Source organism: Schistocerca nitens, chromosome 3 (assembly GCF_023898315.1).
Source record: "Schistocerca nitens isolate TAMUIC-IGC-003100 chromosome 3, iqSchNite1.1, whole genome shotgun sequence".
Classification (NCBI taxonomy): Eukaryota; Metazoa; Arthropoda; class Insecta; order Orthoptera; family Acrididae; genus Schistocerca; species Schistocerca nitens.
The window spans coordinates 314,893,663-315,037,841 of NC_064616.1; the positions used below are offsets into that span (position 1 = coordinate 314,893,663).

The 144,179-nt window shown below is 39.7% G+C and overlaps 1 protein-coding gene across 2 annotated transcripts; it reads left to right on the forward strand.

Moving 5' to 3' along the window:
* Positions 1-13,655: 13,655 nt before the first annotated feature.
* Positions 13,656-106,999, forward strand: LOC126248283 (DNA damage-regulated autophagy modulator protein 2). 2 transcript variants are annotated; one of them, XM_049949132.1, is made up of 7 exons: positions 13,656-13,806; positions 14,226-14,310; positions 14,397-14,518; positions 30,605-30,831; positions 57,815-57,953; positions 87,925-88,073; positions 102,982-106,999. In XM_049949132.1, exons 2-7 carry the CDS (start codon positions 14,240-14,242, stop codon positions 103,108-103,110), a joined length of 837 nt encoding a protein of 278 aa, XP_049805089.1. In that variant the 5' UTR covers positions 13,656-13,806; positions 14,226-14,239; the 3' UTR covers positions 103,111-106,999. The 2 variants fall into 2 exon arrangements, with proteins under 2 accessions (XP_049805089.1, XP_049805090.1); XM_049949133.1 differs by lacking the exon at positions 13,656-13,806 and adding an exon at positions 13,882-14,086.
* The last annotated feature ends 37,180 nt before the right edge of the window (positions 107,000-144,179 follow it).

Genomic DNA, 144,179 nt, shown 5'->3' on the forward strand with positions numbered 1-144,179 from the left:
GTTGGGTTAACCATTTAAAAGAGTTGTTAGTTTTTGGGCTCCAAAGGGTATACGATTTACTACCTCTCTCTGCCTTCCTTCGTGCAATGGCCAGTACTGTTTGATCGCTGTACACACAGCTGTAGTCTCCTCCCTCTCTCCTAGATCATTTATATGAACCAATAGGAGCTGTGTTTAAGTTTCTTTGAACATTCATGCAGTTTAGCGTGACCTGATCGAGTGCCAGCGACTCATTCACTACAAAGAAGCCCCAAACCATTGTTCCCATTCCACTTTCTACGATATTATCTTAACAGCCTGTGTATATCGGAGAAGTTTGACTTCCCGATGCTTCCTCTTACAAAGGCAGTTCTTCCACGACTTTGGCCGTTAGGTGATGCTCATCCCATGGACACGACTTGTTAAAAACAAACTCGTCCTGCACATTCTTGAGATGCACTCTGCATTGCCTGACAGCAGACATACTGCGCCACCTGTGCAGGTGTGGCATTTCTTTTTCTCCCGCTCAACAGAAACACTGCTCTGGTCGATTTCATCTGCCTCGTGTTTCCCTTCACACAAGGAGGCGAGCGGCAGTTCTACGACTATTGTTTTGGGTGGATTCCCTGGATTTTTATGGTCTACACCACGTTCCTCGCCCTCATCAGCGCTCAACTTGTTTTCACAGTGGCCTATCATTTAGTTATGCACGTAATTTAAAACAGGAATTCGAAATATCTAGGTAGTTGTGTGTTGGCAGTCGTTAGTACTAATTCATATTTCATTATCCGATGGGGATTAATTTATTCCATTTTAATTTGACTACCTCTTGCAGGTTTTACACAAGTTACAGGACAGTTTGGTTAAAACAGTCCTGTAACAAGTTCTTCTCTTTTAAGAAACAAAGCATTCTTCTTTATGCATGTGCTTGTTGATCCATCTTGGACTCATCCAAAGCCAACCCCAGTTGTTATTGTCACTGATGTTTCCCTGCTATTGTGTTCCAACAGTTCTATGAGTGCCTCCCCCCGTGGAATATTTGGGAATCGAATCACGCAGAAAACGAACCTGTTGAAGGGGTCGTCCTTCACATGGGAGAACTTGTGATTGTATGCTTCAAAAGGAATAAGAGAGAAACATCAGTAACAAACAAAAAATTTAGTCAGTCCTAGAGACAGGCTCTAACAACCGCAATGGGTAAGATGACTGCCCAGAATAAGCGGGAGAGTTAGGTTTGTATAGTGGTCTGGCAAAAATTTTCCTTTATCATTAAACATGAATTACATTGTAGGTTCGGCATTTGTGTGCAGTTTTAACTGATGTCATTCCATGCCATTATGTTTAACTGATTTCACCGCTATTAATTTCATTCATTACATTTTAGTGAATTTAGGCAGAGTAAAACAGACCCATACACCAAATCCGTTACTATAGAAGTGGGGAGACCCGTCGCGACGGTTGTACAGCATCTGAAAGAATGAATAGTAGGATATAACAAGGACAAAACCTCGAAACAAACTGACAAATTTATTAAAACGAAGAAAAATATATGCAACTGCATATCTAATACGCCTTTTACTCGGTTTTGAATACAACACCATAAAGATGGTCGCCATCACTGTCCGTGCATTCTCCCATGCGGAGAATGACAATTTCCATAATGTTCAGTGGGATCTCCTCCATAGCTGTAGATATTCTTCCCTTGAGTTCAGCCACGATATGAAGATGTATGGCGTACACTTGATCCTTCAACAAGCCCACAAGAAGAAATCACGGAGTATTCAGGAGGCAAAAGGCTACGTTTTGTCGGGCAACCTTATCCTGTTCGTTCAGTTTCTGTATGACCTGGGTTTTGTGTGGATGGAAGCACAGGTTATCACGGATGATGGACCCAGGGAACGATCTATCGTTGTTTGTGCCAAGACAAGTATGGAAGCAACATTTGGTAAGGACGTCGGTTGAGTGTTTGACACGCCGCCTTCACTCGTTCCGTGGACCGCTGCGTCCATTTTCGCCCTGGACTTTCTCCTTCGCACAAGATTCAGTATTCGTGAACTGTTGCACCCATCGTAAAATCGTCCTATGATCCGAGACGTTATTATGTCGTTTCAGTTCTAAACGGCGACAAAAAGAGTCATGCTGTGATGAGAAACTTGTTATTTTTTAAATTCTCCTCGCCGACGAATGCTCGATGCTCTGAACTCCAAAAGGCCACATGCAGCACGTGTATAAATATTTCTAGCAGGTGCAACAGCGACACTGTTCTAGATGATTCAAATCCTGCTATTCATTTTGCCGACCCATGTACAAGGGGTAGTGTTAAAGCTTTAATTATTACTTCGAAAATATCTAGCTGCTACCAAGAAATTAGATGATGAAGTTATATCATCTCTAGACATTCACCCTTCAGTGCGATACATTTTCCCAGCGACTGATGACCTGAAGGAGGCCTAAGTTGTAGGAGTCTACATTTAGGTTGTGCAGGAATCGCTCTACCACGAAAATCACCTCGTCGTTATTCTGGAAATACCTGCCACGCAATGGTTTCTTCATCTGATGAAAGAGGAAGAAATCAGTTTGTGCCATGTCAGGAGAGTGAAGGGATGAGGCAAAACTTGATAGCCCAAGGAAGCGGTATGTGTGACTGTCCTCAGTTGAAGGAGCTGTGCTTTTTTCATGGAGCACGACATCTCACTGGAAAGCTTCCAACGATAAATCGTCTTGATAGCCTACCATAACCTCGTCAGGTGATTTCGGTAGCACTCTTCTGAGACTGTTTGCCCCTTACGAGCATAATCTGTAAGCTCCACGCCATGGCAACCCCAGAAACACTCAGCACTTGCCTGTCTAAGATGTTTTCGGCTATGTTGAATTAAAACGTTTCCACTGCTTACTTCGGTCCTTTGTCTTACGTTGGTGAAGAACTCGGCTTGGCTGCTTTAACACGGCTTCAACATTTCCGCTACTACCTCGGTTGGACAGGCTTTTTGAATGCGTGTGAATAGCTGTGAAAAGCAGCAGGCGACGACCTTTGTCACAGTTAAAACATCAAGCAAAATGTTAAAATCTGATCCATGACTGATTTTCACTTTTTCTACTATCACCTCTATTTTGATAAGTCTGTCTTCGAGTACCACGTCTTCGGCTTCTCGTGCGACACCCAGTTCCCCATAGAGAGATGGTCTGCCACTTCGTTCTTCGTTCCGCATACTTCTTTCTACACCTAGATAGATACTCTGCAAGCCACTATACGATGCGTGGCGGAGGGTATCCTGTACCATTACTAGTCATTTACTTTCCTGTTCCACTGGCAAATAGAGCGAGGGAAAAACGACTATCTACATGCCTCCGTATGAGCCCTAATTTCTCGTATCTTATCTTCGTGGTCCTTACGCGCAATGTATGTTGGTGGCGGTAGAATCTTTATGCAGTCAGCATCAAATGCCGGTTCTCTAAATTTTCTCAACAGTGTGTCTCAAAAAGATCGTCGCCTTCCCTCCAGGGATTCCCATTTGAGTTCCCGAAACATCTCCGCAACACTTACGTGTTGTTCAAACCTACCGGTAACAAATCCAACAGCCCGCCTCTGAATTGCTTTGATGTCCTCCTTCAATCCGATCTGGTACGGATCCCAGACACTCGAGCAGAATCAAGGACAAGTCGCACCAGCGTCCTACATGCGGTCTCCTTTACAGGTGAACCACTCTCTACTAAAATTCTCCCAATAAACCGAAGTCGACCATTCGTCTTCCCTATCATAGTTCTCACATCAGTTCCATCTCATATCGCTTTGCAGTGTTACGCCCAGATATTTGAACGACTTGACTATATCAAGCAGGACACTAATAAAACTGTATCCAAACATTACAGGTTTGTTCTTCCTACTGACCCTCACTAACTTACATTTCTCCACATTCAGGGCTAGCTGCTATACATCGCGCCAACTGGAAATTTTGTCTACGTCGTCTTTTATCTTTCTAGAGTCACTCTAGTTCGACGCCTTACCGTACACCACGGCATCATCAGCAAACAGCCACAGATTGCTATCTACCCCGCCCACCAAATCATTCATGTATACAGAAAACAAAAGCGGTCATTTCACCCTTCCCGGGACACTCCTGACGATGTCCTTGTCTCCTATGAACACTAACGGTCGAGGACAAAATACTGGGTTCTATTATTTAAGAAGTCTTCGAGACACTCACATATCTGTGAACTTATTCCATACGCTCGCACCTTCGTTAACAGCTTGCAATGGGGCACTGAGTCAAATGCTTTCCGGAAATCTAGAAATATGGAATCTGCTTGTCGCCCTTCGCCCATAGTTCGCAGTATATCATGTGAGAAAAACGCAAGCTGGGTCTCGCACGAGCGATGTCTTCTGAAACCATGCTGATTCGTGGACATAAGCTTCTCTGTCTCAGGAAAGTTTATTGAATTGAGAATATGTCCAAGGATTCTGTAGTAAACAGAAGTTACTGATACTGGTCTGTAATTTTGCGAGTCTGTTCGTTTAACCCATATTGTATACAGGAGTCACCTGCGCCTTTTTCCAGTCGCTTGGCAGTTTATGCTGGGCGAGAGATTCGCAATAAATGCAAGCTAGGTGAGGATCCAACTCCGTAGAGTACTCTTTGTAAAATCGAACTGGGATTCGATCTGGACCTGGTGATTTATTTACTTTCAAATCTTCCAGTTGTTTCCCTATACCAGGGATGCTTATTACTATGTCATCCATATGGAAGTCTGTGAGATGGTCAAATGACGGTATGTTTGTACTATTCTACTGTATGAACGATTTCTTGAACGTGACATTTAAAACCTCAGCTTTCAGTTTGCTATCTTCAACTGCCAACCCAGACTGGTCAACAAGGGATTGAATGGAAGCCCTACACCCGCTTAGCGATTTTACATAAGACCATAATTTCCTCGTGTTCTCTGCCAGATCTTTTGTTTAAGTGTGACGGTTGTAGTTGTATACTTCGCGCATAGATCTTTTCACAGTCACACGAATCCCTACTAACCTTCTTTGCCGTCATTTATGCGTTCTCTTTTGAACCGCGAGTGTGACAGCCTCTGCTTCCTCAGTATCCTGTGAATTTCATTATTAAGCCATGTTAGGTCTTTTCCAGCCCTTATCCGCTTACTAGGCACCTAACTCTCCAGACCACGATTAAAATCTGCGTAAACTTTGTCCATAATTCCACTGCAACCATATTACTGGAACTAAGTGATGCCAGTTTACTGTCTAAGTGAGATGCTAATAACGGCTTATCTGCTATTCTGACGGCCGGTGTGGCCGAGCGGCTCTAGACGCTTCAGTCTGGAACCGCACGACCGCTACGATCGCAGGTACGAATCCTGCCTCGGGCATGGATGTGTGTAATGTCCTTAGGTTGGTTAGGTTAAAGTAGTTCTAAGTTCCAGGGGACTGATGACCTCAGATGTTAAGTCCCATGGTGGTCAGAGCCATTTTTTTATCTGTTGTTCTAGCAGAAACACTCTCCTTGCCTTCTTTACGGATTTATTAACTTTCGTAACCGTTGCTGCTATAATGACATCATAATCGAAAGTCCTCTTTTCTATACTGACATTGTCGGTACGGTCCGGCCTATTTGTAACAACAAGGATTAAGATGTTTCCATTGCGCGTGGGTTGCCCAGCTAGCTGCTCAAGACAGTTTTCAGAAAACGTACTCAAAAGTATTTCGCATGAGTGTCTGTCTGTACCCCCCGCAATGAAACCATATACAGGGCACTGGACTCGCATTCGGGAGGACGACGGTTCAATCCCGCGTCCGGCCATCCTGATTAAGGTTTTCCGTGATTTCCCTATATCACTTCAGGCAAATGCTGGGATGGTTCCTTTGAAAGGGCACGGCCGATTTCCTTCCCCATCCTTCCATAATCCGAGCTTGTGCTCCGTCTCTACTGACCTCGTTGTCGACGGGACGTTAAACACTAATTCCCCCCCTCCCCCCCATATACAGGGTGTTACAAAAAGGTACGGCCAAACTTTCAGGAAAAATTCCTCACACATAAATAAAGAAAACATATTATGTGGACATGTGTCCGGAAACGCTTAATTTCCATGTTAGAGCTCATGTTAATTTCGTCAGTATGTACTGTACTTCCTCAATTCACCGCCAGTTGGCCCAATTGAAGGAAGGTAATGTTGACTTCGGTGCTTGTGTTGACATGCGACTCATTGCTCTACAGTACTAGAATCAAGCATCAACAGGTTAGTGTTCATCACGAACGTGGTTTTGCAGTCAGTGCAATGTTTACAAATGCGGAGTTGGCAGATGCCCATTTGATGTATGGATTAGCACGGGGCAATAGCCGTGGCGCGGTACATTTGTATTGAGACAGATTTCCAGAACGAAGGTGTCCCGACAGGAAGACGTTCGAAGCAATTGATCGGCGTCTTAGGGAGCACGGAACATTCCAGCCTATGACTCACGACTGGGGAAGACCTAGAACGACGAGGACACCTGCAATGGACGAGGCAATTCTTCGTGCAGTTGACGATAACCCTAATGTCAGCGTCAGAGAATTGCTGCTGTACAAGGTATCGTTGACCACGTCACTGTATGGAGAGTGCTACGGGAGAACCAGTTGTTTCCGTACCATGTACAGCGTGTGCAGGCACTATCAGCAGCTGATTGGCCTCCACGGGTACACTTTTGCGAATGGTTCATCCAACAATGTGTCAATCCTCATTTCAGTGCAAATGTGCTCTTTGCGGATGAGGCTTCATTCCAACGTGATCAAATTGTAAATTTTTACAATCAACATGTGTGGGCTGACGAGAATCCGCACGCAATTGTGCAATCACGTCATCAATACAGATTTTCTGTGAACGTTTGGGCAGGCATTGTTGGTGATGTCTTGATTGGGCCCCATGTTCTTCCACCTACGCTCAATGGAGCACGTTATCATGATTTCATACGGGATACTCTACCTGTGCTGCTAGAACATGTGCCTTTACAAGTACGACACAAGCACAACATGTGGTTCATGCACGATGGAGCTCCTGCACATTTCAGTCGAAGTGTTCGTACGCTTCTCAACAACAGATTCGGTGACCGATGGATTGGTAGAGGCGGACCAATTCCATGGCCTCCACGCTCTCCTGACCTCAACCCTCTTGACTTTCATTTATGGGGGCATTTGAAAGCTCTTGTCTACGCAACCCCGGTAACAAATGTAGAGACTCTTTGTGCTCGTATTGTGGATGGCTGTGATACAATACGCCATTCTCCAGGGCTGCATCAGCGCATCAGGGATTCCATGCGACGGAGGGTGGATGCATGTATCCTCGCTAACGGAGGACATTTTGAACATTTCTTGTAACAAAGTGTTTGAGGTCACGCTGGTACGTTCTGTTTCTGGGTGTGTCCATTCCATGATTAATGTGATTTGAAGAGAAGTAATAAAATGAGCTCTAACATGGAAAGTAAGCGTTTCCGGACACATGTCCACATAACATATTTTCTTTCTTCGTGTGTGAGGAATGTTTCCTGAAAGTTTGGCCGTACCTTTTTGTAACACCCTGTATACCCCAGTATACTGTCGGTAGGTTAAAACCACCTTGAACTAGTATTGAATGATGTGGGTTTTTAATCGCTATTGACCGCTGACTTTCTCTGAATGACTCTAGAACTGTCACAGCAGAATCGGGTGGCCGGTAAAAACATCCAACAGTTTCCGAGCCCTAGCTTTGACCAAAGTGCAAGCGTCTTCATCGCCTAACTACTGCCATATGATAGTGCATTCCTTCCACCAACTCAGCATTTACTGTAGCAGTGTTTTTATCCTTAAACTGCGAGAAACAAATTACCGCACAATATTTTACTTTATCATTCGGTTGTGCCGTTTTATTTTAGGTCCTCTAGCAGCGTGCTACTGTTCATAGCGCAGGGATTCCAGTGTCTACCATGACTGCAGACATATACCTGCAAAGAAACAAAAATGTCGTTCATGATGGCAATGCATTCTGGGGAAGGGGAAGGAAGTGTTTGCGCACGGGGCCGGTTCCTCGAAGTCGGTAACGCATTTATCAAGGTTCAGTAAGATTCCATACTTGACAAAGTGGCAGAAGACTTCTCAGAGAAGACGTTCGTGCTCTTCCGGTGAAGATGACACCACAACACGTCGTCAATACAGGCAAAACACGATTGACGTTAACAATAATCCTTGGGAAACTCGGTACAGGATTATCCACTCCATGCAACATATAGCGGAATTCAAACACTCCAAATGGTGTTGTAACAGCTGTTTATTGTATATTTTTAGGGACCAGTAGGATCTGGTTGTAGATCGTGGCGAGATTCAGGACGGAAAAATAATACGAAAATACGTAGAAATCTCCAGTGTGTCACTGTTGGCAGCGGTCGGGGATTGTCCAATTTGCCCCCCCCCCCCCCCCCCACCGGCTCACGAATCCCTCTCCTGTGCCAACGTCATCATCCCAGAGTAGCTCTTGCACCCATCGTTCTCAATTATTTGTTGAACCTATTCCAATCCCTGTCTTCCTCTATAGTTTTTACCCTGAAAGTTATTCTCTGGTGTCTTAAGGCATGTCCTATTCCTCTCTTCACAGCTTCTGCAGAGAACCTCTTTATACCGTATCTTATCAGTCTACCTAATTTTCAACATTCTTCTGTAGCACCACATCTCAATCTCTTCTATTCTGCTCCGTTCCGGTTTTGCCTCTATTCACGATTTACTACCATACACTGTTGTGCTACAAACGTACATTCTCGGCAATTTCTTCTTCAAACTGAGCTCTATGTTTGATATTAATAGACTTATTTTGAAACGTGTTTAGTCTCTATAATCGCGACACAATCGCTAACCACCTTGCAGTGTCAATATCTTTTGCGACGTTAGTGCTGTGCCTGCCTGTACCACGGCATTGATTTCCACCTTGGCAATACGAAGCTTATAGGAAACAAGGGATTGCCGGCAATTCCCTTATGGTGCAATGTTCTGTGTCTTTGACAGATACGCTGGACGTGAAATGAGCGAGAATTCAATTAAAATGTGTTTCAGCAATGGTACCTAAAAGGAAGGAAAATTAGAGTTTAACGTCGTGTCGACGAAGCAGTCGTTAGAGATCGCGTACATGCTTTGTAATGGGAAGTGTGAGGAAGGAAGTCGGCACTGTCTTTCTGAAAGGAATCTTTCTGGTATTTACTTGAAACGATTTAAGGAAACAACTGAGAACTTAAATCCCGATAGCATCTTTACGAATGCAAAACCAGTGTCTTACCAATGTGGCACCTTGCTTAATGATGGGAGCACTTTGCAAAAAAATTGTAGTCTGGGCAACCACAGCTATTATATACCATGTTGAGAAATAAATGATTTGACTTTCAATCACAAAACTATTTTAAGTAAATTATCATTTATTGGAATTAATGCTGCAAAATACTCCAGATGAAATTGTTCTAGGGTGTTTGATGTGCATAATGGTTCCATCTCAGTCCAGTTACTTTTCTAGTGTATATTAATGACCTACCATCACTTGCACTGTGAGACGCTAAATTTGTTTTATTTTAAATTACACAAATAACGCAATAAATAGCAAATACGTTTTCGGAAATGATACTGGTATAATTTCCATGGGTATAAGTAAATGCTTTTTAGCCATTGTCATCAAACTTTGGAAGGATTCAATATGTTGTTGTTGTTGTGGTCTTCAGTCCTGAGACTGGTTTGATGCAGCTCTCCATGCTACTCTATCCTGTGCAAGCTTCTTCATCTCCCAGTACCTACTGCAACCTACATCCTTCTGAATCTGCTTAGTGTATTGATCTCTTGGTCTCCCTCTACGATTTTTTCCCTCCACGCTGCCCTCCAATACCAAATTGGTGATCCCTTGATGCCTCAGAACATGTCCTACCAACCGATCCCTTCTTCTAGTCAAGTTGTGCCACAAACTCCTCTTCTCCCCAATTCTATTCAATACCTCATCATTAGTTACGTGATCTACCCATCTAATCTTCAGCATTCTTCTGTAGCACCACATTTCGAAAGCTTCTATTCTCTTCTTGTCTAAACTATTTATCGTCCATGTTTCACTTCCATACATGGCTACACTCCATACAAATACTTTCAAAAACGACTTCCTGACACTTAAATCAATACTCGATGTTAACAAATTTCTCTTCTTCAGAAATGCTTTCCTTGCCATTGCCAGTCTACATTTTATATCTTCTCTACTTCGACCATCATCAGTTATTTTGCTCCCCAAATAGCAAAACTGCTTTACTACTGTAAGTGTCTCATTTCCTAATCTAATTCCCTCAGCATCACCCGACTTAATTCGACCACATTCCATTATCCTCGTTTTGCTTTTGTTGATGTTCATCTTATACCCTCCTTTCAAGACACTGTCCATTCGATTCAACTGCTCTTCCAAGTGCTTTGCTGTCTCTGACAGAATTACAATGTCATCGGCAAACCTCAAAGTTTTTATTTCTTCTCCATGGATTTTAATACCTATTCCGAATTTTTCTTTTGTTTCCTTTACTGCTTGCTCAATATACAGATTGAATAACATCGGGGAGGGGCTACAAACCTGTCTCACTCCCTTCCCAACCACTGCTTCCCTTTCATGTCCATCGACTCTTATAACTGCCATCTGGTTTCTGTACAAATTGAAAATCGCCTTTCGCTCCCTGTATTTTACCCCTGCCACCTTCAGAATTTGAAAGAGAGTATACCAGTCAATATTGTCAAAAGCTTTCTCTAAGTCTACAAATGCTAGAAACGAAGGTTTGCCTTTCCTTAATGATAAGTCGTAGGGTTAGTATTGCCTCATGTGTTCCAACATTTCTACGGAATCCAAACTGACCTTCCCCGAGGTCAGCTTCTACCAGTTTTTCCATTCGTCTGTAAAGAATTCGCGTTAGTATTTTGCAGCTGTGACTTATTAAACTGATATTTCGGTAATTTTCACATCTGTCAACACCTGCTTTCTTTGGGATTGGAATGATTATATTCTTATTGAAGTCTGAGGGAATTTCACCTGTCTCATACATCTTGCTCACCAGATGGTAGAGTTTTGTTAGGCCTGGCTCCCCCAAGGCTGTAAGTAGTTCTAATGGAATGTTGTCTACCCCTGGGGCCTTGTTTCGACTCAGGTCTTTCAGTGCTCTGTCAAACTCTTCACGCAGTATCCTATCTCCCATTTCATCTTCGTCTACATCCTCTTCCATTTCCATAATATTGTCCTCAAGAACATCGCCCCTGTATAGACCCTCTATATATTGCTTCCACCTTTCTGCTTTCCCTTCTTTGCTTAGAACTGGGTTGCCATCTGAGCTCTTGATATTCATGCAAGTGATTCTCTTTTCTCCAAAGGTCTCTTTAATTTTCCTGTAGGCAGTATCTATCTTACCCCTCGTGAGATAAGCCTCTACATCCTTACATTTGTCCTCTAGCCATCCCTGCTTAGCCATTTTGCACTTCCTGTCGATCTCATTTTTGAGACGTTTGTATTCCTTTTTGCCTGTTTCATTTACTGCATTTTTATATTTTCTCCTTCATCAATTAAATTCAGTATCTGTTCTGTTACCCAAGGATTTCTACTAGCCCTCGTCTTTTTACCTACTTGATCCTCTGCTGCCTTCACTATTTCATTCCTCAAAGCTACCCATTCTTCTTCTACTGTATTTCTTTCCCCCATTCCTGTCAATTGTACCCTTATGCTCTCCCTGAAACTCTGTACAACCTCTGGTTCTTTCAGTTTATCCAGGTCCCATCTCCTTAAATTCCCACCTTTTTGCAGTTTCTTCAGTTTTAATCTACAGTTCATAACCAATAGATTGTGGTCAGAGTCCACATCTGCCCCTGGAAATGTCTTAAAATTTAAAACCTGGTTCCTAAATCTCTGTCTTACCATTATACAACCTTCTTTCATGATTCTTGGACCAAGTGTTAGCTATGATTAAGTTATGCTCTGTGCAAAATTCTACCAGGCGGCTTCCTCTTTCATTTCTTAGCCCCAATCCATATTCACCTACTACGTTTCCTTCTCTTCCTTTTCCTACTGTCGAATTCCAGTCACCCATGACTATTAAATTTTCGTCTCCCTTCACTACCTGAATAATTTCTTTTATCTCATCATATGGGATCTGATATTCCACGCTCCGATCCGTAGAACGCCAGTTTTCTTTCTCTTGATAAGGACGTCCTCTTGAGTAGTCCCCGCCCGGAGATCCGAATGGGGGACTATTTTACCTCCCGACTATTTTACCCAAGAGGACGCCATCATCATTTAATCATACAGTAAAGCTGCATACCCTCGGGAAAAATTACGGCTGTAGTTTCCCCTCGCTTTCAGCCGTTCGCAGTACCACAACAGCAAGGCCATTTTGGTTAGTGTTACAGGGCCAGATCAGTCAATCATCCAGACTGTTGCCCCTGCAACTACTGAAAAGGCTGCTGCGCCTCTTCAGGAACCACACGTTTGTCTGGCCTCTCAACAGATACCCCTCTGTAGTGGTTGCACCTACGGTAGGGCTATCTGAATCGTTGAGGCACGCAAGCCTCCCCACCAACGGCAAAGTCCATGGTTCATGGGGGGGAGGGGGGGGGTGATTCAATATATACATTTCAATAGATTTCCACCAAGGATATGCATAAATTTAAGTACGTGGAGATAGAACAGGTCAACTGCGTCACATTGTTTTTTCTACAGTTTTATAGTCGATTCAGGTATGAGGAGGCTACAATAGTACATACTGAAACTTCAACACAATTAATTACATACACTTGCCAGATGTAAGATAAATAAAAGTTTAAGAAACTGGAAGATCTTTTTATTTCACAAAGTCGCATGTTATCATGATTCGGAGAAGCTCTTCAAATCAAGGCAATACTTTCCGAGCCCAAAAAGTTCTCCAGAAACCAATTCAAACTATTGATTATCGGCTACAGACTACTCTTTCTCTGTATATTTATTTCTCAGTCATAAATGATATATTCTTTTTTCGACTAACCGCTCACTTAAATGGGAACATGAACAGTCTACACAGGTCACATAGTCTAGGCGCTTGCTTTGCCCCAGAAATGTGTCTTATTCAGCAACACATATTTTCAATAACTTTTCAACAGCTATCAGAATCATGTTTCTTGCCGGCCGCGGTGGTCTCGCGGTTCTAGGCGCGCAGTCCGGAACCGTGCGACTGCTACGGTCGCAGGTTCGAATCCTGCCTCGGGCATGGATGTGTGTGATGTCCTTAGGTTAGTTAGGTTTAAGTAGTTCTAAGTTCTAGGGGACTGATAACCACAGCAGTTGAGTCCCATAGTGCTCAGAGCCATTTGAACCATGTTTCTTCTGATATGTTCCATATCCGTCAACATCTGCTGACTATGGATAACTTGAATGAACAAAAACATCTAATCTCATACGCTTTTAATTCTCTTAGAAGGGGTACTGCTTAAACTACTTTCCTTACAGTATCACGGCTCCCGTGTTTCCTAAAGATAGTGCACGATAAAATTGTTAATTTCTATTGGTCTTGCACGTAAACAAGGCTTTTCTGTGTGCTCTTAACGTAATAACTCCCTGGTTCGTACCGCGGTACATGCCATTCCTTGCAGTTAGTTGCTAATTTGATTTGTCACTGAAGCTACATCTCTGATGAGTCTTAGTATCTTTGATTTAAAGTTTTTCCTTGTTAGGTTTGTTACAGTTGTTGTCAAACGTGTTTATTTTTATTGCTCGTATGGAGCTATGTGATAGAATTGTGATATTATATTTATAGGAACTTTTAATAGAAAACAGACTGAAAGTTTGTTTGACTGCCGAGACGTAAGTTCGAAACATTGTGACACTGTAATTATAACGAAAAGCTTTACTGTCGGTTTTATGAGAACGAAATTATTATACACTCGTGTGTTTCGAGAAGATTTCTGAGAATATTTCCAAAAGTGAACGCTTTTAACCTCTAGCCCCTGTCTGTGCCAATGACAGCACTGTCTCCTATGGAAATGACGTGCATTTTTACGTCTGAATCTTGTGTTGACGTTGCCGGATATTACTTCCAGTTATTGATGGTTCACCTTATTTTTTGGTGCAGGTGACCCAAAATGTGTGTTTAAACAAAGAAGTCACCCTGAAATTACTTCATGACGTCTTACGGTTTTAATAATCCCTCATAATGAATTATCTGTTCAATGATATTTCTTGGATGAGGAAGTTCTCTATGAGTGCATTTATTATGTTTACAGTGTTTGGTGTACAAATGGCATTTGAACGACTGGATGTTTTGCCTTTGGCCGTCTTCATTCTTTTCCCAGCAACTTTTTTAGCGACGTATGTATTTGCTCCTTGCTTCTGATGATACACATCGACTGATATTAGCAAATAAATATCGGCATGTTTTTCTCAATTCTTTACAGTTATATTATAGCCGTTCTTCTTGGACATGTAGAGCCAGACTTTCCGTACATTAGTGATACGGGGACATATTCTCCAGAGAGCTGCATATTTGGCCAGCTGCTGAACGTTGGGACACTTCTATGTGAGTATGATAAGTTGTCACAGACTACTTCTCTAAATCATTGATAAATGTCAGTAACCAATTTCCTTGCTTTGTCTAAATTACACAACTCTGATTCTAATTCCATCTGACTATCCACGTTAAAATCATCGATTAAAAGTTTTTGTGCTTTTCAAAGTAACTGTCATAAAATAGTGTTATCAGGATAAAAAAATATTGTCTTGTTTTGAAATTGCCAACTTCTGTTCCACTCGTCAGTTTCATCACACTGCCATCTGTTTGTCAGTAAGCCTCCTTTCCACCAGCACCATCTCTGAACATGTTCTGTGGATGGCATAAATCAGCTGCTGTGGCAACAAGTGAACATGGCTGAAGGAACAGATTAGCCGAAGGGTAATTCCACCTCAGTTCAAGGCAGTAAAGTAACCGCTTCAAAATAACCATCACAGATTTCTTTAAAATTTGGTGTAAAGAGCGAGCCAGACAAGACAGACTACTAATTTGCGTTGGTCTATGACAATTGTGAAGAAAATTACAGGTCTGAACTGTTTGGTAATTGTGCGAAATTTACACGCATCTGTCTCTACTATCTGGTTCTAATCCAGATACTGCAATGAAGCCATATCACTGAAAAGCTAACGAGCAGAGCTTTAGTTTGATATATGCAACATGGAAGGTTTCTGAGATTTTCACATTCAAGGTCAATAATCTTAACCTTTGATGTTGATTATCTCAAACACCCCACCTTCAATTTTTTTAAGTATAATGTACTGCTCCAGTATGTGCTATAAATATGGTAAATATCAAGATGACACACCAAAGTTGTCTTGCCTAAAAATTAATTTCTTCAGCATCAGTACACTATCAAAATGGAGAAGGTAGCATATAAATATGAAATACAAATTATTAAAAAATACAATTCATGAATAATGTAGGACAAATATGTTGTTTATATTGTTGTAATTGTATTATGAACCATTTACCATGTAGTTTCTATGAAAAGACAATAAAAATGGTAGCATCTTGTTTCACAAGTCTCCTATAATTAAATTGTTAATGTTCACCATATCTGATGTGGGGAGAGAGTATATCCTTCCAGTTTGTACCACTGGATGCAGTCTTGCAAGACGGTCACATCTTTTGATAACACAAGTGTCTGGTATGGTAGGAATTAAAAATGATGTAGATGGTCCATGTGGATGCAAGAGGCTGATCTGTACTTCACTTGTTTCCTAATAAGATTGTAAGAGGTATGCAACCCCCTGTGACTACCACACAGAACAGCAACAAATCCCTGTATGTCGCTTGACAGCATTTCTTTTCAGACAGTGATCACTCACTCTTCGCTGCCCACTAACGTATTCAGTATTTATATATAGGTTCTATATGTTTGAAATATCTATACAATTCCTTAATATTGTGCAACTCTAGCTGCTTCTGCTTATGTACTCTACTTTCATTTTCTTTCACATACACATAGTCTTTCTTTCTGGCATCACACTGCTCCTCACATTATTATTATTCAAAAGTCATGTAGTTCAACAGTTTTTTCACAATACGTCTTAGTGGGCTTTGGATTTGGTGTCACTGTTGTACCATGTTCTGCTACTAACTGTTTTGCATCTCACACCTTGTAACCTGAAGCAGAAGAGTCTTTCATTGTTTTTCTTAAGCTCCATCTCGTTGTAAGTACTGTCAAAATTTGTATTCTGTCATAAATACATACTGTCTTGTGAAACTTATCTTTCAGCTGGGCTATGATTTCTCATTCTTCAATTTTTTCACTCTCTTCTTTTTTCAGTTCTCCCACATAAGTATGATCCAATACTAAGGCATACTTTCTCAGTTTTTGCTTCGAAGTATTTAAAAGATCCAGTGCCAGATACAACGATATTTCACCTCCACTTAACATCTTCTGTGGAAGTACCTAGCACAGCTGACGTAACACCTGAGACACTTGTTTACCACCCACTCCTGAACATTTCTCAAATTCTGCTGTAGTCTTGCATGACCTATTTCTTTAAATGGATTGCAACAGTTTTGGCTTGAAATACATTTTTTTACAAAGTATTACTAAACACTACTTCACAGGCTATGTACTCTGCAGTTTCAGTAAATAATCTACACCTATGAAAAAAGCTAATGATGACTGTTGTAAAATAGCAGCTGCTATTGTCTTCTGTTCTGAAATACCAAAGCGAAATAAATTTTTGTTCATGATGGCTTTGGTGCACTGACTTGATATTTACCATGTTTATAGTAACATACTGGGGCAGTACATTTTTTTTTCTCTTTTTCTTTTTTTTTTTTTTTCAAAAACATTAAAGGTGGGTTGTTTTTCGATATTTGAAGTCAAGGCCAATGACCCTGAATGTGAAAATTCTTAGAAACCCACCATGTCACATATCAATGTAAAGCACTACTCATTAACTTTTCAGTGATACAAGCTTTATACCTATAAATATCTAAATATCGTACAATTGCCAAACTTTGCAGGGATGTGACTTTGTTCACAATTTGTCACATACCTCTGCAGATTGGTGTTTTCTCACTTATCTGCATCACTGAATGCAATACATCTGAAATAAATGTAATTGGGTCAGGTTGAATGCTATATTGAATTGACATGGAAGTACCTTAAGTGTTCAATACTGCTTTGTCGATTCACAACTAAGCTGTCACCTTTCAGCGAAATAGACCTCAAGCATCGCTAAAGATCAGAATGTCTCCACTTCTAAGATTTCATATTAACATTCGATGGCTTCGCGAACTTGCAACTTAAAACACCTCATATGGACCCAAAAGAAATGTTGTCAGTGTTGTGTTCTCTCTTTGTTCGTGTATCACGTGCCTATTTCACATAATTATTACATTAAAAGGTGAAACCAGCATCCTGTGTTGATAGGTTCAGTTTACTCGGGAAACAGCTGAAGAAAATGAGGTTCACTGATGAGTGAGCAGTAGTATGATGAGACAGAACAGTAAAATACACACTGGAAAGGAGTACTTTGTAAACAGATACCTTATCTTATGGATGCCAATTTGAAGAATTCAGTTGCGTCTCATTGCTGTCTTAAACGTGACAGCCAGATGATGAGTGTGTCTTTGTTTTCACATTGCTTTACTATGTGTTGTAAGCTGAGAAAATATAACTTAAATTTTAATATTTTATGAAAATAACGTGTGACTTTTAATACTTGGGTCATAGTATGGGCAACAGCAGTATTGCTGTGGTAGTGTCCATGTTCAGTAAGCTTCCCCTTCAGCACCACCACCAGTTTCGTTGGTATGCTGCACCCTGATGTGTCACCACCATTAAATATTAGAGTGTCCAATCAAGCCTCTGTTGCTTCTTTGCAGCCCACCGTGTGTTCTGGCAATAATGCTCATCTCCACATTCTTTGTGCCAAGCTGTCAAAAATTGCAAGTCATTTAAACATACAACAGCAACCAACGTCATGGACTTTCAGACTATATAAAAAAAATTATAAATCAGAAAGTTATGGGAAAGGGAAATGTACCAACACCAGTACTGGAGTCTGTGGGCATTTTCAGGATTTAAAAAATTAAATTTGCTCTATTTCATTTGTCATTTCTACTACAGGTTACAGTGTCTGTCTGATTAATATTATCTGATGTTTGTTGATTTCAGAGACAGTGATCATTATTGTAGCCTGAAGTCATTGACTGTGTTACTAGAGTCATTAGACAACATTTTAGGTCACCACGTCAGTCCTCATAGCTATACAGATTTAGGCATTACAGTGATTTGTGTAATTTAGTGAAGGACAGGACTGACTTCCTGCTCCTAATGGTCTGATTATCAATAGCACATTATGCCCTGTTCTCTTCCTTCCAAAATCTGTTTACTGCTTCCTAATATCTCACAAATTTCTGGTTATTCATGCAATTCTTGCTGTAATTGGGTTATTCGATATGTTTAGTGTAGTCATGTAAAAAATTATGTATTATGTTTCAGATTTCTTGTGGATGAACAGTACAAAACAATTCACATGCTGTCTTTCCACTGATGACTCTTCAGTTACATAAAATTTCATTTGTTTGCATTGCAGTGTTCACTGGATCTTCCAAGTTTCTGTCTTCTTGGGTAATGCACTCCTTTGAACAGGATTCTGTGCAGTTTCGGTGGGAAATTTCAAGTAGTGTATGTTTCATTGCCGATTTGGGTATGTAAGTCACCCAGCAGAATCTTCACATCTTTTATAGTGATTTTTGCTGTGACTGTCTTAAATTTGGCCCAGAAAATTTTCAATGTCATGTGGGTTTTTTCTGTAGTTTGTTAGTGGACGCAGGGACATTGATTAATATGTAATTTTGTTGGCTCATTGTATGCACATGTTCTTGAGGCAGTTGTTCGTGGGAGGGACTTCTTTGATTCAGTTGATTATAATTTTGTGTATCACAAAGGCCATGCCCAGAAGCAGAGTGCCATTAGTCATTTTTCTGTTTTATTCTTGAAGATCTAGTAGTTACCGTAGTATGTTGTGTCTTCATCGGTGAATAATGTTTCTTCGAGACTTTGTATCAGGATTTTTTGTCGATCTGGCTCTGAGACTAGGGTGTGTAATTTTCCACGTGGAGTTAGTGTGGTGATGTTGAAGGTACCTATGTATGTTTGAATTCTAGGTGACAGTTTGTTAGAGACTTCTGACTTTCTCTGTATCTCAATTACCCGGGTCCCCCTGAATCTGAGTGCACAGTTGCCGTCTGTCGATGAGAAGAAGTGATCATCATTGAAAAACAATGCTTGGTGTGTAGTTGGTAGAAGACAGGATCTGCTACCAGTCAGCAACCTCACATGCATTTCCGAGCTTCCTCCAAATCACTTTCAGACTAGCTTGAGGTCTCAAAGTTAGTTACTTGTATATTTATGAGAACACCCAAAATCATAAAGAAATTTTGACACAAAGTATGTTGTATAAAAACATTAAAAATTTTGATTACTGAATCATTAGTAACTCCAAAATGTAAATCTATTTCAAGTAACTGGATGTAATTATATTCAGAAGTAATGTGAAAAAAAGACTTCTGCTTGTTCTCATTAGAAAGAGAGTGTTTAGAAAATGAGTGATTTCCAGTGGGGCACAATTGTAGAGGTCAATACGCTTGCACATTCAATCATAGAATTTTACTCAGGTCTGTTGTGATTGATGTTTCTGTGAAGTTGATATCATTAAAGCATTAGTAAGTTAAATGTTCCCGTGTTAGGCCAAAGGCAGTAACTGCCAAGGACTCTGAACTTGGAAGTATTCTCTACTAACGAAATATCCGGGAACCTCATCATCTGTTGCAAAGGACAATGCAAAATATCTTTCCCAGTAGTAGTAGACAATGAGTCATAACTCAAAGCCTAAGTTGTGAAAATGAATAAATATGGAAACAATTGCCAAAAGAGATTTTTCCCCTTCTATGACATAGTTTAAGAGCATAAAATCCATTTTAGTCTGAGCTACAACTTCAAGAGACAGCAAAGACCCTTGTGATTTAGCCTTGTGATTCCTAGGTTTCTGCAACTACTAGACAGCTGGCAATGTCTGAAAATCTGACAGGCAATCTTCACACAGTTTCCCTCTGTGCTTAAAAACTTATGTATGCCACAGTGCTATTTCATACACATCCTTCAGAAACAAATTATATGCCAGTTTATTTCCCATGTTCAGATTCCTTTTTCTAATGCTTCAAGTGAGCATTCCATGCACAAAAATTTACCTGTGTTACACTTTGGTCTGATTGTGCCTTAGTGACGTCATTTCTTCCAAAGCTATTGCATGCCTCCTGGTTGCTTCTCTATTCTCAGTAATGTCTGCAGAGAGACTCATTCATCCTAACATGTTGAGTCCCTAGATTTGGCATTTGACTTTCACCAATTCACAATTACTTTTTTTACATAACAAATATGTGATGTTATTTGGCGATTTTTAGGAATAATTACACATGCATTGTCAGGTCACGGGCAAACGGTGTAGTCCTCATGACATACTTTCAATGTGATGTGATTTCTAAGTTTCTTCATAGCTTGGTTGATTGATGGCATGCTTTAGGGTTAGAATATTTTGATGACTGACTGAATTGCCTTCAGGTGCTTCTGCGTGGCCTCAAACCGGAATGTAAGGTATTGTTGGTATTGTACCCCTGTCCATAACAGTTTGACTCCCAGTCCCCTGTGTTCTTTGATGACTCCCAGTCCCCTGTGTCCTTTGATGCACATTTTTCCTTTAGTGGTGCCTTTATCCATACAATGCATATCTTCTTGGCACTTTCCACCTCTGACAGATGCAGTGACTGGAAAGATCTTAATACACTGGGTGCTGGGTCATAACCCTTACTTAAATTGAAAGCTATATCCTTGTGTATAAGCTTTTCTGACTTTCCTTTCAATAGATACCATAACTGCATTGCACCAGAAACTTGTAACTTTCACCATGGTACTGGTTTTGGTGTATCTCATGTCATGATAACATTGCTGGCATTGTTCAACAACAGCAGATGTGCTTGACTGTTTCAGTAGATTGTGTCCTTATCATACACTATTCTGATGGTCTGTCCTGCATGTGAAATGTTACATTTGCACAAAATGCTGATGTACACTGTTTTCAGGGATCTAAATTGTCTTTAACACTGCAGAGCAAACATTTTACCTTTATTTGTGGTAGTGAACTGTGCTTTGCATGCCATGTTTTCAAAGGAATCTACCAATTTTTCCAGTGAAGTGGCCAGTATAATGCAGGAAAGTGCTCCTTGGGTTTTCATTACGAATTTTCATGCTCTTCCACAGGTATTGTTGATTTTTTTTCTGCAATAATTTGAGGCACAGTCACTAGACTCCTCTAAATACAAGCCACTGTATTTCTGTTGATACTTTGATAATACTATTGTGTATGGCAGGGTTGCAAAGAACCAATTCTGTGCAGCAGGTACCAAGTTTCTGGGACATATAATTAGCGAGTCTGTTGAAATACGGATGTCTGAAACATTATTAGTGGGAGTGGGGTTTTCAGTCTAAGCAAGTCTTGGGTTCAGGCCGTCAGTTTATTAAAATTTTGCTGCTCATTTCATCCATCAGAGCTGGAAAACACCAAAGAGTACAGTAAAACAGACATGTATTAAAGGATATAACATACCCCAATTGTCAGACGGCTATAACTAGGTACTGAGACCTTCAGTAATTCATAGTTTTGTTGGAGATCAGGCAATGAGCACATATAGGATCACTTGAATTAGAGGGCTATATTGCTCATTGGGTAAACACACCATCAAACTTGGGATGTTCAGTGCCATATATGGAAACAGCTGTATAGAATACTCTAACTTGTATTCATTGTTGTTATGCACTAGTATAATATGTGACAAAAGAATTCAAACATTTGAAAGTGTTAGGAATGAGTGATACTGGTTAGAAAAAATTCACAGGTTTGTATTTTTGTAGATCAGAATACTCTGTGTTTGTTTTACAATTTCTAATTTCTGTATGAACGTGTTGTAGCCAACATGGGGTCGACAGAAGCGTCCGATCCCACGCGTCGGCTTTGACCCGTGACGTAAGGGTGTTGTCGTGTGTGACGTCATGACGGTGCGGAGTTTGGTTTGAGTGTGGCTGTCTCCAGTTCTGTTTTATCTTATTTTATTTACTTTTCTGATCTGTTTGTTCTATCTCGTGAGATTTTTTAAAAAAATTTAAAAACATTTATTACTTATTTTAATTATCTGTTTCCTCCAATTTCTGTTTTAGTTTATTATATTTATCTTTCTGATCTGTTCGTTCTATCCCGTGAGATTTTTTTTTTTAAAAAAAAAGACAAAAAACACTAATCAGCTACTGAAGCATCTTTATCTTCTATGGGTTGCAGGGGTTATGACCCCTGGGGAGGTGGGTGGGTATTCATGCATGGCTGTCTTCACTTACACGTTGTAGCTACGCAAGGCGTCTATATTTGTTTATATTTAGTTTGCCCCCCCACCCAAAACACCCCATTTCCCACGCTTGTCCCGTTAGTGTCATTAGGCTTCTTGTGGAAAGTGTGTGTGTTTGTTTTTGTTTCCGCCATATTTGTGACGTCATGGGCCAAAGCAGACGGGCGGGATCGGACGCTTCTGTATTTCCGCCAACATGTACTCCATATTTAAGGTACTTTTCACATCTTAAGCTTCAGGGTAATTATTACATGATCCACCTTCCAATGTGTATTTTGGTTCATACTATGTATGTACAGTGTACAGAAACTGTGGAAAATTCAGAGGGGGTGGGGGTGTCAGCATTCTATAACCATTACCAACTGTTGTGTTCGTATGACTGCGTTTATATGTCAATGTTATGAAGCCGCTACAGCTAAGCAGCTTGTGAAAATACTCAGTTAGATGATAAAATACTGAAACTATGTACTTTTATTACTGATTGATGGGAAACTGAGTCTCATTTAGTTTTTGTTTGTTGAAAGCATTATTGTTCCACTGACTCATTTCTCCTTCTATGTGCATGTATGTAGAAGTGCATCTGCATGGCAGGAGTATTACTTACAACGCTCTCCTTATCTTTTGTTGGCTGTTTAGCATCTCTTTCCTGCATTGTCATTTCAGTTGTCCGTACTTCGCTCGCAGAAATGTCAATGATCCTGGTGCTAACAGATGTCAGAATAATAAAAATGGAATATGCCTTATACATCTACTCCATGTGACTCGTGATCTAGCTGTGCTACACATTAGTTGCAATCAGTTGCTGTTCTCCCATACATTAAATTAACTCCCGTGTGTTTTTGAGGTGTCTTCTTGAAAATTGTGCTTAATAGTACTTGATAGTTTTTGTAGAAAATTCTGCACGTAATTGTGATTTTTTTAAAGAACATGTATTGTCACCATTTTTGGTTTTCATAGAATCATTTTTGATCCTCAGGTTGTAAGTTTACTCCTTAAAAGTTTGCCATTAATGAGCCATGTACTAAAAATATTTCTCCAAGCTAGATCCTTTTTTAAGTTTGTATGTTTTCAGGTACTTACTAATAATATACTTCTTTCATATCATGTGTAGTATTGTCGAAGATTAAACCACATATGTCTTGTATTATACCTTTCAAGTAGATCAGAATATTTTTTAAAAAAGATATTGTTGCCGTGTGCAAACTGTATTTTAGAAAGTCTTCAAATGATATTTCAGGTTGAAATAAACACTTTAGTTATTGTGTGATAAAACAAATGTAACTTGTTATTACTCTAGGCAACATTCCCTTACAGTTTAATTACATTCACAAATTTATTTCTATTATATTATAATTTGATGTGTGTAAAATGCATCTGATACTTACCTGTTTGCTTGTTTCAGATTTACATTTCCAAAAGTCACATTAAAGCTGTGTAGAAAGGTCATGTCAATGTTGTATCAATTGTGCATGAACTGCAGTTTGTAAGACAGTGTGTTAAGTTATTTGGTTGAGTGTTGTGCATGAATTTTGTGAGCTGACATGGAGTTCTTGTTTTGTTGTTTATGTACTATACTCTACAATAAAACATACTTCTTGAAGTGCAGTACTTTATGAAGTTTTGTCTGCAACACAGCTTTTAGAGTATTGCCTCTTATTTTATTTTATTATTTTTTCTTGAATTCTGAGTGGTACATAATTTGCATGTCATGTTATTTCAAATGGTCTGCATTGTAGACTGGTTGTGCGGTAAATAATGATTTGTGGAGACTTGTGTTGCAATTAAATATGGAATGGGTGGGATATTGTCCCTACTGTTGTTGGCTGAGAGAGCAGCTTAATTACCAGTTAATTCAGTGTCATCTAATGTATGTGCCCACAAAGTAGACATCATATAGCCATTTTCATATAAATTATTCTGACAGTTTCTAAGAACTTTTTTTTACCACATGGGCGCTATGATCTGATGTTATTTTTTAGTTTGTCAGTAATGTAGAGGTCAGTCTTCACCATTCTTGAGTTTTCTCCCTTAATTGCAAGTAGCAGCCTTATATGTCTGACTGTCAGAGTGCACCCTTTAGTGATGAATTTACCATACAAATAATGTGAAATGTACCTACAGTTTTATATTTACTACACACATCAAAAAAAGTTTTGCATCACCTCGGTTCTAAGAGTTCTGGAACCTGTACAGAAAACTGGAATAGAGATCAACATAAACATCATTTCCGCCCGTTTTATTGCTCATGAAAACCACACATTGCATGTTGTACCATCATACAGCTAGACCTTCAGAGGTGGTGGTCCAGATTGCTGTACACACTGCTACCTCTAATACCCAGTAGCACGTCCTCGTTCATTGAAGCATGCCTGTATTCATCGTGGCATACTATCCACAAGTCTATCAAGGCACTGGTGGCCCATATTGTCCCAATCCTCAATGGCGATTCGGCGTAGATCCCTCAGTGGTTGGTGGGTCACATCGTCCATGAACAGCTCTTCTATCCCAGGCATGTTCGATAGGGTTCATGTCTGGAGAACATGCTGGCCACTCTAGTGTAGCGATGCCATTGTCCTGAAGGAAGTCATTCACAAGATGTGCACGATGGGGGCACAGATTGTCATCCACGAAGACGAATACGTCGCCAATATGCTGCCGATATGGTTGAACTATCAGTTGGAGGATGGCATTCACGTATCGTACAGCCGTTACAGTGCCTTCCATGGCCACCAGTGGCATACATTGGCCGCACATAATGCCACCCAAAAACAGCAGGGAACCTCCACCTTGCTGCACTTGCTGGACAGTGTGTCTAAGGCATTCAGCCTGACCGGGTTGCCTCCAAACACATCTTCGATGATTTCTGGTTGAAGGCATTTGCGACACTCATTGGTGAAGAGAACATGATGCCAAACCTGAGCGGTCCATTCGGCATGTTGTTGGGCCTATGTGTACCGCACTGCATGGTGTCGTGGTTGCAAAGATGGACCTCGCCATGGATGTTGGGAGTGAAATTGTGCATCATGCCACCTATTGTGCACAGTTTGAGTCGTAACACGATGTCCTGTGGCTGCACGAAAAGCATTATTCAACATGGTGGCATTGCTGTCAGGGTTCCTCCGAGCCATAATCCATAGGTAGCGGTCATCCACTGCAGTATTAGCCCTTAGGCGGCCTGAGCGAGGCACGTCATTGACAGTTCTTGTCTCTCTGTATCTCCTCCATGTCTGAAAAACATCGCTTTGGTTCACTCCGAGACTCCTAGACACTTGCCTTGTTGAGAGCCCTTTCTGGCACAAAGTAACAATGCGGACACGATCGAACTGTGGTATTGACCATCAAGGCACAGTTGAACTACAGACAACTTGAGCTGTGTACCTCCTTCGTGGTGGAATGACTGGAACTGATGGGCTGTCGGACCCCCTCCATCTAATAGGTGCTGCTCATGCATGGTTGTTTACATCTTTAGGCGTGTTTTGTGACATCTCTGAACAGTCAAAGGGACTGTGTCTGTGATACAGTATCCACAGTCAATGTCTGTCTTCAGGAGTTCTGGGAACCAGGATGATGCAAAACTTTTTTTGATGCGTGTATAAGTGGCCTTACTTCATATCGAAATTAAGGTATTATGTTAGGCAGTTACTTAATTTGTTGTTGTTGTTAAATATACAGATGTGAGTCAGTAATTCCTACCCACTATCTTTTACACATTTCAATAATAGAAATTCTTTTATGTAATAAAAACAACTTTAATGTGGACTAATTAATGTCATTTCTCTTTCTGGTATTAAAATTATGTGCAGTTATCTGCAACAAACTTCATGACGGAATAAATATACTTTGAAGTCAGAATGTCCAACTCCTTAAACAGATGTCTACAAGATGGTTGTGGGTGGGCACCACATATAATTCTCACAGTACGTTTTTACACAATGAAGACTTTCTTTCTTAAAGATGAGTTACCCCAGAACATTATTCCGTATGGCATTACTGAATGAAAATACACTACGTGATCAAAAGTATCCGAACACCCCCAAAACACGTTTTTTATATTAGGTGCATTGTGCTGCCACCTACTGACAGGCACTTCATATCAGTGACCTCAGTAGTCGTTACACATCGTGAGAGAGCAGAATGGGGCGCTCCACGGAACTCACGAACTTCCAAAGTGGTCGGGTGAATGGGTGTCACTTGTGTCATACGTCTGTATGTGAGATTTCCACACTCCTAAACATCCCAAGGTCCACTGTTTCTGATGTGATATTGGATGGAAACATGAAGGAACACATACAGCACAAAAGTGTACAGGCCAACCTCGTCTGTTGACTGACAGAGACCGCCAGCAATTGAAGAGGGTATTCATGTGTAATATGCAGATGTCTATCCAGACCAACACACAGGAATTCCAAACTGCATCAGGATCCACTGCAAGTACTATGACAGTTAGGCAAGAGGTGAGAAAACTTGGATTTCATGGTTGAGCGGCTGCTTATAAGCCACATATCATGCCAGTAAATGCCAACCAACATGTCACTTGGTGTAAGGAGTGTAAACATTGGATGATTGAACAGTGGAAAAACATTGTATGGAGTGATGAATCATGATACACAATGTGGCGATCTGATGGCAGGGTGTGGGTATGGCTAATGCCCGGTGAATGTCATTTGCCAGCGTGTGTAGTGCCAACAGTAAAATTCGGGGGTGGTTGTGTTATATGGTGTGGATGTGTTTTTCATGAAGGGGGCTTGCACCCCTTGTTGTTTTGTGTGGCACAGGCCTACATTGATGTTTTAAGCACATTTTTGCTTCCCACTGTTGAAGAGCAATTCAGGGATGGCGGTTGCATCTTTCAACATGATCGAGCACTTGTTCATAATGCATGGCCTGTGGCAGAGTGGCTGAACGACCATAACATCCCTGTAATAAACTGGTCTGCACAGAGTTCTGACCTGAATCATATAGAACACCTTTGGGATGTTTTGGAATGCTAGCTTCATGCCAGGCCTCACTGACCAACATCAATACCTCTCCTCAGTGCAGCACTCCACGAAGAATGGCGTACCATTCCCGAAGAAACTTTGCAGCACTTGATTGAACGTATGCCTGTGAGAGTGGAAGCTGTCATCAAAGCTAAGGGTGGGCCAACACCATACTGAATTCCAGAATTACCGATGGATGGCGCCACGAACTTGTAAGTCATTTTCAGTCAGGTGTCCAGATACTTTTGATCACATAGTGTATGTCAGATTACTGATTTCTCTCTCCCCAAGATTTACAATGATTCTAAGTACAAATATGGCTGCACTAAGTTGTTGCAGGAGTTCCAGAATGAGATATTTCCAGGCTAAATTCTCATCAGTATGGACACCTAAGAATTTGGAAGTTTCCACTCTAATTGTTACTTCATCACCATGTGGTACAGTTATTATTTGTCTAGTACTTCTACATTGCTTGACAATTGCGAAGGAGCAACTGCCGGTTGCTACAGAACACTCGACCAATGATAGTAAAAGGGAATGCAGAGGGTGGGATGTCTTAATTCCAGCAAATCATCAGCATGAATGCTCTGTATACACTCAACAGTTCATGCGGTACACTGTTTCACAAAGGTTATTGTGGAACTGATTAGTGCGACATTCCATGTGGTATGGCAGCATGTCTGCAAGACATCATTTGAGTGCTTGCGATAGTGGATGAGAAGTTGGACAGCTTGTAGCCCATCAGTGTCACTGCTGTGGCCACAGTAATGGGTGTGTCATCTTGTGATTTTAAAAAAGGCCAATCAAGGTGGAAATGCTATGCAATAGCGTGCTGGTGCACATCGCAAAAGGATTGATATGTAGCCCTAGTGGTAAAAAGAAACAGTCATATCACTCCGAGGCAGATCACTGCAGATATTGCAGCTACTACCAACACGTGTCTGCCAAAACCATTTTACTCCAATTAAATCGGGCTGGTTTGTGTACTCGGTAGCCTGTGAAATGCATCGCACTACAACCTTGCCATCATTGAGAAAGAGTTAACTGGTGTAGGGAGCCTGTTGGTTGGGGTCAGCAATAGTGGTCCAGAGTGATGTTCTCCAGCAAATCCCGCTTCACTGTGGAAAGTGGTTCTGGCCTCCAGTTAGTGTGAAGAGAGAGAGGCGAACATGTTACACACCACAGGACATTCATTTATGTTATTGATATGACCTAAGCATTATGATGTGGGCAGGCATTATGCACAATGGCCAAACACTGCTTCATATCATTCCAGCACAGTGGTAATGCAGGGAGATTGTTCTGGATCACATCCATTTGTTTAGACGTGTGATAGGTCCCGAATTTCTGTTTATGGATGACAGTGCCTGCCGACACAAGCCTGCTGAGACATCGGACACACTGGAAAGTGAAGATATTGAATGTATGGAATGGCCTGTGTACTTCCCAGACCTAAACCTATTGTTTCTCAATGAACACCCCCTCCCCAAACTGCAAGAACTGAAAACCGCCTTGAGAGAGGAGTGGAACAATATCCCCCAAGGACTCCTTGAAAGTTTGGTAGCCAACGTGAATAACAGGTGCCAAATGTACCTTAGTGCCCGAGGAATATACCACTGCACCTCTGATAGGTATATACTGTGCTTCAAGTTGTCCATCATTGCCTGTGGTTATTCCTAACTAGCAATATCTGTGTTCCTCAGCAGTTGTCAAGCAGTGTAGACATACAGAAGTGAATATGTTGTGTCTTTTTAAAATTGAGTGTGAGGCTATTTGCAGAAATCTGGTCACTGATACTCTGAAGAACTTTGTTTTCCATTTCTTCTGTTTCTGTGTGTATGGTTGGATTGATTACAATGCTAGTGTCATCTGCGAAAAGAACTAATTCTGCTTATTGTATGTTAGACAAAAGATGGTTTATGTGCAATAGGAACAACACCAGACCTAAAATTAATCCTTAGGAAGTCTTTATTTCTCCCCAGTCAGAATAATTTCCCAGGACTATGTTGGTTGAATTACTAAGTACAACTTTCTGCATTTGTTTGCTAAGATGAGACATTACACATTGTTTGCCTATATCATCAGTCCCATAAAACTTTAGGTTATCTAGGAGAAATTGTGATTCACACAGCTAAATGCCTTAGTGTCAGCTGATATTTTCTGTGACCTTTTTATTATGTTATTTAATGCTTGTAAAATTTGGTGAGTGAACATGTACATGGCATTCTCAGTAGAGCAACTCTTCTGAAATCCAAACTATGATTTCCTAAGGATATTATTGTTGCTCGGGTGAGATACTAGTTTAGAATACATATCTTTATCAAAAATTATGGAAAATGGTGTCAGCAGTGAAACAAGTCGGTAGTTACTGACATATCTCCTATCAACTTTCTTAACAGGGGATGTAACAGTGGCATATTACAGTCTTTCTGAAAAAGTGTCGTGGGTTAGTCTTGCGTTACACATTTCAGATAAGACGGGGCTTATTAGAGAGGAACAAATTTTTAGTAATGTATTGGAAACACTATCAAAACTACATGAGCTTTTATTTTTGAGTGAATATATAATTTTCTTAATTTCAGAAGGAGAAGTAGGTGATACATTCATGTGATCGAATTTTATGGGAGTTACTTTTTAAATATACTGCTATGAGTTTGCTCTTGAATTGTTTGTCCTTATATTTTCTACTTTATATAAGGAATGATTATTAAATATATTTGCTATCTGTGGCTCATCATTCGTAACTCTTCTATTCAGTTCAGTAGTGATTAAGGATATTTGTATGAATATTAATACAAAAAGAATAATACTTCAGTTTTCAGTGTAGACATGTACATTATTTACCATTCATTACTGCATTTTCTGGCATTTATTGTGCACTGCACTTTGGACTGTCTGTCAGAATAAAGTAAAATTCAAAGACCTGTCATTCCATTGCTATGTTGATCTCAGATTGTATGTGAATACAGCTGTATACTCAAAAGTACAATTAAAACATGCACTTAACATTTTAGTATACAGGAAACCTTATATACGCTGCCTAGTGTGTTAAAACTTGTATTTTTTAATTATGCAGCATAGAATACAAGATATCAGAACTCAGAAAAAGACCTGTAGTTGGCCATATCTTTTCATTACTCCAGTCTAATGCTGATATGTTTTTGTATTGACAACTAATTCCTGTTCTTGTCTGCAGTGGGCTTGGTGATATATGTTCGTTACCGGCAAGTTGCAGAATATTACAGTAGCTACTCATTGTCCCCTGCTGTACTCAGTCTGAACAAAATGGGGGTGTGGTTTGGCCTGCTGTCATGTCTTGGCCTCAGCTTTGTAGCTAACTTCCAAGAAACTAATGTTATAACTGTTCACCTTACTGGAGCTTTCTTATGTTTTGGGTTTGGAACCGTGTACTTCTGGATTCATGTAAGTTCATTGTGAAATTCATTGCTGTGTGTAGTGATTCACGTCTATGGGTTTTAATTTTAGTTATTTCTATTGGATGGTGTACTTCTATGTAGACATTAGTGTATTGTGAAAGTCCTGCTTGTGTGTAGAGGTTGCACATGTTGGGTTTTAATTTTTTTGTCTGCAATAAATTGTATTTCATTGGCCATTGCCACATGTTAGAATAATGGGTGAATGCAAAAGATTTATGGGCTCTCATATTTCAAGAAAAAAGGGAACAATTTTAATTGACCTGTTAAGGTATGGGAAATCCTATGAAGGTAATTCAGCTTGCTATTTCAGATTTTAACACTATTGCAGTGACACTTCTGATCCTTTTGAATATAGTGAATATTCTAGATTATTATTTTTATGTATATACATGTACGTTACTTCAATTAATTCTTCGGTTAATGACTTAGGTTGTTGAAGTTATTTGCTGGTCACATGCGATTTTCTTCAGGCATCACAAGTTATCATTTCTTTAATGTAAGTTGTACCTTTGTGTCTCGCCTTATCATTTAAATAGCTCTGTTTACTATTTAAAATTAACCTCTGTGGCAGAGTAGAAAGAAATTCCCCACCTCTCATATATGTATCTGCATATAAGAAGCTCTCTTTCCGCTCTGATCAGAGTTATTGAAATTCTATGGACATTGCATATTTTCATTATGAGTTACATGTAAACAGTTAGATCTCAATGTATCCTCATGCTGTGCTATTACCATATTAACCAGGAAAATGTGAAGTCTTTATGTTACTATCAGTTGTTGGCAGAATTGCATTTATGTTTGTTTCAGAACTTTGAAAACAGCCGAAATACCTCTTAATCATCTGTCTGTATCTGCAATCCATCACCAAATTATTAGAATCAATGACTTTCAGGAAATGATTTTTTTTTATGAAGATGTGCTTTTGAAATGACTTTTCAAACCAAAAACTCTTCAGTAAATTACCGGACCAGAACATTTCAAGTTCTCCGTAACATTTCACAAGCTTTAGTTTTATAAACTGAACTGTATATGCAATACAATATAACTGTTTGTTGGATAGCAACAGTTGTTTGGCATATAGTTGGTAGTATAATAGTGCACTTGCATGACGGTAGAAGAGTCAGCTGCATGATCAATAGTTTGAAGCCAGTTCGCACGTATGTGCTTTTGAAGGGTATGGTTGAGGGTTGTTATTCTTATTTCAGATATTGAGAGGTTCATGTAGTTATATGTCACTTCGACATTTTAATTTTGTATGCTGAAATACTTGATCTGATACCAGTGCAACATAGTGTTTGATGTTTATAGTATGCCTTCTTACTTTTGTCTATGTCTGTAAGTGGTATCTCCGGATATTGTAACATTTTCTGTAGATTTCATCTCTCTTGCATCTTATTTAGAATCCACTGATGCAAAATAACTCTTAATTTCTGTATTTCATGAGGTATTTAGGATGCATAAATTCATGTAATACTGACTTGATGTTTTATGTCAGCAGCCTAGTCCCCATGTGAACTCTTTTAATATTCATATCTACACTGCTTCATCAGATGTCTACAGAAATATCTTCCTGCCCACTCCAAATACTTGAGATAATCAGGTAGTAGTGTATAGGATCTTTTGCTGCATTTACTGCATCTGAATTTCAGGGAAGCCTTTCCAGTAACTTCCAAAGCTGAATGGGTTTCCTGGCAAACTGCGCTGACATACAAGTGATGATCCTGTTCATCGGAAAGAAGTTCAGCCTAATATGCATCTAATCATGATGCAGTGGTCTTTGCATTTTCGATGGAAATATTATCATCCCAATTCAGAATTAACTATATTCCGAACTGTTGCCACTGTGTGGGAAGCATACTGTTGTCGAAAATGTTTTAATAAACATCTACATTCATTTTGCCCTCACCAAAGCTAATGGCTTACACCCAAAGCAAGAACAACCACCTCTGCTAAATTTCACTGTCACAAAACACACTAAGATAAATACAGTTTGCCAAACATCTGCCATTTATCGACAAACCTATCTCGGTGCCATACCGTATACGATGTTTGATCACTAGAGGCCTGAAAATGTAACATTTATTTTTAGCAAAATTAGAATCTATGTTTTGTTAATGATTAGATGTATAAATTTAAGGTTGCCATGCTATGTGCCTGCAGGCAACGTTGATAGGAAAAAAAGAAAAAACCCTTTGATTGGAAATAATAAAAGATAAAAAAATATTTTTTATTCATTTTCATGAGAGCTTTTTTAGGGGAGTGTTTTCTTTTGCAAAAATCTCAGCTGGTTTTTTTTTTTTTTTTTTTTTTTTTTTTTTTTTTTTTTTTTTTCAGAATTGGTCTTCACAAATTTTTTCTATTCGTTCTGTTTACACTTTCAACATTTTTTTTATTTTATTTTTATTTTATTTTATTTATTTATTTATTTTTTTTTTCCTGTTACGGAAAAGTAGAATTTTCTCATTAGTGAAAAGAAGGCTTCTTTGATTAAAGGTGTTTTTTGACACTACCATTTCTTTCCCACCCAATATGATGATTACAAAATCTACAAAACACTGATTTTGAATTTTTAACATACAAGCACTGATTAGCATATCATAGAAGCCTTTCATGGGCAACCATTCTTGACAACACTACAAACAGAATTGGCAAGCTACTTAGACTGGAAGGAACCAAAGGTAATTGTACTCACACCTTACATGAATACTCGGCAGGGTTGAAGTACCATACATTAACTGTTCCTTCACCCCCCCTCCTCTCCAGTGGATATATTGCAGACACTATAAGAGTAAATGTGGCATTTGACCATTGACCTCTGCCTGTACCGTATGAAGCCGTAGTTCAAAACACCTCTCACTTAAATCGTATCACACTAAAATGTCTGCATAATATTAACTTTAGCTAATGGACAAACATGTATGTTTCTTTGGTCTGAGATGATAGGTTCTGTGGCTGTGTCCTGCATTTCCATGTGTGGCTATGGTCATTCAACTGCTCACAGTTGACACGGAAGAGAGTGTAACTTACACACACACTGATACTCGATTGCATATAGGTGTGCTCTTTGTTTTGCAAACATGTTCTTGGGCATGTTTTCTTTCCTAACTGGGCTTTACCAGATGTGTAATGCCAGTAATGGAAAATCAGTTAATTTTTCAGTATTTATATGGAGAAAATAAAGCTATTTCGAACTATCTCTGGTAAAATATTTCACCTGGATACATTTCCCTAGAAAATAGTAATTATAAAGTATATTTGCATCTTCACACTTTTAGACAGAATTGACATTTCTATTTCAGGCTCTTTCCACGTTTCTAACTGATGCATCACATCCATTCTTGTGGTCAATGTCTTCTGGGCAACAAACTTGCTATTTTAGTCTTAGGTCTACCAGAGCACTGATTGAGCTTAGGGCTTCCCTGGTGCGTATCCAATTCATTATAATGTCACTGAAAGAAGACCTCAGTAGATGTAAATCATGTGAAATATCAGATGAAGTGCACAAATTGACCCCTAAGATAATTTCCCATTTGAACTCACACAATTCTTTGTTGCCTTACTTGACAAAAAATAGGTCATTGATATCAGTGCATTGCGCCAGCATTTATAAACCTGTTGATACATAAGTTATGTCTTGAGATCTTCTATTGCATACTTCATGGTTATATTTTCTGAAGAACAAAATTTATTTGTATTTTATACTTCAATTCCTCACTGTGTCCATGTTTACTCAGTTACTATTTTAATTTTTATATTTTGATTTTTCTAATAATTATCCTTGTATCCCAAAAATATGTCATTAACTCATTTTAATTTTGTTGTAAGTCTCCCAAATGCTTTAACTGCATGGTCAATCTAGAGTACAGACAAGAGTTGTTAATTTGCAGTATCATCCCAATTATTTTTTAAAAGCTTCATTATTCTATTTTTTAGATGTGGCTAACTTATTATCTGCAATCTCTAAAGGATTCATGATATCCAATCTTACTTCACAGTATGACTGTCTATTCCTTAATATTTAACTTTATATTATTTTGAATGCTTGTTTATTTCACTGTGGAAATGCAGGAAATGTGAACTGTTCCTTTGGCAGTATAAATGTAATGCTTTTGTGGAAGTCTTGTCTTGCTATTCCTGTCTGTCAGATTTTGCTAATCAGATTTAATTGTCTTCTAGTTTCAGAATTCCTAAATAATTTGGATATGCTCATATCTCAGCTGGTTATTGTATCTCGTTTGACCTTATATTTTGGGAATAGTTGTCAAACTGTGTTTAGAACTAGATACCTTTCCTCCCACATATCAATGTCTTCCCTTACTGCTACAGATTGAGCTAGACCATCGGTATCCTCTTTGACATTTACTTAATACAGTTACAGTACATATCCCAGCCAATTTATCTTAATTGTGTGTCCTGTTACTTCCTGTAATCAGAACACTCAAATAATGACATCTACACTCCTGGAAATTGAAATAAGAACACCGTGAATTCATTGTCCCAGGAAGGGGAAACTTTATTGACACATTCCTGGGGTCAGATACATCACATGATCACACTGACAGAACCACAGGCACATAGACACAGGCAACAGAGCATGCACAATGTCGGCACTAGTACAGTGTATATCCAACTTTCGCAGCAATGCAGGCTGCTATTCTCCCATGGAGACGATCGTAGAGATGCTGGATGTAGTCCTGTGGAACGGCTTGCCATGCCATTTCCACCTGGCGCCTCAGTTGGACCAGCGTTCGTGCTGGACGTGCAGACCGCGTGAGACGACGCTTCATCCAGTCCCAAACATGCTCAATGGGGGACAGATCCGGAGATCTTGCTGGCCAGGGTAGTTGACTTACACCTTCTAGAGCACGTTGGGTGGCACGGGATACATGCGGACGTGCATTGTCCCGTTGGAACAGCAAGTTCCCTTGCCGGTCTAGGAATGGTAGAACGATGGGTTCGATGACGGTTTGGATGTACCGTGCACTATTCAGTGTCCCCTCGACGATCACCAGTGGTGTACGGCCAGTGTAGGAGATCGCTCCCCACACCATGATGCCGGGTGTTGGCCCTGTGTGCCTCGGTCGTATGCAGTCCTCATTGTGGCGCTCACCTGCACGGCGCCAAACACGCATACGACCATCATTGGCACCAAGGCAGAAGCGACTCTCATCGCTGAAGACGACACGTCTCCATTCGTCCCTCCATTCATGCCTGTCGCGACACCACTGGAGGCGGGCTGCACGATGTTGGGGCGTGAGCGGAAGACGGCCTAACGGTGTTCGGGACCGTAGCCCAGCTTCATGGAGACGGTTGTGAATGGTCCTCGCCGATACCCCAGGAGCAACAGTGTCCCTAATTTGCTGGGAAGTGGCGGTGCGGTCCCCTACGGCACTGCGTAGGATCCTACGGTCTTGGCGTGCATCCGTGCGTCGCTGCGGTCCGGTCCCAGGTCGACGGGCACGTGCACCTTCCGCCGACCACTGGCGACAACATCGATGTACTGTGGAGACCTCACGCCCCACGTGTTGAGCAATTCGGCGGTACGTCCACCCGGCCTCCCGCATGCCCACTATACGCCCTCGCTCAAAGTCCGTCAACTGCACATACGGTTCACGTCCACGCTGTTGCGGCATGCTACCAGTGTTAAAGACTGCGATGGAGCTCCATATGCCACGGCAAACTGGCTGACACTGACGGCGGCGGTGCACAAATGCTGCGCAGCTAGCGCCATTCGACGGCCAACACCGCGGTTCCTGGTGTGTCCGCTGTGCCGTGCGTGTGATCATTGCTTGTACAGCCCTCTCGCAGTGTCCGGAGCTAGTATGGTGGGTCTGACACACCGGTGTCAATGTGTTCTTTTTTCCATTTCCAGGAGTGTATATGTATATTCTGAAAAACACTAAAATTAGAATGGGAAATTGTACATTTCATTTGTACTGTATATTATTGTTTCTTTCCCTTCCATTCATGTTTGGGTTAGTACGGAAAATGTTTCTACATCATGTATATACTCTGTAAGCCAACATATGGTGGATGATAGAGGGTACCTTGTTCCACTAATAGTCATTAACTTCTTGTTCTGCTCGCAAGTGGTTGAAGGGAAGAGCAAGACACCCTGTACAACCCTTCGAAGTTTGTCACAATGCAACAGCAATGCGATTTGCATTATGGTTTCCCAGACCTGTAGCATGGCCTGCACTGTAATAGTATAACTGTTTGATAATGTCAAGCAAACATTGTATTGGCGATGTCACTTTGGCTTGATCACATCAGGATAATGTAAGAATTTTTCTGTTTTATTAAGGGGTATGCTTCATATATTTTTAAGCTCACACTTTTCTATAAATATGAAATTAGTACATTTTCATTATTTTACAATTTATTGTTTAAAAGATGTATATTGTTCAGCCTTTTCCTGACAGATCTGAAGATGTTCCTTATGAAACAAAATCTGTAGTGTGATGACAATTTGTTTGTGGTCATTAACTGAAATCAGAGAAATTCCGTTCTTCCTAGATCACTGTCTTTATTTGTGATTATTTTGTAACTTGTAAGACTGAAAACATTCTTAAGCTTTTAGACAATGTCCTTCACAATTAACTCAGAGATAAATAGCAGTGAAAACGCAGGCGCGCGTGCGCACACACACACACACACACACACACACACACACACACACACACACACACAAACTGCATTGCTAATAATGCAGGTCAAGTGGAGTAAGAGGTTGAATTTAGTGGAGTGGTGGAGGGGTGAAATATGAGGGAGAGGGAGGAGGAGGAAAGGGTGGCTGATTGCTCAAATAGAGATAGCAAAGTACAGGGTAGGAATGACTCACCTGTGAGCCAACACTGGCACAGATAATGTGAGTTTTGTGTGTTGCACAAAGGCATGGAGGAGTGGACTGAGAGGTAGAGATAGAACAGAGAAAGAGGGAAACTACAGGGAAGAGAGTGTGAGTAGAATGAGTATAGTGGAGTCATAGGGACAAGGATGAAGATAGGTGTGGAGCAGAGGCTAGTGGAGATTGAAACCAATAGGATTGTGGGATCACGGAATGTGTTGTAAAGAAACTTTCTGTTTGTGTGCTTCAGAGAAGCAAGTATGGGGCACTCTGAGGGAAGAGGGGGGGAATCTAGATACTTAAGCAGCCATTGAGGTTCTGAAGTTGAGCATTTTGTGCTCATGTGGCTCAAGTTTAGAGAAATAATTGACTGAGCACTCTGTATGTAGTACAATGGGAGGGACCCTCCATAGTGGATGTAGTTTAGTAAAACTTTTCCCAGTATGTGTTACGTTGTTTTGTAGACAAACGTTTCAGCCATTGCTACTAGTGGCCCTCATAATGGTGGTGTACTATGCATGTAATTTGTAGGACGTGGCTATTGCAAACTTTAAATGGTTGCAGTGGATATTGATCAGAAATATTAGAATATGACAACACTATCAATGTCATCATGACTGGCAGATGAACTCTTTATAGTGCCAGTAGTTGCCACAATGTAACAGTCCATCACTTGACAAAGACAGGGAAGAACACTGTCAGAAACTTGCACATTGTAAATGATTTTCAGTTTGAAACTTCAGAATGCTTTACTGTTTGATGATTCATATATGTTTCAAAAGTTATTGGCTATAGTATGTATAGTTTATATAGTTTTTTTTCTATTCATTTAGCCCGTAATTGCCTCAAAATCAAATTTCAGGAACGTGTCAGTTACACTTGCTACACAGTTAAAATGCGTAAAAGTCACATATGGTAACTCAGGTGTACCTGGTTGTAGGCTTGGTAAAATTCAGGATCCTCAGGGGTAACCATGTCAGAAATTGAAAAAAGATGCTCGTGTGACCATTGTACTCCAACAGGCTGGAAATTATCAACATATAAATTAAAATAAACCATGAGACACTATTGTTTCCAGCATAATATACAAAAGGGAAACCAACAAAATTGCACATTGCAGTTAAGCTTCTGTGACTAAAATTAATTTATGTATTAATAAAGGTAAAATAAGTGACACTGGCTCATAAACTGCATTTATCATTGTCAAGTGTAGCTGGGTGATGTGCAACTAGATTTTGTATTCAGAAATGAATGAGGTGGCAAGTTTGCTGTATTTTGTATTTGGGAGAAGCTGTGTCTTAAGTCTGGACCAAACATTCTGATGTAAGTTTCCCCAAGTTATACTTAAATAACATCAGATGATTGGCATGACACCTTCTAGTGTCCCCATCAGTGGACATGACGATGGGGGCAGATGAACTGGCCAGGGTAGCGCCACTGAATAGTATGGAAACCTGCTATGGAGGGCATACAAAGTGCTTTGGGACTTCCCAGTTTAATCACTTGCCTTTTGGAATCTCATCTGCACCTGGAATTTATCAACAGTATTAAGAACAGTTGATGCAGGATATTCCCTGTTGCATCAATTACCCTATGACTATAGTTAACAGGCCCTACCGGAGAGGAGCACTTACAAAATCTTTAGTTAGTCTTCCAGTGCATCCTGGAGAATAGCCTTTGTTGCAAGCTGAAAAAGTGCAGCTTTTCTCCCCAAAAGTGCATTTTTGTGACATGCGCTTAGCAAAGATGGCCTTGTCATGACAGACAATCACATCAAAGTTATTGTCAACCTGCCCCCACCCAAAACTTGAAGGGTAAGATTTTGTATTATGCTCAGTTCATCCACTGGGCCCTGCACATCAGCCATCCTTTTAACCAGCTTCGCCAGAAGGATGTTAATTTTGTCTGGTATGCAGTTGTCAATGGACTTTTCAATTGCTCAAGCAGTGTTTATGCTCTGCTCCCAATCTGGCTTCTTTTACGCTAGGTAAACCTTTAAACCTGGCCTCTGACACATTCCAGTGTGCTATTGGTGCAGTCGTATCCTATCAGAACGTAGATGGCACCAAACAGCCCATTGCGTATGGATCGAAGATGCCTTGTGCTGCACAGTGTAGTTATTAACAAGTGGGAAAGGAAGCATAGTTATTATTTTTAGAGTAAAGTTTCATGTTTTCGTGTCTGGGGCTTGGTTTCTCCTCATCACCAACCACAAGCTGCTGGTTTCCCTATTTGGCCCTCGTTCCAAGCTGCCTGATAGGACTGCCCACTGCTTGCAAAGGTGGGTCCTCTTTCTCAGTAACTGTTGCTATGACATTTGTTACTGCCCAGCATATGAGTTTGATTGGCAGGAGGCTCTTGTGTTGGAAGATGCCTTGCAACAATCCCTGTCAGAATTTTCATTGACAACACAGGAGGTTGCAACAACCACAACTGTTGACCCGCTTTTCCAGAAAATCGTTTCAGCAGTCCAGATGGGTTGGCTGGGATGCATCTCTTCAGGTGCATATCCAGCATGGTATGGTCCTCGTTCTTCCCACGGAGGAGCAATGCTGTCAAGTAGTCGTCCTCTTGGCGTTGTGTCCTCACGTACCCTAGTTGGTGCATGCATCATACTGGGGTATGACTCATATGAAGGCGTTGGCATGATGTCATTTCAGTTGGTGTGCAACCAACCATGGGGATAGTGTGGACATTAGTTTGGCAGGTCTGCTTTTAGGTAGCATGTGATTTTTGGTGGTTGATGCATTGTCCACTTTCCCAAACGTAGCCAAGATAACCTCCATATCATTGACTGCCACTTTTCATGCATTGTTGGGTATTGTTGCCATTGAGGGATGCCCTGGGGCTCTTGTATCCAATAATGGTTGACAATTTTTGTCGAAGGAGTTTGAAGACCTTTGCATTCATAACAATGTTCAGCATCTGACAATCGCCCCATTTCACACAGCCTCTAACCCAAAGGCGGAGCACTTTGTGCATCCATTTAAGACCAAAATGAAGAAGTCTGTGTCTACCTCTATCTTTGACACTGTGTTGTGGAGTTTCCTGGCTATGTATCAAATGACGCTTGTCCATAGGTGCAGTCTAGTGGAACATTTGCATGGATGACAGCCACAGCATCTCCTAGGTTTAATGCACTCTTAGTCGCGTGCCACAGACCACCATGGCCCATCAGATTTTCCTCCAGGGGCTGCCAGTTGGGCCCAGTCCTTCAGCAAGGAGCAGGCGTGGCTGCCGCGTGCTGGGATAGGCGACAAAGGTCGCCAGTTGTTTCTGGTGGATGTCAGTAGGTAGCAGCTGACCATTATGCAGATCTTTTGCACATGCATTCTTATGGGGCATCACCATCTTGGTCTTCTGCTCTTCCAGATGACAAGGTTGGCCACAACAGTGTTCGAAGTGTGCACTCCCCCTTGCACCAGCTTGCTCCCCAGTTGCCAAGCCCTCTGCTGGTCTCCCGTTTCCTGCAGCCTTGGGCTGAAGCGAGGCTCATGCCTGTATCTGTCGATATGGAGCTGATTGATTTTGACCCCCTCCTCCCCCTCCCCTTCTGCCCCTCCTCTTCCCCCTCCTTCCCCCCAACTGCCCAATCACCAACCTCTTGTGTTGGAACTGGCGGTGTTAGTGTCACCTTATTTGGTGGTCGATCTGCCACCGAGTTCTCAGGCGGACACTCTGATTTTGCACCGAAGGTCGCAGCCCAAGCCTGGCCATTTTCGGTCATACGTGGCCTTTCTCAGAGGGGAGGAATTTAATGTCCCCACCAGTGGACATCATGATTGAGGCAGATAAGCTGGTGTGGGTAGTGCTGCTGAATAGTGTGGGACCCTGCCATGGAGGACCCATGCGGTGTGTAGTATGGGTAGACCTGTTGTTTGATATGTTTGCCTGCGGTTGGCTGTAAGCTGAGCAGGCCAGTGCTTACAGTGAGTTCAGCTACTGCATACCTCACCTTACACAGTGTGCTGAGTGTTGTTGTCTAATGTTCAGTTGACAGTGACCTGCATCAGCCACGTGCTGAGTTTTCCTCATGCACATCTCTACAAGGGTTTTGACTTTCTGCTTCCCGTAGATTGACTCTCATGGGACTCTCATGGCAGGTATTCATATCCTCTCACAAACTGTTTTTCCCCAGTCATTACTGAATCACTGTCAGTCCTTGAAGGACCTGTACTGACAGTGTAGTGTAGCAGTATTGTCACACCAATGAAGATACGGAATCCTTCCTCAACCCTGAACCAACTGAACTAGTTATATAATCACATTATCTCACTGTAAACAGGATATTAAAATCTAATATTCATTCTAATATCTGAAGTATTATGAGGGCAATTCAGATGTAAATAATAATTGTACCAGTTTGATGCATAACCAGTTCAGAGTGGGATGGGGGGGGGGGGGTTGAAGGTCAGTGTATTAGGGAGGGGGAACCAGCTTGGTTTGATGCTGCATCCTGTTCTGACCTCAGTATAGCCATGAGTTAACAAGAAGTTCCTTCGTCTGCGGTGCAGTGCATTATCATAAAGTTTTCAACTGATGAAAGGGTTAAACCCACACAAATTTTATCTCCATTTCAAACACAGTTTGTGAGGACATTTCACTCCCAGAACTGAGTGTTTACTTGGACCATACAATTTAAGAATGGCTGATAAAGTGTAGAGTCACGCTCAATGCCCAAGGTCAAGTCTAAAAGACATCTGTGCTGTTTGAGAGCTTATTGGAGATCATTGCCTGTTCACTGTTGAATTAATCAGGAGTGTTCATACCATTAACATTGAACAGCTTCGCTTTCAAAAAATTACATTCCAAAATGGCAAGTAAGGAGTGGTAAAGAAAGGATGAAGCCTATCTAGTTAAGGCCAAAACCTGCCTCTCAGCTGGAAGAGTTATTGTGATTGTATTTTTGGACTACAGAAGAGTGTTACTCATTGACTTTCTTCATAATCAAATGTATGGTGAACACAGTTGTTAACATCAGCAAAAGCTATCTACCAAAACAAAACACAAGGAATGCACATTAGAGATGGAATCCTTCTCCATGACAATTTTAAACTCCGCACCGCAATTTCAACATTGGAGAAATGGGAGGACATTCACTGGGAAACCCTCGACCACCCTCCCTACATTCCAGATGTCCCCCCCCCCCCTCTCCCAAATATTTTTTTATTTGCATTCGTGAAAGGATCACTTGGTAGGGAACAGTTCAAAAACAATGAAGATGTCAAGGAGCATGTGAAATTGGTTGATGACACACCCTCAAACTTTTTATGAACAAGTAATGTTCAAGTTTCCAGATCACTGGTAAAAGTGTATAGAGCCTGTAGAAGGTTATGGAAAGAAAAACTGGAGGTTTTAATAGTGTAAATGATTAATCAATAAATGTATAAATACTGTTACCATTTAAATTTGAATCTCCCTTGTAATTTTCTTAACCAGATGCCGATGTACTCCCTGTGATAGCTTCCAGTACACCAGTGCTAATGAACACACTGTCAGCATAGTTTTGTTACGTCTTAAAACTGCATGCCTCATGACTTCAATCATTCCTGTCATGTTTTTAATTCACTTGAACTGTTCACATTATATCAGTGTGCTACTGTGTCTTACATCTGAGTTGAAACTTGCACATCATGCATACTGAGAGGTGACAAAGAAGGAGCACTTTGGGTTGTGAGTTTTGAGAACTGTCTCATTTATGAGAATTTGAGGCATATACATCTATTTTTTGCAGTGCATGCAAAAATCTTTGCGAAATGTATGGCTTATATTATGTTGGAGTTACAGGCTATCAGGTACCAACAAAGGTTTACTAAATAACATCTGTTCCACTCTGATGTACCACCAAGATCTGTTAATTAATTAAATGTATAGTGTCCTTTCATAACTACTTTTTTGTGGAAGGAAGATTAGGGTTTAATGTTCTGTTAACATCAAGGCCATTAGAGATGGAGTACGAGCTCATATTATTTCAAGGATAGAGCAGAAAATTGACAGTGCCCTTTCAAAGGAACAATCCCATCATTTTTCTGGAACAATATCAGATTTGAACTGTTGTCCTGTGCAATCCACTGTGTCACCTCTCACCTTTTTTTAAGCAACTGATTATTTCAGTTCCGTTATTTCTGTTCTCACAGCTTACATCAGAAATCAGTTTGGCATATTTTACAGGATGCTACATGTGATACTGTAGGTATAAACTGAGGAGGTGCTGCAGTGGTCAGTACTGTTTTCTCATTCAGGAGGAGTAGCATTTAAACCTGTGTGCAGGCATCCAGACTTACATTGTTGGTGGTTATCTTAACTCAATTAAAGCAAATGCCTGGATGGTTCCTTTGAAAAGATCATCACACATTTCTTTCTCTACACCCGTCCTATCCAAGCTTATGTATCATTTCTAATGACATTGACTTCAACAAGACATTATACCCTAACTTTCTTTCCTTCCTTGCTCGTGAAGACGTGGACCAATTACGTAACTGCTATTCAAAAAAATTTTAATACTTATACTATAAAAGATAGACTATTCAAAGACATTCCCCTGTCATAAAAGTAGAGGGTGAAATAGTCTGCTTAAGTCCACAGTTTGTAGATATTAGAAAAATGTTTTGGTTAATATAGCAGGCATTTTATGTAGCAGAGGAGTCTTGTTCTCACACTGTGTCTTTACTTAGTACCTAGTTACCTCACAACATTTGTAATTGTGGGAAGACCCATGACATGTTACTCCGATTTTTGCAACATGCTCCATTGCAATATTTGCAATACTATGAGGGTTATCTGGAAACTAATGTTACAAAGCATGTAGCTTTAGCATGGGGGAAGTTGGTACCATTGCTGTGTAGTGAGAAACCAACGGAAGGAATGAGCATTCCCAATAATCAGTAGCTCATCAATTAGAAAATGTGGCTGTTATAAATGAATGTTCTCATTCCAGCTCACTCCAAGTGCAGTGCGCTTGCTGTAATTCACTGCCTAAATGCTAAGAGCATGAACACCACAGCAATTCATCACAAAATTATTTCAGTTTATGGACAGCACATAATGTCAAGGCAGCATGTGATAAAATGGATACGGAATTTCAATTTCGGATAGATGGAAATTCACGATAAAGACAGATGCGCAAAACTGCCTGTTATGACTGATGATATGATGCAAAAAATTGAAGAACATCTTCTCTCTGATCATCGTTCGACAATTGATAACGTGCATGCAGTTTGTCTAAACATTTCATGGACTGTTGCTCTCACGTAGTATGCGTGATGGGCGCCCAAGATGCTAAAGCACACAAAATGAACAGAGCCGGTGCTGTTCGCAAATTTCTTGATCATTTTGAGACTGAAGGTGAGGCTTTTCTCAACTCTATAGTGATAAGAGGTGAAACTTGAACTTATCACCATACACCAGAGAGCAAACGACAATGAGCGCAGTGGCACTGTAATCATTCTCCTTCAGTCAAAAAATTCAAAAATCAGCAAACAGTGAGGAAAATCACGGTGTCAGTGTTTTGGGACAGTAAAGGGATTCTGCATGTTGATTTTTTGGAAAGAGGTGAAACAATACATGCTGCAAGATATTGTGAGACCACAAAGAAACTCTGCAGAGGCATGCAAAACAAACATCGTGGGATGTTGATAATGGGGTGTCTGTCTCCTTCATGACAACATGCATCTGCACACTGCTCATGTAACACAAGAGTTGTTGACTTTGGTTGGTTGGGATGTTTTAAGCTACCCCTCTCATAGCCCCAACCTCACAGGTAATGGCTATCATCTGTTCACTAAATTGAAGGAACACCTTCATGGAAATCACTTTTTCCGGCGACGATGAGGTGAAAATTGAAGTGAAGAACTGACTGAAAAAAAGTGGGGGGAGATGTTTACGACACAAGAATAAAAAAAATCCGTCCCACAGATGACAAAATGTGTTGTGGTAAATATTGATTATGTGAAAAAATAATGCAAGACCAATACTATGAGGCATGTAAATTTTATTAAAGATTAATTTTCTGTACTTAAAAAAAAAATGTCGTAACCTTACTTTCAGAATTAGCCTTTGTGTGTGTGTGTGTGTGTGTGTGTGTGTGTGTGTGTGTGTGTGTGTGTGTGTGTGATGATGAAGAGGAGAGAAGGGAGAGGGTGAAACTAGGTGCTGGCATATAGCCTACTGCGTACCTCTAAGGGGGCCACCAACCTTCACGTTCCCATCAGATGGACGGATCACCGTCAACAGTGTCATGTGCCCTTGCTTCATGAGACGCTGCAGAGATGTTTGGTATTTAAACCAAGACATTTGAAAAAATTCTGGTGCTCAGGAACTTTACACCACCACTTCTCCTGCCTTTGCCAGCCAAATACTGGTAGTGAAAATCTTTCCCACAATTTGATGGGTATGTGCAACAATTATAAAAACAATAGTGGACTTTTTCTGTATACATATTCAGGAAAATTGAAATTTTTTTCTAATCATGCCTTCATTATCTCATAATTAAGTAATGGTGCTTCATTTGAAAGGGCATAACTGATATATTTCCCCCTGTGTCCTCTGTCCGAACTTGTAATCTGTCTCCAATGACATCATTGTAGACAGTGCATTACCTCTAATTTTCTTTCTCTTCTCTACAGTGAGGAATTATTTCTGTATGGTGTGTGGTATCACACAACTTGCCCATTCTACATTCAGCTGTCACAGTGACAGCCAATAGAGATTCGAACAACATCCCAGTTAGTGAGAAAATAGTGCACTTTCTCGACTGCAGGAGCTACTTTTAATTCATTTGCCTGTAGCTGTACATTGTAATCAGAGTACTTCTAAGAACCTGTTATAAGTGAGATTTATATGTCAGACGTCTTGACTGTGTCAAATTGTTTTGATAACAGGTGTGTCTCTGACATGGTGGAAAAGAGCTGTCAAAGAGTATGAATCTTTAGGAGTCTCAAGTTGGCTGCAAATACGGCAGGGATTACTGGTGATGTCACATGTTACTCACATAACATATTCCAGAGCAAATGGTGTAAACTTTGTGCCTTCAGCAGAATACACAGTTGGAAAGAGAGAAAAGCACTGTTGATACGAGACAACAGTGGTATGTAGATATGTTGGGAGTGTGCAGAGAATCTTCACTGGCAATAACAGTGTGGATGAAATCCTTTACAAGAGGTACAGTATTCTTATTCAGGAAGAGTGGACTTCCAATCTCCATCTGCTATTTTGACCTAATGTTGTCTGTAGTTCAGACAAATGTTACAGGAAAGTGCTTCAGGAAAATGGTACCTTTAATAAAAACTCAGCCAGTTCCTCTGCCATTCATAGTCCAGACTGAGGTTGTTCTTCCTCTCTAACTGCTTCAACATTGATGAAATGTTCAATTCTGACCTTTCCTTTCATAAGTTTTGCCACAATGACATGCACCTATACTTTTTCTTGGTGTCAGTGAAGCAGTAGTTACTTTTTTTAATGTTGCTAAAGACTCTTTGGTGGTGTATGACACACAAGTTGGAGCAGGAGCTTATATGAGTTTGCATCAAAAAGAAAGAAAGGAAAAAAGAAAAAAAATCTGATAGGCTCGTGAAGGTAGGACAGAAGTGGCATCATAATGATGTTTGTAGCTCTTATAATACTGTATATTATTTATAAGTTTTCCACAATAGTTCAAAGATAAGGCCGGCCGCAGTGGCCGAGCGGTTCTAGGCGCTTCAGTCCGGAACCGCGCGACTGCTACGGTCGCAGGTTCGAATCCTGCCTCGGGCATGGATGTGTGTGATGTCCTTAGGTTAGTTAGGTTTAAGTAGTTCTAAGTTCTAGGGGACTGATGACCTCAGATGTTAAGTCCATAGTGCTCAGAGCCATTTGAACCATTTTTCAAAGATAAGGTATCTATTTTGCTATGATTGTATTTACTTACAATGAAATTCTCTTCAGGTGGATTCACAAGAACCAGTACTAAATTATTATTTCCAAGAAATTAAAGAGTGTATCAATATGTGTTAGATGCTATTAACCTACAGAAGTTTGTGTGTCAGAATACAGAGTTCATATCATTTAGGCATCAAATTTTGTGTGTGACATGTGCAAAATTCATTTATATATAACCAAGATTAAATGAATGACGTTGACAGCATGTATATATATATATATATATATATATATATATGCGCACCAGTTTAAAGTAGGGACAATATGTAGGGCATAGTACGTAACAGCGGGAAGTAATGTCATTAAGATATAGAAACATCGTGATATTACTCCATAGGAGATATAAGGTCTGTGGACAACAGAGTTATGGCTATCAATTGTTTTGCAAGCAAAAGTATTGCAGAGGTGTGTTAAAGATATATGTAAAAAGATTTTCTGTCTCTAGAGGTACTCATTTAGCGAGTAAAATTCAAAAGTAATGGATGTATAAGGTAAAAACAAAAACACACACACAGAGCGTGACAAAAAAGTGAAATGTCCAGAAGACATTGTTGAATATCAGTGTAAGTTCGTACATGGACACACCATTGGCAGGTCCTTAAATGATTAGTGTTGCACTTCTGTGTGACAGATAGTATGACCTCCGGAGGACATTAGTGTTGTTTGTATTGTTATGAGGCCCGGTAAGGTATACTAGGGCCATGAACAATATTAGATCTTGACTGATTACTGTGAAGGACATGCAAATGTCATATGCTCTTGTTATATGGTGTTATCAGCGCATGACAAAGTTTGAAAGGAGACTCATTGGCTCCATTTGCCTGACCAATTGAATTGTGCAGTATCCAGATTTGTGGGGCATTTGCCATATTCATCAAGGTTCTGCTCAACCACGTCTAACCAAGACAACAGAGGAGCACTGTATTATGCACCAAGCACAACATAATCTCTTGACATCTGTGCCTGCAATCTGTGAACAAATAATGGTCCCTAGTCAGAGCCTAGCAGCAACCAAACTAGGGAATTATTGTCCCATGCATTTACTCCTGTTAACAGCACAGCACAAATGGTTGCATTTGGAGTGGACTGTGATCAGGAAGCATGGACTATGGACTAATGGTGTCTCATTATGTTCAGTGATGAATGGTGGTTCCACACTACACCAAATGACCATCACCAGTGAGTATGTTGGCAGCCTGAGGAGAGGTCCCAGTTTTCCAATATTTTGGAGAGGCAAAACAGTGCTACTGATGGCATCACAGTGTGGGGAGTTGTTGGGTAGGACTTCAAGTCACAGGAGGTAGTGATTGAGAGATGTCTGACAACACAACAGCATATCACAGATGTCCTGCATCTTCATGTGTTAAATCTGTGCGACAGTATCAAGATGGTATTTTTCAGCAGTACAATGCTAATCCACACATGGCACTGTCTGTGTGATGTTGAGGTACTGTTGTGGCCCGCAAGATTTCCAGACCTGTCACCCATAGACCATGTGTGGGACGAGCTCGGACATCAACTCCATCTCCTGTGCAGTATCCAGGATATAATTGTGATAGTCATGGGCCTGCTTGCCTCAGGAGGTGATACAATAGCTTTATGGCATCCTTCCCAACTGAATCAGTGCATGCAACCAGAGCAGAGGGAGTGTAACATCTCACCGATTCTGGAAGAGTCATCTGAAGCTAATTATACTGGTTATTACAAAAATTCCACTGCACAACTTTAACAGAAAATATAAAATAAAAATACTTTCAGTAGTTGGGGACTCTGCCTCACATTCAACAATTGGGCAAGGTAACTCTGTACTACGAACACCAACAAATTTTTTTCATACAGCATTTTATTACTCTATATGTACAGTGAGCAAATGATAAAATTCAAAATTTCACCAAAAGACCTGTGGACTATTGACATTGCCTAATCAGTCAATTCCACTATACCCAATAATCAGTTTATGTGAACACTGATTGAAATAAACTTTATATGCCAAGATAGTACTAATTATGTTCAACATTTGGCATAAATATAGTGTTATTGCACTAAAATATACCATACCTCAAGGGCAGAACATTGTTTTACAGTAATGCTGCTGATTTTTAAGACTAACATGGTGCTAGCCTTTATAAAGTAATTGATACTTTTTCTAGAATATGTTACTGTTTTGTAGGGGAGGTTCAGTGATGTTAAATTGTAACTGATTGGTTTAGTCAGCCATCTAGTAACTGCCGCGCCATACATTATATCCGTGTGGCCAATGCCCATGAGAACACTATTAATTTCTGAGATGAAGGAATGTGTTCCTAACATTCCCTTCAGAATTATTCCCAAAATTCTTTGAGTAGCTGACTGTACCATTTTATTCACCAAGTAATACATGCTGTTAAAGGTATTCTGTGATTACTAGCATTTGACTGCCATTTTATTCTACGTCTTCCTGATGTCATAAAAAATTTATCGATATGCATATGTTTCATACTCATAGTACTGAGTATTGCTTATAAGTGTGAGACACTTAGTGTGTTGTGTTAATTGAATAGAAAGATTAGAAGAACAGCTGTGTGGTATGTCGTGTGTATTTAGTGAGCTGACGGCATCACAGAACTGTTTAAGGCACCACAAGAGTTTGCTGTCCATCATAAAAAGGTTTACTTTTAAAAATTATGATACAAATACTCCAGGGTGAATCAAGAAAAATAGTACTTTTTCCCACATAGTATAATTAGAGAAATGCAATTTTATCTAGAAATATGCCATGTGTTGATGGAATTGGAAGGGAGATATGTATGTAAATAAAAGGTTTCCATAGTCAAAATTTGGACCCTTCAATTGACATACAACTAGGCATACAAGATTTATTCACTACTTACCTTTTGAGTCAGTAGTAGTTGTCTGACATTCATTCATCTATCATCATAATTGAAAATGGGTAGTTTACTTTTTGTCTCTTGTTATGGTATTATCTAACCAAAGTTCAAGTTACAATGAACTACAAATGCAGCTCTTAGATTTTCATTTGTGTTATTAGTGTTGTGGTCAGTTATTCTAATAAAGAATTTTTTAATTAGTAGTTATGTTACATTAAAAAGTAGGATGATTTTGTAGTTAGGTTGTATGCCTGAGTAGAATAATTATGTATGTGACTGGCAGTGTAATTTTGGGAGCGTGTAGAACTGACAGCTTGCTGAGGGCACTGCAGTCAGACTGTAGCCAGTTTTTATAGTGGATATTGTTTGTCATTCAGTAAACATTTGACTCCGACCAAATTCTATACTGTTTTTGTAATGAATGGCACAGTTATTTTGATTCAAATTTGAGGAAAGCCACTGTGGAATGAATGCTGTTTGATTCGTGTTAAAAAAGCAAGTTTGAAATAAACTTTTTGTAGCGTCATAAATATGTAGGCTAATGAATAAGAAGCATTACAATATAAATCTTTTGCTTTAATATGCAGTGTTTGTTAAAAAGAATCCAAGGCCTATAAACTGAAAATTAATTTCTTATAAATTCGTTAGTTCCTAAATACTTACGTAACAGTGAAGCATGATGAAAAATGCTGACAATTTACATTTTCATTATCAAAATACATGATGGATGTGACTAACAATGATAAAAAATTGCCTCTTGAGTGAAAAAGGGAAAGGGTGCTATTGACAGTAGAGAGCGGTCAGCATATTCTGTCTGTAGGCGATTATCAATGTAAACAAAAAGAGCTGTGCTGTATCAAATAATTTATTAACACCTGAGGATTTTGGAACTTTGTTACTCATTAAAAGACACTACCTAGTTACATACAGTTGTCAGTAAATTATAGACAAACAGCATGTTTTTAAACTGCAGGGTGAAGAGGCTATGTGAGTGGGAACATGGAACCTGGGAACAGAGTTAACCATACATGAAACATCACCAGAGATAAGTAGAAGCAGCAGAATGCACGTACAGTGGATTGAGAAGAGGACAAGGTCATGTTGGTAGATAGGAAAGACCAGTGTAACAAGATTGGGGAAAAAAAGGAGTGGTGCAAGTAGCAAAGGTTTATGTAGGTTTGCACACACAATGTAGCAAACATGTATCATCTGAGATGATTTTTGTGTAAACTAGATTCCACAGAGAATATTGAGGACACTAAAATTACAAGAGTGCATTAATGAATAAGTCACAAAATTGAATAGTGACATCAGTGCCACAATTAACACTGTGAAATGCAATTTTGCTGTTTCATGTACTCGCACTGCAAGTTTAAAATTTTGTCCCATCATTCGACAAGGCCTTGAATTCCTGTTCTTATTCCAGCCATTGCATCCAGTGAGTAACCTCTTAAGCTATGGCCTTATTGTCTTCAAAGTGCTACCTTTCTAGATGACTTTTAAAAGGGCCCAGTTGAGGTTAAGTCCAGGCTGAATGGTGAATGTTACATGCATTCTCAGTTAACTTCACCGTAACTCCTGTGTATGTCTTGCTGTGTGAGGATGGGTATTGTCATCCAAAAGAATTGCTCCTACTACCAGGAGTCCAGTTTACTAACTGTTTAATACATAATACAGTGTATCAGCTGTATGAGGCATATGGTCTATTGCAGTTCTCACTGGATAGGAGAGTCACCATTACCTTGCATGCTGATTCTATCTCTTAAAAATAATCTTGTACATATTTTCATGAGAACAACCCTTGAGAAAGTACAATGATTCTCATAAATCACATTGCAATGTGGCATCAGTGGGCACCTCCATGAGACAACCTGGACGCTCCTTGTTAGTGATTCTTTCATCCATTGTTGTATGTGTGTATCCAGTTGAACACAGTTTCCTGTGCGGTACAGTTTTTGCAATGTATGGGATGCATTTCAGGATGACCCTCCTCACTGCACAGTCCCTTGACCCACATACATACATCACACATTGAACTAGCAGCTGTTCACTAACAGTTAACTGCATAATACTGTGTACCAGCTATCTTCTGCCTGGCTTGTACTACCACCTTCTGGAAACATTCAGGCAGAAAATCTAGAATTTTATGCAGTATTCTAACATCTGTGGCTTATTTATTCGCTCACCCCATAAAAAGATTGAAATATTAGATGGTGTAATGAGAGTACCGTAGAAACCTTTGGCGGTTTCTCTTTCTCTACCATAAATATATCATCTGATTTCTGAATTATTATCAGTTCTAAAAATACATTGGAAACACAGTTTGTGCTGATAGCTTCATAGGTGCTCTATAAATAACTGAAATTTCTGTCCCCAGGAAGTACTTAGTTCTATACCACAAATGTGCTTATTATTGAGGGAAAATACACTGAATATGTGGATTTTTGTGCTATTGTGGCCATTTGAATGGTGTGTCACCTGGAAGTTCACTCCACTCTCCACGGGAATTAAGATCACTGAGTCAAGCAATACACAATGTTCACATCACTGTACATTGTTGCGTAAAAGACCATTTTTGGTTAGATAACTTTTTTTACTTTATCTGATTAAAGCTTTGTAAAGATACCTTTGTATCTTAGCCTGGGGATGCAGATTTTCATTGAGAGTAGTGTAAATACTGCATATTGCCTGCATCACCAAATCTTGTCACTATTCATGTAGGTGAAAAGAGATTCATTACAAATATCCTTTATGAATGAAATGGTATTTGACACAAAAAAGTTGGGTGCCTCATCCTGTATATGTCTCAACATGCAGTCCCATTCAAATGTCAAGTGTTCTCACTTTCTACCTTAAGAATGAGCATTGTTGGCACAAAACGCCATGTGCCTGACTCACTGCCTTACTGACTGAGCTGGTCCAGTGGTATATCTTAGCACTTTTGTTGCATGGTAAATCACTTCAACATCAAGTGCCCAACTACTACTTTCTGACGGGCCACGTCGTTCCAGTGTAGTGTGAAAAACTTTGCTTTTAATGGAAAACAAAGGGCTCAGGCCATCACTTACTGTGGAGCCCGTATCATGCACAACTACAATATTTATCACTATACAGTTTTGGCCTTCACTATACCCCCTGTAAGTGTAATTGCACAAATTTAGACTTTTAATTCATATGTCTCACAGTATCGAATGCAGGCTACAGTCTCCAGTGAAGTAACTGGAATGTTGATAGCAAGTATATTAAACATGATGGTTAGATTATTGACTCTCCCATGATCTACTTTGGTGGCGTAGTGGTTAGCACGCTGGACTCATATTCAAGTCGCACAGAGTTCAAATCTGCATTGCACCACCCTGATTTAAATTTCCCTTGGTTTTGACTAAATCACTTAAGATGAGGTAATGATTCCTTCCAAGTGCACCATGGCCATTTTCCTTGCCTAGCCTCATCAACTCTCTGCTTGTGCTCTTTGTCTAACAACCTCATTGTTAATGAGATGTTCAACACTAGTCTTCCTTCCTTCATTTTCCTCATGCCCTACATCATTAGTAGATGTAGTCACATAATATCTCTGTGTGGTAAATACAATTTTTGAATGCTGTGATTTTTTTTCATTAGTGTAATACTCCTTTGTCTTTTAATGCAATCTAGAGAATAACTGCTACACTCTTCGACCGGCCATACAAATTTAAGTTTTTCCTACATCACTTACGGTGGAAGCCAGAATAGTTCAATTTTTTTGTATCCGACAGTGATCGGATTCCCCGCCCAGCCAAAGTATTGATGTGGAGAATAGGTCAGAGATACTGAAGCTACGTACTCCAGTCACAGTTTGCTCCTGCAAGAGGTACCACTACAGCTGCAAGCATGTCAATGGAGCTATCTGTGCTAGTCAGTGAAGCCTTAAGTACACACCATTGATTATTAGAGTTTTAACCTGAACTGTATTATGTTTTTGGATTCAGATTGCTTCATAAGCTGTTTGTATATGCTTCAGATGACATGCTATGCTCTGGACTTGTTTTTGGTTAACCATTCACTTCATTAGCACTGCCGTCGTCAACCTCAGGAACCGACTGTTTGTTCCAATGGTCTTTCACCAGTATGAGCAATCATAAAGTGTGTCCTATGTGTGCAGAGTAGAACAGAAAGCATTTGAAAAGGGTGTGGCTGACTTTCTTCCCCAATCCAAGTTTGTGCTTCATCTCTAATGAACCCTTCATCGATGAGACATAGAAAAAAAAAAATAGTAATAATGTATCCACCAAAGGTGGCTGGTGTAAACAGTGTGGTGAAACACTTATGAAATCATAACAATCTCTTTTATAATTAAAGAACTCAAATACTGTTATTGCAACTAAAACTGTCACAGTATCTTGGATTGTAAAAACTTTTTGTGCAGGGGCTTCAAGTAAGAAAATCAAACTACCACAGTCAGTAACTAAGAAACGTACCCTTTGTTGAAGACCTGACAGGGCGAGCAACAGTCAGTGTTCAGTAGGCATGGCAAATGTCCAAGTCTAGCATAACATCACTAGTTAGCAAGAGGAAATATTATGGAATCTGATGGCCGGTCACAGTTGTAGTGCCCATGTCTTCTACCGGAAGGCCACATCAGAGGTTCCAAGTTAGGGAGACTGGTACAGACAGCGGTGACAGCATAGTGCTGACTCTGAACGAGTTCCTGGTAGATGAAATGTGAGTGCATTTGATGCCTAGTCAAGGAAGCTCACTCGGGATGAATTAGCCTCCCAGTCCAAAATACAGCCCTGGGTGCGAGAGTACAGTTGGTCCTACCTTCTGTCACATGGCCAGCATAAGAAAGAGGTCACTCAGGTTGGTGACCCTCTGACGGTGCTTAGGTTACAGTGTGGTGGCCATGCATAGCATGGCAGCCCTTGTGATTCATCTGCAAGGAAGCCGGTTGTTTTTGTAACTTGGGTGTAATGTGTGTTGGTGCAGATTAGACATAAGCCTATGATACAACAAATAATCTTCCATTGTTCTGCCTGCTTGAACTTTATCCTTAAATATTTCTTGCTCTGGCGTAACATTAAGCGAAATTCTTGACAACTGTACGAGTATGAGTGTGATGGCAGCTGTTGCTATGCTGTCTGTGCAGTCTCACCATCTGTGATCTGCAGTCAAACCTTTGAAATGTCCAAGAGGTCATTTAAGCCCTTCTCTCTGTTCATTTAAGTCTTCCTCCCTAAGACATGATAATGAGAAGTTGGAGGACTGAAGCAGTCACCAGGACACTCTGGTCATTGACAAAATAAGATGAGGAAGGGAAATGTGCTGTCCTCTGAAAATGAGTTTCAAAGGTTGTTGAATATATTTACAATACTTACAATCATAATGAGGAACTTTTTAAAGAACATGTATGTCTTGTCATTCATGATCACATGTGTCTGCTGCAAGAGGGGGCACTTACTTACTCCTTCATGGAACCTGGACTGCAGACATTTTATTCATTACAGAATTCTCATGCATTTCTATAACTGATTACCTATGGTTTCAGTAAGCAGCAGATTTAACATTGCTGAGTGCAAGGGGAAATGCTGTGATTTAATGACATTTTTGGATGTCAGGCTGTTCATAGGAAACTATACTATTTTTTTGTGATGGCAGTTTTGGCATTGTTACGCATTGTTACGCATTCTGGACACTTGTGGATCTTCACAAAACATTGGCGAAGTAGGGTATCTGATCTTTTCTCTGCCACTGTCTTGTACAGAACATAATGAGCTACATAAACGGGCAGTTCCAACACCTAGCACAGTATGGACATGGACGCAGTATACCTGCTCGACACCTATCACCAGTTTTCCAAGACTTACCTCTTCATCTGCTTCACAACTTAATCTCAACAGTAAGCTAGCATTTGTCTTAAGAAAAGTTTTATAAGATTGAGCAATAGTAGTAGAGTTTGGACAACACAGTAATGCTATACTGTGGGTGTATTCGCCTGTATGTCATCTGAGGACCCAAATCCAGAAGAAATGTTGTATTGTATGTGAGAAGAGAGGAAAAAATTATGAAATTTCAGGATTGAAAAGGTGTTGGGACATTCTTACACTATACTGGGCACAACATAGAGTAACATGCAGCCATAGAGGTATGAGTTACTAATGAAATATGCTTCCCTTTACGGTGTAACTGGAATATATCTTCAAAAAATATTGACTGTATAACCTTCAAACATTTCAGATACAGTAACATTTCTGCCTGACACATTGTCAAATTCAGTAGAACTAAAGGTATATAAAAAGGCACTTTTTGTATCTTCCCCCCCCCACCCCCCCCACCCCCACCCCCACCCCCCTTTCCTTGGATAAATTTCTGCAGATACCCATGCTTGCGAGAAGTCACATTATAGAAAATACTGTATGGTGAATGCCTTTAAATGTCACAACTACCTAGCTGGTGCTTTACTTCTGGTTATTTACATCTCTGTATGGTCAAAAAGTTACTCTGTGTTTGTTGGCCATGTAGAATGAAAGTTGATGCAAGGTGGCACAGGAACACTGGATTTGTATTTGGGAGGAGGCATTTCAGATCCATATGTTAATATCCAGATTTAGGTTTTGGTTAAGGTTTTGCTTAAGGTGAATGCCAGGGTTATGACAGATAGTCTTCCTCATTAGAATAATCATTTGTAAATGCACCTTAATTAAATTGATTTTGTGTCACATTGCCCAAGATTTCTGCTATGTACAATTCAAATACATATATCTTTCATTCTGAACCAATTTCCATTTTCTCCCAATGGTGCTAGGCTTTGAAAGCTAGTAAGAGAGCCATTAAAAATTGAGATGTTGAGATAAATGTAAATACCTTGTCAAACATAGCAACACTAGGTATTGCCATGTTATGAGTGCCCAATTGGCATAGAAATGCTTACAAAAGGCTAACATCCAGCCTCAGGTCGAAGCTTTTATCTCTAGAGCAATTCCTTTTTGGTGCACATTGATGCAAAACGAGAAGTTTCTTACAGGCTAGATTGGTGCCTGTTGGATCCAGTTGATAAGGTTCAAACTTTGATACATTCGAGCAACTGAAGTGTAGTTTTGACATTCTTTCCTTGAAATTGTGCCTAAATATTAGTCAGTAGTAACCACCCCAGCTCTACAGTTAGCACAAGTACCGTTTTTTTTTTAAATATGTAATTTGTGTTAATTGTGAGAGTAATATATGAAATGTGTAAAGAGCTTAATAAGATGATACAGATCTTTGAGCTTGTCTGACAAAAGTTAAATTCATTGTAATTTATTTTTGCAATTTCAAAACAATCTAATGATTGTGCTCTCTGATTTTGTTTTTTCATTGTTTTGCAGGCAGTGTGTTCTTACCATATGCAGCCATTAGCAAATAGTCTTCAGCTGGCCCATCTTAGACTAGCACTGGCTGTCATATGCACTGTATTTTTTATTTTACTCAGCATAACTGGAGTTCTGTCACACATTCAATTCAGAGGTAAGTTAAAAAAAAGTGCATGTTGCTTGGCTGTTTGAATACTTTTCTTTTGTGGAACATCTAGAATTTTTGGCTTCTTGTCACATAATGTTATTTTTATCCATTGACTTCCTGGTTACAGTAGTTTTCGTATTTGTTTAATAGGTAATATTTAATTTTTCTTTCTTGTGGGTCTCACTCACTGCTCCAATTCATAAATATTTTGTAATACATATGGAATCACTAACACTATTAAGAACATAATGCTCCTAAGTCTCTGTGCACTTTACCAACTCCACTAATCACTATTCAGTGCAAAAAGGAATACAAACGTCTCAAAAATGAGATCGACAGGAAGTGCAAAATGGCTAAGCAGGGATGGCTAGAGGACAAATGTAAGGATGTAGAGGCTTGTCTCACTAGGGGTAAGATAGATACTGCCTACAGGAAAATTAAAGAGACCTTTGGAGAGAAGAGAACCACTTGTATGAATATCAAGAGCTCAGATGGCAACCCAGTTCTAAGCAAAGAAGGGAAAGCAGAAAGGTGGAAGGAGTATATAGAGGGTTTATACAAGGGCGATGTACTTGAGGACAATATTATGGAAATGGAAGAGGATGTAGATGAAGATGAAATGGGAGATAAGATACTGCGTGAAGAGTTTGACAGAGCACTGAAAGACCTGAGTCGAAACAAGGCCCCGGGAGTAGACAACATTCCATTAGAACTACTGATGGCCTTGGGAGAGCCAGTCATGACAAAACTCTACCATCTGATGAGCGAGATGTATGAGACAGGCGAAATACCCACAGACTTCAAGAAGAATATAATAATTCCAATCCCAAAGAAAGCGGGTGTTGACAGATGTGAAAATTACCGAACTATCAGTTTAATAAGTCACAGCTGCAAAATACTAACGCGAATTCTTTACAGACGAATGGAAAAACTGGTAGAAGCGGACCTCGGGGAAGATCAGTTTGGATTCCGTAGAAATGTTGGAACACGTGAGGCAATACTAACCTTATGACTTATCTTAGAAGAAAGATTAAGAAAAGGCAAACCTACGTTTCTAGCATTTGTAGACTTAGAGAAAGCTTTTGACAACGTTAACTGGAATACTTTCTTTCAAATTCTGAAGGTGGCAGGGGTAAAATACAAGGAGCAAAAGGCTATTTACAATTTGTACAGAAAGCAGATGGCAGTTATAAGAGTCGAGGGGCATGAAAGGGAAGCAGTGGTTGGGAAAGGAGTGAGACAGGGTTGTAGCCTCTCCCCGATGTTATTCAATCTGTATATTGAGCAAGCAGTAAAGGAAACAAAAGAAAAATTCGGAGTAGGTATTAAAATTCATGGAGAAGAAGTAAAAACTTTGAGGTTCGCCGATGACATTGTAATTCTGTCAGAGACAGCAAAGGACTTGGAAGAGCAGTTGAACGGAATGGACAGTGTCTTGAAAGGAGGATATAAGATGAACATCAACAAAAGCAAAACGAGGATAATGGAATGCAGTCAAATTAAATCGGGTGATGCTGAGGGGATTAGATTAGGAAATGAGACACTTAAAGTAGTAAAGGAGTTTTGCTATTTAGGGAGTAAAATAACTGATGATGGTCGAAGTAGAGAGGATATAAAATGTAGACTGGCAATGGCAAGGAAATCGTTTCTGAAGAAGAGAAATTTGTTAACATCGAGTATAGATTTAAGTGTCAGGAAGTCGTTTCTGAAAGTATTTGTATGGAGTGTAGCCATGTATGGAAGTGAAACATGGACGATAACCAGTTTGGACAAGAAGAGAATAGAAGCTTTCGAAATGTGGTGCTACAGAAGAATGCTGAATATAAGGTGGGTAGATCACGTAACCAATGAGGAGGTATTGAATAGGATTGGGCAGAAGAGAAGTTTGTGGCACAACTTGACTAGAAGAAAGGATCGGTTGGTAGGACATGTTTTGAGGCATCAAGGGATCACAAATTTAGCATTGGAGGGCAGCGTGGAGGGTAAAAATCGTAGTGGGAGACCAAGAGATCAATACACTAAGCAGATTCAGAAGGATGTAGGTTGCAGTAGGTACTGGGAGATGAAGAAGCTTGCACTGGATAGAGTAGCATGGAGAGCTGCATCAAACCAGTCTCAGGACTGAAGACCACAACAACAACAACAACATGTTGACTCGAAATGATTCCTCCCTTCTGTTAAGTGAGCGTACAAACTGTGCTTATCAGGAAGTTAGTGACACCAGAACACATTTTCTAAATTGTACTCATCAAGGCCATATGGAATCTTCTCATCAACACTGGGTACTACAGTATTCTTACTCCTTCTAGAATTTAATCTTCCTCACCCTCCCCACTCCCCCTTCTGAACCCCACCCTATCAAGTCACCTTTACAACCCTTCATACTGTGAGTGTTCTCATACTGGACTTCAAAATACTGTGTCCAGGACTTCAAAATACTGTGTCCACATTAAGTGGGTAACCACTTGAACAATCACCCTTAGTATGAATCTAACTTCAGTAGCACTCAGTATGTGCACCTCATGTGTTTGTATGCTTATAGGTTTTGTATGAAAGTTTCGACAACCATCTGCAGTAAGCCATATATCCACAATTAAGGTTATTCATATATCATTAAATGAACTGAAGTAGACAGGATTCTGATTTGGCGCTGTTCAAAACAGAAATCAGTGTAATGCTCAGGAATGCTTAAGACCAAAGATTGAAAATTATGTGGTTGCATCAGACAGAAAATAAAATAAATTATGATCATTTGCAATCATAAAGATTTTGGCATTATAGCTTTTGTTTGAACATCTTGAACATCTTCAGTGCTCTTCTTCAGTAGTTATTACAAAGTAAAACACCATCTAAGAGCCCTCAGCTCCTCTACATTCCAGGAGTTTGGACAGGAGGATTAGTGGATCTTCCTTAACATTTTCTGCCCATAAATTTCATATCTATAAAATGCTAATATTACTAGAGCTTGCTTGACTGACACCAAAATGAGGATGCTTATGTTTTATCTTTATATATATATATATATATATATATATATATATATATATATATATATATATATATATATATATCACAAACATTCGCTAATTTTTTCTTACTTGTGAGGTAAACATGTTGGTCACAGAGCACAAAATATGTTCATCCCATTTCCCTTGAGCTTTTCATGTGTGTTTACGTTTCTGTGATGTAGCAATCAATTTTCCTTTCAACTACACCATGTGAACACACACACACACACACACACACACACACACACACACACACTTGCACTTTTTTTCCCCTCCATTACATACAAATTGAAAATTCCATTATGCTTCCCAGGATACGTCCTGTCAACCAATCGCTTCGTTCAGCCAAGTTGTGTAATAAATATATTTTCCTCCAATCTGATCTACTGCATTCTTATGTAGCAACACAATTTAAAAGCTTTTGTTCTTTTCTATGCCTATAAATGTTCATTTGGTTTCCAATCAGAACTCTGAACATGTCATTCTGTGTGCAGCCTATCTTTTGTCGGAAATAATTGCTGTACAAGCCATGCATTATGGATGAGTAAGCTACTGTGTTTGACATACAAGTATATTCATCAATGGTAAACAACAATAAAATTATTAGATTGTCCTTGTGAACCTCTACTGTGGCATTGGTACACAGAATGGTGAGGAGGATGAACCTTTTGCTTGAGAAAGAAAGGTACCCCGAGTCTCACCCTATTGTGAATTTCACCATAGACACTGTGCAGGGTATTGTGTTTACCAGGCACCTGCAGTCTTCCATTGGAGTAGCATATCATATATTGTGTTTCACCACTGTGCAAAATGAATTTCATTCTTACATGGATTTTTTCCCATTATTCCACTGCAAAAATTGCACTGCCTTGCATTTTTAACAGTCTCAGTGTATACAGAAGTGTACTATCGTGTTGCCAGTTTATTATGAAATTGTGAACAGTTGGTCTGGATACATTTAACAGGACTGAAAACTTCTGTATTGATTTGTTGCATTAGTGGCTCCCAATTATTTAATTATGTTGGAGGCCCATAAGAACTGATGAATGACCCATTCAGTTTGTTAGAAATCACCTACCAAATGACATAAGTCACTTAGATCACTTGTCCCAAGCATAGCATCAGTTTCATCTCATTGCCCAAAGTGGATTTTTGAAAGCTTCCTGAGAGTTGTACTGGCCACAATAATATTGTGAAAGGCTCTTATTTGGGCAGACCAATGTAATTTTTCTGTGCACTATTACATGTTTATTCATTACTGTATAATACAGTGTTTGATTTTAATTCTTAAAAACAATTACTAAACCTGCTGTATGCAGACATTTTCTGCCTTTAACTAAAACTATTATAGAATTTGCTTTATATTATTCCGGTATGTTACACATTTGTGTAGCACCTCTCTTGAAAATCCTATATCATTGGTGATGGTGTTTTCATAATTTAGATTTGAACTTCAAAGCTTTTTTCCTATACTGTTAATCCAGAAATAATTTTTTCATTTTTAACAGATGTTTCATCAGTCACAACTTGAAAATCCTAGCCTAATGTTTGTTACTTCATGGCAGACTTCTCAGAATAGATTTCTCAGAAACACCCTTTATGTTCCCTATAACACACTCTGTCTTCTGAAACTTGAAGTTCTCCTGGCATATGAAATTTTCAAATAACTTTGGGGAATGCAGCCAAATAGTGGTCTCAGCAACTGGTTGCTGCGAAAGTTACCTGATTGCATTGCTATTAAGTTGCTTCAACACACTTTCTTATCAATATAGTTTTGTTCAATTTAAATGCTAAGCATTTAAAGCTCTGTATTATTCGTAAACAAGTAATATTTGCCAGAAGTGCTCAGAATGTAGTGTGTAGTAGAAGAGTTAGACTGTTTCCTACACACTGTATTCTTAACCAGCTTCGAGAGTATTAAAATTTACACAGAGGCCTGAAGACTGGTTAAAATGTGTGTCTCTTAAAATGCGTGGCAGTCACTTGCTCTTGGATCCACAAAGGAAAAGAAATATGAGCTCGACCTGTCTTCAGGCACATTTTCATGCATATTACTTCTACAGTGACTTGAGGTGACTGTAGATGGTTACTACTTCTGAATGTTTTGTATAGGTGGACCACTTCGTGTTAGAGATTTATGGCTCAGTTATGCCTCTTGTACAATGTGCTACAGTTCTCTGAATAATGAAATTTTTCTGCTGGAATTTAGTACCTGTTTGGCAACAGGTACTCCTTATGGAGGTTCTGTATGTGATGAAGTTCTTTTTACATTCAACAAATAATGGTTTTGGCAAAGAGCATGGTGCAGTCCTTAACCACTTGATAAACTTGTTTAGGTGTTCATTTGTTGTTTAATTTCTCTCTTCAGTTTTATTTTCCCACATAATATAAATACTTCTGTAACACACTGGAATTATCAGCTGTCAGATGATCGGTTCCTTACTTTCTGCCACAAAAATTGGTCTTTTATGAAATACTACAGCCGGCCAAGACACAAGCAGCAACAGAGAAGTAACCAATTTTGTGACATTTTACGAGTTCCTAACCAGAAGCCAATTATATTGTTTCATCTGTATTCTTTGGTAGTTTAGTTTTTGGATTTGTGTGTTAATTTAACATTTAAGAGGCACAGTTCTTGCATTTTTGTTTGTGTTGGAAAGTAAACTGATTCTGTGACTTTTACGAGTTCCTAACCAGTGTGCTTTCGAAACTTAGGTTTTAAATCTCAGCGTGTTAATGTAATGTACTAGACACAGTTCTTGCATTTTTGTCAGTCGTTATCATAGAGCTTTGTAGCATGTGTCGATACTCGTTTCTTTGTCTGTGTGGTGTAGTTTACCACAGTCTTTAGCATGGAAAGGGACTGTGATTGCTTTGTGCAAATGTGAGCTGAATTGGTGACACTTTTGTCTCAGTTCCAGACTGTGTTGGCTTTGGTTACACAGCTTGAGGCTACAGTGGGTGGGTTTCACTGTTGTGGACTGGCCTTGGGCACCCAATGGATGTCCAGCATGACCTACGAGTCCACCAATAGGTCTGCACCAGTAGCCAGTCCAGTTACTGCTCACATTTAGGTAAATCCCTCACCTATGGTCAAGTGGGAGATTGCTTAGAGGTGTGGCAGGCTGCGAAAGACTTTCCAGGGGTCCGATCATCGGGCCTCCCTGGTTAGTCTGACAAACAAGTTCCATGTACTGTCTATGGTTGACACTATCCCTCATACAGATGCAGCTGCTTGTCCGGTTTCAGAGAAAACCTCTCAGCTTGCAAGATCCAGGCAGTCACAGAGGATGGGATTATTGGTAGTCGGGAGCTCCAGTTTTAGGCACATTATGGCCCCCCTTAGGGACGTGGCTGCTAAGGAGGGGAAGAAAGCCTATGTGCACTCCATGTGTATACCAGGTGGAGTCATTCCAGATGCAAAACGGGTCCTTCAGAATTCCAGGAAAAGCACCAGGTGCAGCCAGCTACAGGTGGTGGCTCACGTCGGTACCAATGATAGTGTGTCTCTTTGGATCAGAAGAAATTCTCTCTGGCTTTGAGCAGCTATCAGAAGTGGTAAAGGCTGCCAGTCTTCCTAGCAAGATGAAAGCAGAGTTCGCCATTTGCAGCGCAGTTGACAGGACAGATTGCAGATCTCTGGTACAGAGCCAAGTGGAGGGTCTGTATCAGCGGCTCTTACAGTTCTACAACCATGTAGGTTGCAGATTCCTCAACTTGAGCCATAGGATGATGGGGTTTTGGGTTCCCCTAAAAGAGGCAGAAGTCCATTACTCACAGGAGGCAGCTACACGGGTAGTGGGGGATGTGTGGCATTGACTGGGCACTTTTTTGGTTAAAGAGTCTTGGGGAAACACAAAAAGGGCTTCAGTTACAAAGGGTGCAGGTTGAATTCAGGAAGAATGTATATCTGGGAACCATTGGTATAACAGTTGTAAATTGTCATAACTGTGTTCGGAAACTACCAGAGCTCCAAGTGCTAATAGAAAGAGCTGATACTCAAATTGTTATAGGCACTGAAAGCTTGCTAAAGTCAGAGATCAACCTCCCAAGTCAGATCCTGAAAGGTTCAAAGAAAACTTGAGTCTAATTTTAAACTTGTACCCAACTCGTACAATTATGTAATTATGTATTATGTATTATTGTGCAAATGTGAGCTGAATTGGTGACACTTTTCTCTCAGCTCCAGACTGTGTTGGCTTTGGTTACACAGCTTGAGGCTACAGTGGGTGGGTATCACTGTTGTGGACTGGCCTTGGGGACCCAATGGATGTCCAGCATGACCTACGAGTCCGTCAATAGGTCTGCACCAGTAGCCAGTCCAGTTGGTTGGTGGTGACTTCAATTTACCCTCGATATGTTGGTGACAATATACGTTTAGATCCGGAGGTACACATAAAACATCATCTGAAATTGTGCTAAATGCACTCTCTGAAAATTATGTCGAGCAATTAGATCATGAGCCCAATCAGATAGTGAATGGTCGTGACAAAACAGTTGATCTTGTAGCAACAAATAATCCTGAGCTAATAATGAGCATCAAAACAGACACAGGGTTGTCATAGCAAGACTGAATATCGTAACTCCCAAATACTCTAAAACTAAGAGAGATTTGTACCAAATAAAATAACAAATTATGGAACTGACCCCCATGGTACACAAAACAGGTTAGGACAGTGCTGCAAAAACAATGAAAATGCATGTCAAATTTAAACTAATCCAAAATCCCCAAGATCAGTGGTCTTTTACAGAAGCTCAAAATTTAGCAGAAACTTTAAAGCAAAATGCTTAAGATAATTTCCACTACAGAACTTTGTCTCAAAACCTGGCAGAAAGAGTGGTTGTATGTATGTAAAGTATGCTAGCAGTAAGACACAATCAGTGTATTCTCTGTGTGATAGCAATGAAAATGCTATCAATGACAGTGCTGATAAAGCAGAGTTGCTAAACACAGCCTTCCAATATTCTTTGACCAAAGACGACGAGGTAAATATTCAGAATTCAAACTGAGAACTGTTGCCAATATGAGCAACTTAGAAGTAGATATCCTCAGAGTAGTGAAGCAACTTAAATCACTTAATGAATGCAAGTCTTCCAGTCCAGATTAATAAAAGAAAGTCTTCCGGTCCAGATTGTATACTAGTTAGGTTCCTTTCAGAATATGTTGATGCAATAGCTCCATACTTAACAATAATATACAATCACTCACTCAGTGAAAGGTCCATACCCAAAGACTGCCCAGGTGAAATCAGTATTCAAAAAAGGCAGGAGTAATCCACTAAATTACAGGCCCATATCATTAATGTCAATATGCAGCAGGATTTTGGAACACACATTGCATTGCAACATTATGAATTACCTTGATCAGAACACACAGTCAACATGGATTTGCAAAACATAGTTCTTGTGAAACACAACTGGTTCTTTACGTACATGAAGTGTTGAGTGCTATTGACAAGGTATTCAAATTGATTCCTTATTTCTATATTTCCAGAAGGCTTTCGACGGTGTACCTCATATGCAGCTTGTAATCAAATTGCATGCTTATGGAATATCATCTCAGTGGTGCAACTGGATTTCTCATCCCTGTCAGAGAGATCATGGTTCGTAGTAATTGACAGGAAGTCATCGAATGAAACAGAAGCGATTTCTAGCATTCCCCAAGATAGTGATATAGACCTATTGCTGTTCCTTATCTAGATAAATGATTAAAGAGACAATCTGAGCAGCAGTCTAAGGTTGTTTGTAGGTGATGGTGTCATTCACCACCTAGTAAAGCCATCAGAAGATCAAAACAAGTTGCAAAATGATTTAGAAAAGATATCAGTGTGGTGCGAATATTGGCAGTTGACCCTAAATAATGAAAAGTGTGAGGTCAGCCACATGAATGCTAAAAGGAATCTGTTTAACGTCAGTTACATGATGAATCAGTCAAATATAAAGGCCATAAATTCAGCTGAATACCTAGGAATTACAGTTGCCAACAACTTAAATTGGAAAGAACACAGAGAGAATGTTGTGGGGAAGGCGAACCAAAGACTGCGTGGTTTTTTTTTTTCCAGAACTCTTAGAAGATTCAGCAGATCTACTAAAGAGACTGCCTATGCTATGCTTGTCCGTCCTCTTTTGGAGTAGTGCTGTGTGGTGTGCGACCCTTATTAGATAGGGTTAACAGAGTACATTAAGAAAGTTCAAAGAAGAGCGGCACCTTTTGTGTTATGAGGAAATAGTGTCACGGACAGGATACAGGATTTGGGGTTGACGTCATTAAAACGAAGACATTTCTCTTTGTGGTGGGATCTTCTCACAAAATTTCATTCACCGGCTTTCTCCTCTGAATGCAAAAACATTTTGTTGACACAAACCTACCTAGGGAGAAATAATCATCATAATAAGATAGGGGAAATCGGAGCTCGCACGGAAAAAATATAGGTGTTTGTTTTTTCCATGTGCTGTTTGAGAGTGGAATAATAGAGAATTGTTGTGAAGGTGATTCATAGAACCCTCTGCCAGCCATTAAGTGTGATTTGCAGAGTATACATGTAGATGTAAATGTTGGTTTAGATTGCAATAATAGAAATTCTTCTACAGAATAAGAAGTTTTCAAGGTGAAACATTTTCATTTTCCTTTCAAATTTTACTTTTTTGGCTGTCAGACATTTTATATCACTGAGTTAGTGATCAGAAATTTTGGTTGCAGCGTTGTCTACCCCTTTCTGTGCTAAAGACACCCTCAATGTGCAGTAATGAATGTCATTTTTCCTTGTGGTATTGTAATTAAGTACCTCATTGTTCCTCTTGAACTGTTGTGGATTATTGACAACAAACTTCGTGAGAGAATAAACATACTGTGAAGCAGTAATCAGAATGCCCAACTCCTTAAACAGATGTCTACAAGATGATCGTGGGTGAGCACCACTTATTGTTCTAACAGCACATTTTTGCGCAGTGAATACTTTCTTTCTTAAAGGTGAATTACTCCAGAATGTTATTCCTTATGACGTTATTGAATGGAAATATGCGAAATTTCACAGTCAAATGTCTTTGAAAGGTCACAGAAAATACCAAATGGCACCATTTTGTTATTTAATGTTTGTAAAATTTGTCAAGTGAATGTGTAAATGGTGTTCTCAGTAGAGCAGCTCTTGTGAAATGCAACCTGTGATTCACCGAGGATATTATTGTTGTTACTCAAATGATGTAGTGATCTAGAATAAATCACTTTTTCAAAAATTTTCGAAAAGTATGTCAGTGGTGAAACAGTTCAGCAGTTATTGACATCTCTACTATTACCTTTCTTATAATGGGTTTTACATTGCATATTTCAATCTGTCTAGATAGATGCATTGAGTTAGTGGTACATTATGTATTTTAGATAAAATTGAGCTCATTATAAGGGAACAAATCTTCAGTACTGTACTGGAAACACCATCAAATACATATGAGCTTTTATTGTTGAGAGGATATATAACTTTCTTAATTTCAGATGGAGAAGTTGGTACTTTTGGAACAAGTTCATGGTGAAATAACCCATTCATGTCAGAAAAAAATGACATTGTTTTCTAGTTTGTTCTCACATGTTAGATTTTCAATTTTTTTTAAAATTATGTTTATTGATGCTGCAGAAGTCACACCATGGTTTGTACCATTAGTAGTCACTTCAGACAGTCAGTCCACATGGAGATAAATGTAGATTTATAGGTAAAAATCAGTAAAGTAATTGTGAATACATAATTTACTGTGTTTAAATTAGCTTTTTACTAATTTACAATGTTTACATTTTTGCTTTTCCTGTCTCTTCATCATCATTGTTATCATGGTGGCAACTGGATATAAGTACAACATTTTTGCCTTTCCTAGGAATAAATGGTGCCTAAAGTACAAGATTTTGGAAGGCAAATTTAATCCTCTTGGCTTTGCGAATCCAAGTGCAATTCCATTCCACAAACATCTATAAATAGAACAGTTAACTGGCTTGTACCTAGCAAAACAATGTAACTAAGGGAAAGTAACACCACAACAATAAGAAACATCCTGAGAATAAAGTATAACATGGCTATAATAGCTTCCCTTTTACTGTGTCTCCTCAAGGCAACAGTGCAAATAGTATCAAACACCGCTGCTCACATGGGGCTGTCAGTCCACAGTTCTTGACTGTTCCTCCACTGCTCCTTTAGTCAAAATGAAACAAAGGAGTAACATACTACTGCTGATAAGTGAAAGGTACTCAGGTCATGTGATTTCTGGGTCTGAAGAGATGAAAAGGAAAGGAATTTTTATACATCGGTGTGGACTGTCAGTCCGCATGCAACTGTTGCAGGGTTAATGTCACATGGATATTAAGTGCGTGATACAGCAAGAGTTTTTCATAGAATCCACATGCCAGAGAACATGAACATGTTTTTACAGAACTTTATGTCAACATGATGCTCTGAAATGTCTCCCAGTGCAAAATCACCTATCACACAAAACAGTCATTATGAAAACAAGTACATCTGTACAACTGATATCTCCCCATATTTTATGGTTGTTCATGTGCTTTGAAGGCTGTTGATTCAAAACAGAATGTTGTAGAGTCACCTTGCAGGGTAAACTCTCACAGTCACTATCTCTCAGCAGGAAAGGAATTCTAGTTATGTGTGTGTCCAGAGTCATATATGTATGATCTTACACCTTATGTGTAAGGACTTCTGGTGGTGTCAAGTTACACACTTAGATGACTTTTATTCAAGTCACCCTCCCCCTACCCGGGAGAACCGCCAGTAATTGATTGAGGCCATCCAGGGGAACCGCGTCCTCCACTCCTCCTCCAATTTCTCCCTCCCCCCCTCTCCCCTGCCCCTCTCCCCTGCCCCTCCTTCTCCCCTCTCGAGACGAATGAATTTGAAACATACCCTCCCCTTCTTCACCTTTTATAACTGAGGCACTTCATTGGGTGGTTTCACTCTGGAGGAGGGCGGCATAGGTAGAGAATCAGGCTGTGTCTATTTGTTAATAACAAATTACATTGTTAATAACAATTTAATATTACATCATTCAAAGTACCAGCAGAGACCTCACAATGGCAAATATATAAGTCCACTCATTCTTCCCCAATTATCCATATTTGTCAGAGTGTTACATATGTTTCCAGATCTTCTTTTTTTACATTTTTCTAAAATTTTATGTATTTTATCCACTTACGCAAGTTCCATCTCATTGTCACATCAACATCACATTGCGTCATATTGACATCAAGTAATGTCACATCAGCATCACATTGTGTCGTGCCAATGTCATAATGCTCTCAGCCAATCATAACTCAGCATGTGCCCAAGTTACTTGCCAATGATAAAGATGCAGTATGTGTAGAAATACCACATTGATATAGATAAACCCGAGCTAAGTCACCAACACATTATTAAGTTGTGTGATGTCATAGCAAAACTCTGATGCTTCCAACCAAAGATATTGCGTGTATAACAATCAGCACAGCACTACAAAAGACACATGTAGAGAGCATGACTTTGTTTGTATTTCAATTCTTGCTAGTTACCGGATGTTTTGCAAAATGTTAGTCTATCCGTGCATCTAGGAAAATTGCATGTGTCCATCACCTCAGTGAGGTTAACCTGGGGGAACACCTAGCAGAAATTTCATAACTTGATGTATGAGCTCTTGCAAAGCTTTCAGTGAGACAATTCCTTGTGTTCCTGCAACAGATATGGTGAATACACTCTTCGTTTGTGAATATTTTTATGAGCTTCAAACAGGAGCAACATATCTTCAATTATCTATGTGGCTACTGTCTAGAGTGAACTTCCATCGACTTTTTATGGATACAAACTGCAATTGCTGTGTTCAGATCTAAACTGAGTTTGTGATCATTCGTACACAGCTCCAGAAAGTGTTGGCTTTGATCATACAGCTTGAAGCTGTTGCCAGTGGACATCACTGCGTGCGTGATGCGGGAGGGGGGGGGGGTGTGTGTGTTAGGGTCTGAGGTATGCCAAGTACTTCCCATGTGTCCCCTGATCTCTCCACTACTATGGCTGCGCTGGGTACCAATTTGCACTGAGGTTGACCCTTCACCCGTAGTCAAGTGGGAGGTCGTTCCGAGGTGTGGCAGGCAGCAAAAGACTTAGATGACTTTTATTCAAGGTCACCACATGATTTCCAGAAGAAGCCTTTTGGCCCACAAGGCCTGAGCGTTCACAGAGGGTGGAATTACTGTTAGTCGGAAACTCCAATATTAGGCACGTAATGGGGCCCATTAGGGATATTACCGCTTAAGAGGGGAAGGAATCCAGTGTGCACTCTGTGCACATATCGGGAGGGTCATTCCAGATGTGGAAAGGCTTCTTCTAAATATCATGATGAGCAAAGGGTGCAGCCAACTGCAGGTGGTGGCTAATGTAGATACTAAACATGTACATTGCGTGGGACCTGAAGAGATTTTCTCTGGTTTTGGGCAGCTGGATGAAGTGGTAAAGAAGGCTAGTCTTGCTTGCAAGATGAAGGTGGAACTCACCATCTGTAGCATAGTCGACAGAACTGACTGTGGTCCTTTGGTACAGAGCGAAGTGGAGATTCTGAATCAGAGGTCCAGACAGTTCTGCAGCCATGTAGGCTGCAGATTCCTCAACTTGCACCATAGAGTGCTGAGTTTCTGGGTTCCATTTAATAGGTCAGGTGTCCACTAGACTCAGGAACTGTTTATACAGGTAGCGAGGGCTGTGTTAAGAGGGCTATGAAGTTTCTTAGGGTAGAGGGGTATTGGAAAACAACAGAAAAGGGGTTAGTCTGAGAAGGTGCTGGGAAAACACAGTAAGGTATACCTAGCAACAATCAGTACCGTAATAGTAAATTGTCCTAGCTGTGTCAGAAAACAAAACAAAGCTCCAAGCACTAATAGGTAGTACTGAAGCTCAGACCATTAAAGATATGGAAAGCTGGCTACAACCAGAGAAAAGTTGAGTCTAAATTTTTGCAAAGGACTTAACTGTGGTCAGAAGCAGCCTTTTGGCCCACAAGGTCTGAGCATTCATGGAGGGTGGAATTACTGTTAGTTGGAAACTCCGGTATTAGTCAGTGTCAGAATTAGTATACCTTGTAATGAAACTGAAGCAGATAGTTCCCGTGAGTTAGTACGGGTAGAGGTTATACTTGGCAACTGGAATAAATTAATAACTTGTTCCATTCACCAACTCCCTCAGTTGCTGAACAGTTCAAAAAAAAACTTGAGTCTCATTTCAGGTAGGTACTCTACTCATACAATTACAGTTGGTGCTGACTTCAGTCTCCCCACAGTACTTTATCAAAAGTACATGTTTAAAATCAGTGGTAGGCATAAAATGTCATTGGAAATCATACTGCATATGTTGTCAGAAAATTATTTTGAGCAATTAGTTCAGAAGCCCCCTCACAGTGTAAACAGTTGCGAAAACATACTTGACCTCTTAGCAACAAATAATTCTGAGTAAATTGAGAGCATCATGACAGATAAAGGGTTAGTGACCACAAGATTGTTGTAGCGGGACTGAATACTATAACATCCATACCCACCAAAAATAAACACACAATACATCCATTTTTAAAAAAGCAGATAAAAATTTGCTTCATGCTTTTTGAACATACAGTCTCCACTCCTTCTAGTCCAACAATGTAAGCATAGACCAGATGTGGTTTAAAGTCAAAGAAATAGTACTGACAGAAATCTAGAGATATGTGCCAAATAAGTTAATAAGAGATCGTACTGATCCACCATGGTACACAGAATAGGTCAAAACACTGTTCCAGAAACTACCATAAAAAGTATGCCGAATTTAAAAGAGCACATAACCCCCAAGATTGGCAAAGTTTTAGAGAAGCTTGAAATTTAATGCAAAATTCAATGTGAGTTGCTTTTAATAGTTTTCACGATGATATCCTATCTTGAAATCTGACAGAAAACCCAAAGATATTCTGATCGTATGTAAAGTACACAAGCAGCAAGACACAATCAATACCTTCACTGCGCAATATCAGTGGTGATGATACTCATGACAGTGCCATTAAAGCAGAATTAATTAACACAGATTCCTTTGCCAGAGAAGACAAAGTAAATATTTCAGAATTGTAGCCGGCCCCGGTGGCCGAGCGGTTCTAGGCGCTACAGTCCGGAACTGCATGACTGCTATGGTTGCAGGTTCGAATCTTGCCTTGGGCATGGATGTGTGTGATATCCGTAGGTTAGTTAGGTTTAAGTAGTTCTAAGTTCTAGGGGACTGATGACTTCAGATGTTAAGTCCCATAGTGCTCAGAACCATTTGAACCATCAGAATTGTAATCAACAACTACTGGTAACATAAGTAACTTAGAAGTAGATTACTTCATTGTAGCAAAACAGCTTAAATCACTTCATAAAGACAAGGCCTCTGTACCAGACCGTGTATCCACCAGGTCGCTTTTGGAGTATACTGATGCCATAGCTCCATACTTAACATTCATATACAATTGGCTTACACGTCACTGTCTGCTACTCTAGTGGCACCCTGGCTGCAACAATGTTCGCTGTTGTGAGTGACGTAAGACAGATGTGTGTGGTGGATAACTTTGTATGTAATGGGTTTAATTTTGATGTGACAATGCATCATTCATGTAGCCCATTATTTACCTGCCAGTTCATGAGAAAGAGTACCTTTACTGTTATTTTGAGAAATATGTGATAACCTGTCTGTTGAGGTACTGTGTATTTCTGTTTTTTTTTTTTTTTTTTTTTTTTTTTTTTTTTTTTTTTTTTTTTTTTTTTTTTTTTTTTTTTGTACCTGACACTGTATATTACAATTGTTTTGTACATAGTAACGCTGTATAAATGTTTGTTCTCCAGATCTGAAAATGATAACACTAATTACCGAAACCGGTTATCAAGAATAAAGGTTATTATTATCGATCTTGGCAAAGAAGTTTATATTCTCTAATATATTAATTTAGATTGGCCTAGTGGCTCCAACAAATGGGTAAACTAACATATTGAATTACCTTGAAGAAAATAATTTGTTGACAAACAACCAACACGGATTCAGAAAATACATTCTTGTGAGACCCAAGTAGCTTTTTATGCCCATTAAATAATGAGTGCTATTGACAAGGTGTGTCAAATTGATTCCATATTTTGAGATTTCAGAAGACTTTCGACATCATTCCTCACAAGCAAATTCTAATCAAATTGCGTGCCTGTGGAGTATCATCTCAGCTGTGTGACTGTTCTCATGATTTCCTGTCAGAAAGGCCACAGTTCATACGGACAGAAAATTATGGAGTAAAACAGAAGTAATATCTGTCATTCCTCAATGAAGTGGCATATGCACTCTGCTGTTCCTGATCCACACAAACAATTTAGGAGACCATCTGAACAGCCCTCTAATATTGTTTGCAGGTGATGCTGTCATTTACTTACTTGTAAAGTCATCGTGTGATTGCAGAATTATTTCTACACAATAAAAGTATGGTGCAAAAAGTGCCAGTTGACTCTAAATAATGAAAAGTATGAAGTCATCCACATGAGTTATAAAATGAAAATATTAAATTTTGGTTACACAATAAATCACACAAATCTAAAGACTGTAAATTTAACTAAATACTTAGAGATTACTGTTAGGAATAAATTAAATTGGAAGAATCACATAGATAATGTTGTGGGGAAAACAAACCAGAGATTGCGTTTTAGTGACAGAAGACTTAAAAAAATGAGACAGATTTAGTAAAGAGAATGCTTACCCTATGCTTGTCTGCCTTCTTCTGGTGTATTGCTGTGTGTTGTGGGTTTCGCATCAGGTAGGGGTGATGGAGGGTAACGAAAAAGTTCAAAGGAGGGCAGCTTGTTCTGTATTATCATGAAATATGGAGTGTGTCCCATGGATATGATATGCAAATTGAGGTGGGAATCATTAAAACAAAAGCATGCTTTGTTGTGGCTGGATCTTCTCATGAAATATCAATCACCATCTTCCTCCTGAGTGTGGAAATATTTGATTGGTGCCTAATTACATAAGGAAAAGAGATTGTCTTAATAAAATAAGAGAAATCAGAGCTCGCATAGAAAGATTTGTGTTTGTTTTTCATACACACTGTTCGAGAGTGGAAGGTTAGAAAAACAGCTTGAAGGTGATTCAGTGAACCTTCTTCCAGGCACTTAATTCAGAATTGCAGAGTAATCATGTAGATGCAGATGTTAAAATGGGTTTTTCTCATATTGGTGGAAATAATCTTGTCATACCAAAGTTCTGATGCTTCCAACCAAACACATTTTGCGTATAAGAATTAGCACAGTGCTACAAAATAAGCAGCCTAGAGAGATGAACAGTATCTGGCACCACTGAGGGTCATTTGAGGCAGGTATATCTAAGCAAGAGAAGGACATTGTGATGGGTGCAGGGTAGTTCTCCTCTCTAACGCTGATGTGTGGGGTATAGCTGCGAGCACAGCACTAGCAGTAGCTAAGAAGGTTCCATTATTTCAGGTGTAATCTTCTCCAACCTGGTTGGTGGAGCAAAAGACACTGCTGATGTGTCAAGTGAGGGGCCTTCCAACCATGGTAATAATGGCGAAATAGGTACCATCACATCGGTGGAAATAAGTGGGCATGCTGATAATTTTTATTTTGGCTGGAGCCACAGTCATGTTAAATTTTTTGAATAATGCTACCCCCACTTGACTGTAATCATTTTTGTTTTGTTGTTACACAACACAGATTTCTGTCTTAAACCATTTTCAAGTACAAAAACTTGTTTATCTATCAAAATACATCAGACTAGTATGAAATAAAAGTCTGTCTCAGAAAAGAGCATATCTGGTCATATGGGCCAGATCTGTCATTAGTAAAAGTGAGAACATCTCTAAAATTCTGAAATATGTTGCAGACTTTCATTTCTGGACCCTACAGCACAGCTGTTACATGAAACTGCTAACCAGTAAACAAGTATGTGCCACACTGTTGTTCAGAAGGAATAGTGTGGCGTATACCTGGTTAGCAGTTTCATATAACAGCTGTGCTGTAGGGTCAAGAAATGAAAGTCTGCAATATATTTTGGCATTTCTGAGAGATTATCACTTTTACTAATGACAGATCTGGCCTATATGACCAGATATGCTTTTTCATCAATGACTTGTATTTCATACCAGTCTGATGTCTTTTGATATATAAATAAGTTTTCGTACTAGAAAATGGCCTAAGGTTGAAATGTGGATCTTATAACAGTAAAATAAAAATTGCTACATTCAAATTGCAGTAGCAGCATAAAAAAGAAGAAGAAGAAGAAGAAGAAGAAGTGGGCCTGAACTGCAAATAAACAGATGTAAATGTCATGTAACTAGGGCCTCCTGTGTGGTAGACTGTTCGCCGGGTGCAAGTCTTTCAATTTGACGCCACTTTGGCGACTTATGCACTGATAGGGATGAAATGAAATAAACAGATAAATGCAAGGCACACCCCTTCTTCCTCTCTATTTCTCTGGACCAGTCATAGTCCAGCTTTCAGAACTAGTGCTTATGTGCAGTTGATGTCTTGTTCTGCCCACCATAGGGAATGGATCATCAGCAAACAAAAGCAACAGCAGGGATCGGCCCGGCCAGACCAGAGCTCTCAGGCAGAATAAACAACCGTGTAACATGAGATATTTTAGAGAGAGAGAGAGAGAGAGAATATGTCCCCGTCACCCGAAATGTGACCAAGCACGGCCACAGTGCAGCAAAAATAAATTATATCTATGTGCAATGTCATCAACTCATAGAGGTCATGACAGCTCTCTCGCTATACAATAAAACGTGAACTTTGAGAGAGAGCTGTTGACAGGTTGATTCTCCAAAGACACATCACTAATGGTATTCAGTTTAACAAACACAATAACTGCTGGAAAACACACTGCACATACCTGCTAACAGTAGAATCACTGCCATTTCTTCTCGATTCCCATAAATGCCTTAAGTAAGCACTGTGTCCACCACCGCAAGACTTCAGGTAGCTCAGAGGGGTGGGGAGATGATCCCTGACCTTTGTGTCCATCTAGCTAATGCTCCAGAATTCTTTTCAGTGGCTCATAACATGTGCAACTGCTTTTGCCAGATAACTTGCACCACCTCTTAAGACGGATGCCAGATAGAGGGGCCCAGACACTTTAGAGGCACTTGCGGTCTCTGTGAACACATTATGAAGACCACTTTAAAATGTTCTAAATTTATTTTTATAGCATGGCTCATGTATGTTGTTGAACACATCTGTGAGCCGATGGATTTTCCTGTACAGTCTTATTAACAAAAATATATCGATATCCTTTGTTAAACAAAAATGCATTATTTAGTAGCGAAAACACACCTATGTATACTCGATACAATAAACTCATCAGCTGTGAAGTGTTGGACATTAAGATTTTACCACGAATCCTTCTTCCTGGTTCTCATATATTATTAGAGCTCCGACAACACCCCATCTATGACATTATAACTGATGACAAAACACAAACCAGCTGATATTGGAATCAAGTTCAAAGCTGGATGCAGCTGAGAGGAGAAGGCTGTAGAAGTGATATTACAATTTTTTATGCTCTTAGAAGGTGGTAAATGCAACAGTCCATTTCTAAAATTCCTGTAATCCCTGCATGTTATGATTTCATCTTGTAGCAGTCTACTAGGTAATTTATTTAGGGGACGTTCATTTAAGATAGGTTGCATGGTAATTATATTCCACATCTACTCGTCCAACCTGGTGTGGGTCTCAGAATGATGAGCAAATCCTCTATATTTTCATAACATACCACAAAAATCCTAAATTTGTTATGGATGTAATAAATATGTACAGGTTCGATGGATAATCACAGGTTTTTATTTACAATACCTACTGACTTTAGTGCTGTGAGGTGGAACCATAACACATCTGGGAAGGCTACGTTTCTGCCAGCCATAGATGTGAATGCATAATAAAACATCTCTTCTCATTGTGATTCTGTAGGAAGTAACTGACTCCAGTAATATGGAAATAGAGTTGATTTCAGTCATCCAGCACAGTAACTGTGAATTCCAACATTAGCTCATCTATGAAACAGCTGACAATATTGCTGTTTTGTGTAATTGATTTCCATGTTAAGAAACCAAAGGCACACAGTGCATGGTTTTATAAACCATGATAGGTCCTGACAGTCTTTTTTTTTTAAAGTAGAGTATCGACGTATGGTATTGCATCCTGCAATTACCAAATAATCCATTAAAACTACAATCTTCCACAACATGTACACATCCAGCTAAAATATAACACTTGTGTATTATAATTTTAGAAGTCATAACAGTAAAAAGATGTCATGTCATGTGATCAACATATAAGCTAGTATTAAATCTCAGTAGACTAAATTGCAGAACAACCTTAGGACTACATATACAAAAATTTTGATCGGTAGTGGTCTAAGTCCACTCAACACGGGTTGGCTCCATTATGTATGAGGAAGGCTTAATTTGTTCTATATCTCTGCCAGAAAGACTTTCAGGCCTTATAGAGATATACAGTTGTTCTAGGCATTCTCTGATTTACTGTTACTAGAATTTTCTATATTCTTTGTACTAGCAAAACACCTCTGGGAAGGTATTGTATCCCACGGTGATTTGCTTATGATGAATAGATGTCATCCACCTATAGACAGTCCACAGTAAAGCTGTCAGAATCACTGTTTCGTAGCTCATGTTATCGATTTACATTTAAATAATTAAAACTATAGTCATATGGTGCATAGTTTTATAACCATTTCTCAGTCCTGATTACCTGGATTGTAAAAAGTGACATCAAAAAGTTCCCATTTGAGGGTGTTGCTGCAGCATATATACAACATAGTGCAACTCCAATGTGGCTATATAACCACCAACATGTTGGCAACGTATTAGTGAGCTCTCCATGTCTTTCTTGCTTGTGTGTGGTAAATAGAGAAACATGAACTATGGTGACGCTATTACCAAATGCATCCAGAAAGGATCGATGAGCTGTTACTCTTTTCTCGACTGCTGAGGGACAAACACTGGTAGACATCAATTGGACAGTGAAGAACATATAAGGGGCAGCATGACTGTCGAAAACCACCGTTGTGGAATGGTGCACCAAGGAGTGCTGCTGCCTCATAGTAACACACGTCCCCATATTGCAAATGTCATAATGCAGAAGGTACCCCAACTCCAGTGGGAGACAGTCAAGCACCCGCCCTATAGTCCTGATCTCTCTCCATACAGTTATTACCCCTTCGGTTCCTTAAAAAAGGCCTTTAAGAGTCAACGATTCCTGTAAAACAAGGATAAGAGTCAACGATTCCTGTAAAACAAGGATGTGGCAGGCAGTTATGGACTTCTTCATGCAGCAGGACACACTGTTCTACCGAACGGATATTTTCAACCAGGTACAGTGGTGGGATGGTTGTCTCAGTGCTCACACTAATTTTGCCTGATTGGCATACTGATTCTGGACTGTACAGCCTTCGAACGGAAACTTTTTAATCACCCCTTATATGTACATCCATACAAGTCAGCAGTATTTATTCCAGAAGATGTTGTCAGTTGGTCATAGTAAACGTAAATGTTTAGAACAAAAACTGGAATGTGTCTTAGCATAGCAATAGGATCACAATGACCACAAACACCAAATGCTTTTTTTACTGATACTAATTGTTCATACTAGTAGCAAACCCTTTGCATTAAGGTGTCGTCGTAACTACCGTCTGCTTCACGTCTGCTGTGCAGCGAGCTACCTTAATTTAAGTATTAACTGTATTTTTCTTACTTGTCACTTCTTCTTCTGTGTGTTTTTGCTTTTAGGAAGCTTTAATTGTCGAGCTCTAGTAATAGTGTTCCATAGATTTCGTGTTGTTTTGAATACAGTCAGAGAGAGTCCCTGTAGTCAACCATAGTGCCAGTAGTGCTAGTGTTTGTTTTCACTGCAGTCCAGAGACAGGTAGTGCTATTTTCATTGTTTTCTACAAGAAGTGGCTAGCAACCACAGTTTAGTCAACAATCAGCCGCCTTTCATGAATTAGCAGTCTAGTTAAAAGTTGATTAACTCTCTACAGTAAATTGATTTCTTAGGATGGATAGGATGTGTGACTGCTGTGTACGGATGCAGGAGGAGCTGGCCACTGTTCGCGAACAGCTGAACGTGTTGATGGCCACGGTCAGCCATCTTCAGGCTGCTGCCTCGGAGTGTAGCGGCAGTGGGGAGTCTAGTGCTTCACATGGTACACCCCAGGGTGTGGAGGGTCAATGTGGAGGCTGGCTGTGTGGCATCGCCCGTTCTGCCTGTGAGTGGATATGTGGCTGCTCCTTCAGCATTGTCCGAGCAGGCACATGGGGGGAGGGGTTTATTAATTATTGGGAGCTCCAACATTAGGCGGGTGATGGAGCCCCTTAGGGAAATAGCGGAAAGCTCGGGGAAGAAAGCCAGTGTTCACTCTGTCTGCTTTCCGGGGGGTCTCATCCGAGATGTGGAGGAGGCCCTGCCGGCGGCGATAGAGAGCACTGGGTGCACCCGACTGCAAATTGTTGCTCATGTCGGCACCAATGACTCCTGCCGTCTGGGTTCAGAGGTCATCCTCAGTTCGTACAGGCGGTTGGCGGAATTGGTGAAGGCGGAAAGCCTCGCTCGCGGGGTGGAATCAGAGCTAACTATTTGTAGTATTGTTCCCAGAACCGATCGCGGTCCTCTGGTTTGGAGCCGAGTGGAAGGCTTAAACCAGAGGCTCAGACGATTTTGCGGAGATCTGGGGTGCAAATTTCTCGACCTCCGCTATCGGGTGGAGAAATGTAGGGTCCCCCTGAATAGGTCAGGCGTGCACTACACGCCGGAAGTGGCTACAAGGGTAGCGGAGTACGTGTGGAGTGCACATGTGGGTTTTTAGGTTAGAGAATTCCCTCCGTAGGCCCGACAAGACGCCTCCTGAGACGCAGCAAGGTTGGAGTAGGCAAAATGCAACAGGGAATAACAATATTAATGTGCTAATAGTAAACTGCAGGAGCGTGTATGGAAAGGTCCCAGAACTGCTCTCATTAATAAACGGTCACAACGCCCATATAGTACTAGGGACAGAAAGTTGGCTGAAACCAGACGTAAACAGTAATGAAATCCTAAACTCAGATTGGAATGTATACCGCAGAGACAGGCTGGACAGTGAAGGGGGAGGCGTGTTTATAGCGATAAGAAGTGCAAACATAAACATAGCCAAAGCCTTGCAGACAAATAGATGCGAGAGGCGTTCAATGAATTTGAAAGTAAAGTTCTATGTACTGACTTGGCAGAAAATCATAAGAAATTTTGGTCTTATGTCAAAGCGGTAGGTGGATCAAAACAAAATGTCCAGACACTCTGTGACCAAAATGGTACTGAAACAGAGGATGACAGACTAAAGGCCGAAATACTAAATGTCTTTTTCCAAAGCTGTTTCACAGAGGAAGACTGCACTGTAGTTGCTTCTCTAGATTGTCGCACAGATGACAAAATTGTAGATATCGAAATAGACGACAGAGGGATAGAGAAGCAATTAAAATCGCTCCAAAGAGAAAAGGCCGCTGGACCTGATGGGATACCAGTTCGATTTTACACCACAGAGTACGCGAAGGAACTTGCCCCCCTTCTTGCAGCGGTGTACCGTAGGTCTCTAGAAGAGCGTAGCGTTCCAAAGGATTGGAAAAGGGCACAGGTCATCCCCGTTTTCAAGAAGGGACGTCGAACAGATGTGCAGAACTGTAGACCTATATCTCTAACATCAATCAGTTGTAGAATTTTGGAACACGTATTACGTTCGAGTATAATGACTTTTCTGCAGACTAGAAATCTACTCTGTAGGAATCAGCATGGGTTTCGAAAAAGACGGTCGTGTGAAACCCAGCTCGCGCTATTCGTCCACGAGACTCAGAGGGCCATAGACACGGGTTCACAGGTAGATGCCCTGTTTCTTGACTTCTGCAAGGTGTTCGATACAGTTCCCCACAGTCGTTTAATGAACAAAATAAGGGCATATGGACTATCAGACCAATTGTGTGATTGGATTGAAGAGTTCCTAGACAACAGAACGCAGCATGTCATTCTCAATGGAGAGAAGTCTTCCGAAGTAAGAGTGATTTCAGGTGTGCCACAGGGGAGTGTCATTGGACCGTTGCTATTCACAATATACATAAATGACCTTGTGGATGACATCGGAAGTTCACTGAGGCTTTTTGCGGATGATGCTGTGGTGTATCGAGAGGTTGTAACAATGGAAAATTGTACTGAAATGCAGGAGGATCTGCAGCGAATTGACGCATGGTGCAGGGAATGGCATTGGAAGCTCAATGTAGACAAGTGTAATGTGCTGCAAATACATAGAAAGATAGTTCCCTTATCATTTAGCTACAAAATAGCAGGTCAGCAACTGGAAGCAGTTAATTCCATAAATTATCTGGGAGTACGCATTAGGAGTGATTTAAAATGGAATGATCATATAAAGTTGGTCGTCGGTAAAGCAGATGCCACACTGAGATTCATTGGAAGAATCCTAAAGGAATGCAATCCGAAAACAAAGGAAGTAGGTTACAGTACGCTTGTTCGCCCACTGCTTGAATACTGCTCAGCAGTGTGGGATCCGTACCAGATAGGGTTGATAGAAGAGATAGAGAAGATCCTACGGAGAGCAGCGCGCTTCGTTACAGGATCATTTAGTAATCGCGAAAGCGTTACGGAGATGATAGATAAACTCCAGTGGAAGACTCTGCAGGAGAGACGCTCGGTAGCTCCGTACGGGCTGTTGTTAAAGTTTTGAGAACATACCTTCACCGAGGAGTCAAGCAGTATATTGCTCCCTCCTACGTATATCTCGCGGAGAGACCATGAGGATAAAATCAGAGAGATTAGAGTCCACACAGAAGCATACCGACAATCCTTCTTTCCACGAACAATACGAGACTGGAACAGAAGGGAGAACCGATAGAGGTACTCAGGGTACCCTCCGCCACACTCCGTCAGGTGGTTTGTGGAGTATGGATGTAGATGTAGATGTAGAAGGTCATGGTGAAACCAAGTTCAGTCATGGGATCTTCTAGTCATACTTTCTAAATGTGATTGGATATGCAATTCAATTACACCAATTTGTGTGTGTTGCAACATGGATATCCCAAGGCCATGGGGTTTAATTTCAGGTCCAGCAGTGACAAGCAACATGCATTGTGCTACTCTGAACACTAAAAACACATATTTAGTTGTGTATATTTGTAAGTATCAGCCCTGACATCTATAAAAAATACGAAATATCACTCCTAAGCTCGACAACCAAATGTTAGAATGCAATAATGGTACCCTAGCATTGAGGTCATCATAATGTATGGATGACTTTGATAGCATTTTAAGTAGAATTAAGACATGTATTTTGATAATATAAGATGCACTGTCTGGAGTTTGGTCCACAGTCCAGCACTTAAGAACCCTCTGTTGTTTTAGTAGTAGTAGTAGTAGTAGTAGTAGTAGTAGTGTATGTCTTATAGTACATTATTTTATATGAGCACAAACCAACAGCATGAGTTTGTGTAATTTTTATCCTCATTAAATAATTAAAATTGTAAACAGATAGATAATGTTTTGCATTAGAGCCACACAGGTTAAACCCAGTATAGTCGATCATTTGTATTAGTAGCAAAAAAAAAAAAAAAAGAAAAAACTGGGTCAACGCTCAAGATGACGACACATTCAGTTGCACCCCTTAAATGTGGATGTAGTTACTTTCTTTTATGTGTGTGCTGTGACACGAATACTCCATGGCCAGGGGAGGGTGGATGTGTATTTTTTCTAAATGCATAGTGTTACCCAAAATGCGTATTAATGGAGGAAATTGAAGTCCTCAGCTATGAAAGAGACTTTATGAACCACACCATTCCAAAGTGATATGGACACACTCTGCAATGACCACGTCTTCGACCATCTCCCTGTAACATATGTTCACTCACTTCCAAAACACTCAGTTTTATATGTGTTGAAAGCAGTAAATTTCCCACAAATAGTACTGCCAGAGAGAACAATCAAAAAATGGTTTAATGCAAGATAAATGATTTTAAAAATTAGACAAATTCCTAGCTGTAGTATTTGTCATATAGACACAATGTATGCTATCGATGTTAGGCAGAGAGCTCCATTCATCCTCCACCAACAAACTTATTCTTGTTTCATCTGTACTGACATCAATATATGATGCCTTTATCCCTTTTTTTCAGTTTTAGAATCGTACCACTTTACATTGCATCCAAATATTTTACTATTCCATTTACTGTGCATATGACGTGCAGCTCACATGTAGTGGAAGAGAATACCACAGCATTCATAATAACATAACATAATTGTTTCCTCGCATGCGTGGCACACACATATGCGCGCGCGCCGCCCCCCCCCCCCCCCCCCCACACACACACACACACCACAGCTATTTTATTTTTTTGTGGCAGTTTCCTGTGGGGCGGGGGTCACATTCTCTCCCCCGCTAGAGGCATGAACAGTTGTGCTGGACCTACCTCAGATGGATCTATTTCTGTACGCTACTTTGACGCTATGTGGGTGGATCCATACCAGACATTATCCCAGAATTCTTGCTCAGACAGAACCCTCCAAACATTATCCCAGGCTCTCTGTAGATAGATCTACCATGAACAATATTCTCAGACTTAGTGCATGGTGGATCTACCACAAATAATAGACCTAATGTACTGTGGATACAACATGAAGAATATCCCATACCTAATGCAAGTGGAGTAACATCTCAGACGCTACTTCCTCCCCCCCCCCCCCCCCTCAATCCCTTTGGGATGCTGCTGCTCCCACCCATAACACTGCCTCCAGCATTGGCAGTTTTATGCTTGGAAAATATATTTATTACCTGTGTGCCATGCATTTTGATAATTTTGGACTTACCTACATGCTTGAACACCCAGTTCAGTCGACCTTGATGGTGGCTTCACTTAACATTCTAACTATATCCAACATTGTTGTACTTGATAATGGCTTAAGATCAGAGTCATAAAAGTAATATAAAATAAGGAAATATGTACAGTCAAATGGTGAAAATATCATTCAAACTTTATTACCTGATTGTAGCCCTAAAATATGATGAGATTACCATAGAAGTTACTCTTCGAAGTCTTAAGACGTATCCTCTCATCCTATCCCCTCTTGTTGCCAGTATTTTCCACACATTCCTCTTCTCACTGATTCTGTGTAGCACCTGTCATTTCTTATCTGATATCACTCCACCTAATTTCAAATGGTGTCCTACAAAAAGAAAAGAAAGCTGAGGGGGAGGAGACTCTGAGAGTAAATGTACAGTAGTAGGCCAGAAAAAGAACCTTATATTCTCATATTTAACTATTGCAGATGTCTTCTTTACCTTTTCCCTCTCAGATTCAATTTTGTAAATTGGGGCTCCTATACTCTCCTAGTGTTAAGTATGCTGTGGAAAGTTTATGCATAATTTCTTCAAATTATATCTAAAAACAAAGATGATGTGACTTACCAAACGAAAGCGCTGGCACGTCGATAGACACACAAACAAACACAAACATACACACAAAATTCAAGCTTTCGCAACAAACTGTTGCCTCATCAGGAAAGAGGTAAGGAGAAGGAAGGACGAAAGGATGTGGGCTTTAAGGGAGAGGGTAAGGAGTCATTCCAATCCCTGGAGCGGAAAGACTTACCTTAGGGGGAAAAAAGGACGGGTATACACTCGCACACACACACATATCCATCCACACATATACAGACACAAGCAGACATATTTAAAGACTTAAAAAAGGACGGGTATACACTCGCACACACACACACATATCCATCCACACATATACAGACACAAGCAGACATATTTAAAGACTTAAATATGTCTGCTTGTGTCTGTATATGTGTGGATGGATATGTGTGTGTGTGTGTGTGTGTGTGTGTGTGTGTGTGTGTGTGTGTGTGTGTGCGCGAGTGTATACCTGTCCTTTTTTCCCCCCTAAGGTCAGTCTTTCCGCTCCTGGGATTGGAATGACTCCTTATCCTCTCCCTTAAAGCCCACATCCTTTCGTCCTTCCTTCTCCTTACCTCTTTCCTGATGAGGCAACAGTTTGTTGCGAAAGCTTGAATTTTGTGTGTATGTTTGTGTTTGTTTGTGTGTCTATCGACGTGCCAGCGCTTTCGTTTGGTAAGTCACATCATCTTTGTTTTTAGATATATTTTTCCCATGTGGAATGTTTCCCTCTATTAATTCATTTCTTCAAATTGTATTCATTAGGTTTCACATGCATCTGAAGGTCTCTGGGATTTGTGTTTATTACTATGTTGAGGCTTGTACATTATTTTCACTTTCAAAACCAAATTGAATTTGAAACATTTTCTGTGAAATGTTTGATGAGCTGACCTTGCTACATTTTCTACAGTTATAGCAGTATACTAATGTGTATTTGTAATTCAATAGAAAGATAAATGTTGAATAGTAATAAGTAGGTACTAATATGCCAATAAGAAATTTTTTGCATATCAATAGATATTGTTTAAATTATATTTATTATGTACTAGAATTATCACATTTTCATTGCTACTCCCTAACTGGAGTGCAGTTACATTTACTCTTATTCACAAAACTTGCCACTTTTACCTTTCAGTTGTGGGTCACAAGTCATAATATCACTAACCCATAGGAGGTATCAGAACAAAACTCATTAACTTCACATGCAAGAGAAAATTCTGAAGCACTGCACTGTTAGGTATCAAATTAAGTTCTGTAACCCACTGTGTGAGAGAAGAGTACAGTTCTAAAAATTGCTACAGGTACAGTTCTACAAATTACTTCGTACATAATGGAGGTAACAGAAAGTCATGATACACTGCTGAAATCCAAGAAAATTTTATTGCCTGCAAAATAAGTACTGCAGTAAATACCACAGATAGAATGAATTCTGGAAGTGTATTCATAAATATGACTGTTGTTTGCCAATATTCAGCTGGGTAAACTGCAGTGAAATGACCAGTTTTTTAAAAATATATTAAACTACCAATTTTCAGTGAATTATCGTGCATTAGCTAGAAATCAAAGACTTACTTCAACAGCTTAGGCTTATTTTCAAGCAGCCATTGGAAGGAGAGTCAAAGAGTACATGTGCTGAGGAGATCTTACATAATTGTATGAGTGAGGATGTAGATCAATGTTCTAAGACCTCCTCAAGACCCTTAACCATTTGGTGCACATTAATTTGCAATTTCCATGTATTTAAATGCACTTACTTGTCATTAGTCATATCTGGCACCAAAATTGGTCATGTTGATTAACAGATAGGTACGATAATCTTCATATTTTGAACTTCATTGTGGAAGAACCATTGCTCCATATTAAACTGCTGGATTATAGTTCTTAAGTGGCAGGCAACTGTTTTTCCTTTCATCGTAAGATTTTTTTGTGTAGTTTAGATGATTCAGATGCAGTTGTATTCTCAATGTGAGAACATCTATCAAATCAAAATTTCATCAAGAATGGCATTAAAGTCACATGTCATAGGATAATGCACTGTTCACTGTTCTTATTTAATTCCTAGTTCTTTGAACTAAGCAGAATTTTTTTGTCCTCCTTCATATTCTGTTGGGAACCACTGTACCACCTGATACGTGGCATTTTGCTCTTTGATGCAAATGCAGTATTAGAACCAATGTTTCACCACCTTGCTTTCACTGTTGAGGAAGGCACATAACACCTCAGCATTTCTTATAGTTATTTCGTTATTTTTCTCTGATAATTTGAGATAGAATAGGTAAGGAGTAAATATGATATTTCAGATAATTTTCAGTGCACTAGTTTTACAGTTTTATTAAACTTGTAGGGCTAGAAGAAGAGGGTTTTAAAAATGGATTGTGAAGATTGAAAGATTTTAGTAGCTAGGATTCAGAAGTAGCTGGTTACTGTATGTTCAATTTTTGTAAAAGTTATCTCTTTTTTTAATTTTTAAAGGAAGCAATCCACGTAAGTGGTATCCTAATGATGGCGGCTGGCAGCTACATGTGATAAGTACGGCATCTGAATGGGTTGTTGCAGTGGCCTTCTGTATATATATCTTGTCATTTGCAAGAGAATTCCGTAACATTAGCCTAGAATCAAGGGTAAGTTTAATTCCTATAGTATTCTTGCTTAAAACCTAGAGAAATGTGTAACTTTATGTCCAAAACAAGAATTTTGAATGTCCTACAATTTGATTCTCCCATTCCATGTTATTTTACAGCAGTATAAGTTGTTTGTAAATGTGGTTTATAAAATAATACAGCTAACATCATGAACAAACACACAGTTCTAATCATGGCCCTTCAAGAAATTAGGAGCTGTCATCAAGTCCCTATGGAATCACAAGGATACTGTGTATAAAGGAATACCAGGAAAACAGGTCATGAAAACTTGCCAATAATTTCGTACTGGATTTCTAATAAATCTCAAAATTATTGACTAAATAATAGAAACACTAAGGGACAGGGAAGAAACACAAAAATTCTGGCATCACCTAGACACAACCTTAATCGGCATTCCTCTATCACATATTTAAATTCTACCTGGTAATTTCTATGCACAAACTGGGACAAGATGAAAAATTCCAAGATATCATTGGAAAATGGCCAGTTCATAAAGAACCAATGAAAACATTCAATGAGTGATTGAAATTTGCAGGAACCACAAACTTATCTCAGAATCAACTTTAATGGGGAACCTCAGTAATTAAAAACTTGCAAACATCCCTACTTCAGAAAAGGAAAACTGCAACTAGACCATGTCTGCATGGATAAATTTCTTCATTGTGAACTCTTTAGTGTGAAAGTCCTATGGCCAATAGATACATAGTCTAACCACTACACTGTAAAGATCAAAATAAAATTAACCAGTACAGTAAAGATGAAACCTCCAAATAAAAATAAGAGAATTTTCAACCAAATCAAATTAATAAAAAAAAGAAAGATTACTACAAGCAATCTGAGGAAGAGTCTGTCAACACCAAAACATGACAAGAATTAACTGTCAGATTAAAATTAATAGTAGAAGAATTATCTCCAATAAATCTCAATAATAAACATGATTGGTGGAATGAAGATTTCAACCAATTCAAAACTTCAATAAACCATCAAGCCCAAGAGACCAGAACTCCATCTATAACGTCATCACACAAACAAAATGTAAGTATCATAAAAAGACCCAAGAAATAATGGAAGAAATTGTCAAGAAAAAGCAGCCGTGAGATTATTATAAAACTTGTGGCAGATGTCTTAAAAAATATGAACCCGCAACATTAAATGTGAACTGATAAATCATAAAAATAAAAGAACATATAATCAAGAAAATGCAGAGATCTTCCCAGAGACATTCAACAAATTATTAAATTGTGATGACCCACTGGAAACAATAAAAGTAAATATGGTCACATCCATTTTAACAACCCCTGATCTTAATCATCGACAAGGTAGAACTTGCAATCAGTGAACTAAGAAGTTACAAGACATGCAGCAAAGATCTAATCTGAGCAGAAATAAAGAAAAGGGCAGGAAATACCTGTAATCATACATTTCTGCCAACTTCTAGTCGAAATGTGAATCAGAAAAAATTCCACAGTAGTGATTCACAGGAATAATACATGCATTACTTGAAAAAGGAGATGAAACCAACTCAGATAATTACAGAGGGGCAACCCTTCTAAACTGCAAATACAAAATGTTTTCTTCTATAACATAAACAAGATCAAAAACACTATGTAACTAAAACTTGGGGAAGGCCAGGGAGGACTTTACCCATACAGAAGCTGCCCAGATCAAATTCTCAGCCAGAACTGATAATAGAATGTTACACGTACAGGATTAAACAGCTGTTCAGTTCATTCATAGACACCAAAAAAGCATATGATAAATATCAGTAGATCTACACTTTTCAAAATCCTCGGATCATGTGGTATTCATCAACCAACATTAATCAACACAAATTCCAAGATAAAGTTCAGGGAAGAAATTTCAAAAGCATTCACAGTAAAACCAGTCATAGGCAAGATGAGGGATTAGCGTCACTGAGTTTCAATGGAGCCCTGGATTACATCAGAAGACTTGGCAAAAGGAAACCCACCTAAAATCAAAATTGTAGCAAAACTCTCAACAGGGACAAACTGCCTGGGGGTTGTGGATTATTTAGCTCTTAAGAGACAAAGTTTGTGTTCAGATAACCAATCTCCAAAAAAGAAATCATTTTAAAAATAGGATTTCAAGTACTGCTATCCTCCGAGAACACCCCCCCCCCCCCCCCATCTGTAAGTAAAGTTTTCATACACAATCAAAAAATTATCATACTTCTGTATATATCAGAGTTGCTGATTTGTAGATTGGCACTAGAAGAAGACTGTCAGCATGTGAGCTTCCAGTCAACAAGGCCTTCGCCAAAAATAGACAAAACACACACACACACACACACACACACACACACACACACACAAACCCAAACCCTGTCTGGCTGCTGAGGCTGCAGCCTGAGACTATGGTCACATGAGAGTGAGTTGCATTTCCGTATTTGCGCTCATTTGTGTGTGTCGTCTGTTTCCGATGAAGGCCTTGTTGACTGTAAGCAAACTTTCTGACAGTCTTCGTTGCGCCTATCTGTGACTCAGCATCTCTGATATATGGTGAGTAGCAACTATCCTTCTTATAATATTGTCACATTCCATCCTGGATATTCCCTTGTCGATGTATAATAAGAAATACTTGTCAATAGACACTAACGTCCAACTTTAACCCTCATGGAAGCCACTTACGCTTGCAGAACTGTATTCCAAATTAAAAATGAATAAAGAATCATCAGAACTTGCATAAATAAAAAATATCAGGACAAAGGAGTCTGAAGAATCCTCCCCAAAGAAACTGTCTATCGAGAAAGTCACCCAATCGCCAGTATAATGAAGAAGAAAAGAAATTCAGCAAGATCTTGAAGCAGCTGGACTCCAAATAACACGTCCAGAAAATAAAGACCAAATTAATATTCAGTAGAAATGACATGTAAAAGGGCTACAGAGATTTTAGATTAATTGAAAAAATTATGATTGGAAAGAGTGAAATGGTATAGGGTGGATTGCATGAACCAAACAGAACAACCTTCAAAGAAAAATTGAACGTAGAATGACTCAGTTGATCCATTTGGCCAACAAATTTTATAATAATACAGCTGATAAGCCCATATTGCAACTTATGCAACACTAGACATAATATACACTCCTGGAAATGGAAAAAAGAACACATTGACACCGGTGTGTCAGACCCACCATACTTGCTCCGGACACTGCGAGAGGGCTGTACAAGCAATGATCACACGCACGGCACAGCGGACACACCAGGAACCGCGGTGTTGGCCGTCGAATGGCGCTAGCTGCGCAGCATTTGTGCACCGCCGCCGTCAGTGTCAGCCAGTTTGCCGTGGCATACGGAGCTCCATCGCAGTCTTTAACACTGGTAGCATGCCGCGACAGCGTGGACGTGAACCGTATGTGCAGTTGACGGACTTTGAGCGAGGGCGTATAGTGGGCATGCGGGAGGCCGGGTGGACGTACCGCCGAATTGCTCAACACGTGGGGCGTGAGCTCTCCACAGTACATTGATGTTGTCGCCGGTGGTCGGCGGAAGGTGCACGTGCCCGTCGACCTGGGACCGGACCGCAGCGACGCACGGATGCACGCCAAGACCGTAGGATCCTACGCAGTGCCGTAGGGGACCGCACCGCCACTTCCCAGCAAATTAGGGACACTGTTGCTCCTGGGGTATCGGCGGGGACCATTCGCAACCGTCTCCATGAAGATGGGCTACGGTCCCGCACACCGTTAGGCCGTCTTCCGCTCACGCCCCAGCATCATGCAGCCCGCCTCCAGTGGTGTCGCGACAGGCGTGAATGGAGGGACGAATGGAGACTTGTCGTCTTCAGCGATGAGAGTCGCTTCTGCCTTGGTGCCAATGATGGTTGTATGCGTGTTTGGCGCCGTGCAGGTGAGCGCCACAATGAGGACTGCATACGACCGAGGCACACAGGGCCAACACCTGGCATCATGGTGTGGGGAGCGATCTCCTACACTGGCCGTACACCACTGGTGATCGTCGAGGGGACACTGAATAGTGCACGGTACATCCAAACCGTCATCGAACCCATCGTTCTACCATTCCTAGACCGGCAAGGGAACTTGCTGTTCCAACAGGACAATGCACGTCCGCATGTATCCCGTGCCACCCAACGTGCTCTAGAAGGTGTAAGTCAACTACCCTGGCCAGCAAGATCTCCGGATCTGTCCCCCATTGAGCATGTTTGGGACTGGATGAAGCGTCGTCTCACGCGGTCTGCACGTCCAGCACGAACGCTGGTCCAACTGAGGCGCCAGGTGGAAATGGCATGGCAAGCCGTTCCACAGGACTACATCCAGCATCTCTACGATCGTCTCCATGGGAGAATAGCAGCCTGCATTGCTGCGAATGGTGGATATACACTGTACTAGTGCCGACATTGTGCATGCTCTGTTGCCTGTGTCTATGTGCCTGTGGTTCTGTCAGTGTGATCATGTGATGTATCTGACCCCAGGAATGTGTCAATAAAGTTTCCCCTTCCTGGGACAATGAATTCACGGTGTTCTTATTTCAATTTCCAGGAGTGTAGTTTACCTGCATTCTTAACCACGTATTGAATAAAACATTCTTAGCTTTCGAGCCATGTCAACTGCTTAAAATGCTACAAGCTTTCCACCAGGCACACTCTGGCCATTGTCCTTTGGAATGACTGCTGATGGGCTATTCAAAAGCTTGTGTCATTTTAACCACTCAACATGACTGGAAACCCGAGAAAGTTTTATTCAGTGTTGGGACTGCTAGATTCTGCATTCTTACAATAATCACTTATTGATGGTACACTATGCTTTACATATTCAGAATTTGAATTTCTTTAATGTCATTCTTTCTGGATGTTGCAATTTTCATAATCATTTATTTATACCACGGAGAACTCGTAGAAACCTGAACAGTGGCTGTCACACGTAATGGGGTGAGCCAATTATTTGTTCATTTTCTCTGCCTGTTGGTGTGGTTAAATCATTGACTGCTATTATGCAGAATTTCTTTGTTGATGAGTAAACTCAAATGTTTGCTGTGTCCATTGTGGTATTAATCTTGCTTGTATGCAGTAGTGCTAGCTGCTGAGATACAGGTTAAGTCCTGCAGAATGAGTCAGTATTATAGTGTATAGCCGAATGTGCTCATAACATCATACAAATAAATAATCATTTTGGATAATAGTGACAGATCAGCTGTTTTGTAGTGAGTTACAGTAAGAACCTGCTACAGGCAATTAAAATGATAGCATGTTAAGTAGTACTAAGGGAAATGATTCTCTTCACAAAGATTTAAAATAACTTACTTTGGTTCAGAAAGGTGTCCACTATTCAGCAATACACATTTTCAATAATGTGCCAGCATCCTAAAAAGCTTAACTAATAATAAAGTTCAGTTTGAGAAGAGTCTAAAGGATTTTATTTGTGGCCAACCCCTCCTACTGATTGATGAATTTCTTAGCAGAACTGATTGATGTGTGTATGTTGTTATTAATATCACATAATGTGAATATTGTGTACAGTCTGACTTCTGTACAAATTAATTTTGTGCAGTAATGTGATCATTGTAAATAAGTACTGTAATATTATTTTATTATTTATTTGTTTGTTTGTTTATTTTTTAATGATGTGTGGCTACAATAGCCTAAGAATTACAATAAGTACCTAAGTGTATTTAACATTTGGTAACAAGTTTTACATACTTTTAAATGTAAATATGATTAAGCTTTCTTTTTTTTCTTTATTGTGTATTCTTGTTTTCCGACATATTCCACATCCCAGAGGATCTCATCACTATGGATCAATTGAAATGAAAAGTACATCTAATGTAATCTCTAATCTGTGACAAATAATCCGGAAAGGAAATAGACAAATTTTTTAGCTTGCACTGGCATTACGTAATTGATTCGTATTTTGCAGATCTGGATTGAGGTCAGTTGTTTGTGACAGATGAAAATTTGTATTGGACCAGGACTCAAAACCCATATTTCCCACTTACGCTGAGCAGTCACATTAACAACTTTGGCTATCCAAGCATGCCTCCAGGCTTGACCCAAACTTCCATATGTCAAGAAGTGCACAACCCGTATACTCATACATTTCATGATTCCTGCACAGGGAAAGACAAATACAGTAGAGTCCCGTTAATCCGAATTAACTGGGACCAGACCTTGATCGGATTACCGATTTGTTCAGATTAGCCACAATTACAGTGATGAGTTTCTAGAATGAAGTATAGCAAATAGATAAGTAGGTACACCATGTTAACAACTGGGAACAAGTGTGGGAACAATGCCTCACTCTCACTCCCTGCCCTTGTTGTTGTGCATTGTTGAGACCTTTGTAGTGTCTGAGGTCAGTGCACTGCCAGTTGGCTCACAAAGCACTTGGTTATGTGAGTTATCGATCGCTGGCATGCGTAACAGTTGTATTCTATTTGTTCAGGTGTAGTGGTGTACATATTTTTGTCATGAGTAAACGGAAACATACAACGTTAACTCTCAAAGAGAAACTGAATGCTTTGAAGCAGATAGAGATTGGTGAGAATGTATCTAAACTGGCAACAGAACTGGATGTTGGTAGAGCAACCATTTGTGATTGGAAGAAGAACTGAGTGAAGCATGAACAGTCCTGTGCAACATCTTCGTGAAAAACACTCAAAATTCGGCAGACTTTGAAACAGTCCCAGTACGATAAAGTGGATGAAGCTCTTTTCCTTTGGTTTATGCAGGAAAGAGAAAGGGGAGCTCCTTTGAGTGGAGCACTGGTTCAGGAGAAGGCTCCTTACCTGAACAAGTTAATGAATGGTGATGAGTCTTTTAGTGCGAGTATGCGTTGGTTGGGCAGATTCAAAACACTTTATGGAATCCACCAGCTAACAATTACTGGAGAGAAGCTTTCTTCTGGAGGTGATGCAGTGAAGGAATATTTGGGTGAGTTTGAAGATAATGATAAGAGAGAGAAAGTATCCTCCCCAAAAAATTTATAATGCTGACAAGACTGGCCTTAATTTTAGAGCATTGCCAACAAAAAGCCTGGCATCAAAAGCAAAAGACCATGCTCCTGGTTTTAAAATGTGCAAAGATTTGTGACTTTTTAGTGTGCAGCAATGCTGCTGGTAATCACAAGCTACCTTTAATGCTGATCAGCAAATCTGCTAGGCCCAGAGGTTTTAAAAACTGCAACATGAAGTCCCTGCCCGTATATTGTCGCAACCAGAAAAAAAGCATAGATGGATGGTAAGCTGTCCAAAGAACGGTTTCACGGCCAGTTTGTTCCCTCTGTTTGACAGTTTCCTAAGGAAAATCATTTGTCTCCCAATGCAATCCTTTTGACTGATAACGCGCCATCTCACCTCAGCACCGAGGAATTAGTGATGGAGAAATTGTGGCAAAGTTTTTGCCGCCAAATGTTACACCACTTCTACAGCCGATGTACCTGGCATACTGCAAACATTAAAACTGATTTACAGAAAACAGTTTTTAAGAATGCTGATCCAAGATGATAGCATTCCTTTAGTGGACAAAATAAAAAAGACCAGTGTGAGGGATGTTGTTTATTGGGCCGCTGAGGCATGGCAGAATATTTCAGAAAATACTCTGCGAAAATCACGGAGAAAACTGTGGACATCTCTTGAATTTCAGGACAACCTAGTTTAAAATGCAGAGGAAAATCTACTACAAATGATACAGACAATACCTGGATGTGAAGAAGCTAGTGAAGGATGGCAGCATATGGGGCATGTGTGGAGAACCTTGCTGACACTGATTAAGTTGCTGCTGTGACTCAAGACCAGGAAGAAATGGACTGCTGTGACGGAAGTGACAATGAGCCTGAAAGCGACAAAGGAGAGCTGGTGCCACACAGTGACGCAGCAGAAGCCCTTGAACTCGCGCTATGTTATTTGGAGCAAAAGCCCACTGTTACACCTGCTGATTTGATGTTTATGAGATGATGACACAACTATTCGTCATATAACAGACTGTCTTCATTACGCCAAAAAAAGTAGGGATAAAATGTCCACTGTATTTTAGTAAGTTTGACAGCTTTTCTTTCGTTGTTAGGCATTGTTTAAACATAATGTTATCTTGCCAATTTTTCTAATACTGTACTGTGTAAATTAAAATAGTGTGTATGTACAGCAGTTTACCGCACAGTTTTCCATACATAGACTAACAGTTTTCATGTTCGGATTACCGGGGTTCGGATTAGCGGGACTCTGCTGTACTGCATTGTAATTTTAGTCCATCGAGGCATGGGTACCTCATTGATGATTACATCATCTTTGTTTATAAATTGTATGTGCGGGAATCATGAAATGTGCAAACATAAAGGTTGTGAACTCCGGGATGTAAGGAAGTTTGAGTCAGTCCTGGAGGTGTGCTAGAATAGCTGAAATTGTTAAGGTGACTGCTCATGATAAGCAGGAAATCTGAGTTTGAGTCCCAGTCCAACATAAATTTTCATCTGTCACTAACAGCTGATGTCAATCTGGATTCACAAAATGTGAATCAATTTCATAATACGTACCACAGCTGTAATCGTCAGAACAATGACTGTTCCTTCAAATGTGCATGCATTTCTGAAGGACATTGTGATGTGAAGGTACAGACACTATATAAAGACAGACATTGTAACTAGCAATTATGTTTCCACACACATGGCATTGCTTGCAGAAGTCCATTTAACATGTTCTTTCAATAATGTTACAGTGGGTTGAAGACTCAGAGAAGTAAAAAAAAAAAAGTTCCACTCAGTAGATGTATTCAGTCTACTCGAAAAGGTTTCATTAATGTTCAGTAGTTTTAAATGGCATGTACATAATTCATTGACGCCAAAGAAATGAATTCCTCTATGAGAATACAATGACCTTTTTGCTTCCAAATGGATACATTTTCCAGTCTGCTTTTGTTCCTAACCAGGCAGCGTGTCTCTTCTGGGTTTGATACCTGGCACTGCTCAGGGTTTTTTTTTTTTTTTTTTTTTTTTTTTTTTTTTTTTTTGGGGGGGGGGGGAGGTCTGCATTAGGGTGCAGTCCATCCTGTGAGGCCAGTTGGAGAAGTACTTGAATGAACAGTAGTGGCTGCAAGGTTCAGAAAGCTGACAACAGCTCTGTGGATATTATACTAACCATGTGCTCCTCCATATTGCATCCACTGATGCTGTAAGGCAAAGGGTGGTACAACAGACAGTCAGGATTTCATGGTCCTCATGACTAGTTAATTTTAGTTGGATAAGTACATTTTATATGACAACAAAAGAAGACATAAGAGACGCCTGAAGACAAGGAGGGCAGATATTATTATCTTGTTACATCCTTCGAAAAGAGGCAGAGGGTGGTTAGTAACATACTGGAGCAAGCACACAGTGTGAGAACAACCTTCCATTGGTACTATACTTTTCTTCTTGATTGAATGCAGCAGTGCTGCTGAGACTACATTATCATACTGTATTTTTTCATTTCAAGATGATAGTCAATATTTCCAACATATTTGAGTATTCTCATAATAGAGCACTTACCTTCAGTGACTGAACTATCAGTCACATGTTACAACTAACAAAAAAAGAAATGGAATTGAGAAGTACAACCAAACACAATGGCAGAGTCATTAAGACACTGCCTGTAAATTTGACGGCACCAAATCTATCTTGTGGAAATCGCAGCTAGAGTTAGTCAGGTGCAGCACTGATGTGCATGGAATTCAATGTGCCATATTTTACTGTTTACCTTGGGAACATGCAGACAAGGAAATATTAGTTCAAAAATTACAGGAAACTGATCATGTCATTATTCCAGTTCTCAGTATTCCATTTCTGTTCGAAGAAGGCACAAAATCTTTTGTGCAAATATAATATGCTGCTGTTATCTATAGATATAGTGCATGTTAACTGGATCGATGTAAGTTCATAAATGGACACGGCAGATGAATAAAAAACATGCATACTTATGTTTAAAGTGTGTCTTGTTCAAATCAGTGTAGTTATTATTATTATTATTATTATTCCATTGTACACTACTTTGAGGTATGTTAAATCAGTTAATTTTTAATGTTCTGTGCCTTTCTATTAGCCCAGTATTGTTTCATTCTTTCTGATCTTGTTTCCCTTTCTTCTTCATAGATTTGAATTGTGTGTTTGGTTTTCATTTTGGCTTGAACCCTCTCTCTCTCTCTCTCTCTCTCTCTCTCTCTCTCTCTCTCTATGATCTGGAGTTCTCTTAAGTCCATCTCCATTTCCTTAAACCAGTCTGGCTGCTTAGCTGAGTGGTTACATGCTTGCCTACCATGCAGTGGGACCAGGTTTGATTCCTGGCTGGGTTGGAGATTTTCTCTGCTTGTGGAGTGGGTGTTGAGTTGTCGTCCTCATCACTGACATGCAAGTCAGCCAATGTGGTGTCGCCTGAAATAAGACTAGCAACCCGGCGGCTGAACTTCTCCGAATGGGGCCTCCTGGCCAACAATGCCACATGATCATTTCATTTCCTTACACTGATTTGGTTGGTTCTTTTGTTGCAGAAGTAGTCAACAACCTGTTTTTGTTAATCTGTTTGGGTTCGTTCTGAGGCTGTCTGTAAAAGTTAGTTCTTCTTTTCCTTATTATGTCTGAGAGTTTTTCAGTAGCTTGGTAAAGGGTTTCATTTCTTATGTGAATTAGGTTGTTGTTGTGGACTCTGGGACCAAGGATTTTTCTTAATACCTTCCTTTCTTTGATCTCCAGCCTTTCAACCAGGCCATGGTTGGTGATGAACAATGTTTTGGTTGCCTACGGGGCTTCTGGTTTGATAACTGCATGATAATGTCTTACTTTTGCATTCCACGAGAGGAACGTTTTGTTATGTGTGTTTTTGGTGAGTTGGAAAGCCAGTTCAACTTTACTTCCTCTAGATTCCATTGCCTTTTTCTCGAGGGCATTCCAACTTATCCATTCTCCAGCATATTTGTATTCTTTGACTATCTCTCTTTTTTGTTCTCCCACTTTAAAACATTTTGGTTGGTTTTTTATGTTTGTCATTATCTTAAACTTTCCAAAGAAGATTTTGAGATTTATTTATTTATTTATATTCAGCTTGTTTTTGTAGTTCAATGGTCTGTTCTTTGGCCTCTTTCCAGGTATCGGCTAATAGGGCCATATCATCTGCAAAGGCTATACAATTTAATTTGATGACTTTGTTTTTTATTTCTAGTCAAATTCCACTATGAATCTTCATGTTCCATACTCTTGACTACTTTTTCTTGGGTGCAATTAAGTAGTAGTGGGAAGAGTTCCTCTCCTTTCCGTATTCCAGTTTTTATCTCAAAAGGGTCGGAGAATTGTCCCATGAATTTGACTTTGGAGTATCTGTTCATAATGGTTTGTCTGATTAGATTTGTGATTTTGTTGTCTATGTTTAATTCTTTTAGTATGGTGATGAGAGATTCCTAATCTATAGAGTCATATGCTTTCTGAAAGTCCATGAAAGTGATAATGTATGATTTTACTCTTGGTTTTTGATAGACCATGAGGTTTTTGAGGTTTAGGGTTTGGTATTTTCTATGTTGATGGTCTAATAGGTGTTCTGCCCTGTTTAGTAGGACTTGTATGTTACATCTGGGAGTGAGTGGATAAGAGCCATCTTACATTCATCTGGGATTTTTTCATTTATCGAGATTTCTTCAAAGATGTTTTAGAGAGAGTCTATATCATTTTTGTTGATATCTTTCCAAAGTTCAGCTGTGATTTGGTTTTCTCTCGAGGCTTTATAGTTTTTGAAAATTGAAATGACTGTCTTAAAGTCCATTTTTTCTATGGGTTCTTCACATTTGAGAGAGTTTCTGAAATAGTCTGCCAATATTTTTCAATTACCTCTTTTTGTTCAAAAGTGTTATAAAATTTCCTTGTGTTGATTCAGAGTTGGTAATGGAGTCTGAAATATTTTTGTCTATGTAACTTGATTTTCTGTATTTCATCTTGCATGAAGTTCCAAGATGCTCCAACTTGTCTCTGTGGAATGCTGAAGACTAAACCAGAATCCAAGTGTCTGCTTGTTCACTTTGGTGCAGTTGGTTGTCCACGTGGCATTTGTTTCACAACACACTCTTTCACGACTGATAATACTGTGTGTGGGGTGGCTCTTATTGTTAGAACCAGTGGTTTATAACCACGGTTGTTAGCCCTGGAGGTTTTTCTCAGCTGCCCCTGAGGTGGGGAACAGATGCTGACCAAAGGCTGCCCAGTCTGGTGACACCCACCTTTGGAATTTGATTCCTGTGTAGGTCCATGGGCAGTAGTTTATTTACCACCTACCCTGCATATCTGAAGAGTCTTCCCTATCCGCCACCTGGGGTCACACCCAATAGGGACGTAATCTAAAGACGTCGCGGTAATAAAGATATAGGGATAAAACATGAGGTGTTCAACGGGCTAAGATCACCTTCATCGTAAAAGGAAAATGAGGATAAAAAGAAAGAAGATGAACAGCTTGACCAACCGCACTCGCCAATCAGCGTGCGCATGTGATAATCCCCAGATCATCAGATTTACAAGTATGAAGAACGAAGTAAAGGCGCAAAATAGAAAATTTTTTGAAGGTTTCGCACCTTTACTTTGTTCTTCATACTTGTAAATCTGATGATCTGGGGATTATCACATGCGCGCGCTGATTGGCGAGCACGGTTGGTCAAGCTGTTCATCTTCTTTCTTTTTATCCTCATTTTCCTTTTACGGTGAAGGTGATTTTAGCCCAATATCTTTATTACCGCGACGTCTTTAGATTACGTCCCCTCTGCCCCCCCCCCCCCCTCCAGCTAACTACTGCCTTTAGGTATAGTTTTTAAGAGTTCCTCCTGTTGTCATAGGTAGCTTCATACATAAGTTTCTTTACTAGCATAAGCAACCGTGTGTGGTTATTTTTAGGTTTCATCTCCTATTTAGCTCGTCTCTTGCTCTATCCATTTCATTTTTTGATATATATTGATCCACGGTTGGGAATATATGGGGTATTTAGCCCCGACCCATGGATAAACTTTCTCGGATTCATATGCGCATGTGCATACATAGCGGTTCAGGCTTGTAAGTGAGCGGCCACTTGTAGCTGCAGTTTATGGCGGGTCATGGCCTATCGAACATAGGCCGGTGTGAGGTGTAGCGTACACCATTAAGTTAAGTAGTGGTTTTGAATTTCTACATATGTACTCTTTGTGTTTTCCTTTCTTTTTCATTTATAAATGTATAGCTATGGTGTTCTTTTAATCATTGACAAAGGTCTTCTTAGGCACTTGTGGGTTTTGTTGTTGTTCTGAAGAAGGTGTAGTTATCTATGCCGAAACCTGGGTTAACACTTAACACTAGGTGCTTTTTTCGCAATCGAGGCGGGTTTTTAGTTTTTTAATATACTTCACAGGACAGATGGTTGACTTGCTGCTGCCCTGAATATCCATATTATGAGTGATATTATAGTTCCACTAATGTGACAACTACATCCTGAGCAAATAATCTGTTGCCAGCAGGACCAGTCTTCTGTACATGTCACAAGGGTGACAGAGTGGTTTGCGGAAAAGACTGAAATTTCTGTTCTCAATTGGCCTCCTCCTTCACCAGACCTAAACCCTACTGAAAACATATGGGCAGAGATGAAATGACCCATGCAAGAAACTGGCCTGACCCTATGCCAAAACCTGTGATGACCTTTAGAATGTCACACTAGCTGCCTGGGAGGAGGTACCATAAAATGAGAGATTCATCACCCACCTCATAGAGTCCCTTCCTCACAGTGTGTGAACAGTCATTGAAGTTGAAGGCCTTTGGAGGTGATGTTAAGTGGTAAACAAGCCACACACTGTCCATTTTGAGGGTCATAAATACCTTAATAAGAACCATGGACCATTTATTAGATTAACTTCATGGTTGTTAAAACTTAAATAAATTAACCAAATAACCACAAAAAGTTGCACTAAGCCAGATAAGAGCAAAACCTTGTCACCAGGCCATTGTCTACTTGACCGGCGACTATGCCACTGAACTACAAATGCATTACGCTGCATCTACCAGCATTTAAATACTTCTCACTGCTCATCTCCACATCATGGAATGAAGTGCCTTTACTACATCTGTAATGCTGTGAATGATGCGATGCAGTTTTCTTGCATGTTTTTAGATGGTGTGTCCTGATGCTAAGTGTGAAAAAGGTGTCAATCCTTCTACTACATCCATATTTACTTCTGCTACACCTATATTTACAAGTTTTCTGTGTGTTTATTAGCAAATCTATATACCCCACAATGTGATTGGCTCATGTGAAACATGGTGGATACTTAAAATTTCACTGGTGACAGTTTTTTGTGGTGTCAAGTGTTCATTTGTGATAAGTGGGGTCAAATCCTCTATTGATGATCCTGATTTATGGTTTCCTTAAATCATTTCAGGTAAATGCCAAAATGGTTCCCCCAACAGAATCACAACTGATTTCCTCCACAATTCTTGGCCAACGAAACACTCCAATTAATCTTAAGGATGCTTTCTTTTGATGAGGAAAACAAGCACAGACTTGTATTAGACGTGAGTTACTGATGACAGAAGCAGAAAAGAAGAAATTCATGAAATGTTCCCCCACCACTGCCCCCTCGTCCCTCACCCCAATACCACCAGTTTCTTCTGGGGTATAATGGTGACGTTGTTACATGTTTCATGTTTGACCTGGGAAAATCTTGAAAACCAGTAGGATTATGTAAATGGCTATGCTGATATGCTACACACAATATGTGAATCCCTGATTGTTAGTAAAAAGAATGGTTGTAGGCCATAATGAATAGTGTACACTGAAATAACTTGTTATTATATCTGTATTTTTCTTTTAGTCACTAAAAAGGTGAGTAATAAAAAATACATCATCTTCAGTTTTCTGTGAGGATAATAAGAAACTTTTTCTCTTTTTTTTCCAGGTATATTTGAATGTGGAAAGTGGAGGCTTTAGCGTAGTAGACAGTGAGTGTTCACCAGTTCTTCCACATGCTGCTGTTCCTGAAGGTGTTGTTATTGTGCGACAAGGTGGAAACAGTATTATCACTTGATTAGAGATACATGCAAGATGCAATTCTTCGGGTTCACATGCCAGTACTGTTTGGTGTGACGAATCAGGAAGTCAGCATTCTGTTGTGATTATTGCTTCTAGCCAAACAAATTGTGATTCTGTCCAACGAGAGAATGAAGTGTTAGAATTTAATCACCAAAATATACATTTCTCTGAAGATGATGTGTGTGAACATGTGAGCAGTGAATCTCAAGAGAACTTTCAGGTCTCTGAAAACAGCAATGAGTGTGCACAGCACTCAGTTGTGATATTCTCTTCATCATCTCCAAGATCTCGTTGCAGTGATATTCCCGAAAACAATCCAGTTCTTTCCTCCGAGACTGAAGATAATGGAGAGTTAGTTCCTAGCAAGTTGCTGTCACTTTCTCTCTCCCTATTGGTGGCTGCATTCTTCCAAGCCATTCGCTGCCTTCAGGAACTAATAGAAGACACATTTAGGACACTACACTGTGATTTAGATGTAGAGTAAGTTCATAAAGCCTTACACCTGAAATTATTTTTTAAAATTTCAGATTTAACAGTTTTAATCAATAAAAACTAAATTCAGGAAAGAGAGAACACCTGCAAATATTAAGTATGGTATTTTTACAACGAATAGTCTCTATAATCAATTACACGCTTAATGTAGGCCTATGTAGGCTTTGTTTTGTACTACTGTTTGTGAATTTTACATGACATTATAAACTTTTATATAAGACTCTTAAGAAAATATATATAACACATTGGAGAAATGCCCTTTTGCAAGTCCAAGACATTAAAAACCTTATAACGGTGCTTACATTTGCTTAAAGAGGTGATTGAGACTGAAGAGATTTTTTTTTCTTTTTTTAATCTAGGTGAAAGTAATGTAAAATTTTGATATGGAAGAGCCTGGTACACTGTTTATAACTTTCCACTGCATTCATTTGTGCAGCCTCCCTATCCTAATTTCAGTCCAATTGCTTCATTATTTCATACAACTTATTGAGTTGAGTTGTATCAGAGTAATTATTTCTTTTAGGCAATCTGCCTAAAGATTAAATGAAAATTTATAATTGATGACAATCTGAGATGTAGCTTTGATTTGAAGAAACTTTTTCCAGTATTATCTTTTCATTGAAAATCCTGTATTTTTCCCCAGTATTATATTCTGAATGATTAAATGTTATGTTATTTTAGAGAAATCCCATTAGAGCTATTCATTGAAATCTGAATCCACTACTTAAAATGGCTCTGTATGCATAAGATGAGATTGTAACACATGAAACAAAAGATAAATTGTAATATTGTGTTCAAATAAACAATTGAACTTAATTTATAAGAAAATATTGTGTCATTGGTTATGAGCCAGATAATAACTGGTATACAGAAATTACTTTGTGTATATGAAATATTTATTACCTTCAGAGCAGGCGCGGCTCGTAATTAAAGGCTCTGAGGCGGAGCTGCCCCAAAATATATGTTTTATAATTTACATTATCAGGACGAATTTCGCATATTTCCCATTTCGATTAAAATAATGACGGTCAACGTTTTTGGAACTGTTTGTATCGATAGATGTTTTCCGGACGGTTAGTAGTGTTTAGGCTGCGCCTTGGAACGTCCGTAAGCTGCATGTAGTAGCAGTTTGGGGCGTGGCTTCTACATAGTACTGCTCTTTATTGGCGACCCGAAGGCTCAGAGCTTGCAGCCTAAGGGTGTCATACCAACCACCACACGTTTTTCACGTTCCACTATCTATGTAATAAAGGAATGTAGAGTGGCCGAAACTTTGCTATCCAATCTCTGTCTCTGCACATCTCTACTACGCTTTGATGCGTCATTAATCGACGTTTAATATTATTGTTTTGATAATGTTTTAGATAGTTGTTTTGTTTCTGCCATTGGCTATTATATCCACATTTAGAATAAGTTTGTAAATATCCCGCCAGAGTGCACTAGACTACGGTAACATAACGGTACTGCCATCTAGCGAGAGTTTTATAATTGATTAGAGGACAAAGCGTGCGAAATTTGTCCCGTTACTTTACTTTCCTTTCCTTGCTTGCTGAGGCTGTCTGCTTTTGTTGATACCGTGTGATATTACCAAGTTTCTTTTTCGGAGTGTATTTTGCAAGATTTTAGTGAAAGAACTAGGTGCACCCAGACCTGATCTAACGATCAATCAAGAACAGAAACAGTGCAAATCTAGGCAAGGATACAAACACAGTCATAATAGAGCAATGTACGATGCAACTGAGTGGTTGTGTGGTTGTGAAGTGAAAAATGCATTTTTCTGTTTCACCTGTCTTCTTACAAATAGTACTGATTGTGCCTGGACTGAAACTGGTATCACTGACTTAAAGAATTTTCACGCAGAGGTGAAAAAACATAATTCCAGTGAAAAACATTTAAATGGCTTCATTGCGTTTTCAATGCTAGGGAAAGTGGACATTATGTGCGAATTAGACAGTGCTTACCGCCGTAATATAAAGATGTATAATGAAAATGTATCAAAAAATCGGGGTAAACTGGGTAAACTGATAGATATGATTTGCTGCAAAGTGTCAGAAAATGTAATTATGACTTATAAAAACACTAACCAAAGATTTTAACTCGAAGTTAGCTTCTAATGATATTTAATACCTGATTATAGAAGATACAGTGCGTAAAATTATGGGTAGAGAGTGATCTGCCCACCCCCCTCCCCCTGAATTCTTAGTTGTTTATTTCAGACTAATCTGTAGCGTAACCCGAGGTCTATGTTGGCTCCGATAAATGCCGCAGCCTTCCCCAGTATAGAAACCATGAGCCGCGCCTGCTTCAGAGTATGTGCTAACATTGGTTGAAAGTGCACCTGAATCCATCATATTTATCTTGTTAGAAAGTTGCAGAGGAATGTCGTAGATGATGCATGTGCTACATTAGACAGGGTGTTTCTATAATACTTTTACAAACTTTACGGACAGGTTCCTTACACCAAAACAACAAAAATTCCTAGTAAACGCAGTATCTAAAATGCATTCCATAGGAACTTTGAGCACTTGTTCACGTTCATTACTGTGAAACACATCTTTTCTATTGAATAAGTGCTCTTAAGGTATGCATTGTAGAGCCCATGTTTACTAGATCTTTTTTTCTTTTTCTGTGTGAGGAACTTGTCCTAAAAGTTTGTAAAAGTATTTTTGAAATACACTGCATATGGGGTGATCAAAAGTTCAAGCATTCAGATCACCTCAAGATTCCTTGGAATATTTGGATGCAAAAGTGTTTCTATCAGACATTAGCCAAGAGCTCATTGTAATAGAAGATTTTCATAGAGGGGATGATTTGGCAATATTTAATGTAACAACATATGGCTCTTTTAAGTAGGCACATAGTTCTTTGTATGTTGAGAGTTTGTGGTGGATTAGCTTTAATTGTCAGTGTTATGAAGTAATTTTGATGATGTTAGCAGTGATCCTATTCCATGTTATTACTAAAAGTTTTGTCACATTTTTCTCCCCTATCCACTTGAATGTTTTTATCTATTTGACTTCATTTTTTCATTTATTGGAACTCTGAAGATGCTGTAAGATTTTACTTGATTTCATAGTAGGTGATAGAGAAACTACAGCATCTTTCAAAAAACTTTGAATAGAATGTATTGTACACATAAGAACAGTACAATCATTAATTACAAACACTTGAAGTGCCTAACAATATATTGTCCATAGTCTTATGATATTTGCGTCCATTTTAGCATTTGTGAGATTTACTTTTTCACTGGCTGTGGCATGCCCTTTACTTCTTTGAAACACAGCAGTATTCATTTTTGGAAGTGCAGCTGGGACTCAAGTTGTCAGCTCTTCTGGATTTGGATGTTGGAATACCAAAAGCTTGCTCTGTCAAAGACACTCAAAGAAGGGACAGAGGGGGTTGAGGGTGGGAGGGGGAGGGGGTTGGGGTTGAAGAGACTTAGATTAGGTTAACATTTGAACCTCAAAGTAGATTAAAGTGGGCACTAACATCAACCCAAAGGACGGTTTTGAACACCATAGTGCTTTAATAGGCATGGTTGCATTGGAAATGGCATTCTCTTTCATTCCTCAAACCTTCCAACTTACTTACCCAGCCAGTTTTATGAAGGCCTACAGTTTAAATGTGGACCTCTAACCAAGGTGCGGTTTGACACTTTTCATGTACACAAATCAGTGCTAGAGGTGAAAGAAGCAGTAAGTGACACATAAAATCCTAGAGCTAACAAGATTGAACAAGAAGCTTCAGATGTTTTGTCTAACACCTATTTAGCCACTGAGCTACAATGGAATTAGACATCGATTCATTTCTGTGAAAGCCCTTGTTAAATAGTGTGACATGTCTTCCAAAATGTTATGGTACATTATCTTGTTGAAACAAGAGGCTCTGTCAAACAAAAAGTGGATTGTCTTCCAGAATTTCAAAAAAATTATTGGTTAGAAGTACATAATACCAATCTGTACGCAAAAAAATCTGACAAACACAAAGAACCAAAAAGCCAGTTTCTCACGATAGCAACCCCAATCTGATTTTTAAGTATGCTTTACCTGTGGATTAGGTCTAACATTGGACCAGTTGTTGCTAATGTGCATATTGAAGACACACTCTTAAGAAAATCATTCATCAGCTTGGGCTATGAAACTTTCTGTGTCTTCCTAGTCAGACTGAAATAAACCACAGATTTGTACTTGGTGAAGTCAGTTTTGAGTTAGATATCATTGAATAGTGATTCAGGAAACTATTCAAGCACATTGATCTTTATATAGTCTCTATTGTGTCAATGAATAGTGGTTGAATTGCAATCATTCATAGCAAAATCACTAAGTTGCATGTTTTCATTGGCAATTTTTAAAGTGATGTCTTTTAGTGTGCTCTTCACTGTCTAGAGTACACTGAATCCACAATTGGTGTCCAGTTACGAACAATGGGAGAAAAGAATCTATCTCCAGGAGATCAAGTTCCAAATTATGAAGATTGCTGTTACCTGGACGGTATCCATCATCATACCTCCATTATGCTCACAGTGTACCACGTTGGTGTGGATAAATGAGTTCTTGCAAAGCCCTGTCATTTGATTGTTTATAGCTTATGGATGAATTGTGAGGAAGCTTTTGTACTAATGGTTATTCCTATACATGCTTTAATATTATTGCCAAATCCTCCACTGGAAAATAAAAAAAATTATGCATATTTTGCCTCTACATTTAGCTTCTCATATGTTCCATGAAATCACTTGATGTGCTCAGAATACATGAATTTTCAGTTACCCTTTGTATGCTAATTAATGTGTATACAAATTTAGCACTGAAGACAGGTTTTTATTTGAACTAATCTCTCAGTATATTATTGATATTGGTGATTGTGCGGACTGGGGCATGTTTTTGATCTACCTCACTTTTATTCATGTAAATAGCCAAATTGTCCTCATACTACTTATAATATATTTGAGATTCAATGTGGAGTGAGTCCTAGTTTCTGGTTAAAAGAGAATAGTCATTTCCCACATAACTTGATTGTTACAGAACATCAACTGACCAGCGTTTAGAAGCATTATAATTTTGCTTTATACTAAATTTAAGTGCACTGTTCTAGCAGAAGCATTATGTCTCAGATAATAAGACTAGCACATGATATCAGTGGTATGACAGAAAGTTTCCTCTCAAGTATTTTTAAATGAAATTCCTTGTAAAAATTCTTGTTTGTTTTGAGTCAAAGAAAATTTAAGTATGTATTCTCAGCACCATAAACTAATTAGTTAAAATTGTAACAATACTTCAATTCTTACAAGAGTGGATTGTAAGTTTGGTAAAAATGTAGTAAATAACTTATTACTGAAACAAAGATTTATTTCTCAACATAATCTAAATTCTGCTTGATGACTTTTACGCAGTGACCCTTTTTTTTTTTTCTCTTTTTCCCATGAGAAAAAAGTTGTATTGAATTCTCAATTCTCGTTAAGACTTGTTTACAGTGCAAGTGTACTACCTGATGACAATATAATTTAACTTGGTCTCGCATGATTGTTACGGGTATCACACAGTGACATTACAGTAAACAAATACAGTAGTGACTAATGAAAATGCATCGCACTGTGAAAGATCACAAGGCAGTTGTGCATATACTGTCATGGGTTTCAGCATGTCCTCATGAAATATCACAATAATAACTCAAAATAAGCCAACTGAATGATCCTCACTCCCAGGTACGATAACATTGTGGTCAACTTAATACTTTTCATCTATCATTATTTTCTTCAATGTAAGACATTTTCAGTGTGTAAGAAGCAGAAAAATTTCACATCAGATTAAGGTCTGTGTACTAGCTTGTGCGGAAAGCCACTGCTAAACTTGGTTTATTCACTTTCCTTTACATTGACCGATGTATATTTAGGTGCTTCGTTCAGATGCAAGAGTGCTAACATTACTCACTAATATACTTGTAGTATGTTCATCAAATCACAATGCAAACACTCATATGATGATCAATAATAGCCACTCATTGTTCTTTTCCGTGTGATCAATGATGATAAAGGGGGAGTATCTCCTGACTTTTTCCACCAACAAAACGTTTTATATTTTTATCGGTGTACTTTTACCTTCACCAAACTACAATTTCTACTTCATTTTTCTCCGTAGTGTGCAATGGTAAGACTTATGTTCCTTCTACAGTAAAAGTTCTGTGCATTGTGCTCAAGCTTAAAAAAAAAAAAACCGACACACACACAATTTTGAAATTTCCTCCTTTGAGCGTTTTTGTCTGGAATGAACAACCATGCACTGCATACTCAACATCTTAATATGTGCAACATAATTCAGGATATTATGTATCTGTTCTTATGAAGTGCCTACCATTTTAACAACCACAATATCATAATGATAGTTTTCTATATCAGTAACATGAATTTCGTCAATCATTTCTTCATCAGGAGGTACACTACACCCATAAGTTTGGTCGCGATCATGCTGTGTACTACAACAGAGCAATATGGGCATGATCTGTGAAAGTTATTGGGTACAATACAGAATAGTATGCTCTGTACAGAATTGTACAGATAATTATTGTACATATACATCATACTAGTATTGCTGTCATGTTCAGTTGTAGTTCCGTTTGTATGAAGGCAGAACACATCGCTAACAAAGGTAGTACATGCAGTGAAATGAATTGGAAATAACACCAAAGCTCCAGTTTGCTTATGATTCATGAATAAAAATCATAATTTTGCACCAAGAAGGAAATAGTGTCCAACAAGTATCAAAGAAATTGAAGATTTCCATCAGCAGAGCTGTCAAGACAGAACACCAGCATCAACATCAAAGCTCATAGGCTGATTGTTCTTGCTCAGGAGCACCCAGAAAAATATCAAAATGTCAGAAAAAGTATTTGGCTGTGAGCAGTAAATGTACACTACTGGACATTAAAATTGCTACACCACAAAGATGACGTGCTACAGACGCGAAATTTAACTTACAGGAAGAAGATGCTGTGATATGCAAATGATTAGCTTTTCAGAGCAATCACACAAGGTTGGCACCAGTGGCGACACCTACAATGTGCTGACATGAGGAAAGTTTCCAACCGATTTCTCATACACAAACAGCAGTTGACAGGTGTTGCCTGGTGAAACGTTGTTGTGATGCCTCGTGTAAGGAAGAGAAATGCGTACCATCACGTTTCCGACTTTGATAAGGGTCGGATTGTAGCCTATCGTGATTGCGGTTTATCGTATCGCGACATTGCTGCTCGCGTTGGTCGAGATCCAATGACTATTAGCAGAATATGGAATCGGTGGGTTCAGGAGGGTAATAAGGAACGCCGCGCTGGATCCAAATGGCCTCGTATCACTAGCAGTCGAACTGACAGGCATCTTATCCACATGGCTGTAACAGATCGTGCAGCCACGTCTTGATCCCTGAGTCAACAGATGGGGATGTTTGCAAGACATCAACCATTTGCACAAACAGTTCAACGACGTTTACAGCAGCATGGACTATCAGCTTGGAGACCATGGCTGCGGTTACCATTGACACTGCATCACAGACAGGAGCACCTGTGATGGTGCACTCAACGATGAACCTGGGTGCACAAATGGCAAAACGTCATTTTTTCAGATGAATCCAGGTTCTGTTTACAGCATCATGATGGTTGCATCCGTGTTTGACTACATCGCGGTTAACGCACATTGGAAGCGTGTATTCGTTATCACCATACTGGTGTATTGCCCGGCGTGATGGTATGGGGTGCCATTGGTTACACGTCTCAGTCATCTCTTGTTTGCATTGACGACGATTTGAACAGTAGACGTTACATTTCAGATGTGTTACGACCCGTGGCGCTACTCTTCATTTTATCCCTACAAAACCCTACATTTCAGCAGGATAATGTACGACCGCATGTCGCAGGCCTTATACGGGCCTTTCTGGATACAGAAAATGTTCGACTGCTGCCCTGGCCAGCACTTTCTCCAGATCTCTCACCAATTGAAAACGTCTGGTCAATGGTGGCCTAGCAACTGGCTCGTCACAATACGCCAGTCGCTACTCTTGCTGAACTGTGGTATCATGTTGAAGCTGCATGGGCAGCTGTACCTGTACACACCATCCAAGCTCTGTTTGCCCAGGAGTATCAAGGCCATTATTACGGCCGGAGGTGGTTGTTCCGGGTACTGATTTCTCAAGATCTATGCACCCAAATTGCGTGAAAATGTAATCACATGTCAATTCTACTATAATATATTTGTCCAATGAATACCTGTTTATCATCTGCATTTTTTCTTTGTGTAGCGATTTTAATGGCCAGTAGTATAATAGATTCAGAACAGTCTGTGAATTGGCTGGTGAACTATACATTACTAGGGATACATCAGGCAACAAGTCAACAGTGAGATGGCGCCTGGCAGAAAATAACCGCCATGGTTATGTAGCAGCAAGGAAACCATTGTTGTGCCCTGTTAACAATAAGAAGAGGCGTCAATGGGCTATGATACCACCAGCAGGGGATTGGGAAAGAGTCTCATTCACTGGTGAATGCAAGTTCAAACTATTTGGAAGTAAATGGCACCAATTTTTGTACTGTTTACCCCTTAAATGCCTGAATCCTCAGTGTGTAATTCCAACTCTGAAGCATGGTGGGGGTTCTGTGGTGATATGGGGATCATTTGGAAGGAATGAAGTCAGAGATTTGGTGAAAGTAGATGAGACTCAAAAAATGGGGACTCATGAGTGGGATATGCGTGTGAGAGGTCCTACAGCAAGAATGAAGGCTAAAATTGACCCATCACATGCTGACAGTATGCAAGGCAGAGATTAAAGCAAACGGTGGGTATTCTGAGGAATCTAAAATTTAATAGTTGCAGTAACCTATGTATTGTCTGAGCTTAATAAACAGTTAGATGACATTATAAAATGCAATTTTATAAAGTATTTCCTTTCAATTGCCCATAATCACTTGGTATTTCCAAACTTATAGAAGATAGTGTAGCACAGTCACATATCCAGGGCATTACAGATCAACAGTACTTTATTTGTTACAACTTAAAATAGCTGCCAACATACAACAGCTCTTTTAGTTTTCATCTGTTTGAAAGTACGAAATAATACATAAAAGCATCATATGTGACAACAGTTATGCCACTTAACAACACTTCCGATTTTCACAGAAATTTGTCAGGCTAATCTGTCCACCCTCATTTATAGAAAAGAGCACACATGTAAAATAAGGTAAAAGCAACAGCTCACTTATGGTGGACTGATGCATGGAACACAGACACACATAAAAGGAAATGGCATTTGCATTAGCTGTCATGTTCTTGCTCTTTTTCTAGAAAAAGTATACCCATACAGACACCCAAACATGCACTCTTGTGGCCACAGCATGACTGGGATTGCACATTTGGGCGTCTGTGCAGCTGTTTGTGTGAATGTATGTACTTTTCTACAAAAAGAACAAGAGCCTGGAAGTTGTGTAAAGTTACACATGTACAAATTTGTAGAAGTTTATTGTTAAATTAAAACAGTGGTTGTTTATGGCGATTGTTTAATGTGTGCTACAAGATGGGGTTCAGAGTACATAAATTTCCTGTAAGGGGTAACGAAACTGTATCAATAGGCTATATTTTCTGTAGAGTCAGTTTCTTTGTCATATTTTGGTGAATATAGAGGGTACACGGAATATGTCATTAAATGTACTTGATACGATCTTCATGAATATTTTAAGCAGGTTTAATGGTGAATCTTTTTCTGAATGGGGACAAATTAGTATTGATGTTGTACTGGGTTCAATATTGATCCAGTTGATCTTCTTACTATAAGTAAATAACCTCCCATTTTATATTGGTAATGTACAAATAGTTATCTTTGCTGATTATGCAAGCATAATAATAAAACCCAGCAGAGGTGCAGCAGCAGAAGGAAAAATAAATATTCAGAAAAATTGTTGACTGGATTCTAGCAAATTGTCCACCAACTTAAAAAACAAAAAGTTAATTCAGTTCTGTTCAAGGTAGAATATAGCATGATTAATAACAACAGAGCATGGAGGAGAGTGCATGAATGTTCAAAATGTTCAAAATTATGGGTTGTAGATACTGATCAGAAGTGTAATTGGAAATCAGTTGTGATAGATTTTCTCAAATGGTCCAGTTCAGAAACATTTGCTCATATTGTAATAACTGCTTTTGATAATGATATCATAAGAAAGTTGGCTTACTTCATCCATTTCTTTTAATGTCATAGAAAATAATTTTCTGAGGCAATTTCAAACTTAGGCAAGGAATTCATTGTACAGAAACATGCAGTAAAGGTGATGTCTAGCATCCATCCTCAATCCTCATGTAGGCAACTGTTAAAAAATGTGATCTACTAGCATCAGTCTTATGATACATTTACTCTCCTATGAAGTTTGTTGTGAAGAATAATTTACAGTTTCAAAATAATAATAGCATTCATAAAAACGACAGCAATAAGATTAAAATCAGCCTCCACTACCCACAACTTGATCTTACTCTTACACCAAAAACAGCAAAATATGCTGCCATAAAAATATTGGATCAACTACCTTGTGAATTAAAGGTACTGGCAGACAGTGAAAACAGGTTTAAAAAAATGAAATGATTTCTGCTTCCTAATTTCTACTACACAGATGAGTTTCTGAATAGGTAATGTGTTTGGGTTACATTTGTTAAATGTTAATATAGATTAAGATAAAGTAAAAATCCAGTTCTGGAAATGGCCAACATGTAGCAATGTATCCATATTATAAAAGTGGTTGTTCACTTATTGTCTGGGGAGAACCACTGTGGGGGGGGGGGGGGGGGGGGTAACAACCACCTATCTCTCAAAGGGGTGGATGTGATAAAGAAGCATTGCTCGCGATGCACAACCAAACTATATTCTTCCAGCATTTAAGAATGACAGAAATTAGGGACTTGCCTCAATGACATCTCCCACAAAATGATGAAAGGAAAGAAGTTTATTCCTTACCACATTTTCACTGTTTATGCAGTTAAACTGCTGCATGAGGCATGATCTCTTAATGTACTACTTCTTTACTATTAACTCTGTTTGCAATGCATTTTGCAGGCAGTATTCCCATATACCACTGAAAGTACTTGCAGGAATATATAATTACGACACACAGTACAGGAGATACGACATCATCAACTCCGAGATGCATGAAAAACTGCTGCATCAAGCAATATGTTTTAATTTATTACTTCTTCTATGTGCAACATATTTTGCAAATAGTATCTGCATATACCACTGAATGTACCTGCAAAATTATATCATTGCACAACACACAGTGCAGAAGATATGGCATCATAAACATTTAGCTACATGAAAATGAAACTGCATGGAGAAATTCACTAGATACACAGGTGAAAATATATATGACATGTGTATGTGGGCAAAGTTGTGGGTAAAAGTTCCTCCTAAACCTCATGATTGATTTCAACCAAACTTGAAACACATATTACGTACTATCTGGAAACAAATATTGTGGAACTAAGAGACAGCAACCTCTTATGGGGATGAGGAAGATAACACAGATAGAGAAGAGGAGGAGATGGGGGGAGAGAGAGAGAGAGAGAGAGAGAGAGAGAGAGAGAGAGATGGACAGAGAGAGAGAAGAGGAGGAGATGGACTAACAGATTGGGATAAATACGTGCCTAGGCAATGCCAGGTACTCAGCTAGTAATATGTATATAAATGTATATCTTTTATAAACTAAGAGTTATCACAAATATGATCCATGGAATGTGACATAAACTAACTGGATAAGAGGCTAGCTTCACTAACTTACCATCTAATTGTAATTTATGATTAAATCCACCTGCATTGTAGGTGGACATATTTGCTCTCATCTCTGTTCTCCATGTTCATAATTTTAGTAGCATCTCTGTATAGAATAAATGTGTGAAGTCTTCCAGGCTTTGCTTCAGCACAGGGCAGTTTCTACAAAATTGTGGTAATCTTAGTTCTTACGTAAAAGCAGTATAGTATTGTCGGAATTACAAAAATGTGAACAAAACAGCTGTCATCCAAAAGCATTATTACTATACCTATTTCTAATGATTCGTGTTGGAACTCTCTTCATAAGCTCTTCATTTATGAATCCCATTCCAACTTCTCACTGTTTGACATGTATAAATACCAAGTTCCTTGAAATGTTCATTGCTACTGCCAGAGATCATTGACCACTGACCACTTTATTGCTTGCCCAAAACATACTTCAGCATGCTGTTAGTTGTTTCCAACACAAAAATTTTCCTGTTGAAATGGATGAGGTAGGGGGTGATGTGAACCATTAATAACCAGCAATTAAGTTAACAAAATATCAGTTGATTTTTGTGCCTTCTGTAAAATTTTAGACATTGTGATGACTTTTGGCAGTATGCAGGTAACTAGAAAGCCATAGCTATAATTACCTTAAGGGAAAAATACAGTTTTTTTTAGCTATATATTCACAAATAATAAACACATTATGAGCAGCATCATTGAAATGAAAAATAAGGGGCAATAGACTTCTTAGATCCTGGAATGCAGTGAAACCTGTTCTATGCGGTAATGAATACCTGAACTGCACACTAATTGTTAGTAGCTTCCAGCAAAAATTGTGATTCTGTTTGGAGCCCATTGATTGACCAGTTAGATTTGCTGGGCAACCAATGGTAAAGAAAGAGTTAACTTGTCACAGACATCAGTACAGCTTATATTCCACCAAGAGCCTAGAATTTTATCTCGTCAAACTTATTGCTTGACACTTAATACCAAATTAGGAGAAGAGAAAGAATCCACACGTTTTCCTGACAGTACGATGTACAAAATTCCAATACCTTACTAACTAATGACTGAGAACACACACATTGGAGTTGCCACTTGAGACTTGAGAGTCTTTTTAAGAAGACTATATTTGTTGAAAATTGAGTAAACTGTGTTGTCCTCAGGCACCGTACTTGCAAAAACATTGATTTTGTGCAAAAAGTGGCAGATTGCTTGAACATCTTTAATGTAACTGTGGCCTTCAAGTGATTCTCACTTTTAAAGGGACAAATATTGACAATTTCTAAGAAAACACAAGGAGAGTATAAAGGGTTTCCTATTTGTAAGACTGTTCGACAACTACATCATCTCTCGCAAAATAGTTACAAGTCATATCTGAGAGGCACTTTTTAGATTACAGTCAGGATTCAGGCCGGCAGTTTTAAAGGAAATTACAATGGTGAAACACCCCTTCAAATTGTGTAAGTCAAATTATGTAAGAAATCTTTGAAAATAAGCATTATCTTATTTCATCAGAATATTAGAATAGTAAGAAAAAGGTAGATGAGTTATTAGTTTGTTTGGAAGGCTTACACAGTCATGAGAAGACAGATGCCCTGTGCCTGTCTGAACACCATGTAACCATGGGGATAGAGAGAGAAATTAGGTGTAAGTGGTTATACATTAGCATCTTTCTTTTGCTAAGTAAATGTGGAAAGCAGAGACTTAACATATATACAGGGTGTTCCAGGCAGAATGGTCAATATTCATGGATATGACAAGAATGATCATTTGAAGCAAAAATTGTAGTGAACATAAGTTCTAAAACACATACCTTAAGAGCTTTGAGCACTTCTTCATCTCTGATACAGTGAAACAATTCTCATCTGCAGCAAGCTCTATGCTCTCAATATTTTACGAGAAGGGAAAAAAAGTCCTCTAAATGTGGATTCTAAAATGCATATCTTGAGAGCTATGAGTACTTGTGTATCATCTCTACTGTGAAACACATGTCTCCCACTGAACAAGTACTCATAGCACAAAACTGTAAAAAGTAAATTTTGCGGGGATCACGACACTGAACCATGTACTTGTGAGCTGATGCTAAACTATGTGTTGTTTATAATTGTAACTATATAAAGGCCTCCTCTGGGAAACTTAGAACTGTTTATTAGGCACCTTAATTCTTTATTATGCTATTTTCTTGTTCTTGTGCCTTTGTCCTGCATCTGTATAGGGTCAGCATTGTTATTAACAGATTTGGCATGGTTACCTTTAAGGGGTGGCCAGATGCCCTTCCTGTCACCCCACCCCCTCCCTGGGATGGAATATGTGCACCCCAACTATCTGCATATAGTGTTATTCATATGAAAGTGAGAAAAAGTTTCTCTAAATGCCTACGAATTGTGTAACAGTGGGAGGACTTGGGTACCAGTGTGGTATTCACCCAGCAGGATGTAGGAAGCTGCCTAAAAACCACATCAAGGCTTGCGCGCACACCAATCCTCATCATTAATCTATTAGGCAAATTCAATTTGGGGCTGATGCACCTCCCTATCCCACAAGCGGCACTTTAACAAGCATGGCTATCCAGTCACATATTTGTTATGCTATCTTTCATAAACAAAGCAATGCAGGAAACTGTAACCCTCCTCAGCATACAATTGCAGATGATTCAGTGAAGCAATCATTTGCTTGCCTTTCATCATGTCATCCAACTGCTTAAACACTCACCCACATGGAATCTTCCAGTACCTTGAGGACCCATGAAGAATGTCGTAAACACTCCCATACAAAATGCCAAGCTCCCAGGCAATGTTCTTGAGGTACACATATCAATCCTATTTCACCATTGCATCCACATGGTAAATGTTGTCATCAGTCAGCAGCCACCACCTCGCACTTCACAAAGCAAAACACTTTTTTCCATAAACGGGCTGCATTTTACTGTGGATTCTGATGGACGTTCATCCCTTGCTCTATAGAAAATGAATCACATTTCACTGCTCATATGCTGTGGATGTGTGAAGTACAACTGCCATCTTCAACTACTCACAGCAGCACCAGGTCATGGAGCTACAGCAGAAAAGGATGAGCCTGTTGAAAAAAGGTCCACCATTGGAAATGAATATGTTGACTTCACATTTATAGCCGTAATTTGGCAGAAAAAAAAATAGTGGCAAAGACTTTCTAATTCACATTTCTATGAGGGCAAGCTGAAAAATAATGCCTCTGAATTTTTTATGTGAAAACTCTTAAAGCTTTTTACATAAAACAAACCTTACTAACATTCCACATCTTTATTGTTCATGTCTATATATTCATATGGTGATGACTGTAGCTATTAATTCCAAATGTACCACACCTCGAACATCTCAGAACACTGTGAGAATGATTTTGCCCGCTGATGGCATGGTCTCGAACTTCTTTGGTGTCAGTGATTCTTTGTAGCAGAACTCCATTGATAATCTCTTGTTTTGGGGGTCAAAATGGTGAACCCAGAATTCATCACCTGTCACATTGTCGTTAAGGAATTCTTCACCCTCATGCTCAAGTTGCAAAAGAAATAGTTTTGACAGATGTCCAGTCTCCTCTGTTTCAAGTCAGGAGTGAGCATTCGAGGTGCCCACCCCACACACAGTTTTCTGTACCACAGTTTTGCAGTGATGGCCTGTACACGCTCTTGTGATATAGCTGCATCTGTGTTATCCCTCAATTTTCTCTCATGAGTTTGTCAACCCGATTCTGATGAGTTTCTTCAGTTGCTGTTTGCAGTCGTTCACATGCTAAGGTAGGCACCACTGCTTCTTTCATTACGAACATGAACAACCCAATGTTAACAACACTAATTTTGATACATCATCAATGTATGCAGCTTTCATTCTTTTATGGAGTTCGATTGGATGCATGTTTTCTGTGGTTAGAAACTTGATTACAGCACAGTGTTTCTCACACACTGACCTAGTTGCATTGCACACCCCCACATTACACACTGCAATTCAGAGCCCTCTAGTGGCAGAGAGTTGCATCTTGCATTAGCAAAGCATAACAGTCGACTGAGTTATATGCGTGACATGTAATACGTCAACCAATACTGAGAAAAGAATAAAAAATTCAAAAGTATTACTTCTCAGCATGCCCTTATACAAATTTCTGTACAGTAGTGAGACACCACTATGCCAACTAGTTAGCATAATTAATTACTCTTTCACAGAAGATTTTAAAAATAACCTGATAAGGATGGACTGGGATGATTATTAATAAGGAAAAATGCCATTGTCAAATATGACATTCTCCATGAGAAGTTTGTGACATTACTTGAAAACAGTTTTCGCAGTAAACTAATTAGGATATTAATAAGACATGCAAAAACATGGATCACTGGTGGTATAAGAGTATCATGTAAATGGTCAAGGGTAATTTATGCAATAAGCGGAACAAACAAAGATCCTGGTTTAATTATTTAGCACAAAATACTCCATATTATTAACAAATGCTATTAAAAATCTAGAATTATTTGCTTTATGTCTGAAATTAATGATTCTGATAACAGCATTAAATATCTAGGGAAGAGAAAGCATTTAGTTGTATGGTACTCTCATCCACTTCCCCATGTGTAATTAAGGAAGTAATAAAGTATCTCAAAAAATAAAAGTTCATATAGAATTGATACCATTTTCAATACAATTCTAAACAGTTGTCATGTTATAAGTAGAATCCTCTCTGAAATATGTAATGCATTACTAAGTCCAGGCTTTCTACAGAGAGAGTGAAATATGCTAATGTTAAATCCCTTCATAAGAAAGGTGATAAGAGTGATATCAGTAATTATTAACCTATTTCACTGCTGGCATAATTGCCCAAAATTTTTGAGGAAGTTATGTGCTCTAAAATAGTGATCTGTCTAAATAACAGAAATACAGTGAAGGGCCAAAGAAACTGGTACACCTGCCTAAATCATCTCGGGCCCCTGTGAACACATAAAAGGGCACAACATGACATGGCATCGACTCAACTAATGTCTGAAGTATTGCTGGAGGAATTAACACCATGAATCCTGCAGGGCTGTCCATAAATCCGTAAGAGTAAGAGGGTGTGGAGATCTCTTCTGAACAGCATGTTGCAAGGCATCCCAGACATGCTCAATAATGTTCATGTCTGGGGAGTCTGGTGGCCAGTGGAAGTGTTTAAACTCAGAATTTCTTGATGCAATAATTTACCAACAGCTGTATGTATTGTAGAAATTTATTTTATGAACTTCTTATGTGTTACCAGTTTTGGCATTAATTTAATTTAATGCTGAAACTGGTAGCGCATAAGAAGGTCATAAAATAAATTTCTACAATACATACGGCTGTTGGTAAATTATTGCATCAAGAAATGAATGGATGCAGGTGATCAGACAGGATGCTTACATACATGTCACCTGTCAGAGTCATATCTAGACGTATCAGGGGTCCCATATCACTCCCACTACACATGCCCCACACCATTACAGTGCCTCCACCAGCTTGAACAGTCCCCTGCTGACATGCAGAGTCCATGGATTCATGAGGTTTTCTCCATACCCATACACATCCATCTGCTTGATACAATTTGAAATGAGACTCGTACGACCAGGCAACATGTTTACAATTATCAACAGTCCGATGTCAATGTCGATGGGCCCAGGCAAGGCATAAAGCTTTGCACCATCCAGTCATCAAGGGTACACGAGTGGGCCTTTGGCTTCAAAAGCCCATATCAATAATGTTTCATTGAATGGTTCATACGCTGACACTTTTTGATGGCCCAGCATTGAAATCTGCAGCAATTTGCAGAAGTGTTGCACTTCTGTCACATTGAATTTTCTCTTCAGTCATCATTTGTCCCACTCTTGCAGGCTCTTTTTTCAGCTGCTGCGATGTCAGAGATTTGATGTTTTACTGGATTCCTTATATCCACGGTACACTCGTGAAATGGTTGTATGGGAAAATCCCCACTTCATCACTACCTCAGACATGCTGTGTCCCATCACTCATGTACCAGCTATAACACCACATTCAAACTCACTTAAATCTTGATAACCTGCCATAGTAGCAGCAGTAACCGATCTAACGACTGCACCAGATACTTGTTGTATTATGTAGGTGTTGCAACCGCAGCGCCATATTCTGCTTGTTCACATATCTCTGTATTTGAATATTCATGATTATACCAGTTTCTTTGGTGCTTCAGTGTATACAGAAAATCACAATTTGGACTTGAGAAGGTGTGCTCAACTAATAATGAATGTTATCTCTACATTTACTTACCATATTTTACAAGGATTAAATAACAAAATAGCACCAGTCAGTATTTTCACAAAAAACAGATGTTTTATGTACTTAAAGTATGGCAAAAGATGGCTTAAAAATACTCAACAAGGATAAAACAGAAAGTTGTACTTCATAATTTATCAACTGTAAACAGGTTTTCTTCTGCCCTTAGAGTCTTTTGCGGCAGCATGTCTGAATAAAATCATCTTAGTTTTCAAGCTGTGTCAATTCAAATAAAATTCTTGAGCTTTTGATGGCTATCCCCACCATTGTCATCAAAAGCAGAAACCAGTGATTGCAGGGCTGGCATGGTTTCTGCTTATATAAGCACATTTGCAGCCTCTGGCACCAGTCAGAGAAGGCCAAAATGATGTGTGTGTGGAAGATGAGTTGGGCAGCTCATAGCAGCTCCTGCCAACAGTAAGACCAAGTGACATTATGTGGCACAAGGAGCTATGTTTGAAACTGTCACTCCTGTCTCTCTACAAGCATCAAGCATCCACCTTTTTGTGATTTATGAAGAGGCGGCAGTCATTAAGGGAGCTCTGCAAAATTCAGTACTGTGTCCTCTGTTGTTCCTAATATATGTTAATAGTCTTCCATGATTTTAATGAACTTTCCATCAAATGAAATTAGTTTTTTTGCAGATGAAAAGTGTTGAAATCAACCCAAACAGACATGCTCCAACAGAGAAAATTGCAAATAATTAATTGGTTTTCTGTAAATGATCTCTCTCTTTACTTTCAGAAAACAGCGGGGTTTAGCAGACAAGGCAAAATCTTCAGAATTTTAGGGTGTACATTCTGACGAGAATTTAGAATGGAAAAAATGAATTTTAAAGCTTCTTTCACATCTTGGTTCAAGCACACTTGCAGTTTGCATTATTGCAACCTTTGGCAAGAGCCAAATCAATATATTCACATACTTTACTTATTTTCTTTCAATGATGTCATATGGAATTATTTTAAAAAGAAAGTCTTCATGGCACAAAAGTGTGCTGTATTTTCTCTTGTGAAATTTGTTGTAAATAATGAATTGGAGTTCAGAAGAAATAGTGACACCCATAATCACAACACTGGAACAAAATATTTCCTTAATTACTCTTCATTAAAATTGACTTTAGCCTGGGATGGGTTGCATAATGCTGCTACCAAAATCTTTGATCACTTATCCAAAGATGTTAAATGCCTGACAGATAGCAAAGCTAAATTTAAAAATAAGCTGAAATAGTTCCTTCTAGTCAACTCCTCCTGCCCCATAAAAGAACTGTTATTTGGAAATTCACAGCTTATTTAGTGAAAAACCACTGCCAAATGCAAGACAGGGGGTAAATGGGGTTTCATCCTATTCCATTTTCATACGGAGCAGAAGAATAACACTTGTTTAAATCCCCCTGTATACTATATTTAGTTCAATCTTGTCTTCATGGTTCCTATGCAGCAATATGTAGGGGGTTGAGTATATTTCTAGATTATGCATACAGTATTGTTTCTTGAAACATTGTCAGTAGGCTTTAATGAGATAGCTGGCATCTACTTCAAGAGTCTATCAGATGGGGTCTTTTAGCATCTCTTTGGTGCTGTCTCATGGACCAAACAAACATATAATTATCTGGGCTGTCTGTCTTTGAATATGTTCAATATCCCTTGTTGGCCCTTATATGTTCAATATCCCTTGTTGGCCCTATCTCACACTCGAGCAGTAATCTGTTTTGTATGTAATCTCCTTTGTAGACTGACTGTACTTTCACAGTATCCTACCACTGAACTGAAGTTTACCAATGGCTTTACCTACAACTGAGCCTAAATGACCATTCCATTTAATATCCCCACAAATTGTTACATCTAGGCATTTACATGATTTGACTGATTCAGATAGTGGCTCATTGAGGTTGTAGTCTAGGACAAGGCATTTTTTGTTCCGTGAAGTGCACAATTTTAAATTTTGGAAAATGCAAAGCAAGTTGCCAACCTTTGCACCACTTTGAAATCTTATCAAGATCTTACTGAGTATTTGTATGCCCTTTTTAGACATTGCTTCATTATAAATAACTACATCATCTGTGAAAAGTCTAAGCTTACTATTAACTTTTACACTCTGTCATCAACATACAGCATGAACAAGGATTCACACTTCCCTGGAGCATCCCTGAATTTGTTCACATTCTTAAACTAAATATTATTTTATGTTATGTGAACTCATCTGTGAACTGCCAGCATTCATACACATTTACATAACATTTAAATTAATATTTTGTAAACTGACTCATTTTGTGTCTCCATGATATAGTGTGCAAAGTGGCCAAAGGAATGTGTATCTAATGGTACAGACTTGCCTGCACCTAAATAACAGAAAATCTATGGGCTTAGTATTCCAAATACAGTAAGAGGAGCTGCTTGGTTATTTATTTCATAAACCATTTGGTTGATGGTCAGTATTGATTAATTCAGTGGAGAGGTTTTGTGATGCAAAAATTGCAGTCATTAAGTTTTAATTACTGCCTAAAAAGTTACTTAATTATGCATGTAAATGTCTGCACTCCCAATGCACATTGAAATCCTTACATCACAGTACTGCAGCATGAAACTAGAAGGGCCAAAACAAGTTGGTGCAGTCCAGTGATAAATTGGAGTATTGTGCAGTAATTTGTTTTTGGCAGGAATGGAAAAGTTGCAGTTGTGTCAGGGCACTCTAGATGACTTCTTTAGCTGTCTGGATTGACCTGACACAGCCACAGTATTTCTAATCCTTCTGAAAATGAATTACTAGAAGGTTGTGCACTTTATCACTGAACATGATGTTGTTATGGATATTGTTGATGTGGGCCAAGAATTCTCCCAGCTTTTCAGGTCAATGAGATCAGTCAACAAACATGTTCTTGACATAACAGTAAAAGCAACTAGGTGCTATGCAGGAGCCATGTCCAGGGCAATGTCTTCAAAATGCTCCATAAACAGGTTGACTGTAACTGGAGCTAATGGGATCCCCATCATGATGCCATCTGTCCAATTAAAATATTCCCCATCATACAAAAAACATGGTGATATCAGAGTGCTTAAATAAATACACATTGTCATCACATAACTGGGAGAGCAGATCTTTGGAATCCTGGACTGGAACATGTGTGAAAAACCAGACAACATCAAGAGCACGTCAGGGCTGGGCATCTGTGTCGGTGTGCTGGCTAGTGGGACAAAGCGGATTTTGTAGTGGTATCCACATAAGTGGTATCCATGTTGCACATACTGTTCCATTTCACCTCAAAGCTTAGAATGATGCCTGGACAAGGAAATCAAGGTTTTATGGTCAGTCAACATGTTGAATTTTCTACCATACAAATACACATGAAATTACTTAACCCCATCAATGATCACTAAAGCCTCCTTCTCAACTTGGCAATAGTTGAGCTATTCATTGTTTAACATTTTGGAGGTGCAGGAAATTGGGTACTCTGAACCATCCAAAAACTTGTGAGGCAAAACTGCCATAATGCCATACAGGGATGTGTCCATTTCCAGTGTCACCAGTAGGCCTGATGTATTTGGCATCAGACATGAAGCCACCTTGAGACTGCCCATAAGGTGTGAAAAGCCTATTGACAGGTGGCTGAGGACACAAATTTAATACCCTTCTCATGCAGGTTATTTAGATAGTGCACTGTCTGTGCCACTTGGGGAGTAAACTGGGTATAGTACATGATGTTTGTTACCCAGAAATGACTGCATCTGTTTAATATTAGTATCAGCTGTCATTCTTTCGAGCACACCGACATTGTTACTAAGAATGTGCTCCAAGTATTTTATGCTGGGGACAAAGAAACTGCACTTTTCCAACTGACAGTGTAAACCACTTTTCTAGAGCCATTTACAAAGAGATTCAAGATTCTTGTGGAGTTCCACATTCATCAATCTCATAGCAATAATGTCATAAAATAATTTGCACATTGTGGGACACCTTATATTAGTTGCTGTAAATTCACTCACAACTCCAAACTGTAAGTGATGATACCTACACTACTGGCCATTAAAATTGCTACACCACGAAGATGGTGTGCTACAGAGATGAAATTTAACTGACAGGAAGAAGATGCTGTGATATGCAAATGATTAACTTTTAAGAGCATTCATACAAGGTGGGACGAGTGGTGACACCTACAACATGCTGACATGAGGAAAGTTTCCAACCGATTTCTCATACACAAACAGCAGTTGACTGGCGTTGCCTGGTGAAACATTGTTGTGATGCCTCGTGTAAGGAGGACAAATGCGTACCATCACGTTTCCGACTTTGATAAAGGTCGGATTGTAGCCTATTGCGATTGCGGTTTATCATATCGCGACGTCGTTGCTCGTGTTGGTCGAGATCCAATGACTGTTAGCAGAATATGGAATCAGTGGGTTCAGGAGGGTAATATGGAATGCCATGCTGGATCCCAATGGCCCCGTATCACTAGCAGTCAAGATGACAGGCATCTTATCTGCATGGCTGTAACGGATCGTGCAGCCACGTCTCGATCCCTGAGTCAACAGATGGAGACATTTGCAAGACAACAACCATTTGCATTAACAGTTCAATGACGTTTGTAGCAGCATGGACTATCAGCTTGGAGACCATGGCTGCGGTTACCCTTGACGCTGCAACACAGACAGGAGTGCCTGCGATGGTGTACTCAACAATGAACCTGGGTGCACGAATGGCAAAACATCATTTTTTCGGATGAATCCAGGTTCTTTTTACAGCATCATGATGGTCACATCTGTGTTTGGCGACATTGCAGTGAACGCACATTGGAAGCGTGTATTCGTCATCGCCATACTGGCATATCACCCGGCGTGATGGTATGGGATGCCACTGGTTACACATCTCGGTCACCTCTTGTTTGCATTGATGGCACTTTGAACAGTGAACATTACATTTCAGATGTGTTACGACCCGTGGCTCTATCCTTCATTTGATCCCTGCGAAACCCTTCATTTCAGCAGGACAGTGCACAACTGCATGTTGCAGGTCCTGTACGGGCCTTTCTGGATACAGAAAATATTCGACTGCTGCCCTGGCCAACACATTCTTCAGATCTCTCACCAATTGAAAACATCTGGTCAATGGTGGCCGAGCAGCTGGCTCATCACAATACGCCAGTCACTAGTTTTGATGAACTGTGGTATTGTGTTGAAGCTGCATGGGCAGCTGTACCTGTACACGCCATCCAAGTTCTGTTTGACTCAATGCCCAGGTGTATCAAGGCCATTATTATGGCCAGGGGTGGTTGTTCTGGGTACTGATTTGTCAGGATCTATGCACCCAAATTGCGTGAAAATGTAATCACATATCATTTCTAGTATAATATATTTGTCCAATGAATACCCGTTTGTCATCTGCATTTCTTCTTGGTGTAGCAATTTCAATGGCCAGTAGCGTATTTAAAGCTAGCAACTGATGTGTGGCATCTTCAAGCAGCAATTGGAGAGATCTTTGAATAATAGTGGCCCCTAGCCAGTTTAGTCAACAACTCCTCTGGGCAAAGCAGTGGATAAAGATGAATGTTACAATCAGAATTAACTGAAGACTTACAATCACCACAATTACGTAATGATCCATTCAGTTTTTTATTGACCACCATAGGTTCACTAACTAACTTGTGGAAACTGGGAAAATAACATGTTTGTCCTGAGGCTATGCTAGTCCTGCCTGAACAGCCACACACACAACAAATTGGTGCAGGTGAACTCAGAAAAATTCAGACACTGCAGGCAGCTGCAAAGAAATGTGAGCCATAAAATTACATGAACATCCAAGTGCTGGTTCAAAAATCTCCTTATACAAAGTACACAGGGCAGTAAGATCAGAAAAAGGCACAATATCTGACACTAAATAAACTGGGTCCTCTACTTTGAAGCCATAACTGGTAAAGGCAGATTAGCCAAAAATGATAGTGGCACTAGGAAACATACAACTAAGTGGGTTAATATGCATTCAAAATTTTTCTACTTAGCTGCTGGTGCCAGTTCTCCAAGGAGAGGAGTGGTCCTGCAGCAGTAAGAGAGGACCTGTCACTGGGTGCTGTGGCAGCAAAGGTGAGCCAAGTTGGTAATACATGTCCTCATTGTTTAGAGACATGGCAGTGCCTGTTGTGGTGGCAGGGAAGTGCCTGCTGCTCCATTGCTATGACTGTGTGGACCACACTGTTGTCCTCACACTGCAGCTGAGCACATGGCTGATGGGTCACTTACAGAGACATGATGCTGAGGTCACTGCACTTACCACAGAATGATGCATGATGCAGGCATCTGCTTCTTGTTCACCCACTGCCATAGTCAGGACAAGACTGGAGTTTCTTTGATGTTTGGGATGTACATCACAACGCCAAGGAGAGAGGGTGTTTCTGAGCCATTCAATAAAAATTTAAAAGGTCATTTGAAGCCGAGGAGAGAGAATAATGATTTATGGACATAAGTCCCTCCCGAGATGCTGGCAGTCATGACACCCTTGGACTTGGATGAGACATAGAGGCAGAATTAGAGGATAATGAGTAAGAATCATGTTGACCGTGGCTTGCATTGGTGACTAACAACTTGGGAAACTAGAATTTCATTTGTAAAGACATAATGAGCTGCTGAAGCAACCTTGGAAAATTTATTAGTTTTAAGTACTTAATCAAAATTAGGACCAGATTTGGCCAAAGTGACCTTCCTGTCAGGTGCAAGGTACACAATTACATCTTGAATCAATGATTCCACATACAAAACTGTACAGTTCTGGCATGTGAAATAGCACTTGCATGCAAGACCCTGCAAGTCCGCAGTCCATGCTGCATATGACTGCCCATGTTGGTTATGACACAGATTAAACTGGAGCCTAGCCACAACAAGGTGCATATGCTGACCATAGTATTCAGTTAATAGAGCAGTCAGTTTCTGCTGAGCCTGTGGTAAGCACAGTGACCTCACCATCGTGTCTCTGTAAGCAGCAGCTGCAGCGTGGGGCAACAATGTGGTCCACACAGTCATAGCCATGGAGCAGGCACTTCCCTGCCACCACAAAAGCTCACATTGGACTTTATACTGACAGTGGTTGCAATTTATGCGTCCCCTCATCAAAATGACTACTAGAAGACGAAAGCAAAGCACTTTGCTGTCTACCGGGAACACCATAAGCAAAACAGTACAGTTCAAAATGGCGGAGATAGATTTCTGAACTTTCAAAAGACTCATTGAAGGTGGCAAATGGTAGTGATGGCATAGCCATGGCCACTGACTAACATTGAGATTGTTCTACATCTAGATCTACATCAGTAATCTGCAATTCACCTTAAGGCATGTGGCGGAGGGTATCCTATACCACTACTAGTCATTTCCTTTCCTGTTCCACTTGCAAATAGATTGAGGGATAAAACAACTGTATATATGCCTCCATATGAGCCCTAATTTGTTGTATCTTATATTTGTGGTCCTTACATACAACGTATGTTGGAAGCAACAGAATTTTTCTGCAGTCTGTTTCAAATGCCAGTTCTCTAAATTTTCTCAATGGTGTTCCTCAAAAAGAATATCGCCTTCCCTGCAGGGATTGCCATTTGAGTTCCCAAAGCATCTCTGTAACATCTGCATATTGTTCGAACCTACCAGAAAAAAATCTAGCAGCCCGCCTCTGAATTACTTTGTCTTCCTTTAATCCAGGCTGTTCCAACCGAGCTCCAGGGAGCCGGAGCGCTCCGGAGCGCTCACTGCAGCAGCTCGGAGCCCGCGTGGAGGGGGAAAGCGAACTCACTGCCCCCTGGCCGCATGCAGCCGCAACTGACGCAATAATCCATGTTCAATTACAGCTACGACTAGCTGCGGGACCCCTGAACCTCTATTGGAGGATACCTTTCTATTCATTGAGAGGGATGGTGGTCTGCAGTGTCTTGTATGTGATAAAGTATATAATTCTGCGAAGAGGTAGAATATACAACGACATTATACACGTCTTCACGCAGCGCACTACGATCAGGTAGAAGGCGAATTTTCAGGAGAATGAGAGCGGAGAGAACACTATTGAATCTGCAATTCGAGCAAGCTACAGGGTCGCCCACATCATTGCGACGAGTGGCAAGCCGTTTTCGGTGGGACCACTCGTAAAATCGTGCATGGTAGCAGTTGTAGAATGTTTGTTTCCGAGTGAGGTGCAGGCAATTGAAGGTGTTTGCCTGTCGAAGCAAACAATGTCTCATTGAATCCTGGACATGGCAGCGGACTTAGAGACACCGCTTAAGAAAAAGGCGGAGAGCTTTGTTGCATTTTCGCTAGCGCTTGATGAAAGCACCGACACATCGGACTGTGCTCAGCTTGCAGTCTTTGTGTGTGGTGTCGACATGGAGCTGCAGGTAACTGAAGAACTCTTGGATGTGTTACCACTCGATTACACAGCAACAGGACATGACATTTTTGAAGCTGTTTGTGAATCAGTAGACAATATGAATTTGCCGTGGGATAAGCTCCATTCTGTAGCGACAGATGGTGCACCACAAATGATCGGGAGTCACCAAGGTTTTGCTTCTCGTTTGTAAAATAAACTCAGGAACGAATTCGGGAAAGACATTTTGACTCTTCATTGTTTCATTCACCAAGAGGCAACATGTGGTGAAGTAGTAGATATGTCGTGAACTGTGTGAATTTTGTGCTACATCATGGTATGAATCATCGCCAATTCAAAGGATTCCTGAAAGATATGGAAGCGGAGTATGGGGATATACCTAACCACAGTACAGTTCGTTGGCTGAGTCGGGGAAAAGTTCTTGATGTTTTCTTTGCCATTCGTGAGGAAATATCCCTATTTCTCGAAATGAAAGGGGAAGAAATGCTTTGTCTGAAAGATATAAAATGGATATCAGACCTGGAGTTCCTAGCTGACATAACTATGCATCTGAATAATTTAAATCTGTCATTGCAGGGAAAAGGGCAGCTAATCGTTGACATGCACTACCAGATCAAAGCGTTCATGGAAAAGTTACGTTTATTTGAGAGACAGATGAGTAATGGACATTTGTTCAACAATCGTCTTGCTTCTTTAAAACTACCTGAAGGTACTACTTTCGGCGATTACCAAGCAAAGTTAAAGCAGCTCATCACGTTGTTTGAAACACGATTCCGAGACCTCACTAGTTTGGAAATAAAACTTAAGGTGTTCAGCACTCCTTTTTCAGTTTCCCCCGATGACTTGTTATCGTCACTTCAGTTGGAGATTATTGATTTGCAAAATCCAACTTTGTTGAAAGAGAGGTACTACAACACGTTGGATTTGTCACGATAGTATCGTTCTTTACAGGAAAAAACATTTCCCAAGCTTCACATCAATGCCGCTCAGATCATGTGCATGTTTGGATTTACGTATTGTTGTGAGCAGCTTTTCTCAGCAATGAAAAGAGTAAAAAGTAAGGAACGATCGTTTCTTCAGGATGCAACAATGAAGGCCATCCTCCGCATTAACGCTGCGAACACTTTGACGCCTGATATTTCCGATCTTGTAATGAAAAGAAAATGTCAAGCTACAGAGGACCAATAAATTTTGTATGCAATTTCTTGTAAAACAGTTGTTTCTTGTTTATTTCCTAACAACGTATTTCCTGGTGTACCATGCCACCACATTTTAGAAGCTAAGAATATGAGGTTGTCGATTTTGTAAGACGCAACTGGCACGTCAAAATTCTTGTCTTGCCGCCTGTCTCAGCCAGCCGTGCGACGTTCCGGCGTGCCGGCCCACTTGAATGGTCACAGCGAGCGATGCGGCTCCCTGGAGCAGGGAGTGCTCCGCGGCTCACAACGGAGCCGACGAACTGGAACAGGCTGCTTTAATCTGACCTGGTACGGATCCCAAACCCTTGAGCAGTACTCAAAAATAGGTTGTACTAGTTTTCTATATGCAGTCTCCATAGCATATATGAACCACACTTTTCTAGAATTGCCCCAATAAACTGAAGTCAACCATTCACATTTCCTACCACAATACTCACATACTTGCTCCATTTCATACCACTTTGTAATGTTACATACAGATGTTTAAACAATGTGACTGTGTCAATCAGGACACTACTAATGCTGCACATTATGGGTTTGTTTTTCCCATTCATCTGCACTGACTTACATTTTTCTAAATTTAGAGCTAGCTGACATTTATCACACCAACTAGAAATTTCATCTAAGTCATCTTGTATCCTCCTACAGTCACTCAACTTTGCTATCTTACCATAAACCACAGCATCAACAACAAACAACTGTGGATTGATACCTGCTCTGTCTGTCAAATCATTTATGTATACAGAGAATAATGGCAGTCCTGTCACAGTTCCCTGACGATACCCTTGCCTCTGACGAACACTCACCATCAGGACTACATACTCGGTTCTATAACTTAAGAAGTTTTCAAGCCACCCGCTTATCTGTGAACCTATTCCATATGCTCATACCTTCTTTAACAATCTGCAGTGGGGCACAATGTCAAACGATTTCCAGAAATCTAGAAATATGACAACTGCCTGTTGCCTTTCATCCATACTTTGCAGTATATCATCTGAGAAAAGGGCATGTTGAGTTTCACATGATCAATGCCTTCTAAGGCCATTCTGATTTGTGGACATGAGTTGCCAGAGGACAATTGTCTGTTCATGCTGTTGCTGGTACAGTTCCTGGCATGCTGCTGTTGCAGTACCAGCTATCACTGGTGCCATTATTCTTGAACTGCACACAGTTGTTGTTGGAGCTGTTGCTATTCTAATGACAGCTGGTGCTTCCAAAGTGCTAGAAACATGAGATCCATAATAAAGGCACTGGGTGCTAACATGTAGCTGCAGGCATAATAGGATAAGAACTCATTGCCACTTTTATATCTGATCTTGATGCAGATGTGTAAATGCAACACAAAGCCATGTTTATTATGAGCTGAACACTGAATAAATGCTGACAACAAAAGCCAGGTTGTCAAAGTCCACAACTGGGCTGGAATCCAGAAAACTATGAGATGTGATACACCATTACTCAGCCAAAGTACTATTTACAACTGAGTCATGGCTGGTTGTTTAGCCCTGTACCGTGAGTGACTCCACCCATGTGACGTGTCTTTCATGCCTCTGGGCATGCTCTTCACTCATGAGCTGTAATGCCTCTGAACCATTAACATCCACCCGTGGGCATATTAAAGTAACCACTAAACTCCTTGGGATGTTGATAGAGTAAACAGTTTGTCCTATGCCTTTAATGCCCTGAGTAAAGTCTGTCATATCAAAACACTAAAATGTACTTACTTTGCATTTGTATTCTCTGTACTCATATATTGTATTCCATTTTGGGGCACCTCATGCAGAGAGATAATACTCAAGACAATGAGACAAGTGTCTCCCTTCTTCAACACTGCACATCACTTCCTGAAGCTCAGTAACCAGCCCGTATCCCATAATTATGTTCACAGAGCAGTGTCTATAATTCCTGGAACTTTACATATTTTTAAAGAAAATAAAGACATTAACCATTATCAGACCCATCATTCTAATGATGTATTTGTAATTAGTCAATGGCTATGTAAAGGACATAGCAGTCTAAGGCATAAGGGACATCTTCCATATGATACCTGATAGCTTAAAGTCGAATAGAGAAGACTTCAGAGCAAAAGTAAAAACATGGCTTCACATGTCTTCTATGCTGTAGAAGAATTTATGAATGCCAGTGTAAATTAGCTCAGTCTATAGAAATAAGTGTTATTTTTCTTATTATGAGTTTAAAAAAAAAACAACAGATTGAATGTTTCCTTAAATACCAATAGTTTTTAGCTGATCTATTGTCATTCTACAGATGTAACTGGTGTTTTTCTGATAATGAGTTAGTTATAACACAGGATGTCAATAAACCTGGAAACTATTGTAAATAAAGCATCATGGTTTAGTGTACAGCATTTAATAGCTCTCATAGCTTTTTTCTGTTATCACCCATGACAGCGAGATTTGAGTTCTGTCCATGTACAAGTCAGCATTGCAGCATCAACAGTTCAGATTGCTTCCTTGATTTTTGTGCAAAGTGTATCAATGTAATTGAATGGTGTTGTGTACACATGATTCTTGACATTATCTAACAAAAAAGTCTAATGGCTTGACACAGAAAGAGCATGTTATGCAATGAGACCATCATGACCCATCCACCGCTCAGCAAAAGTGTCATGCAGCACATCCCACATTTTCAAACTCCAATGTGTGGGTGCACCATGATGCTGGAAGATGATGGACGGCTCCCAGTTTTTGATCTGTGGTAGCAGGAACCATTTGAGCATGTCCATGTAAACATTTCCCAGTTTAGTTTTTTCTATGAAGAAAAATGCATTTATAGCCCTATCATACATTAGGGCACACCAAAAATTATGCTTTGGGTTATCATGGATATGTTCACACATACAGTGTGGGTTTTCAAATTAAAAAATAAATAAAAAAGTAAAAAAAAAAAAAAAACCTGCTGGACATTTGCCGATTACTAATTGGCTTTGATTTAGTAAGAGTGAACACATTAAGTCTTTATATTGATCATGTAAATACATTTTCATTATAGCTAATTATTATTTTATGACTGCCACGTGACACTATATCATCCCTACACTAGATGTTATGCATGCTTCATTCAAGTCTCGAAAAATAATAATAATAATAATAATAACAATAATTCTGCTCACCAAGTGGCAGCAAGAGAACAGACACATAAAAGAAGGTTACACACATGCAAGCTTTCAGAGCCAGTGGCTCCTTCTTCTGGCAGAACAGTTGAAGGGGAAGGAAGGGGAATGAAGAAAAAGGACTAGAAAGATTTAGGAAAAGGGATGGATTTCAGAAAAGTCATCCAGAAATGTGGGTCAGGGGAGACTTATTGGATGGGCTGAGAAGGAAAGACCGATTGTCTTTCAGTCTGTCAGTCTTTCCTGCTCATCCTGTTTGGTAAGTCTCCACTGACCTGCAGTTCTGGGTGACTTTTCTGAAATCCACCTCTTTTCCTAAACCTCTCCAATCCTTTTCTTTCATCCTTCTTCATTCTCCTTCAACCCTTCTGCTGGAAAAAGGAACCACTGACTCTGAAAGGTTGCAGAAGTTTAACCTTCTTTTATGTGTGCATTGTTATGACACTTTGTTGTGATGTATTAGCAATTTGTAGGTGGTACTGAGAGCTCTAAAGTCATTTTTTTATTGTAGTGTTACAGCTGTCAACATCACTATTTTTCTGTAAATTATGATGGAAAATCTAGGGTGGATAACATAAATGAAGCAGGATAGAGTCCACACAGAGCAGGCACTGAGTGGCAGAGTGGCACATTTAAGGTACATTTAAAAGTAGATTAAGCTATCTGAAAAAGTGCTTTTCAGGTTAAGAAAAATATGCACACATTCTTACACACACAAAAACCACATACACACATGGTCTCTATCATCCGTAAGGGCTGAGGCCTGCTGAGTACTATCCTATTTCATTGTTGTTAAATTGTAAAGGATTATTTATGATGAATTTCATTAGCAAGTATACATACTGAGAAGCAGCAAATAAAATGCCTAACTCCTACAAGATGATTGGGGGTGAACATCACATATTACTCTTATTGCTCTTTTCTATGCAAGCAATATTTCATTTCTAAGTGATGAGCTACCCCAAAAGAACTATACAATAAAACATTTAATTATGGGAAATAAGGGAACGGTGTTAATATGTTGAGTTATTTGTGGTTAACACTAGCAGTTATACAAAAAAACAGACATTATTTAATTGGATAGACAAAAAATCTATTCACACGTAAGAAATGGTTGTAACCGGCGAGCTTTCGGAGCCATTGACTCTTTCTTCAGGCAGAAGGGTTGAAGGGGAAGGAAGAAGAGGGGTGAAGGAAAAGGACTGGAGAGGTCTAGGAAAAGCAGTAGATTTTGGGAAAGTCACCCAGAACTACAGGTTATGGGAGGCTTACCATAGGGAATGAGAGGGAAAGACTGAAAAACAGACATCTGCACTTAGCTTGTTTAAGCAGTTCAGTAATATATTTCTTCCAGTTCAAGTTTTCATGAGGATGTACACCCAAAAATTTGGAACATTCTACCATATTTACTGACTCTTGCTCTTGATATGTTAACTGTTGTTCTGTTGTACAGAACTGAATATACTGCTCTTTTCCAAAAGTAAAGGGGGGGAAGGTCTATTTCCAGAAAACTATTTGATAATTCTTTGAAAAATGTTGTTAATGATTTCTTTTGTTGCTTTCCCCTCTGGCAGGGTTAATTAGAATATTTTTGCTATCTGCCAAAAGAGCTAACTCTGCTTGATCTTTAAGTAAATTAACTGAGAAATAAATTGTTTCAAGGGTCATACTCCTTATGTCCCAATGTCAGTATGAGGAGAGCAATTCCCAAGTTCTTGTAAAGCTGAAAGCTATGTGTGAGTAGTATAGTTAATGGTGGGGAGTTCCAAGCTGGATGTGTCTAGAAAATGATCAATTCATCTTGGAATATTGGTATCTCATACTGGTTGCTTTCATCTTGAGTGTTAAACCATCACAAGGCAGTATCTAAACATGTAAATACATCAGAAGCAGCCAGTTTTATTGACCGCTAGTTGATGAGATTCTGGCAGCATCAGCTTTATCAGTCATGAGGTTTATAATTTTGCTATCCTGCATGATCTCGTGCCCTGGATCAGCATGATTGATTCATGACAATTGAGTTCTTTTAGCATACTGAGCATTTTGGACATATTATTCTGTACATCATTTTTAATTAGACTGAAAAATTTATGCCATAACAAAAAATTTTATTCCTGGCTTTTTTTTTCAAATTACATTCCTTACACTGTCTCATGCTGCTCCAATCATGTAGGATGTATTTTCCAAATCAATGTTTCAACAGTTTCTTAACAGACTTTTTCTCCCTCCTCCTCTCTTTCTAACAATAACTTACATAATTATTTTCTATAATACCATTTGAAAGTCTCAATTATGACGTGATCCATGGGCTGTAATAAGTTTCCACTAGGTGGAAGAAATATTGCTTTTATGAACTTGTCCTCTTTGTTTGAGATATCACATGATGGATGAGTTTGTGTGTTGCCACATTGATAAGCTTTTACTGAGGATACAAGAACTTTCATAAACAATTCTATGAAATCATGCTATCCATCCAGATGCTCTTTTGTGGGGTGGAAACAATAGGCACTGCAGACATATTAACATGTTTGAAACAATGTGGTTCTTTACTTTTAGCAATGAAAAGCATAGGCATTTGGTGGCTACCAGTAGGATTAGCACAAGCTAAAGCAGTAGTATGATCCTTATATATTTTAGGACCAGGAACTGCTAATTCAAGATATGAAGCAAGAATTTCTCTTGGTAAAGTTTTCCAATTGAGCCCAGTTTCATCAGTATTGCAAAAGTTTTTGAGAGCATAATCTTATTCCCTTAATATGTCCCTTCATTTGATTTTGAGAGAGTCAGCTGCTGAAGAATCAGCAGGCAGTTGTTCCTCTTGTATTTGAAGCTCATGAATGCTGTGCCTTGACTTAAAAACATTTTTAACCAGCCCATGTTTGCTTTAAAATTCGATGGCCTTCCAAGATTTTCATTAAATTGAATTTCCTTTCCACATAGAATGGGACCAGATACAGGTTCTCCTTGTGATCTTTTTTCTGTAAACCACTTGTAAACAGTATCATATAGATCTTTGTTTGTGGTAAGCTCCATTGTTTTACAACTTGTCAATATTGAGCTTGTACATAAAATCTGTGAAGCTCATCTTTTGTTTTTTTACATCTAAATTGTTGGCTGTTGAACCCTGAACTCATTGGATAACTTGGTTGCATATTCACCTACCTCTAAACTTTTCTTAATCTTGTACTTATCTCTCATAGAAAGTACAACACATTTATGTCACAAGTAGTTTACTTTATGCAGCAAAATTCACAACTGGTTACTGTTGTCAGAAACTTTGTGGCATTGATGTGGGGAGGGAGGGGAGAGGGGGCAAGACTGTAGTGGAGGAGGGTGGTACATGCGAGTGAGTAACAGTTTGGTTGAGTGGTCATTTGGTTAATGGATGTTCAGATAATTGACACTCTACTTTATCTTTGAAATTAAAATCTGCTGCTGCATAACATCCAGTACCACATTCCTCTATAAAAGGCACTGTAATATGCTTGTGTCTTCCTTGGCATACTGTCCACAAGTTGGTCAAGACATTTTTGCTCAAGCCTGTCTGACTCTTCATTGGCAGCACTGCTGTGGTCATCCATCATCTGTGGAGGATTCCTGCAATGATGCAGTGAAGGCCAACTGATCTGTCATGTCAGCAGATACCTCAGACCATTTCATTCATTTAATTCCTGTCTCATGGAGGAATGTGCTGAAATGTTTATGAGGTGGGCACAGATTGATCATGCTTTATTGTGAAATGTTGACTGCAAGATTGGAAACCTGTCCTAATAGAGCACAGCACTCAAATTATACTTGATAGTGACGAGAGGCATCTGGCACCTGTGCATAATACCATTATTACTGATGCAGTGGCCTGCAGAACCCATAGGACTACATTCCTAAGATGTGTATTAGTAGATGACTACCTCCATCCTTTTCTAAGACAATCACCAGTCATCAGACAAAGCCTGGATGAATCCTTCATTGATCCAGGTTCCATTCCAGGTGTTTCCACACCCATCTCTTCTGCACACCTTGGACCAGGAAAGGTTTGTCATATTGCTCATAATTAACACCTATAGGTCAAATTGTTCATGTGGAAATAGTAATGCAGCCCTCCTACTTTCCCATAAAAAGACAGTACACAATTCCATTGCAACCTGCTTAAACATCTAAAAGCTATAACTGATAGGTAGCAATCATTAACTAATGTCACTGGCTCTGGGCAACCACTGTGAGGCAGATCTTGAATGTTTCGTGTCTCACAGCAGTGGGTGAATGTTTGAATGATGTTATTGAGTGTATGCCAATGTGGCAGGCAAGTTCCCATGCTGACAGTCCTTCATATAGTTAAGTGATAAAGCAGTGCAATAAGCATGAAATGACCCTTTGAGGCACACTGTCAGACTTATAAGTGTACATAAGCCACTGTACAGGATTGCAAGTGATATGTGGGTGAGTGGAACACGTGGTTACTAGGGGTGACTGAAAATCACATATTTGAAGAAATTGTCTGTATTTATTGCAATCTAGAGCAACCGCAGATGTCATCTGCCCCAGAGGAAATGCTAAACATAAAATAGTGAGATTCACCATTGTCTCTCTGCAGGCAGGTGTCGGAAGCAGTCAAGTGGCCTCTCTCCTATATCTCGTGACCAGTTATTCATAGAATACTGGCCAATTTATCATCATAGTATGGGCTGCTCTTGGACTGTGACCATCAGTTCAGCAGTCATAGCAGCAAGATGGGTAATGAATGTAAAATACAGATGGGATACAGTAACAACAAAAATTATTAATTTTTAGGGGTTCACATTGTGACTGACAACTGGAGTTGTACACTGCGTTGTCCTGTTCACGACTGGATACAGGAGCCACATATTGCATTTTTTCTGAGCCACCAACAGCTTTAGTGATGAATAATGAAGGCAGGTTTTTCTTCTGGTTTTGTAGCTTTGGAAATTACTAATATTTTCTAATTTTTTTCCATTATTTATGATGAATTTGTGCATGTGGGGGGAGGGGGGGGGGAAGAGGGAGGGGAGAAGAAGGGTGGGGGGGGGAGGGAGTTACAGGAATTTCTTCTTGTTTAAACTGTTACAAGTATGTCATACAACAATCATTTTTATTTGATTTATTTTGCGTTCCATAGGTCCAACTGTGTTGGGTTCACAAGGATGTGGAACGAGTCAGTTTTTTACAAATACAATCTGATAATCTTATAGCGTATACATAAATTTGAGTACATAATTACATAAAAATTTATACAGTAAATTCTTTGGGCAGCAATACAGTAAAAGAAAATATACAGGGTGAGTCACCTAACGTTACCGCTGGATGTATTTTGTAAACCACATCAAATACTGACGAACCGATTCCACAGACCGAACGTGAGGAGAGGGGCTAGTGTAATTGTTTAATACAAACCATACAAAAATGCATGGAAGTATGTTTTTTAACACAAACCTACGTTTTTTTTAAAATGGAACCACATTAGTTTTGTTAGCACATCTGAACATATAAACAAATACATAATCAGTGCCGTTTGTTGCATTGTAAAATGTTAATTACATCCGGATATATTGTAACCTAAAGTTGACGCTTGAAACCTCCGACGTTCAGTTGCGTGTTGTAACAAACACGGGCCATGGTCGGCGAGCAGTGTCATGCGCATACTGCAGCGTCACCGCTTTCACCTGTTTCATGTGTCGCTACATCAGCAATTACATGGTCATGACTTTAATCATCGAGTGCAATTCTGTCAATGGGCATTAACAGAGAATGCGTTGCAGTTCTACCTGTGTACCGATGAAGCGGGTTTCACAAACCACGGGGCAGTGAATCTACGGAACATGCATTACTGGTCCATGGACAATCCTCGCTGGCTCAGACAGGCAGAGCGACAGCGACCGTGGACTGTAAATGTATGGTGCGGAATCATTGGCGACCACCTCATTGGTCCTCACTTCATTGCACGGGCCCAAACAGCTGCAACATACATCGCATTTCTACAGAATGATCTGCCAACGTTGCTCGAAAATGTCCCACTGGAAACGCGTCGACGTATGTGGTATCAGCATGATGGTGCACCTGCGCATTCCGCAATTAACACTAGGCTGACCCTTGACAGGATGTTCGACGGGCGTTTCATAGGATGTGGAGGATGCATAAATTGGCCAGCCCGTTCTCCTGATCGTACACCTCTGGACTTCTTTCTGTGCAGTTCGTTAAAGGAGAATGTGTACCGTGATGTGCCTACAACCCCAGAGGATACGAAACAACGTATTGTGGCAGCCTGCGGCGACATTACACCAGATGTACTGCGGCGTGTATGACATTCATTACGCCAGAGATTGCAATTGTGCGCAGCAAATGATGGCCACCACATTGAACATCTATTGGCCTGACATGTCGGGACACACTCTATTCCACTCCGTAATTGAAAACAGAAACCACGTGTATACGTGTACCTCACCCCTCATGGTAATGTACATGTGCGTCAGTGAAAAAGATCAATAAAAAGGTGTTAGCATGTGGACGTAATGTGCTGTTCCAGTCTCTTCTGTACCTAAGGTCCATCACTGTTCCCTTTGGATCCCTACGTAATTCGGTGCTCTCCGATACACACGATCGAACAGCGGAGGAGTGGTACTCAAGCGTCAACTTTAGGTTACAATATCTCCGGATGTAATTAACATTTTACAATGCAACAAACGGCACTGATTACATATTTGTTTATATGTTCAGATGTGCTAACAAAACTAACGGGGTTCCATTTAAAAAAAGGTAGGTTTGTGTTAAAAAACATACTTCCGTGCATTTTTTTATGGTTTGTATTAACCAATTACACTAGCCCCTCTCCTCACGTTCGGTCTGTGCAATCGATTCGTCAGTATTTGATGTGGTTTATGAAATATATCCAGCGGTAATGTTAGGTGACTCACCGTGTATATTTTCTTAGAATCATTAAAGCACTACAGAAAACAGATACAGAGCACACACAGATACAGAGCTCAGGTTAAATAACATTCTTAGTGGCATTATGTCAACTTGTATTTTATAATATTAAAATTTTACAATTTATTTAGTAAAAAATTCATCTAGACTGTAAAAAGCTTTTTCTAGCAGAAATATTTTTAGTGCTTTCTTAAACTTACTCTTGTTATGAATCTCTGTCTTTATTTCAGGAGGACGAGCACTGAAGAGTTTTCTCCAGTGTAGTGGGCACCCTTTTGTGCCAAGCTCAAATTTCCGTGCTCACTGTGTATGTCATTCTACCTCCATGTGTTATGCTCATCATAATTACTGTTTGGTTGAAATATCCATATATTTTTACAGACAAAACACATGAGAGAAAAAATATATTGGCACGTAGTTGTGTATATTTTAAGTTTTCGAAACCTATTTCTACACGAGTCTCTTGGGCACAATCCACATATAATTCTTAAAGCTCACTTCTGTGCAATGAACACTTTCCTTGCTAATGGCTGGTTGCCCCAAAAAATAATTCCATATTCAATGAGAGAGTGAAAATAGCCATAGTATGCCACTTTTACAGTGTTAGGTTCAACACATATAGTGACAACCCATAAAGCATAGGTAACAGAGCTACACCTCTTACAGAGATCAATAATATGTGAAGACCAGTTCATTTTCTTGTCAATGTGCACTCCAAAAAATTGTGTTGTTTCCATTCTTTCTATTGATTGATTACCACATGTCACACTTATCTCTCTCTCTTTTTCCATTTTTGTACAGAATTGAATAAAACTGGTCTTACTGGAGTTTAATGAGAGACCATTCACCTTGAACCAGTTAACCACATCTGAGAGTATGTGATTAATGAGTTCCTCAAGATTATTGTCTGTTCTACTGCTCATAAAAATTGTGGTATCATCAGCAAATAATGTAAATTTACACGGCAGGCTTGTACATGATGGTAGATCATTTATAAAAATCAGGAATAATAGTGGCCTAAGAATTGAGCCCTGAGGCACTCCACATGTAATGGAACTCCATTCAGAATCTGAGGAAGTGTCACATACTCCACCTGAGCTATTCAAGACAACATTTTGTTTTCTGTTTTGGAGGTACGACTGTAGCCAATTGCCTGCAACACCACTTATTCCTACTAATTTTGCTTTTTGTAAGAGAATCTAGTGATCACCACAGTCAAATGCTTTGGATAAATCACAGAAGACACCAAGTGCTAGCATTTTTTCACTAAGCATTTCTAGGACTTCATTTGCAAGTGCATAGACTGCGTCCTCTGTTGAACGGCCCTTTTGAAAGCCAAATTGGCTCTTGCTGAGAACTCCATTCTTCGTGAGATGATTAGTAATTCTTTCATGTATTAGCTTCTGTAGAATTTTGGAGAAAGCTGTCAGCAAAGAGTTAGTTAGTTCAGCTTTATCGCACTTTTTTTACAGGGGCTTCACAATGGCATACTTAAGTCTACTGGGAACAACACCTTTCTGAAGGGAAGCATTGAAAATATGACAGAGAATATCCCTTATCCACACACAAGAATATTTCAGTAAATTACTAGATATACACTCCTGGAAATTGAAATAAGAACACCGTGAATTCATTGTCCCAGGAAGGGGAAACTTTATTGACACATTCCTGGGGTCAGATACATCACATGATCACACTGACAGAACCACAGGCACATAGACACAGGCAACAGAGCATGCACAATGTCGGCACTAGTACAGTGTATATCCACCTTTTGCAGCAATGCAGGCTGCTATTCTCCCATGGAGACGATCGTAGAGATGCTGGATGTAGTCCTGTGGAACGGCTTGCCATGCCATTTCCACCTGGCGCCTCAGTTGGACCAGCGTTCGTGCTGGACGTGCAGACCGCGTGAGACGACGCTTCATCCAGTCCCAAACATCCTCAATGGGGGACAGATCCGGAGATCTTGCTGGCCAGGGTAGTTGACTTACACCTTCTAGAGCACGTTGGGTGGCACGGGATACATGCGGACGTGCATTGTCCTGTTGGAACAGCAAGTTCCCTTGCCGGTCTAGGAATGGTAGAACGATGGGTTCGATGACGGTTTGGATGTACCGTGCACTATTCAGTGTCCCCTCGACGATCACCAGTGGTGTACGGCCAGTGTAGGAGATCGCTCCCCACACCATGATGCCGGGTGTTGGCCCTGTGTGCCTCGGTCGTATGCAGTCCTGATTGTGGCGCTCACCTGCACGGCGCCAAACACGCATACGACCATCATTGGCACCAAGGCAGAAGCGACTCTCATCGCTGAAGACGACACGTCTCCATTCGTCCCTCCATTCATGCCTGTCGCGACACCACTGGAGGCGGGCTGCACGATGTTGGGGCATGAGCGGAAGACGGCCTAACGGTGTGCGGGACCGTAGCCCAGCTTCATGGAGACGGTTGCGAATGGTCCTCGCCGATACCCCAGGAGCAACAGTGTCCCTAATTTGCTGGGAAGTGGCGGTGCGGTCCCCTACGGCACTGCGTAGGATCCTACGGTCTTGGCGTGCATCCGTGCGTCGCTGCGGTCCGGTCCCAGGTCGACGGGCACGTGCACCTTCCGCCGACCACTGGCGACAACATCGATGTACTGTGGAGACCTCACGCCCCACGTGTTGAGCAATTCGGCGGTACGTCCACCCGGCCTCCCGCATGCCCACTATACGCCCTCGCTCAAAGTCCGTCAACTGCACATACGGTTCACGTCCACGCTGTCGCGGCATGCTACCAGTGTTAAAGACTGCGATGGAGCTCCGTATGCCACGGCAAACTGGCTGACACTGGCGGCGGCGGTGCACAAATGCTGCGCAGCTAGCGCCATTCGACGGCCAACACCGCGGTTC

Coding starts and splice junctions, on each gene's coding strand:
- LOC126248283 (XM_049949132.1), top strand. CDS start 14,240: ATGGCATTTGAACGACTGGATGTTTTGCCTTTGGCCGTCTTCATTCTT. Junction 57,954..87,924: donor GTCACACATTCAATTCAGAG/GTAAGTTAAAAA, acceptor TAATTTTTAAAG/GAAGCAATCCACGTAAGTGG. Junction 88,074..102,981: donor ACATTAGCCTAGAATCAAGG/GTAAGTTTAATT, acceptor TTTTTTTTCCAG/GTATATTTGAATGTGGAAAG.